At 44.9% G+C, this 123,710-nt stretch overlaps 8 protein-coding genes and 2 long non-coding RNA genes across 25 annotated transcripts; 4 read left to right on the top strand and 6 right to left on the bottom strand.

Moving 5' to 3' along the window:
• Positions 1–1,171: 1,171 nt before the first annotated feature.
• On the bottom strand, positions 1,172–11,124 carry LOC136962608 (growth factor receptor-bound protein 10-like). Its single transcript, XM_067256426.1, has 6 exons — positions 10,989–11,124; positions 7,887–7,968; positions 5,162–5,252; positions 2,380–2,614; positions 2,131–2,254; positions 1,172–1,222 (listed from the first exon to the last, which is right to left on the bottom strand). Exons 2-6 carry the CDS (start codon positions 7,944–7,946, stop codon positions 1,205–1,207), a joined length of 528 nt encoding a protein of 175 aa, XP_067112527.1. The 5' UTR covers positions 7,947–7,968; positions 10,989–11,124; the 3' UTR covers positions 1,172–1,204.
• Positions 11,125–15,914: 4,790 nt separating this feature from the next.
• On the top strand, positions 15,915–20,064 carry LOC136962209 (uncharacterized). Of its 2 annotated transcripts, none has more exons than XR_010878894.1 (4): positions 15,915–16,056; positions 16,706–16,751; positions 17,687–17,791; positions 19,216–20,064. It is a non-coding gene; the product is annotated as an uncharacterized lncRNA (long non-coding RNA). The 2 variants fall into 2 exon arrangements; XR_010878895.1 differs by lacking the exon at positions 15,915–16,056 and adding an exon at positions 16,536–16,580.
• LOC136962208 (uncharacterized) lies at positions 19,774–21,499 on the bottom strand. Its single transcript, XR_010878893.1, has 3 exons — positions 21,157–21,499; positions 20,798–20,980; positions 19,774–20,670 (listed from the first exon to the last, which is right to left on the bottom strand). It is a non-coding gene; the product is annotated as an uncharacterized lncRNA (long non-coding RNA).
• Positions 21,500–22,720: 1,221 nt separating this feature from the next.
• Positions 22,721–24,775, bottom strand: LOC136962276 (uncharacterized). Of its 3 annotated transcripts, XM_067255994.1 has the most exons (6): positions 24,643–24,775; positions 24,358–24,395; positions 24,200–24,243; positions 23,625–24,004; positions 23,225–23,357; positions 22,721–23,125 (listed from the first exon to the last, which is right to left on the bottom strand). In XM_067255994.1, exons 2-6 carry the CDS (start codon positions 24,360–24,362, stop codon positions 23,076–23,078), a joined length of 612 nt encoding a protein of 203 aa, XP_067112095.1. In that variant the 5' UTR covers positions 24,363–24,395; positions 24,643–24,775; the 3' UTR covers positions 22,721–23,075. The 3 variants fall into 3 exon arrangements, with proteins under 3 accessions (XP_067112095.1, XP_067112096.1, XP_067112094.1); XM_067255995.1 differs by lacking the exon at positions 24,358–24,395 and having other exon boundaries at positions 24,643–24,732; XM_067255993.1 differs by lacking the exon at positions 24,643–24,775 and having other exon boundaries at positions 24,358–24,619.
• Positions 24,776–25,247: 472 nt separating this feature from the next.
• c18h6orf136 (chromosome 18 C6orf136 homolog) lies at positions 25,248–29,692 on the top strand. Of its 3 annotated transcripts, none has more exons than XR_010878869.1 (8): positions 25,248–25,429; positions 26,164–26,398; positions 26,594–27,286; positions 27,437–27,525; positions 27,639–27,839; positions 27,935–28,004; positions 28,102–28,454; positions 28,936–29,692. XR_010878869.1 is itself a non-coding variant. In XM_067255255.1 (7 exons), the coding sequence occupies exons 2-7, from the start codon at positions 26,300–26,302 to the stop codon at positions 28,243–28,245; spliced, it is 1,296 nt and encodes a 431-aa protein (XP_067111356.1). In that variant the 5' UTR covers positions 25,248–25,429; positions 26,164–26,299; the 3' UTR covers positions 28,246–29,692. The 3 variants fall into 3 exon arrangements, 1 of the variants encoding a protein (XP_067111356.1); XR_010878870.1 differs by having other exon boundaries at positions 28,102–28,295; XM_067255255.1 differs by having other exon boundaries at positions 28,102–29,692.
• Positions 29,693–29,698: 6 nt separating this feature from the next.
• Positions 29,699–41,678, bottom strand: bag6l (BCL2 associated athanogene 6, like). Of its 5 annotated transcripts, none has more exons than XM_067255252.1 (25): positions 41,471–41,678; positions 41,033–41,116; positions 40,316–40,433; positions 39,805–40,031; positions 37,530–37,601; positions 37,281–37,403; positions 37,012–37,181; positions 36,745–36,874; positions 36,127–36,330; positions 35,801–36,029; positions 35,613–35,666; positions 35,045–35,349; positions 34,645–34,717; positions 34,145–34,485; positions 33,723–33,996; positions 33,252–33,421; positions 33,089–33,142; positions 32,742–32,844; positions 32,500–32,624; positions 32,099–32,233; positions 31,915–31,986; positions 31,194–31,409; positions 30,955–31,062; positions 30,678–30,824; positions 29,699–30,566 (listed from the first exon to the last, which is right to left on the bottom strand). In XM_067255252.1, exons 2-25 carry the CDS (start codon positions 41,108–41,110, stop codon positions 30,468–30,470), a joined length of 3,627 nt encoding a protein of 1,208 aa, XP_067111353.1. In that variant the 5' UTR covers positions 41,111–41,116; positions 41,471–41,678; the 3' UTR covers positions 29,699–30,467. The 5 variants fall into 5 exon arrangements, with proteins under 5 accessions (XP_067111353.1, XP_067111352.1, XP_067111350.1 ...); XM_067255251.1 differs by having other exon boundaries at positions 33,240–33,421; XM_067255249.1 differs by having other exon boundaries at positions 33,240–33,421; positions 33,723–34,029.
• Positions 41,679–42,338: 660 nt separating this feature from the next.
• si:ch211-152p11.4 (regulator of G-protein signaling 1) lies at positions 42,339–46,972 on the top strand. 2 transcript variants are annotated; one of them, XM_067255840.1, is made up of 6 exons: positions 42,339–42,690; positions 43,237–43,866; positions 44,306–44,355; positions 44,797–44,927; positions 46,201–46,367; positions 46,609–46,972. In XM_067255840.1, exons 2-6 carry the CDS (start codon positions 43,384–43,386, stop codon positions 46,786–46,788), a joined length of 1,011 nt encoding a protein of 336 aa, XP_067111941.1. In that variant the 5' UTR covers positions 42,339–42,690; positions 43,237–43,383; the 3' UTR covers positions 46,789–46,972. The 2 variants fall into 2 exon arrangements, with proteins under 2 accessions (XP_067111941.1, XP_067111942.1); XM_067255841.1 differs by having other exon boundaries at positions 42,345–42,685.
• A 1,641-nt stretch (positions 46,973–48,613) lies between these two features.
• Positions 48,614–57,228, bottom strand: atat1 (alpha tubulin acetyltransferase 1). 6 transcript variants are annotated; one of them, XM_067255738.1, is made up of 13 exons: positions 56,868–57,228; positions 56,435–56,495; positions 56,077–56,168; positions 55,252–55,309; positions 55,041–55,154; positions 54,770–54,871; positions 53,943–53,988; positions 53,320–53,365; positions 52,403–52,477; positions 51,854–52,082; positions 49,940–50,043; positions 49,730–49,796; positions 49,211–49,431 (listed from the first exon to the last, which is right to left on the bottom strand). In XM_067255738.1, exons 1-13 carry the CDS (start codon positions 56,957–56,959, stop codon positions 49,336–49,338), a joined length of 1,182 nt encoding a protein of 393 aa, XP_067111839.1. In that variant the 5' UTR covers positions 56,960–57,228; the 3' UTR covers positions 49,211–49,335. The 6 variants fall into 6 exon arrangements, with proteins under 6 accessions (XP_067111837.1, XP_067111838.1, XP_067111840.1 ...); XM_067255736.1 differs by lacking the exon at positions 53,320–53,365 and having other exon boundaries at positions 48,614–49,431; XM_067255737.1 differs by lacking the exon at positions 49,730–49,796 and having other exon boundaries at positions 48,614–49,431.
• A 12,574-nt stretch (positions 57,229–69,802) lies between these two features.
• si:ch211-57n23.4 (immunoglobulin superfamily DCC subclass member 3) lies at positions 69,803–84,902 on the top strand (the record flags this gene model as incomplete). The annotated part of the gene is made up of 13 exons (XM_067256259.1): positions 69,803–70,124; positions 71,578–71,722; positions 71,911–72,041; positions 72,204–72,341; positions 72,745–72,903; positions 78,014–78,179; positions 80,193–80,443; positions 80,580–80,744; positions 81,207–81,395; positions 82,413–82,526; positions 82,759–82,888; positions 83,062–83,194; positions 84,816–84,902. Coding segments are annotated over 13 exons (2,130 nt in total), but the record flags the coding sequence as incomplete, so codon positions are not given.
• Positions 84,903–98,576: 13,674 nt separating this feature from the next.
• On the bottom strand, positions 98,577–101,661 carry LOC136961889 (gonadotropin-releasing hormone II receptor-like). The gene is made up of 3 exons (XM_067255372.1): positions 101,119–101,661; positions 99,264–99,465; positions 98,577–98,998 (listed from the first exon to the last, which is right to left on the bottom strand). The coding sequence occupies exons 1-3, from the start codon at positions 101,659–101,661 to the stop codon at positions 98,577–98,579; spliced, it is 1,167 nt and encodes a 388-aa protein (XP_067111473.1).
• Between the last annotated feature and the right edge of the window lie 22,049 nt (positions 101,662–123,710).

Below are 123,710 nucleotides of genomic sequence, written 5' to 3' on the forward strand. Positions count from 1 at the left end.
ACACATGAACACAGATGCCAAAGCAAACCCAGCCTATTAGAGAGACAGGACTTCTGTCCCAAGGGTCCGACTAAGAACTTGCATAAGCCAGAAAAATTACTATCGAGTCCTGTGGTGCAAGACTGGTCCTTCCCATAACTGTCTGAATGCGTGGGAAATTAGGCTCATTTACTGAGATGAGAGATACGAGATATTTGTCTTCCCAAAATGGACTGAGTCATACCCTGAGACTCCAACAGTATTACTGCTAACACAATATAAGGACAGGATAAGGGACAAAAAATGTCCAAACACCCAATGTTCAGATTCCTGCTCACCAGCTGGAGGGAAAGAAACAAAGAAAGAAAAGAGAGAGAGAGAGCGAGCGAGAGAGGGAGAGTCTGTCTAGTCTACAGAAGATCCATGCCAAGACAAATAGTAAGCATTCACAAACACACACACGCAGACACAAACACACAGGCTGCAGGGCATGTCTTTCTCCAGATCCCTGTCTGCATTGTTATGTAAGCCATCTTCTGTGTCCTCAGCTGAAGCATCATTATACTAAGTAAACCCACTAAAACACAGTACATCACAAACACAATCTCACACAAACATCCCTTACACACACAAACACCACACACACACAAAGGGTGTACTGATACAATGCATCATACAACCGTCTGCTTGTTTTGCCTTGCAGAACTGAATTAGTGTATTTAACCAGTCGGACCCTGATTCTATCAATACATTACCAACACATATCACAATATCAGAGACTCAGTGCGCTAACATGTGAGTGTTTTTGTTTGTGTAGACAGAAAGAAAAAGAGTGAGTGACCACTGTGGAAATACTGAAAGAACAGGGACAATTAGCTCTATGAGAGCTTTGAAGTTCGTGGGAGAAACAGTCCATGGGTAAAGAATGAGAAAGTTGCTAAACATCAACTTTCGAATTCTAAAGACAGAAAGCACGAGGTGGAAAAGAGCTTGCAGAAGAGACATGACGCATCCGCTAGCGCGCACACACACGCGCACGCACGCACACACACACGCACACACACGCACACACACCCCTTGTGCGAGTTTGATGTCAGCCCACACACACAAGCTTTGTGTGTGTGTGTGTGTGTGTGTGTGGGTACACAAGCTTTGTGTGTGCCTATGTGGGGCCGTGTGCGTGTGTCCACCCAAGAAAGATGTGGTTCCTGTTCTTCAAGCGTGTTCATCTTTTGCTCAGCTCCTGAGAAGTAGATACATTGTGTGATAGACAAGAACAGAACGTTTCTGGGATCGAATTTGTCAAAGGGAAGAAGGACTGGGCTTAACCACACACACACACACACACACACACACACATAGCTGCGATGCTCTAACGCTGCATGCCTGGCGTGGAAGCGTGTGAACGGGAAGCGGGCGGCCGTCTTCGTCCGGAGACGGGGGTGGGGGGGTGGGGGGGGTCAGAGTGCTCCGATACGGAGACGTTCCCAGACGCTTTCCCGGCCGCTCCGGAACTCCGCCCTCACAAACACCCAGGGAGACACAGGGAGAGAACATCCTGCAGACACACCTCCTTACACAACATCCCGTGTGTGAGTGAGTGAGTGTGTGTGTGTGTGTGTGTGTGTGTGTGTGTGTGTGTGTGTGTGTGTGTGTGTGTGTGTGTGTGTGTGTGTGTGTGTGTGTGTGTGTGTGTGTGTGTGTGTGTGTGTGTGTGTGTGTGTGTGTGTGTGTAAGGGAGAGAGAGTGGGTTAGACAGAGAGAGTGAGAAAGACTGATGGGCACACTTCAACAATAACACCCGGAGTGAGATAACCCGGGGTGACCTATTGTGCGATGGAGGGAAGGGCAGAGGGAAGCCAAAGACAACACAAAGCCCAGCAGAACCATCACTCCAGAGCAACACACAGCCCAGCAGAACCATCACTCCAGAGCAACACACAGCCCAGCAGAACCATCACTCCAGAGCAACACAGCCTGGTCAGCTGATTGAGATACTATTCAGACATAAACCCTATTAACTCCCTTACCACACACACAACAGAACTCCACAGGCTCGTTTTGCAATGTCGTGAACCTCAACGTGTGAGTACAGGTATGGAGGTCAGTACGGTATAGGTGTGTGTGTGTGTCAGGGCGGTGTGTACCTACATGGTTGTCTGAGTTCTGGATGGGGCTGAGGATGGGGGACCCGGTGGGGCTGCAGAGTTCGGGGAAGGGGTTGGGGATGGCAGGGAGGGAGGACGGGCGCACCAGCTGCTCCTCCTGCAGCCTCCTGCAGGGGGCAGCAAAACACACCACTTAAAAAAAAAAAAAAAAAACACACCCAAAAGAATTCCCACCCATTCCAACCGGTGTCTTGTAGGATGGAGGGGAGGGGCGCGGGGGTGGGGGCGTTACCTGACAGCCTGGATGTGCATGGGTTGAGAGCGCCGCAGCTTCTCCCGGGGAGAGGAGGGGGGCACGGGGCGCTGAGGGGGCGGGGCCCCGCGGGGGCCGGGGGGGAGGTGGTGGTGGGTCGCGTGGCCGTTGTGCAGGAGCGGGACCGTGTCGGCGTGCCGGCCGCAGGACGAGTACACGCTCTCTGCGGACGAGCTCATGTCGTTGACCAGCGCCTCCAGGTCCACATCATCTTCTGGGAGGAGAGGGCAAACACAGGAGGGAAGGGAGACAGAGATAGAGACAGAGAGAGGGGGGGAGAGAGGGGGGGAGAGAGGGGGGGAGAAAGGGAAGGAAAGGGAGAGAGAGAGTGGGTGAGAGAGAGAGTCCATGGAGTTAGTTGCAATTGGAAACACATGATCACAAGATGCAGTGCTTGACTTGACCACTAGGTGCCAGGCTAACAGAAGAAGCACCACACATTTCAGCAGTGTTCCTGGTGGTGCCAGAGGGCTACAGTGTCTCCCAGGGAACAGTAGGACGATATGCATAGTCCCTCTCTATAGATCCACTGCTATTATTAGTCTGAAACAGGTTTTTTAAATAGGCTGTGTGTGTGTGTGCACCGGTCCTGACCATGTGTGTTCCACCCGCCACAGAGAATTCCTGACATTCCTCATTAGACAGCCTGTGGAACACTCAGCTCACCGTACATGGTACATGGTGGCGTGAAGAAAGGAGAACAGCCAACACACACAGAGATTCACACACACACACACACACACACACACACACACAGAGACAAAGACACACAGAGACACATCAAAGGAAAAGGTTGGAGAGTGAGGACCACAGAAACACATGCGCGCACTCAAACACTAAGTGTTGTTCTACATACTGTATGTATACTGCCCGTCGGCTAGCTGACCATACAGACATGGCTATGTACCAAGCAACAACATCGAGGTTTGAATACCCAACAAGCATACACACACAGCAACTAGCCTGCATCCCACACATACAAGGTGCACACAGAGGGGGGGGGGGTGTCTGTGACACACAGAGGACAAGCTGGGACAGCGGGTCAGGTGGTGTAGAGGCTTCACACAGGGCAGGGCAGGCTGAACGAGGAAGATGAAAGAAACGAAAAATGGGGGTAGAGAGAAAGAAAGGGAGGAAAACAGAAAGACAGAAGAAAGATAAAGGAAAAAAAGAGAGAGGGATCAGATGATGGTTCTTGTTATTCCAGTGGGTCGTAACGAATGAGTATTTACATTCCAGACATTCACGATCTCCTCACTGGCCCCAGGAGAGGAGAGGAAGGCAGAAATATGTTACCAACAAGCCTCTAAAATCATTCCTCGTCATAAGGCACATGACCACTTCACTTCACGCTGACAACAATGAAGAGTTTAGCTCAGAAATGTTCTAAATATACACACACACACACACAGTGAGAAGCCAGGATACGTAATCTGAGATAGGAGTGTATCTAAATCAACTCGGAGGTGTGGGTGAATAATATTTTTGCTACAGCGTGAAAGAGAAGCCATTTGACTTTGACAGCCGCAAAACGTCCTTCTACAGTACTGTACCTACGGAGTCAGAACCACATTCACCTGCCAGACCGACCAGCCAAACCTCAAACAACCAAACCAACAACAGTGTAAACCTCTATCAGACTCAATCTAACAGACCGACTGGCAATACCTAATCCAAAACCAATCCCACGCAAGGCCTCTGGCCCCTTTACTTGTGAGACTAGGCCTCACAAAACAGTTTGTTATATCGTCATCCAACAGGCCACTCCTTTACAGATTTGACCCACAATCTACAGTACATTCTATACAGGTGTACTTGGCCTTACCATGACTACAGGTAGCCTGTGGAAACCTGTACTGTACATACAGTACAGCACTCCCAGGATTAGTCTGGTTTGGAGGCCTATTTACCCTCTCGTCGACCTCTTAACCCGTTTAACGAAGACCCGTACGGCCGTGACCATTAGTCACCACGGAGACCAGCTGTCCACGCTCCGGGGAAAGGAGCGAGGTTAAACACGGCAGATTTACGACCCCTCGGTCGGGCACGATTCCCCCAGAATTCCCAGGGTCGTGCCGGGTTACGTTTGGATTTCTGGGAATCTTTCAGCAGTGAGACGAGGAGAAAAGACCTACGAGGAGAATAAACATCAAGACCCTCCGTCTGTAACCTGAGAGAGAGAGAGAGAGAGAGAGAGAGAGAGAGAGAGAGAGAGAGAGAGAGAGAGAGAGAGAGAGAGAGAGAGAGAGAGAGAGAGAGAGAGAGAGAGGGGGGGGGGGGGGGGTAGGGAGAAAGACGGGGAGAGAGAAAGAGAGACAAAACACAGGAGAAAGAACTACATCTAAAAACAAGTGGAGAGAGAAAGATGGGGTAGGAAAGGGGACAAGAAAAAAAGAGGTTCTGGGAAGAGAGGAAGAGGAGTGTGTGCACCAGGATATTTGGTCCAGTATATAATAGAGCTTCTCCCTATGGAGTCATATTAGGAGAGTTCCTGGTAGATCACCATTAGAGCTCTAGAATGGACAGCATCATAAAAATTTGTGTGTATCTTCCAGGACCATATTTTCTTCCATTTATCAGGCCATGAAAATATGTGGATTTAAAGCCATTCCAGGTTATAAATTATTGTCCATTTAGATCAGATGCACAAATGATAAGAACAGCACAGATAAACCACGTCTGACCAAATTATAGAGAGAAGCGGAGGAGAGGAGAGGGAGGGAGGGAGGGGAGAAAAGAGGGGAGGAGAGGAGTGGAGTACCTTGGTGAGGGGAGTTGCGGTGAGTGGTACGTTGAAATGCTGGGCCAATCAGATCCTTGGGTCTGTGTGGAGAAGCCCGGTCAACAGTTTCCTGTGAGAGAGGGGTATATAGGAAATAAGTAGACTAGTCATCTGATTTTCCATATCAGTCTTTCATTCTGTTGGGGTTTTTTTCCAGGAAATTCAAGAACGCACGACAGACAGGCAGTCAGACAGACAGATAGACAGATAGACAGATAGACAGACAGACAGACAGACAGACAGACAGATAGACAGACAGACAGACAGACAGACAGACAGACAGACAGATAGACATCCACACTACACAAACACACATGCTAAAATGTACTCGCACATATGTGCACATGAAAATGTCTTTCTTATACACACACGGGCACAGTGACACGTACACACCCAGTCTTCCTCACACATTCCCTAATTTGAAGCAGCCTCAGTGCCAAAACCAAAAAAAGGAGGAGAAGAAGAAAAAGAAAGAACCAACATTTTCACTCTCCATTTTTCCAGGAAAACGGAGAACGCGGAAGCACAGCTTCCTGGAACTGTTCGCTGCCAGAGGTCCCACCGCATACGCATGCACAAACGCGCGTACACACACATGCACACACACACACATCACTCCCCAAGGCGCTCCGAAAACATCCATAAACGCCCGGAGAAAGATTTACAGCTCTGAGAACCAGTGGCCAAGGGTTTTCCAGGGAAAGCTAGACCACAAGGGGATGTGCTATGGATGAGCTGGAACTAAGGAAGCCTCAGACACACTATTCTAAACCCTACACCTAACTATACACCTCAACACATCTTCACAGTGTAGAGAGGAAGGTCCGTGATGTTGTCGTACAACACAATACTGTACAGCTGCTTGAAAACAGTGACTGAGGTTTTTTTTCCCCCTGGTAAGGTCTTATTGTCGGGACAAACTCCCGATCCTAAAAATGCATCGTTCACTAGCAGATCAAATTGGCAAATCAGATCACTGATTCTCATTCATTGGCTATGAGAACCTTACTGCGGTTGGTGAAATTCTTTAAACTCTCTCTCCCCCTCTGGACTTCAGCAGCAGCTCCTTCTGGCCGGGATTAAGCCTGCCTGCCTGTCATGATGAGGAGATTAAAGGGCTAACCTTTGACCTGGAAGAACATGCTCAGCCAGAGCACATCCCTTTAATAAGAGAGGAGGCCAAAGTCTACGGGAGCTAATGATACTTATAATGGTCAGGTTAGATTTATATTATATAGGCTATAATAAATATTTCATACATATTTTTATGAAAAGAAAAAAACACACACACTTCCCTTCTCAGATGTACTGAAGCACTCTGGACTGAGATTACTGAAAATCTCACACACACACACACACACACGTGCACATACATATTAAGAAGTCAGATGGCTGAGCGGTTAGGGAATCGGGCTAGTAATCAGAAGGTTTCTAGTTCAATTCCTGGCTATGCCAACCAAATGATGTTGTGTCCTTGGGAAAGGCACTTCACCCTACTTGCCTCGGGGGGGAATGTCCCTGTACTTACTGTAAGTCGCTCTGGATAAGAGCGTCTGATAAATGACTAAATGTAAATGTAAATGTAAGAAATAACTGCACTGGACCATCACCGCTAAAACCAAGACATATGTGTCTTACATTCCAAATTCCACACGCAAACACACACACACATCCTTCTTTGAGACAGCCTTGGAATGTAGTCCAGAATCTCTGAACATGCCTGTAGATTTGCACTTCATGAAGTTACGCAAGTCAGCAGGAAAGACGTTGCTCTGCCTCGAATATACACACCAATCCTGCAGTCACAGCCCAATAAGACAAAGTACGTGTGTGTGTTTGTTATCGTGATATTTATATAACGAACATGCCAGTTGTCTGACTACACACACACAAACACACATACAGAAAAAGTGGGGTTGTCGGAGTCCAATGAACAATTCCTTCCAAACCAAATAGTGGAGCTCCAGAACACAGACCAGGGTTATAGAGGGTCTAGCCTGGCCTATCTGTGGGCCCAGCCACGGCCTGCATACCTCACCCTAAGAGCCAGCTCTCTACCAGGAGCTTACAGCACACTATCAACACAATGGACAGACGAAGGAGGGAGTCATGGCTCCCAGTCACACAATCGGCGCCACCGTCACAACATTGCGCCACGCTCAGAGGCCCGGCATACCAGAGAGCTGCCGCTGGGGGGAAGGAGGGGGGAGTGTTGTGCTTGAACTTTGTTTTTGTTGTTTCTTTTCCTGTGTGCTATTTTTAGCCACTCTTGCTTTGGCAGCTAATTTAGAGGGGTCAAGATGGGTCAGACTTAAGAGAGAGGCTTGAGAGAAGCCAGGTTCAGTCACAGAGGCCTCATTGACTCTGCTGGAGTGGGCCAGCTACCAGCTAGCCAGCTAGCCAACATAAGATGGCTTTGTTAAGAACGGTGAGCTATGGTCCAGTTGGACCATGTCCAACCTGGCTGTAGAGGGCTTAAATATAGCACTCTTATGAACTGCGCACATACACACACACACACACATAAATGCACACGCCAGCTTGAGCAAAGCCATGGTTACATCAGGCAGGCCCGCTAACACGCATCACACAAGAGCGATCACAGAGCTGTGACTGACAGCCGATAAAGAAGAAAAAGAGTGTGTGTGTGTGTGTGCGTGTGGGGGGGGTGGACACTACACTACACACTCACAGAGGTCATTACCTGGTAATTGGGGTGGAGAAGGAAGTAGTCAGGACATCCTGCTAAGGCCATGGTGTCCATCCAGTCCTTGCTTCCAGGACACCTGCGCATGGAAGAGACTGTTACAGACCCTTCCTGGACTCTGACCTCCAGAGACACCGGTCAGAACCATGCACTTTTTCTGCTGGGCTTTCCGTTACGCGCCATTTGTACGTCGCTTGGGATGAAAGCGTCTGCTCTAACGAACAGCATTTGACATGCAGTGTGATAGATAGGGCTGCTGACAGAAGCTTCGCATCTTGATCACCTTCAGTTTCCTCTCTCGATCTGGTCCCCGGGTACTTCTGTCTCGGCAGGGGTCTTACGAGTGCCTAGGTTCTCCTGCAGGAGTGTCTGCCCTCACCTACAGGAACTCATGGCTTTCTATAGGGGGATTTTGGAAAATGTAAATATGAGAGGACAAACTAAATTGTGCCATCTAGCTCACACTGACTACAACATGGCTCATGGGGAGAGAGAGAGAAAGAGAGAGAGAGGACTGGGGAGAGAGGACAGGAGAGAGAGCATGTCTGAGGAGAGAGAGAGGGCTGACGAAACAGGGAGATATATCTGTGCATCCCTTGTGAAAAAGTTTGAAGCAGGGTTCAGTTTGAACCAGGCTCTGCATTCTAATGCCTTGTCTGAAACGTCCCATTCTGCCAGACGGTGAGGGGGAAGGGGGGGGAGGAGAGGGAGGGAGAGGCGATGGTGGGAGTGGGCCGGGGGAGTCCAGACACCCGGCTAATGTTTTGGGTTCAGTCCTGGAACATTTTGATCCGGCACCCGGAGAGAACATGCACACAGACATATGCATGTACACACACGAACCAGCACAGTTGCATGTGCATACACACACACACTAATACACGAACAAGCACAGTTGCATACACACACACGAACAAGCACAGGCACACATGCACCCTTTCTCTATCTAGAAACTGAAATGAAGACACCGGGTATGTGGAATTTGGCTTCGACATGATTGGACTGGTTTCAGAAAATCCTAGTGGAGCCCAATTTCTGTACATGTCACATTAATACATTTTGTTCTTTAGTGGAATTCATGTTGGCAAATGTTGCATACCAAATGCTGATGGAGGGAATAGATTATTTCACTGACAGATTTTTTCTTTCATATTTGAGCACAAGTCTTGCCAAATACTAAAGATGTGATTTCAGCTCCATCGAATTTAACATTCTAGTAGAGAGGGTCTTTTGGACCCAACCATCATTTTGACCTCGGTCCCCAAATGTCTATGCTGTCACCTTTTACCTCTCCATCATTCGCTCTCACTCCTCCATCCTTCTGCTCCCTCATTCTGCTCCCTCTCTCCCTCCCTCCTGCTGGGCCTGGCGTTTCGCCCGGTCCAGCCTGGGCACCAGGGACGTGGGTCAGGCCAGGGTGATGTGGCTGGGTGGCCTCTTTCTGCTCTGGGGCGGCCAGGGGTGGTCCTGACCATCAGCCTCCCTAACCAGGTCAGTTTGGCCCGGCCAACTGCCCGCCTCGCTGCCAGTCGCATTTTTTACCGCCAACCTCTCCCGCCCCCCCCCCCCCTCCTCCCTATTTGACCTCGGCCTCCCTCTCTCTCTCTCTCTCTCTCTCTCTATCTCTCTCCCCTTCTTCATCTCTGTTTCTCTCTCCATCTCAGTCCCTCATCCAAACACAAATGAGGGTGCGCGTGCAAATCAAGAAAAGGAATGGCTAGCATCCAGAACAGAATTACTGTTTAATCAGAGCTCTACAGTGTACTGTTGCTGTATGCATTTACAACAATCACATTACCGTCTGAAAGGGCACATTGCAGGGGGCATCCTATGTACATCTAATAGCCATGTTGCTGTGTTGAAACCAAAGCTGTGGACTCAAAGCAGTTGACATTTGCTGACATTTGTGCTTCCGCCTGCAGAGACAGAGCAATTACCGTTTTACTGGTCATTTAGAAAGAACCAGAGTTGGCTAGGCCGAGAACAACTTAATAATGTCACTGGTGTGTGCGTTAATAATGTCACTTGTGTGTGTGTTAATAATGTCACTGGTGTGTGTGTTATTTGACTTACTCGTGTGAAGCGGCTATTTTTCTAAACCTCCAGTTGGTAATTATGAACCAAGCTGAGCCAGCATTGAGCTAAGGGTCATGCCAGTGGCACTGACTTCCTGGTCAAGCTACTGAGAGAGTGGGGGAGAGAGAGAGAGCGAGAGTGGGGGAGAGAGAGAGAGAGAGTGGGGGGGGGAGAGAGAGAGAGAGTGGGGGGGGGAGAGAGAGAGAGAGAGAGAGAGAGAGAGAGAGAGAGAGAGAGAGAGACCAAAGCCATCCAGGGTTCCCTTGTAATAGTCACCATGTCATCCAGCTTAGAAATAGGTCAAGTACAAAAGTTCCAACTGCCATTCAAAAGAGTGCACGCGGTTTTGGCTGCTGGGTTGATATGGCTGACCGAGGATGCAACTATCAGAGCAGTATTCGGGCAGACAGAGAACACTCAAGACATCTGTTCTGCACAGTGCATTTCTGTGTCAGCGTTCCAGAGCGGTACGCACCCGCACACGGTGGGCTGGCAGGAAGTCTACCGGAGTGCAGAGAGGGAATACATTATGTAAGAGGTAATGGACCTTTATGATAGGAAAGCAACACAGACAGTAAACTTAGGCCTGCTGTCATAAACACGCAGACCGGGGAGGAGGCTCCTGATGCAATACCCACGAGTAACCAATCTTTGAGTACTGGTGATGAAAACAGAAGGGTGCCTATAATTGACCTATGTTGTGCGATTCCCTGTGTCATGAACCGATAATACATGCGAGATTCCTGCCAAAGCAAATCTCACATGTATCTCTCAGGTATTGTGGAGAGTCACTAGATAGCCGGGGGGTATGACGTCTGCTCTACGGAGTAGACTATCGACCCCCTCTGTCCATAACCATCTCTTTTTCTCCCCCTTCCTCCTCTTTCCGCTACACTGCCCTCGGTAAGATGTGTCAATCACCAAAAGATTTCGAATGCAACATTAACCACGAATAAACAACTTAGTAGGTAAAATCACGATTCAAACGTTTTTTTTGCAAACACACGTCTCCGTTCTACCTACCTCGAAATCCAACAGTCTACACAGGACCGGGACACCAGAATCTGGAACACTGACCAAAAAAATCGCTTGTCTGTCGGTTTATCTGAAGCACGCCACTGTCCAAATCTCAAACTATTACCAAACTCTCGCTGTTGTCTCTCACGTTGTCGCTTCCAAACACACACTTCGGCCAGCTGACTCCTCCAGCATACACGCACATAGAGGAAAACTCCCCTCAGCCCCGCCCAGTCGTACGCTGCAGACGCCTCCTTCGCAGGGAACCCCACTCCTTAACTCTTTACGGGGAGGGTGCATCGTTTTACTTGGGGAGGCTTCGGCCGGCTGTCTGAAGAGATTTAGTGCTTCCGGTTGTGTTTAAAGAGTCCTAAATTATTATGACGTCTGTTTGTTTTTTGTATGTGCTCCCACACGTGTAAGGAGACGTCTCTGTCGTGTTCTCTCTCTCGCACGCACACACAAACACTTGTGTGTGCAACTTTTGGTGTGTGGAACTTGCGGTGCTTTCCATGGGTAGAAAACAAATATCTACAGGATTTAGGCTGATCCTTAACACCCTCAAGCATGTCATCAGTTTGTATTAATAATTCCACAATCGCGCTACATACCCCCCCCCCCCCCCCCCCCCCCCTACCTCCCCACATACACGACTCATCAAAATCTCAGATGCCAGTCAGACCCTCTCATCCAGCTGGATATAGAGGCTGTAACTCATCATGTAAAATAAACACCCCCCGGTCTATCTTTTCTCCATTTTCACTACCGGCTGCTCTCCACCCATCCCCCAACCTGAACCTCTCAGGTTTCATCATGCGCTGCTCCTGCAGTCTGACCCTGGTAGCCATTAACTCATGTACTCACCACTGCCGGAATACTGGACAAATGCATTGGTGAAAGACCATATCTGTGTCCGCTCCCTGCGCTTCTGATTCAGGAAAGGGGGAAATATCCCACACACTCAGATACACACACACACACACACATACACAGGGAAATATCACACATGAGATAAAGGAGGGGGCATGGGTAGGGAGGGGGGTAGCTCTAGAATTCTCTGTACAACAAGACCCAACTGGTCCCCTTTTGTATTGACGGTTTAAAAACCGTGTCAAAGGTTACACAATCTACACTGAGACAGCTTGATGTTTCCCAGTGAAATGGGTTAACCACACACATACACAAAACACACATACGCACACAAACATAGAGAAGCAGAAGCGTGCCATTACATCAAAATTCCACCAATCCTTCAGGAGAACAACCAGGCCTCCAGGCCAGAGGCTCTGGGACCGTCCTACCCCCACCTTCACCACCCCACCCCCAGATAGAAGTTATCTGCAGGCCATACATCCCTTCAAATAACACCATTACACCTACCAATCTACAACATACAATGGTGGTTAGCCACAAAGTACGGTTACCCAAACATATGTTGTGAGTCATTGGAGGATATTTCCTTGTGTGTGGTTGGGAGGTATGTCGTTGTGAGCATTGACATCACTCTGTTTAGACTAGTTTCTGACCTCAGAATTTGAATCATTTGCTTTTTGTGGACCCTGGCAGGTGGTGTGCAGAGGGAGACAGAGAGACAGGGAGATAGTGTCCGGGTAAACAGAGCAGGAGGGCTAGTTCAGCTTTGATGGCCCTTGGGCTTGACTAACAGTTAATGAAAACATGCATCATTGCCTGTCACACGATAATGTGTGCGGCCCAAATTAGCAACAAGAAACTACAATCCCTGTGAGAGAGTGTGAGGCATTGAAAGAGAGAGAGAGGACAGAGAGGTCCAGCTTAGCTCTAATGGCCCTTAGCTCGGACCAACAATCAAAGCTAATGAAAACATGCATCATTGCCTGTCACATGCTAATCTTTGCGGCCAAAATTAGCTATAAGAAATTATAATCCTGTTTTTGTTCTGTCTTTGGTTTAAGTTGTGGGATTTGGGTGAAATTAGGTATCTACATTACAAACCCAAACCGTTGAAAGCCCTTAAACACTTTGTATGAGGACACAGAGATTTGGGTCTCGGGTCCTGACAAGCACCGAACACACACCAGCATACACACACAAGCACGCACGGACGCACACACACACACACACACACACACACACACACACACGTGCACGCACACACACACACAAGCATACACACAGACATACACTTTTCCCACCTCAACTTCTATTATTGTGCGTGTGTGTGTACGTGTTGTTAACTGGTTTGTATTGTGCATCCCCCCCATTTCCTACAAGTTGTTGAGTCTGTTAGGAGATCAAAGTTTGAGCCCTTGATTAATCCATAGCACAGGAGCTTTTACTGACTAATAACTGAACATTCCTTTCATTCTCCTAGCTCGGTACGTCAGAACAATCCAACCTTGAACTTAACACGTTCTCTAATCTCCCCCGTAGCAATTCCTAACCCTAACTTGGCTCCATTCTTCAGACCTAGTTTATCCTTCCCTCCTAGCTCACTCTTCAAACCAAGTCCACTCATCAAATATAGCTCCCTCTCTAAATCTTGCTAATAACAGAACCGTTAGTACCTGTGCCACAGTGGCACACAGGCATGTGGTGTTCTTTACAGGCCAGGCGGATGGTTTGGGTCACTGGTGGCCGTGGGGTGGATAGTGGGCCTACTATGCTCTATCTGACACGCTGGGCTTGAGAGACCATTGGCCAACCAGATGTTTGGTTTGGAGCCCTAAGAGGTGGAACACCAGCTTTCCATCTGGCTCTGTGACACGACCGCAACAGGAATAGAATACGGAGAAAGCGAGAAACATGACTCCCTTTTCAATGAGATGAGAAAGGAATGCTTTTCCTGCACCTGCAAGTCCTTTGTTTTTCCAAGCGGATAGTCCATAAAAAAGACTTGAGCAATAATCAGCCGAGGAATTTAATTTTGCCTCGACTAAATCACCTGGAATGTGTGTGCTTCTGAAACCAATGGACTCCCATATAGCATAAAGCGTTGGTATTTGACTTGGGAATGAGAATGGGTTGAGCATATGGATCTCCATGACGAAAAAAAGTCTGTTGAACACTGAATCTTTCTTGGAATGAACAATCATCAGATTCATAATGTGAAACCAAATCATGAGACAAACTTTGCCATAGCTACAAAAAACTGCCAACAGCATCAGTTTTCTAATGATTAGCAACCATAGTTATTATTTCTAGTTTATGGGAAAACCCCTTGAATTCTACAAGAACACATCAGTACATTTTGGACCACAGTATCACTATGGATCCTGGTTACCTGTCAGAGATCTGGCTAGGGTTTAGAATGTAATAGAATCAAACTGGATGGACTTGAAATAAAACATCCTGAAACATTCTCTTCCCTGCCTTGCTCTGTGTCTGTTCTTATAGCCCCTCTCTCTCTCTCTGTAAGTATCATCTATCCTCTGCCAAAAGACTGACAGTCTATTAATAGCAGCCCTCTGAGAATCCAAACCACATTTGTTTAGGTCCAGCCTTAGCACTGCAGCCATTAACAATACAGATAAATCCAACATGAAACAAGATGGAAAACTTTGCTTCAAATACATTCAGTGCATATGTTCACGTACAGTTTGTATATTCATGAACAAAAACGTCTATTTGAAGGTGCTGTTGAATAGAAGAAGCCATTTCAGTCTTAACGGCTGATAAGGTTAAGCATTTGGCTTTCCATGCCGATCATCTAGACATCGGATAATGTAGCCAACTTTTAAAATGGACTTTAAGTTTTTGTTCTTAATTATTTAATTGTTAGCAATGCTAATGACAGTATTTATTTTTTATTTTTACTCCAACACGTCAATCCAATCAAGCCCAAACAAATACGCACTTGAAGTTAATGTATATATTTTTGGGTCTTTTATTATTAACATCAAGTTGCACAAAAAGGCTATAAGTGTATGTATAATTACAACTACAGTATGTGACAACAGAAGATTATGTGAACGTGAATGTTTGAATGAGATGTGAATTCTTTACGGATTAAACTTGTGTACTCCAACACTTCCCACAACACTGGAAACAATGATTCAACTTGAAATATCTGAAGAACCATGTGGTTGGTTTGGATGAAACCATAGGGCCTAGATTGTTGCCAGTGCTGCAGTTGCCCTTCAAGCAAGTACTGTAAATTGCAGGTGACGTTTGTGCAGCGCAGTGTGTCTCAGTCAAGGCCTTGGCCTTGCACGGTTGAGTGAAAGGTTGATTTGTGGGCCCCACTTGTGACACGTAGTGTCACGTTCCTTCTCGCCTGTTGCCCCTATTGTCTCTTTTTGTCTCTCTCTCCCTCCCCCACTCTCTCCCTCGGTTTCTCTCCCCCCCCCCCCCTCTCTCTCTCTCTCTCTCTCTCTCTAATCTTACCCTCTCCTGTGTACTCCTCTGTATCTTCATCCTGGATACAGAACATGGCCACCAGGTCTTGTGATAACCTGCATATGTGATGGTACTCCTGGTGTAACATCCGGCATGAGTGTTCTTCAGTGTGGATATGTGTATGTGGCAAATCCCAATGCGCAGATGCATGCTGCTAGGGAGAGATATTTATTCTGGACCAGAATCTCAGTTTTAACAGAAAAAAAAATGATGCAACGATGGACCTCCTTCAAACCTATATTCCAGACCAGTGTGGGGCCAACACACAGCATGCGTTGCTCCTCGGGGTGTCAGAGAAAGGTTAATCTCCCTGCTCTCTGCCAGAGGGTGATGCAACATTGAGTGTGCGTAAGTGGCTCCATAATGGCCATGTCAGGATCAGCGACACACAACTGAACCTCACTGAGAGCACCCCCCCGTTAATTCCACGTCATGTCAAACGTCTTTCTTCCCAGAACAACAGGAACTGAATAAGGGAGAGGAACAGAGTTGGGAGAGGGGAGGATTTGAAGGGGGGGAAGAAGAGAGTGCTGAAAGGGACCAGCTAGCGTCGTCTCCTGGTGTGGCACCTGTCCAAGTGCTGACCCCCCTCATGTCCCACAGCAAGGCGAGAAACACAGAAGGGCCTGGAAGAGAAGAGTGCGGGCAAGTTCTCGACACGCTGATACCCTGCGTCACCTTTTGTGCTCTTGCGCTGGTACGTTTCCCCTCAGTACTGAGAAAATGCTGTGCTGAAAAAGCTGCACACACTGTTCGTAAACACGCAGCGCATGGAGGCGTGAACGATACTTACATGATTGCGCTCCTTGCACACACCGCACACAAACACACACAAACACACACTCACAGCGACAGTTGAGGTTAGTGTTTGGTTGACAGCAATGTAGTTTGCCTCTGGGTTGACACAGACACTCTGGTTCTCAGCACCCTGGGTCAGCACCCTGGCATCCAGCCAATAGAAATAGGGCAGTGAAACTGTGCCCCAATCAGCAGAGAAAATATCCTGTGACAAGACAGAGCAAGAGGAGTAAACCTATCAGGGATTGAGTTAGGAGGCATTTAAGGTGAGGTGTGCTGTGCTGTTGATCTTGTCTGTCAATGACCGGTGAGACAATATTACCTCAGGGCTGGCAGTTTGAAGTAAACTGCGATTTGTCTTCCTTGTGAATACAATTGAGAAATGTGCATTGCTGGCACAACTGTTCTTTGTAATAGACCCAAGTAAGTCTAATCTTTTAAAATCCCAAATAAATTATTGTATGTACTGTACTTTATGTTCTCTCTCTTTGACCAACCTGACTCCCTCCCTCCCTCCCCCTCTTTCTTTCTCTGTTCCTATTCTGAAGGCTAAGCCTGTATACAGCTTTATGAGGTGGCGTACTGGAGGTAAAGGTTCGTATCCAGTTCTTTATGAGAGGTGTGTTGGACTGGGAGAGCAGGGGGAACGGCCCCCGTGCCCTTCCACCCAAAGGTCAAGGCTGTAGTTAATGGTAGCACACAATAAAGTGTGTGTTAGTGCCTAGTCCGAGCTCACGCACGTAAATACTGTATAGTAACAGAGTATACTTGCTTGAATCCCAATCCTGGAGCCCTGATTCCACAGTTTGTCTCTGTTCAGTCCTTCACATGCTGAAACAAGTGTTTGGGGTATGTAGCCTCGCTCTCCTCTCATCCACAGCCATCATGATGGGAACCACTAAATATAGAGACCTCCGGGGTGATTATCCCAGCCTGTTATCTCTCTGCCTGAGGCCTGCGCTATTACACTCTATTGTTCTCCTCCTCTTGTGTATGACAGCTTTACGGGCGCGTAGGCCCAATTTAGGCCTCTCAGTGGAGTGGATTTCAACATATTCCTAATATCTAGCCTTAAAGCTGCAATGGGTAACATTCCAAAATAAATGTGAATGTGAGAAACCACACCCCATTCGTCCTTTCCTCCAGCTCAAGTTTGATTGACTAGGTGGAAGGCCCGCTTTGCCAAAGGCAATTGGCTGGTAAAGGATTGCTGGAACACAATTGGCTGTAAAGTAGCGTGACTCCTAAATTAGAAATTGACATTCCGCTGGCCCTGAGCTGTCTGTGTTGCTAAACAACTCTCAGAGGTCCTTATAAGCTTACACAACATGTTTAAAGGGGAAAAGGATTAAAAATAACGACACAAAACGTAATCAAAAAACAAAACATGCACATGTCTTTTGTTTGTTAAGCGTCTGATGCGGAATCTGTCTTCAATAGGGTGCAGAATGCCACCGTGTCTGAGTGGGGCAGGTCTAGTCCCATTCACACACACGGAACGTTGTGCTACTTTCTCTGCTTTGTTACAGGGCAGTAATATGGAAATGTCCGTCAGGACCAGTTGAGTCTTTGATTCAGAGCTGACCAAGCTGAACAGCATTGTGGGAAGTGGTTTCCCGTCGGGTACAGCGAAGGTACGAACCTCCTGCTGAGCTACTCTCCCTTGTGACTGCAGCCACACACCCCCCCCCCCCCCCCCCCCCTCCACACACACACCAACACACGCACACACCCACACACTCAGACACATATACACACAGACACACATATACATGCCCAAGCACATTCCCCAAAATGTGACACTAGGTTTCAGCATACACATAATTTTCTCCAGAAACACTAAACATTACATCAACCCACAAAATAACTTCTATTTAACACTAAACATCTACAATGTGTTCTGTAAATAATAAAAAGGCAGGACAGTTTTTTCACTACAAAACATAAAACAACCGCTGTGTTGCTTATTCCCCCCTAAACGATCCCTTTTGTTGGTTTTTTTACACAAATGAATTCATTGGTTCATAATGTGACCTCCCAGAAAGTATGTTGAGTATGTCTGGTCCCACTATCTGAGTGGACACAGGCAGTCATACCAGAGAGAGATACTAAATAAGTTGCATGCTGTGTGGAGCACCAAGAATAGTACACACACTCACCAGACATGTGGAAAGGAGTTTTCATGGGGCACATCTGTTTTGGCCAGAAATACGTCTTAACATCAGATATTTGGATGGGCGATTATGTAAAGAATCCATACAAACCCATGTTATGTGAGCAGACCATGTGACTCACTTCAACGTAAATGATAGGTTGCTCACTTAAACAAAGGCTGCATAAACACTTGGACAGAGATCACTTGCCAAACAAGCATTACTCATATTTTCCAGAGACAACCTCCAAGGGCAACTTTCAGATTTTAGGATGTAAATGCAACCATCTGCATGTGGGTGTGTGTGCATGTGTGCACACATTGCTGGTGTTGGTGCTATGTCCATCAGTAATGACCTTTTAAACAAATATTGGGACCTCAAGTTAGGCAACAGGTTAAAAACAAATTAACATTTGGAATCTTGAACATCACCAAATGCCTGTGCTGTAAGGGAAATGGGGTGAGGAGTCTGACAGGATTTCCCTATTGGTAACAGTTGCCCACACAAATATACGCACGAAAACAAACATGTTGTTGGAGAACGGAAGGCAGGGAAGCTCAGACAAGCCCTTTGTGACGCAGTACCCCAAAATAAAGCAATTAGTCACCATTCAGAAATGTTTGCCTTAAACATGTCTCCCAGTTTGGCCTTTAGGACCCCAGATTCAGACCTGACTCCATCAAATGACCATGACAAACAATGGGATTGGACTTTCTCAGTCTCTCTCTCACACACACACACCATTATCCACACACCCTCCCTTTTAACCAGACTGCACTCCTTACTGCGTCACTTACTTGCAGGTGAGAGGTGAAGCTAGCAACAATATGCATTGATGACAAGACTGATTTATCTTTGCTTCCTGTTTCTTTCAGATTTTTCCCACACATCTCCTGTGAGGACAGGAAGTCATCCCGTCAGGAAATGGAAATCGGGCTTCCTGTCTTTGTTGAGCAGCCGTGCTCTTGGGAGGGAGGTGATAGGTCTGTCGGAGGTGGAAATGATAAGATGATAAGACGTCTTCCTTCACAAACCCAAAGTCCCTGAACTCTCAGAAGACCAGTGACTTGAGGAGTTTGACGTCCATCTGCGTGTGGCCGATTTCTCTGAGAAGCTGCACTTTGTCACGACAGCTCCCCTATGAAAAGCAAATAACTGAATGTGTCAAGTGTGACACCACAGTGTGACACTTCTGTCTCTATGAGATTGTTAAACTAAATGTGTTTCCACTTTCCACCACAGACATCTGCAACAGAATCGTCTATGACCAAGAGAGGACGCTGACACCTACTGGTGGCTGAACTGAAAATAATCTGTGAACATCTGACCATCACATCTAAATATGAGTTTGTTCCAAAGCCATGGGCATTCATATGGATGTTCCTCCCCCCAACAGCTACCCACTCCTTTGGCATTGTGTCTGTCGGTATTTGCTGCCATTCCGCCACAAAGAGACTAAACAACAAATGCAAAAGTTATTTATAGCCATTTATAGCTTACATTTATTGTTTCAGCATACTAGACTTTGACAGAACTTATACTTTATGATTACATTCATAGTGCTTAAATAAATAATTGGTTACATTTGAATAAAACATGTTCATATAGGTATCTAATTATGTGCATAATTAAGTTACAATGAGATTTCACCTAATGTACTTGGCATACATAATTTCTTCATAATTTCAACTGTACAGCCTTAATCATAAGAATTCCTAAGGATACAGTAATCACTCATTAGGGTTATAGTAAACCCCCAAAACCCAAGTGAAGTTGTTTAAATTTGGAAGCTGTTTAGGTACCTGGCTCACCACATGTTTCCTCTTTATAGCGTATAAGGGTGATGCTTCCACCTGCCTGGCAATCTCACTGGCAACCCCCTGCTCTCCTGTCAGTAGTCTGCTTACACTCTCTGCCTCTGCGCAATTCCCATAGACAAACCTTTTATTGGAATTGGTCGTGTCTGTGGTTGTCAGACCAAACAGGTCCGTACAGGATTTGCAGGGAGGTATAACCTCTCCATTCCTGAGGCTGTAAGCACAACAACTGACAGAGTCAGGGAGTTTAAAGGTGCCATTAAAATCATTTCTCTTGTTTTTTCCTGGGAAGTAGGACATCACAGCATCGGACACAGATTTGTGCCAGGTATGTAGACAGGACACCGCTATCATGATTCTACCTGCGGTCCGTCCTGCGGCGGACATGGACGCTCCGTAGTACTTTTTTCCTTTCAGGTACTGAGAGACACAGATGGTGGAGGAACACAAACTGTATCCATCCTTCAGTTCCAATTCTTTGACCTGCTCACCCAACTTTTTCACTATTTGCTGCTCATCGTCTGTCCCATATTTGTGAACAAACTGGAAAAGACAGGAAACTGTCATCAAATGCTATTGGTTCATGTCAAATACAAAGTAACACATACTCAAATACGAAACAAAACAACACTTCAGCATCATGTTGATATGATACAACAGAAAAACTCACCATATCAAGGACACAAGAGAATGGGGTCCGCTTGGGCAGTTCTGTTTTGTAACAGACCATGGGTCTTTCGAAGACACTTTTAATTTCGTCATACATGTCATCCAAAACAACTTCTGGAGTGTACTCTTGTATACCGGTCTCAAGGTACAAAATGTGGCCCAAGAAAAGGATGCTGTGAATTATCTTAAAGACAAAACAACAATCAAGTTGTGAGGGCTCATAGTTACTATGAATACATAAATAAAAAGTATTCTAACTTGTCAGCTATTACAGTGGTAATCCCTGGGGTAGCTGATTTGCACAGAGAAGCATCTCAGCTGTGTATCATCACTAAGGAATGTGGACTGTGTTTACTTTACCTCATCAATATATATGTCTGGACATCCAGACATAATCATGAATTCAATGAACTTGAAGGCATTATGTCTGAAACTGTTGTTTGCCTGCAGATATTCCTCTGCCCTACAAAAAAAATCCATAGTAATACAAACATTCACATATCCACAAACATATCCAACAACAAACTTATACCAAATCTGATATGTTTAATTGACTGTGTGATGAACGGAGATGAAGAGTGTATAACATTGTTAATGATCACTGCCTACCTCTTTTCCAAAGTCTCCTGTAATACACAACAAGCAATGTAAACAACATTTGAAAAAGAGAGAAGCCATGAATGAAGCACAAAAGGTTAATAATTGCATGAAGTAGCAATAGTCAATCATTCTTTCCAGTTCATTTGATAAATTGGGAATATTATATCGTTACAGATTAGATTAACAGGAATGTTAAGTCAAGACTTCAACAAATGCCACTGTGTATTGTCCTGACCAGTGCCAAACAGTGTTGAATAGAATAGAAGCTTGGCTCCTATTCTTGCTTTTCTACTGTAATTGATACAAATTCTTGGCTATCTACAGCACAATGTTTTAAAACACTGTTGTATGGAATGGCTGACTTTAAAGTTATCGAATACTTTTCTTCTGGATATAATTTTTTAAGTAGCAGCAGCACTTACCATTTTCAGTACATGAGAGAAAGAGAAAATGAAAGTAAAATTGTGGGCAACACCCTTGTCATGACAGGAAACGTTAAACATGAAACCAGAAAGCCCTCAAATTGATTTATCTTCTGGATACATATAAATTAATTTAAAAAGCCAGTTATTTAATCTTATTTGTTAATGTTTATTTTATTATTCTTGCTTTTTCTTTGTTTGGTTTACTGTGATCTTTCTCTTTTGATATTGGATGTGCTCAACCGAAGACTGAACAAGTGTTGTTATATTCAGAGCCTTATTTTGTACCTTGTTTGTATTGTGAAGACATAATAAATATATTAAAAACTATTCTGGTTTCAGTTCCCAATGTTCTTGCAGATCCTTCACATTCCTGTTTGTGTGAATCATTGATTAAATATGATTCAACAGACAGTAGGCTATACAAATTCAATAGGCAAAATTGTGTATGGTTGACTACAGTCCCTATACCCTGTGGTATGTAGCCTATACATAACGCCACATATAGTAACTAACATGGTGGTTCTGTAGAAACGTCTTCAATTGCATTAATGTACATTCATATTTTATATTTTATCTGTAACTTAACGGGGGGTGTGAGACTGCATGCACGAGGCAATTTGCACCAAATCAGGAGTGGAATCGGGGTGTGGGCTGGAACCAACGATACAATGTAAGCAGCAGCATAAGGTGGAACTTGGCGTGAGCTGAATTTGAACCCTGTAGGCTAAATAGTGCGTACATAGAACAGTGCAGGAATAATACCTGATCAGAGAATGTACATACATGAGGTCAGTTGTGTGTAAAGGAGTGGGACTGACTGAGCTGTGAGCAAGTGTGTACTGCTGTTCTATGAAAATATCCCTTCTACTTGACATATGATAGATTTCAGGAAGCAAAACCACAAGGACACATCTACTACTGCCACAGTGAGCTGTAGCATGAGCAGTAGTTTATTTATTTATTTATTAATAATGGTGGCATATACATACAATACAATATATCTGAGCTCAGTTAATAGAACAACGTCCCATTCCACAGTGCGTGTGCTTCAAAGTATGGACCAGCTTGGTCTCTTCTACTTGGCATATGATCAAAATAACAAGATACAAGAAGCTAGGATAGAAGGCCATTGATAGCTATTGAATAGCTACATCAGTCATAAGTGAGTCAGAGGATAAGCAGGAATAACGTGTCTTCTTGGAGAGTCAATGTCATCATAGAATAGACTGATGTCATCTGCCATGGTTCGTTTTCCTAAAAAACAGGAAGTGTTGGTGGTTCTTTTTCTAACTTGGAGGCATCCCCTGTAATGACACAAGTAAAAGGCACGTGATCAGGTGATCTCCAACACTACCAGTCAAACACTCTAAAGGTGTAACTGGTTGAGTTGCTTCTTCTCCTACCTTGGCGCTGCCTCTTGATCTCAGCCAGACGCTGCATGATGCCAGACTTGGCTGAGTTCACTAAAGCTTTGTGGTCCGAATCCAGTTGTCTTCCCACACTGCCCTTCCTCACAGCTGCCCAGTCCATTTCCGTCTGCACGCATCAAAACCAGGAACAACAGGCCAAGATCATCAGAAAAGAATCACCATGTGGGCCAGTGCTAACTTTTGATACTGACACATACATCAACCGCCAGTATTTACCAGAGAGGAGTGTTCAAGCTCACTGTAACTCAGCAGGGTTCCACCACACTAAGTTGCCACAGTCATTTGATTGTGTATGCACTATGTAAACATATCATTATATGAAAACATCTGCTAAATTAATACTCAAATGTTTCATTACTGTACTTTCACTCACCATGTTCTTGAAGCACTCCCCTCTGTAGAATGTCTTGATGCCGGGGTACTGAATCCCAGAGGTACACAGCTCCTTTATGCTACTGGCGACAAGGTGCAGGGTCTCTCCATCATGCCCATATATGTTCCTGTCTTCACCCACCACGATGACCAGCTGGGTGCCCTGGCAGGGGATGTCCTCCACAGTTCCCAGGACCTCCATCTTCACATACTCTGGCAGGTAGAATTTCTCCCACTCCTCTACCTCCTTAGGGTTCTCATCGTAGATGGTGTCCTTTAAGCCTCCTATTCTCCAACTACAACCATCAGGGTTCTTCAGTGGAATCTTTACATTCAAGTTTTTGGACACCAGGCTTGTCAAAACCATCAGTTGCCTTGGATCTGTAGAAGGTTAGCCATAAGGCATCTATGTTAAACGAAATGTAAATCATAACATTTGACATAGCATGACATAAAAATGTAAATGTCAGACCATTTTCAGACTAGTCGTCAAAGGAGCAAATAGACAAATTAGACTGCTGCAACATATTTGAGAAGAAAATGTTGCTTGGTGTCAAAAACAACAGGCAGGCTTACCAGGTATGTCCCCACAACTTCTGAACTCCTTTAAGAACTGAGACCTGAAAGAAGCACAATACAGACTATTGCTTTACGGGTTCTCACTTCAACTTCTAGGCCTATTGGCTTCGATAAAATTATCGATGGTTGGGTTGCAATAGACTGAAGTTTCTTACGCCATTGCGTTGAAAAATAAAGTCCCGCCGGATGTTATCTTGTAAAGACGTGGGTTGGAAACAACAACAACAAAAATCACAACAAATATTTGGCACCAATATAATATTTTTAAAAGGCACTGAACAAATAGCTTGCTCATTAAGTGAAAGACGGTCACAAGACTTTAGACGTAGGTTAGCTAGACTACTGTAGCCCTATGCTGTACAGCTTCGAAATCGAAAGTACAAAATAAATACTCGAAACTGACAATAACGGTATAAAGTCAAACATAAAACAATGCTTACCCTTAATTATTCAGCTTGTGAAGAACTTAATGACAATTTTAAAGCATATACACGCGACTAACAGTTTATTATATCGATCAACAATGAGAGCTGTTCTACAGCGTTCCGTAGAAAGTCAATTCCGTTTCATGATAACGTCACCGACGGTACCATATGGACAGTACCCATCGGCATTCAAAATTATTTTCATAAAAATTCTTCATGTCAGATATTAAAATAGAAAACTTACTTGAAAGTCATACTTTGGTCCGAAATTGCACCACGCATTCACCTGTGATATCCCTAGCTTCATACAGTTTGAACCCACAGAAGTCGCTAAACAAACTACAACAATGGAGGCAGCATTTTAACAAGTCGATGCCCATTTTTATGGGGATTGTAGTTTAATTCCGTATTTTTTTTTTTTTTTATCGTTTACATTTTGAAAATTGTACCGTGCCTCGTTAAAGCTTGGTAACACAATTAATCGTTCAAGATCATTAACATTTTGTTTAGTAAGGTACATGATGTTGAAAGTACTAAAGAGATTTTGACTGCTGTAGTCAACTCTCGTTGGATATTTTAGCTTGGCGTCTCTTTCCTTCTGGAAACGTCAGCTTGCGTGAGGCGTGTTACTCGACAAGGACATTGGGAGAGAATGACATTTGTATAACTTGTGATGCTTTCTTATTTTATCAAGTAAACACGATATATCAGATATAGATTACATCGGGCAGAAGTATCCTTGTGAATCTGTAACGGCGCCATTGCATCGTCTTTATACCATCAACTATATTGCCTCTGACAGGTATTCATGCTAACTTAGCTAGCTCTAGTCTAAACATACTGTGTGCTGTTACTGTAATGTGTTAGCAACAACTTGCTAACTAGCGTAACTAGCTATCCAGGTGTCTGTTATACATTGGAATGCCGTATTATTCGCTTGCTAGCTAGCTCTAATGATGGTACTTAATTTGTATGTCTTGGTACCCACACCGTGACTATTAGTGTTAGACTAACGTGTTTGGTATTGTTTTCAGTCACATAGGAGCACAAACCTTCTTAACACATTAAGTAATATGACTGCTAGACAGTCATATTACAGATCTGAATGTGCAAACGTGCAAGAAACCAGTTTAAACAGTTAGGCTAACATGGGTCTTGTTTGTCTTAAATACCGTCTTGCTAAGTCTCAGATGCCATTGACCAACTATCTCTTTAGCTAGCTAGCTTGCAAGCAAGCCCACTGGCTGGATTCTGCCAGCAATAAAGCAAGTTTACAGAGACGTCCAGTCAATTACGATCTTGTGCCTTGTGTCAATTATGGTCTGCTGCTGCCACTCACGTTCGGCATGTCATGTGCTAGGAAGCTTGCTACCCGCATGGGTCTCGAACTTTAATGTAAGGTCAACGGGAAAAAAGTAGTTGTCTAATATGTAAATGCACGTATAACGGATTAAGTTCTGCCTTTCTATTAACGAGTTTATGATCTACTCGTGAGCACTGTCTGTTTTCTGTACCGTGTGCTACTTTTCCCCTTAGAACACTTTGGAGTACAACCTGAATAAGGGGTCCACGGGAGACGTAAGAAGAAAACAGGCAGGTCCATCTTCACCATCTTGACGTTGCAGTGGGATGGTGAACTGGTGACTGGGGTTGTCCGTGTCCCAGGACGTGAATGGCTGTGTGCAGAGGGTGCATTTCCTTCTGGGTGGGATATGTCAGGAGCCATGGCAGCAGGCAGCCAATCAAGCAGCAGGGCTGGGGTCTTGCACAGGTATTGTGCTCTCCTAGATATTCAACCCTTCTGCTTAACAATCAACCGCTGTGAAGGATTTATAATAAAACTGTAATTGTAAAATGTTCATTTGCATTGCTTACACATTGGGTACACATCGTTCATTTCAGACTGTACCAAAGTACCTAAATCTACAAGCTGACTAACCTCAATCCTCTTTTTCCATTTTCTCAGATGCTTGATTCACAGTGGAATGGACAAAGCCGACATATGAGCAGTGCATCCTGGGCCCTGCTGCCTCCCAACAGTCTGAGGTACCAGAACGTGAAGCAGCCAGCCCTCTCACACCCCTTCCACCATTCAAGCCAGCCCCAGAGGACAAATGGCCTGGAGGAAGAGTGGGAAGACTCTGTCAGTGTCTGTGTACTGGTGGGACCAGGGGAGTACGACGGCCAGCACACTCTGGTGGAAGTCCCCCTGTTTGGGCAGATGAAAATAGGAGAGCTCCTGGCTTCCGGGCCCAATAGGCCCATGGAGTTTCTCTTCCTGACCACTGTGGACGGTAGCAGGGAAGATGACATAAGTGTCGGAAAGAAAGTGGAAGGTTCCGGAACGGTTGATGGAGATATGGAAAAGAGGGAGAGGGGGTCTTTCAGAAGCCTGTTTGAAGCTGAGGGGTGTCCAGCTCCGTTCATGTACGGCTCGCGTTTCTATTGTTTCCACTGCCCCGATATGGAGCCTTTGCCTGGCTTTGGGGACCAGTCAGAACATGGGATTAGATTTGACAGTGGTTCTCGGGACCTTGCTTTGTTGCTGCCTTCCTCGCTGTGTAGCCACGCTGAGAGGGAGCATATGGAGAACTACAGTGAACGCGACAGCGAAGGAGAAGAGAAGTTGTCCCTGATGTATGAAAAGCTGAGGATAGAGGTAAGAATGAAAAGGATGTTTAGTTCTCGACCGTTTGTTTGAGTTGCGGCATAAACAGCCACAAATGCACTGCAGAATCTGACCAGGCAGACTGAGGATTGTCGCTGTCGTCTGATGTTTTTTTTAAAATTCAGACCCCTTCTGTTACAGCTTCCTAGTTTCTTTATAAAGAGTCACGACTACAGCATGTACTCAATCGACGTGGAGTTCATCAACGGCCTCCTTAATGCCAGGACCAGGTAAAAAATCCCACTCGCAGACGTCACGATTTGTAATCGGATAAATCACGCTCTTCGACACACACACACACACACTGAGTTTCCGCCGCCTTCTGTTTGGTTGGGTTCCGCAGAGGTCGCATGGTGTACCAGCTGAGCCTGTCGCTGTGGCGGCTGCTGTGTCTGTGTTACTACGCTGAGGCCCGGCTGGAGGTCCTGAAGCTGACCAAGCACGCGGAGGACAGGACCATCCGGGCCCGCTGGAGGGTCAGGGGCCTGCCCTTCTACTCTCTACTGCTGCGCTTCTACAGGAAGGACAAGTCCCACCTCTACAGGTAGAGCGCCGCTCCCGTCACCGTGGAGACATGTGTTTTGATTTGTACTCGTTGCAGCGGTGCTAATTACCGCTAACTGCTCCTCCTCGTCACAGGTCCTACGATGCGTTCTCCACCTTTTACGTCGGCCACGACGGACTCATACGCTGTCACAAAGTCGAAAAGGTGAGTTGCCCTGACGATGTGTGTTCATCCGAGGTGTTTTGCGTCGGGGGAAGTGTCCCGTCTCAATCTTTCCCTTGGTTGTCTCCTGGTGCTGTAGGTGATGCAAGCCCAGCCCCCGATCCTGCCCAGGGTGGGCTCACTGCTGGCAGGGGCTCTGGTGGCGCTGGGAGTGGAGGAACACCGGCCTGCCCTCAACCTGCTGCCCCTCCTGCTGTCCTCACTTCGACAGGGGAGAGACTGAGAAATGAGGGGGAGGGGTGCCACTTCATAGGCACTTTTTTCTGTCAAGAAGTGAGAGAGAGAGAGAGAGAGAATGGAGAAGCACAAAAAGAGAAGGATCTTTGCAATGTTGGTGGCAGGAACAACAGATAAAGAATGTTGTAAAAGAAACATGCATCCGAGATCACTTGAACAGTTTTCAACTCATTTATGCTGACTTTGAAAATAAATGTAAACTATTCCACATTTTCTCCAAAACCATCCAAGTAGCACACTGTAAGCCCCATAGAAAAAAGCATTGAGTTATTTTTGTGATGCAATGCAGGACACAGTGTTTAATATCCAATCAAGTCCTTATAAACGCACAAAGTATCCATTGCTAGTTGCTTGTTATGTTGAACCATGTCATCTTAGGCTTACCTTACCTCATACATGGTCACACATTGATGACCATTATACATTATTCATTATACAGACAATATACATTCATTCTTCATTGTATATTGTCCAAAGCCTGTTCATACGTGGTTAAAATATACAAATGTATATAAAGTTGAATTCACGTCATTCTAATTTAAATAGGTTCAGTTCAAGCTTTATGGATACATAGCATTGTTACTTTCCACAGAGAACAGTGGTATATTTGGACGCCGGCGTGCCACCTGAAAGAAAATAGTTTCATTTGATGATTGCGGCTCTCCCCATTCTACAGTACCGGTCCTGGAGAGTCCGGTGATGACGTGGCAGTAGACAGGATTCTGGGCCCTCCCTCTTTCCATGCCAGTTCAGAGGGGCAAAGCAGATCCACCAGGCTGATTAAAATGCCATAGGAATGCCAGCAAGGATGCATGATGTGTGACTCTCGGCTCCCCGTGAAGACTTTACTAAGACCCTTCTTGTTGTGTTGGTAACCTCATGTCACATTGCTGACAAGCACCTTATGTATACAATACCAGGTTACCTGTGTGAAGACTTATGTTAGCAGTGTGTGCCAGACACCAGTCGTAGGATTTACAGATAGTTCACATGGCTTATGGCTAGCCTTACTTGGTGTCAGAGCTGATGCAAGACAAAGTTAACCCCAGTCAGTAACTCTTGAAAGAAATTTGCCTACTTTGAACTGACTTACAATGGACGTAAGGTCATGTTACGCAAGTATATGTAGAATATGCTGATTTGAGTATGTGTAATCTGAAGGATTGAGTTTGCCTTTGCATCAGTGCTGTTAACCCAGTGTTGTCACATATAATCTTAGAAACATGCTATGTGCTTTATCAAATTGGGCAATCAAAGCATGTCAAATGTTTAGATCTAGCACTGCTAATATTCTATGGTGTCAATCTGTAAAATTGTAACATGACTGAATCCTTGTCTGGTACTGTGTTGCTATCTATAGATTTTGCTCTGGAATAAATCCAAACGTGTGAAATCTGGTTGTGTGAATCAAATAAAGTAGAGAATGCAATGGATTGATCTTTCAGGCTTTAATTCTTTATTGTCCTAAGTTTCTCATTGAATGCCAGTGGATCTTACATCAAGCTTGATGTGTTTATTTCAGTTAGTATGTTCACGAGCACAGGGTTGGCATTCAAGTTTTTACAACACATTCTAAAATCAAAAAGCTGTGCTCATTTAGGGAGCGTTGATAGGGGTTTGATCATTGATCAAAGGCTCCCAAAATAAATGCATTTCAACATAATTAATGGCTAAAACACCACCATACTGGAGTACCCTATATCTGCACACAATTGTCATACAAATAAGGTTACACAAGCCCTATAATATGATCCTCACCTCTAGTTTATCGATCAACAAGAAGCCTAGATCTGGGCTTCTGACCTCTAGAAAAGCAAAAACAATGTTTTATCTATGGCATGGCAAACATGTTACTTGATTCTAACAAGAAAAGGTTTTGCACTTATATCACCATTACAATGTACAATTTGTGCTAATTTACAACAGTGCCTCCTAAATACATACAATTAATTAAAAAAACACTATGTTCTGGATGAGTGGATACAAAGTTACTTTGAGTCACAACATTGAGAGATTGGTGTGGTAGTTGAAAGATTGGTACATTTTACACTGACAGCTAGCAAACTTTTATCAATTGGCATTTTCAATGGCAGTTCCTTCAATGACAAAATATGAATTCCATCAGCTGTCATTGGGACTGTTGAAAAACCAGTGGGGAACTGTGGGAATGTTGTGAATTAATTGAACAGAATGAGATATGGACAAGAACTAGGAGTCTTCTAAGGAGAAAGCCAGGTGTGCGTTGGGGAAACGTTGGGAACTGTAGTCCGGATCCTCCCTCACTCTCTCCTTCAGGTCACTCCTCACCTGATGTGTTCACATGAAGACGAACGGGGGGGAAACGTCATGTCAGAGGCCAAGTCACACAGCACACATACCTATGTGAGGGGGCGTGGAGCAGACGTAATGCAGTTTTACCTGCTCTGTGTAGGCCTCCTGTAGCTCGGGGCTCTCCAGCTCCCCCTGGAGGCTGTCTGGGGACGTGACGGGCCGGACCCCTGCCACGCGAGCGGCTCGACTCACGGCCTCGGACAGGGACAGGTGAGGCCCCTCTCCCTGGGCAGTCTGTCAGGCACACACACAGATAGGGGGTAACTAGGTTACTAGAAGCGACTTCACACAGCAACGTGAAACCAGGCAGGGCGTGGTGTGACGTGGATAGGAAACAGGGGTTTTCACAAGACGGAGCGCTCACCTTTCTCCTCTTGGCAGGCATCCCGTGGAGGTAGGCATCGGAGAAAGGCGGCTGGGTCTTGATCTTCCTCTGGGATAGCATGTCGTGCCTGATGATCGGCATCCACTCCTAAATACACACACACACACACGGGAAAAAGTAGTTAGCATTTTCCTCAGGCGCTACAACACAACCGCTGCCGGTGGACACCGGATCGAGGCCGACACAATCGGGGGCTGTCGTGGCGACGGGGCTCTTACAGGCGGTACGGCGGCGGCCCAAGTCTCCGCCTCCAGCCCCGACTCCTCCCTCCCGGTTGGCGCCACGGCGGCGGCGGTTCCTCGCAACTCCCCCGACGACACCCTGCGGAAGGGCGTGGCCTCTCGGGGGGCCGTGCAGGGGTCGCGGCCTTCGCCGGAAGACGCCATGGCCTCCTCTGCAGTGGTGGCGGCGGCGGGGGACAGAGTCTCATCCATCTGGATGGAGACAGGCGGACACCGTGCTGGTTTATTCACGAAGAATCCGTCCAAGCCCTTAGACCTGCCTACAGGGCTGATGATATCATGTTTGAGCTCCATGACAGAGAGCGTCTACACAGGCTGTGCGTATCGACTCGAGGTTTTTTGTTTTCGCTCCCAGATGGTGTTCACCGTCATGTTACAGCTCAATTGACTCAGCAGGGTCCTACTATCTGAGATGAGTCTTTCTCAGAGGATGTGAGAGTTTCTAGAACGTTCTGTTAAACCGTACAGATGCCAAAGTGTAAAGATAAGACCAGGATGAGGGAGCCGTCTAGCTCCTGGCTGAAATGACTGTACTTTGTCTCCCTGGCTAACATTAAGTATTTCCTTATCAACAGACCTTTCCTCTAACAGATAACAATCCCCATAAATAATCAGCAGGTTCAGAACATGGCTGACTAAGAGGGAGAGTTATGGAAGCTTATCAGACGGCGGGACAGAGAGGAGAAGACACACCCACCTCCACGTTCAGAGGCTCTGCCTCCTGGCCTCCTGTACGCGCCTCGGGCTCTGCCCTATGGGAGGGCTCGCTCTGTGACATCACAACGACAAACAACAACATCCTGTTAGCGTGCACGCTGAACGAGCCCCCCCCCCCCCCCCGGGGTCTGAGGCCCGGGGCCACGCGGTCAGGGTCGGGGTACCTGGGAGTAGATGACGTAGTTCTGGATGTGGTCCTCGGTGACGGGGTTGTGCTCCAGGATGAGGTTGAGCCTCATGGACATCATGCTGGTCAGCCAGTTGACCAGGCTGGGGTTGACCTCCGCCGACATCCTCCTCTGGAGACGAGAGGAGACGTGAGGAGGCGAGAGAGGAAGAGAAGGGAAGGCCTCGCGGGAGACAACGGGAGAGGAGAAGCGGAGGAGGAGAGGAGGGAAGACACGGAAAGAGAGGGACAAGAGGAGAGGACGCTCATCAGGCCAAACACACCACCAACCACGACACACCGTCACACATGCAGGCGACAGAACGACAACAGTCAGTCCCCATCGACAGACGTTCAACAGACGCTGCACGTGTATGGGTAGGGGGTGTGGGTACTGACGATGCGGTGGTTGATGACTTGCGTCAGGGCCCTCTGCTCCCCACGAAGGCAGAACAGGTTCAGGGCCAGACACTCAAACAGACCCTGGGTACACAGCAGCAGCAGGCGGGGCCCGAACATGTGGTCTGCAGGAACACCACACACACACAGAGTCAAACACGCCCGCTGGAATTTCGCCGGTTCGCGGCCGTAAAGCACGCCTGGATAAGCGGGTGGGAGAGAGAGAGAGAGCGCGGGTGCACCTGTGCAGCGCAGGATGTGGGTTGCTATGCGTGTGAACTGCTGCCTGAGGAAGGAGGTGTTGGTCTGAATGATGTCGACCCCCTCGCGCACCGTCACCGTGGCCTGGAACGACACAAGACATCGTACCGCTGTGTCAGGGAGGGGGAGGGCTAGCTTTGGTGACTGCAGACCAAGAGGTCGCAGGTTCAGATCCCGCCCCCTACAACGCCTTGGATGAAAGCGTCTGCTAAATGAATACGTCACGCTACATTCTCATCCCCACATCTCCCTCCTGCGGCGAGTACGGTACATCCTCCCCGGCGGCGCGGGGTCGTCTGTGTCAAAGAAAGGAAAATGGACGACTTACGAAGCTTTCTGCTATGTAGTCCTCCAGACCATTGATGAGGTCTTCGGCCGCCGTCTGCAAAAGAGGGCGAAAAAACCGCCACGTAAACGTTTGGCGGAACCGCGGGGTGCTAGCTACGCTCAGCGAGAGCGCCGGCTCCCGGGGACGAGACCTTGTCACTCACGGCGATGTTGGCGTCGGTGGGCTGGCGGCCCTGGAGGTAGTGCTCGGTGAAGAAGCCCGTGAGCTGGGGCTGGATGCGGCTGAGGGGCTGGGCGTTGCCGTGCAACAGCAGCACCATGTCCACCATGGAGAAGCTCTGACACACCAGGGACAGCAGGTCACCGAAGAACCCTGACACACACACACACACACACACGGACAAGACCCGGCTCACCAGGGGCCAGCTGACATTGGCAACAAACTCTAGGCTACAAAACACACAAGCTAGGCATGTTGGCTATAGAACAAGTATTTCACATTGACAAATTTGTCACATCGACAAATTCAATTATTTTTGAATAATTATGATATGTATAATATCCAGTGGGGTCAAACGGGGCATGGGGGCAGTGTGTGTAGCATTCTGCAACATCACAAGAAGCTTATTGGAACATAGTCAAATTCAGAACACGAGTCGGCAACAGGGACTCACCCACGGCGTCCCCGCTCCCTGGAGTGAACAGGTTGCTGGTCTGGGAGAGCCTCTGGATGAACTGGGCGATGCTCTCGCTGTTCCCCTGGGGAGCCCCCAGGGAGCCCATCATGGTGGAGAGCACCCCCTGCACGATGCCCGTGAACAGCTCCGGGCTCAGGGTGTCCCCCGCCCCCCCCGCACCGCCGCTGGGGGGCTGGGCAGGCTGGGCGGGCTGGGTGGGGGCTGGGCCTGTCTGAGGGGGGGTTGGGGTGCCAGGGCCGGGGGGAGGGGGCTGGCCAGGTGTGGAAAAGATGGGCTGGTTAGCCTGGAAGAGGGGGGGAGGGAGGGAGATCTATTCACTACACACACTAAGACGAACACAGCATCCTTCGGGTGCAGAAGCCCGCAGTGAGGGGGGGCGCGTAGCTCCCAACACCCACCTGTATGAAGTCGGACATGCCCTGGAAGAAACCAGGCACGCCGGGCACAGTCACGGTGATGGAGGGGGCACTTCCAGAGCCGGGGGCCCCTGCCGTGGCTGCTCCCCCCAGCAAGGAGCCCAGGAGCTGGGCCAGGTTGGCGTCCGGGGCGGCCTCTTGGGGCTGGCCCGCAGACGCGGTGCTGGGGGTGTGGGTGGACGTCTGACCGGAGGCGTTTGCGAACGTCGGAGGGGAAGGGACCGAGGCGGTGGAGGAGAAGGAGTCGGAGGAGGAGGAAGAGGAGGAGGTGGAGAAGGAGTACGAGTGGGAGTGGGAGGAAGAGGAGGTGGACGTTTCGGCACCTGAGGAACAACAGCGAAGGAATGATTCGATCGAGAGCCGACAACTTCTCTGTGAACGAGTCTGTGAACTTCATTTCGGTATGAATTCAGTTCTTCCCTTCTGGACAAATACCCTATGCCCTCATACGGAGAGAGAGAGGATGACTTCATGCTGCTCACCTTGCTGGCCTGGCGTCAACAGCTGACCGACCAGACCGCTGATCATCTGGGTGAGAGGAGAGGGAGCGATGGGCTGGAGGAACAGAACGGGGGGGGCATGAAGGTGGTGGTGGTGGTGGGGGCGTTAGCGGTCATGATGAGTGCATTGCTCTGCAACCATAAACGAGAAGCGGTGTTCTCTTTCCGTACCGGACAAACATTCCTCCTCCTCCCCCCCCCCCCCCCCCCCCCCCCCCTTGAGAAAAGCTTAACGGAAGCCTGTCGGTGCCTGATGAACATGCCCACCAAACCCTAACCCAGGGTGGTAAGGCCAGTGGCATCATTCTTGATTTGATTTTGAATACATTTTAATCATTTAAAATAAAATACGTCGTGAGAACGTATAGTGAGCGGGTCTCACCTGTCCAGGCTGCTGGCCGGCAGCAGGGGGCGCTGTTGCCCTCAGGTTGATAGTGGCACCCCTGGTCCCTACGGGCTGGGGGATGTGGGGGGAGAACGGGGGCCGGGTGATGACCACCCGAGCCTGGGGCTGCTGGGGGGGGGTAGGGGCCTCGGGGTTGGGGACAGGGCCGGGGGCCGCTGGCGGTTGCCCCGGGTGACCTGCCGAGGCGGCGGCTGCCATGGCGGCGGCTTGGTGGGAGATCTGGTGGACGATGGCCTGCATGAACTCAGGGGGAAGGCCCGGGATGTGCATGGGCACCGCTCCTGGGCACACACACACACAGCAGACACACACACATCAGACCTTCTCGCAGGCAGATGTCATCCAAGGGCATGGCTAGTAGACCGTCCGAAGGATCAAATCTCATTCCAAATCAGGACTGATAGAGCATATCTGTGCTACATCTTTGAAAGGGTTTAGGTTGGTGTAGGTGCGGTTCTATGGTCACATGTGAAGCCCTCTGTGACACATCATGTCTGACGTGGTGTGGACCCTCTCTGGAGAGGTGGGAGGCTGGGTCTCTTACCAGGCTGGCCAGCCACTGGAGGGTTCTGTTGTCCAGGAGCACTTCCTGTCTCTCCTAGAAACCCAAATCAGAGGGGATTCAATGAACTTGAAATGAAATAGTCTAATGAGTTATCACTCAGGGTCTTTTCTCTGTTGGAATGAGGAAGAATTAAAACATGTCATATGTAAATGAAGACCACAGCTCACCGTCAATGTTCATCTGCATCATGACGACAGGCTCCATGGTCTGATGGGTGATTCGGATCACACGTGGTGCCCCCTGCCCGGCCTGCTGATTGACTCCGTACTGCTGTGGAGGCGGAGCCTGCCCCTGCCCCGGTTGATCTGGTTGGCCGCCTGCCTGAGGAGGCTGGGCTTGGCCTTCGGCTGCCTGCCTCCCATTGGACGTCATGGTCACCGTGGTTCCCAGGTTTATCTGTGGGCGAGACATATTAACTGCAACAGGGAAATGGTATTGTCTGTATTGCAGAGCCAGGCTGAAACCATGTATGAAGACCAGAAAGAGAACCTACTGGTATGGGGATGTGGGGCATACCACCCTGCAGGAGGATAGGGGATGAGTAGTGGGACATGGGCCGTACCACGTGCAGATGGCGGGGAGGCGGAGTTGCGAGATTACATCGCAGGTCGCTAAGGGCAACAAGAGTGTTACCAAGGAGACGGAGTGCTTCCCCGACCAAGTTGAGAACGCGCTGGTCCTCCTCCCGCTCCTGGGTCTGGGAACACGAACAGTGAAGAGAGGCAGCGCGTCAGGTGCTGCAGCGGGTCAGGTGCTGCAGCGGGTCAGGTGCTGCAGCGGGTCAGGTGCTGCAGCGCGTCAGGTGCTGCAGCGGGTCAGGTGCTGCAGCGGGTCAGGTGCTGCAGCGCGTCAGGTGCTGCAGCGCGTCAGGTGCTGCAGCGCGTCAGGTGCTGCATCCTTAACAGCTATTGTGTTCTCGATATAATACACAAATGTCTATATAAACACCGCCCCTTATTTTCGTCATTGCTAGGACACCAGAGGAGTTTGACTCCTTTAAAAAAATATATATATATATTTTATCTAATATGTATTTTGGGTATATTTGATCAGACGGTATATTTATTATAATGAGGATGATAAAAAGCGATTGAGCCAGATGTTTCCTCACGTTGTTGTTGTAGTCTGCTGAGGTGGCGGCGCCCAAGATGGAGTGGGTCCTCTGGATGAACGGCCGCAGCCTCTCCTCCACCCTCCTCACCTCGGCCAACACCTCCACAAACTCCGCTGGGCTGGGGTGACTGCGGGCGACAGGGAGACAGACCGTCAGGTGGCATCGCTACCTCTAGGTACCGACAAGGGTCAACGTGACCCCACGAGACCCTCGTTTTCACCAAATGCGATCCAAGCGCGCGGCGCCCTTTCGCGGGGGTCTTACTTGGGACCAGAGTTGGGGGGTCCCTCTGTTTGGGTGGAGGAAGAGGAGGATGAGGGCGGAGGAGGTGGCGGGGCTGGAGAAGAGGTGTCCATGGGCTGCGCCGCTGCCGCCGAGGAGGAAGACGAAGAGGACGTGTCCTCCGTTTGAGGCGGCGTGTCACCGGGCTGACCCTGCAACATCGACCTTCAGTCAAGACTCGGACCACACCACACCACACAATCCTGAGGGGGGGGCCGGATGACACCGGGGGTCGCGGGTGGCGAGCGTACCTCCAGCCTGTGGATGAGGCTCCGGGTGTCCCTCAGAAAGTTCTCCGCCAACTGCAGCCTCATCCTCGGCTCGCTCTGCACCGATTGGTCCACGTTGATGTGCACGTCCACGGAGCCGTTGCCCTGAAGGGAGAAAACAACGTTGTCAAAGGCAACCGGCGCTCGGCTGTTTTCGAAATCCCATGAAGGTAGTGTACACAGAACGTCTAGCCAGGCGTCCATCCGTCTTTGACGGGAGTGAGATCTTACCCCCGTGGTGGTGCTGACTCGAGTGTTCCGCCCGGCTTCTCCCACTCCAGCCATCATTTGCTGAACCGACATCTGCAAACCAAGCGTTCATGATCGTCAGACTCCATCTAAAGGACCTCTCTGAAGACTGTTTTCGGAGCGTACCACATGACACCCGTTGTGAGGGCCGAGAAGTCTTTGTCGTCTTAAGAGATTGCAAAAGCTGAATTGCATGTCAACTGCAGGTAAAACAGAAGACTCTGCCCTGCTCCGACACTCAGGGCCCCGACGCTCTTTCAATAACAATGAAATAATGCCTTTCTTTAGCGTCGGTTTTGAATTCAAAGCAACGTAGAGTGAACCTGTGACCTACTGATACCACTACCACCCCCCCCTCTCTGGCCCGATGTCTTTACGTGGCGACACAGAGACAGTGTTACATGTTAACAGACCTTCCTGTGTCTCTCAAGGCCACTGGCTTTGTTGCTATATTTGGAGTAAACCTGAAGCAAAGCTTTGTTCGAAAAAGGTATTTTTCTCCGAGGTCACTAAATGAGGAAGTTATTCTAAAGATTCCCTCATTCTCTTTACATCTCGAAAAACTCATGCATTTTATTTTTCTTTAGTCTACTAATGAGGTGATCAAGCACATGAGTGATCACAGGGTTGGGTCAGTGGATAGTAGTAGAGATAAAACCATGCACTTGTCTGTCCTTTGGATTATTTTCGTAATGTAGTTGGGCTTCATTCAGTGTTTATTGATAGGGCTGGAGTAACTTAATTCAAGTCCCAAACCTGACTTGAATTAGCTCAACAAGTCAAGCGGGGCTAAAGCGGTTCCATAAAGGCCAATTCCAGCTCACGCAGTCCTACTTATTCAAGTCAGATTCAAGTAGTCAAGCTAATTACGCATGCACCCTATTCTTAAGCAGCGCGAGAGGTAGAACATGGATGATATCGATCCACCACGGTAAAAAGCAATGCACACGGCCACGTGACTTCTTCCAGAAACAACGTTCCCTTTAAGCAGCTCCCTCATCCACCACTTCATCAAAATAAAATGACAGGCCATGATTGACGTGAACGATAGGCTACGTAGGTCGAGGTCCTTTTTATAGACCTTTACTTCATTGATTAAAAAAACAGACACCCGCTAAACACATCTAAATTGACTTCTTTTTTAACGTTTTATAAACAACTTACTATTAATCAATAAATTATCCAGTAGCCTAACTTTTTAACATGGTTTTTGTGTCGGGGAAATGGAGGACAGATGTTTACGTTCAATTTGCAATTGTAGGCTACTGCCTACAATTGCTATAACAATTATGTAGCTATGATAATTATTCTAGGATCATTTAGATTGAGATAGGCCTATATGCCTGATGCCTAAACATTTGAAATCACAACCATACAGCCATACGTTTAACGTAGTCTATGTAGGTTATCATTCTGAAATCATTGTTCATCATTGTTTAATGCATTAGGCTAAATGTTGTAGCTTATGTATTTAAGTTGATTTTTTATAAATGTAGGCTACATATTGAACTGATGAGAATGAGAAAATGAGTTTCCTTGGTAAATCATCGTTTTCCCGTTGGGTAAGTGTTACAGGAAAGTCTGGTTGAGCAACAACACGGGCCTGACAGTTAGCCTGCCCAGGTTAGTTTCGAAGCATAAGTTGCCATCGTAACTGAGTTCGAAATACGTTGAGCTGGCTTTATGGAACCGAATGAACTAGAAATGAGTCTGACTAACTGACATAGGCGTGGCTTATTCGGTAAACCGGCTTTATGGAACAGGCTTCTGTAGAAGGAGTACACCGTTGTAGACAAAATTGGCTGGTTATGTAGCCTTCTCCAGCTCTGCGTACTATATCGTGTTGCAAACTGTATTCCTTCTAACTGTGAGTGCCCCTGTTGGTGTCGATTGATTTATTGCTATTGTATCAGATCTCGGTAGTGAGGGGGAGCACTCAAGGCTGAGTCAGATCGATGCAGCTAGACCTCCAGAGGGGTTACCACAGCAGCAAAACAACGTTATTGTGTACGTGTTCTCAATGATCATAAGACTTAGTGGAAGATTTGGAATTTCTATGATTTTCATATTCCTGACCCAATCACAAGGGAGTTAAGTGTGTGTGCAACTGGACGCAGCTTCCTTTCTGATAATACTGTCAAGATGTTCCCAGGAGACATTTCCATCCGAAACTTTCCTTAATCGATCTGCACACATGAAGAAAAGAAAAAAGCACTCATGAAACACTGTGGACAACCAGTCAGACGTGGTGGTTCACCTGGATCTGCTGCGGGTCCATGATGTTGACAGGCAGGTTGAAGGTTCCCAGCATGACGTAGCTGTTTCCGTTGCGGTCATGGGGCCCTCCCTGGGGAGAGGTGGAGGAGTGGGTGGTGCTGGCTCCTCCCTCGGCCCCTCCGGACGACACGCCTCCGCCCCCAGAGCCGTACTGGGTGGTCTGGGGCGGGGCTCGCTCCACCAGGTGGATCACCTTCCCGTCCACGTCTCAAAGGAAGGAAAGAAAGCAAACGAGCGACCCCCCCAAAAAAACACAATTAGAGCTTTTAGACAACATGAACCAATCATCTGATGATAATCCCTGATATGTTTTGGAAATATCTCTAACAGTGAAAGGGAAAGAGACCATTGTCTCCTGACTCTGAACAGGGTGGCCACTGATGCAGTGTGTGTAAGCAACATACATCAGTCTCCATCTATCCACCTATAGATCGATCCATCTATACATCTGTATCTATAGGGCTGTTTGTTGTGGTGCCCGCAAGCCTCACTGTATTCAGTAAGTGTCCGCTCATCTTGCAGCACTCTGCCCTGGTAGATCAATCTCTGCTTGTCCACTGGGATCTCCACCGATGCAGCAATGTGCTCCTTGAACTCTTTTACTGTCAGCTGAGAACAAACACCTCCTTTAGTATTAAATAGGTGCTGACATGTCTCAAGTACAGTGCTGTGAAAGGGTCTGCCCTGATTTTCTGTATTTTTTTTATCCATTTTACACTGTCAGCAGTGTAAACTAACACCTAGGAATATATAAAAGTGACCATTCATGAACAAGAATGTATTTATTAAAGAAAGTTCGATAACACCTAGAGTCCCCCCTCAGCCGAGGCAAGATAAGACTGAAGATCTTTAAATGTGTTTGGGAGTCATTTGTAGTTTCCAGGATCCTTTTGCATCTTGCCCGTGGAAAGAGGCTTTATTACTGACAGATGCATAACTGAAGCTTTGAACACAAGAGAAATCCAAGACACACCAAACTACTGTGCCCATTCTACCACCTAAACCATGTACACAGTATGGCAATCCACAAACAAATCTGACCACACACAATGTTAAAAATCGAATGCTGACGGTGCAAATAATTTTTCACAGCAATGTACTTGGAAGTATGCACGAAATATGCTGCATGAGAGCGGCGTTCTTTACTATTTCAAACCAACTCAGTTCTTCAAGAAGGACCAAGTAGCCTAGTAATCAGACTGTCATACCTGTTCACGGACTTTGTAGCTCCTGCTTTGCGAATCCAGAGTCTTAACAGTGACCTCTATGGTACCTGTCTCCTCCATATTTATCTGCCAAAATCAAAGGCACCACCGGTAATGTTAGCTAGCTAAAGTCAAACCCCCGCAGACTTCTACTAGCTCAGTTGTGCAAGTTTTTCTAATTATGTTGCCTATAATCACTGTACCATGATGAATATTGGCAGACAAGGGAAGTGGAAGTTTGTAAGGAAAACAACTAGTCTGTATTATAGATATAATTAACACATGAACTAGTTAGTCTATAGTGTAACTGAGTTGTTGATACAATTTCAGCAAATTTACTGAACTGTAATGATAGTTCTATTGTCAACCTCACCTGATAATAATAAAATAACCACGCAATTACTTAAACCTGATACCACTAAACTGTATGAACAATTGTACCTGATATCACACTTTATTTGCTGTTGTTTTTGTCTCTGTTATTGTTGTTAGCTCGTTAGCAAAAATAGCTAACGTGAATTGGTTAATCCCTATTACCAGTTGACGAACAGTCAGATAATCTCCCAGATAATCTCTTTCTGTTTGCTAAATATCAAAGCACACCGGTATGCTATACTTTACTATATTCAACTGAATACTGCAATTTGTAAATATAATAAAATGGATTTCCTCAATTGTTTCAGCACTAGCTTCCATTAGCAAGCTAGCTTGCTAAATAGCGTTAACTTGCTACAAAAAGTGCGACACTACCTTATTGTGTAGGACCTCCATGACGCTAACAATTTAGGTGCATATCAAAAATGCCTGAGCGGCTGTCAGTGAAATTACAACAGTAATTTAAAAGACAAGCTCTTGTTAAGACAATCTCGATTTTAACATCATATATGTTTTAACACCGAGAAATATAGCTCTTGAATAAAACATGAAAACATATTAAATAAATTGCAAGTGCATCTCTGACACGTTTTAGAGTAGGCTAAAGCATCACGTTCATTCCTTCATTCATTCACAAAAGAATTCTATATATATATAAATATGTATTTATTTAGTTATATTATTCCTATTATTAGAAGTAGATTTGATTGAAAAATCAGAATATTTGAGTAGCCTATTAAATGAAAGAATTTCAGATTTTTGACCAAAACCTCTTGCGTCTTATTTGCAGTGTTAATAGTATGCATCATTCATTGGGTCATACATCACTTACATCAATGACTTTAAATATGTTAATTAGTTACGTTTTCTAGGACACACCTACAATTATCGGAATTATGCTCTGTACAAACTTCGAAGTGACAGAAAGCTGAAACTAAGTTGTGGGTGTGGCGACAGCGAGGTATCTATTTCATTTAAGAGTGATAGCTGGAACGGTTCATTCAGCGTAAAAACTGTCTCAAGTCAAACCTTTTCGGCGCCTACATTTGTCTTTGTCGCCATCTATTTATAGAGCTTTACGAAACGCATACTGGAGGGTTCGATCGAGACCACAGCAAACTTGAGGATAAAACGAGGGGGCGTTCTCCAGTTCGGCAATACACGGTTTCACGCTCGTAATATAATCGTACTGAGATTTGCGTTGTATGGTGTCCAAAGGATATTTGGTGGCCCTTGGAATCGTAATAATGATCGAACACATGGCAGAATAAACGCTGGACGGTAAGGTAGGCCAATGAAACAAAACATTTAACCCAGATACAATTGAGGCTGTTGATACACTACTCGAAGCTTTTGATTGTGTGAGTTTTCATATATTCTCAGTCTCAAGCCATATGTGATATATTTTGTCACATTTCTAGGTCGTCTATTTGGATCAAGGTGCAATTAGTATGAGAGGATTCGTGATTAAATGGTCCTGATATTTACATTATAAGCACGAGCATGTTGGAAAAAAATGAAAGGGCTTTCACGTTGTTTATCATGAGGGGATTATCTTATACACATAGCCTAAGTAAGCAGTAAAAGGTCATATATGTTATTTGTGTTCATAAGGTGTTAGTTACACGACGCTATCTATTACACCTACCTACAGTTCTCAGGCCATTTAGCGTAGAAGTGTTTTCATTACAAATATCCAAACCAGCCGAACCAGGCACTCATATGGAGCAGCAGAACACCAAGTAACTTCCCTGATGAAATGACCTACTTCTCTGTAATTGTTCAATTTTATCTTCCCCTCCTCCTCTCCCACTCTTGCCTCATTTTCACAGGCTGTCCTGTGCCTACAGACAACCACACATTCATTCTTTCTCCTCTTTACTTTCCTAAACTACCTGTTTCACACAAGTCCCTCTATCTTCCCTGACCTCCACCATCCCTTCATCCTTCTTCAAAACGTAACGGTAGAGGTCGGCACCATGCGTCGGTACAGCTCGGAGGGGTCCCTTCTGGACATGGACTTCCTTCCCCGGCGAAAAGTGGCGCTAGCGAAGGACCAGAGCTGTGGAAGGGATGGAGAGTCGGGCACTTACACCCTGACCCAGGAGCAGGATGAGCTGGACAGTGGATCCTCATCACTGCCCCCAATCATCCAGGAACCGGGCGTTAGCGCTAACAAAGGAGGAAAAGGAGAGATGAAAAAGGAGCACAGCGTCAGTGTGGAGAACTTCACTGAGCTGGGCATGCTGGAGAAGGGAAAGCTGGGAGTTGTAGGCATCAGTGAAGGGTGCCGGGCCTACAGTGACAGTCAACTGGCCCCGGTGGCCAAGGGCAGCATGGGCAGAGATGGACATCCGTCAACTTCACCCTCAAACACATCCTTATCCAACCCCCTCAAGTCCCACCATGCAAAGGCCAGGCTGTCAGCAGCCAAGCTGCACCTCAAGAGCCTCTTTGGACAGGTAAAGGGGGATTTCTCAAGTTCAGAGGAGCCAGGCTGGATCCTCAGTATTGAGCTAATCCATCCCAATTTTGGCATTTGAAAGATCTTTGTTCCTTCTGTGTATCGCTGTTAGTCAACATCTATGACTCCTTTCTTTTCAGATTTATTTTTGTAGTGTATGCGGTGCATGTTTTTTATGTTTCATACTATATATTTTTATGATGCAGTGACTCACTACTGGAAAATATTGTTCATACAATTAAGCTGTCCACCACAAAAGGAATTGCACAGCTGGGATTTAATCAACTGTGTGTGTGTGTGTGTGTGTGTGTGTGTGTGTGTGTGTGTGTGTGTGTGTGTGTGTGTGTGTGTGTGTGTGTGTGTGTGTGAGAGACTGGAAAAACAGAGATTAATGATAGGACACTTGGCAAAAACGCACCTGTTGTCCTTTTTTTCAGAGCCCTCATTCCTCACAATCCAATCTCTTCAATACAGAGCAGAAAGACAGGTGAGTTACTCTTGCTGGAAGGTTGTTCCTAATGTTCATACGTAATGACGCATTTACATTTAGTTATTTAGCAGACGCTCTTATCCAGAGTGACTTACAGTAAGTACAGGGACATTCCCCCCGAGGCAAGTAGGGTGAAGTGCCTTGCCCAAGGACACAACGTCATTTGGCACGGCCGGGAATCGAACAGGAAACCTTCTGATTACTAGCCCGCTTCCCTAACCGCTCAGCCATCTGACCCGCATTTGAGGTATGAACGTAATGTTCATACCTCAAAATGTACCTCACACCTCAAAATGTACTGATCATATTGCTAGGAAGGACCATCACGTTCATTGAAAAAAGATATATATTTTGTATCAATAAACAGATGTACTGTTGAGAAATCAGCTCCAACCAAAAGCTCCAATCGCTATAGCTTTTCCTTTTTCTCCATGTCAGTGCCAAAGAGAGAAGGTCTCGTTTGCCCTTCCTTCGCCAGTGGAGCCAGGTGGGTCACAGCAAGACCAGGTTCAGCCGGGAGGAGATGGACAAGTGGGCCGAGTCCCTCAACGCTCTCCTGGACAGCCGAGGTGAGTGGCCTGCGCTTTCCAGCCGTGTTGACCTCTGCTGAAGTCTGCTGCAACGTCAGGGTGACTCGCTGTTTGGATGGAGGACACTGGTTTCAGTGTGCGGTGCATTCAAGCTTGATGCAGGAGTTTACTAGAACCAGCCGGCTTGTATTAATAGATGGTAAACATTGACGCTGAGAAGTGAACAGGCCAGATTCTTTCCTTATTCTATTCCCACCCACAAACCTCGTGAGATGAACAGGAGTATGTGACGGACGTTCATAAATCTACATAACTTTTTTCCCTTTGGTTACTTCCTCATTACATTCCAATGGTTGTTAACTTCCTTTTTTTCATACGTGCATACTTTTCACACAAGCTTAGAAAGTAGGCAGTCGCAAACACCTGGAAGGATTCCTTGAGCCCCCTGCGGAAAGGGAAATTGTTGTTTATCAAATGCTTGAGAATGTTCCCTGTTTATATGCCGGGACGATTCCAGTTAAAGATCAACCCTTGGTTGTCATGGTTGCACAGGCCCCACGCCCTTCCTTGTTAGCCTTGTTAGAGGAACAGCCAGGGTCATTAGCGAGTCTGTGTTCAGACACCCATACTTTCATCTCAGTGTGCAACTCTAGTATTATACTGTAGGTGGAGTTATTTTTTTGTTCTTGAAAAACATTGATACCACCACCACCTACTATTGGCTTTGGTCGTGGTTTTTAGAAACAGCCTCACAGGCTCTTTGTGAACAAGCCACTGTCGCAGTGTTCAGTGCAGACTTTTGGGAGTCAATCCCAGTCACATTTAGACTGCTGTACTTTTTCTACTTTTTAAAATTAAGATTCTTAGATGTTTATCGTATGCACCTTCCTGCCACAGTAAATTCCTTGTTTGTGTAAACTTACATGTACATGGCGAATAAAGCTGATTTTGGGAACAAAGATATGTTGTAACCGCGGAGACACCAATCTTGAACCCCTCTTTGGAAATAAATATTTTGCAACACCCTGCCTCATCAAAAGATGTGTGTTTGAAACTGAGAGAAAATGTGGAACATATCTGGATAAATGATGATGGTATGAAGAAATTCTGCACTGGGTTGTGATTTACTGTGGGTGTGTGTGTGTGTGCGCGTAAGCAGTATTGAGGTCAAAGTTATAAGTAACAAGAAGTGATATTTTAACTAAGGTGCACAGCATGTCACTAGCCCCTTATATCTGTTTCGCTTTTTGTCCCTCCCTCCTTTCCTCTCTCCCTCCATCTCTCTCACCCACCCACTCCCTCCAAACCTCAGCGGGCGTGTCTGTGTTTGGTGCATTCCTGCGTTCTGAGTTCAGCGAGGAGAACCTGCAGTTCTATCTGGCCTGTGAGCAGTACAGACACTCGTCCAATAATTTCAGCCTGCAGAGGAGAGCCAGAGACATCTGTGCCACCTACATCCAGCCAGGGGCACCCCGGGAGGTATAGTGTTGTCTGTGTTCCGGCCTGCGTGTCCATCTTCTGCCAGCTTGCCTATCTGTTTGTCCCCCGTCTTGTCTGTGTGTTTTGTCCCTGTCCATTGGTTTGTCTGTCCCTGGTTGTCTATCTGCCTGCCGTGTTGTACACTTGCTCCTGATCCAGCATTAGCTGTCTTTGTTCTCGCTGCGTGTCCGTTTGTTGAATGAGTCACCTGAATGCTGTCCGCTGTCCTCTGTCCTCGTAGGTGAATCTGGACAGCAAGACCAGAGAGCTGACCATGCAGCTGCTTCAGGCTCCCTCCCACACGTCTCTCTGCCACGCTCAGAAACGCATCTACACCCTCCTGGACACAGACTGTTACCCCCGCTTCCTCCAATCCAATATCTACCTCTCTCTGCTCCCAGAGGCAGACCACAGCCCCTAGGCTACACCATGACTAGTGACAGTAAATGTGGAAAAACCTGGTGGGGAACCAGGTTCACTGTAACGTATGTGCCAGGTGCGAAACGCCCACGTCATCTTTAAAAAAAGAAACAGAAACGCAAGGTTGATTAAAATACAGTAACAGTACTAAAAACTAGATATACAAAGTAAAATGACATCAATAGTTTTGCCATTTTCCTGTTCCAGGTTTTTTGTTTTTTTTACATAGGTTATTTTGGTTTCTACTCATTTCCCTACAGGAAATAAGTAGTGCAAAGGCTTAGCTTATCCTAGGTAATCTGGGCCACAGGCGGAATGGATGCAGTAGAGAACAGGGCACTGGGGGAGGGTATGGACGACGGTTTCTAAAAGTAGTCATTAAAAATCAGGGGTAAACAGGAGGCCGACATGCATGTTCAAACAGAGGTTCAAGATGCCGGGAGCTCAAGACTGTTACTTGACTCTGTCGGTGGGACCAATGAAAATATTCCGAGCATGTTTTAATCATCTAACACCCTCGCTTTTGGCGTCAGTGAGTACCGTAGTTAGAGTTCCCATGGTCCATTGAGCACATGAGGAATTTCCTTAGCTGACCAAAAGGAAAAACACGTCAGACGAGAACAAGCACTAGATAAAGGTCAAAGCACTTTGTGAGTTACTTATGTAGTATGGGTGATTGAGTACAAACTCACGCTTGTGGACGTGACTAGCAAAAGGAAGTAACCTGAGAGGACTATCAACAAAACACTTTCTTGGAAAGAGATTCCAGCGTTTTTTGGACTTTCATGGAGAGAATACTCGTGCCACCAAGTACCAGATTACAGTGTGGGTGACAGCAATTTGCCCGGGATTGTCACACTTGTTGTTGCAACAAACAGATTTTAAGTCATTTGTTTCTGTTCTCCTCAGGCTGCATCTTGCATAGAACCTTATGCTCCTGCCAACTGATAATGTAAAACTTCCTCGTAAAAAGGCGGGGAAAGAGTTTGAAGCCAACACCACACCTCAAGTAAAACTCCATGTGGGGAACTCGTGGTGTCTAATGTTGTTTGTATTGCTCCAAGTTAATCTTGATGGAGATATCAAAATAAATAAATTTTTTATATATACATGGGAGGTCTTTTGCAACCCAGAACCTTTGTTGATTTTGAGTATTTCTGAAAGGTAATATAACCTTTTCAGCATCCCAGTCGTTCATTGAGGTGGTGTATCTCTGTCCACGGCTGTTTAACCCCCTGGCCTTAAGAGGGTTGCTAGGATACTAAGCCTGTGTCCATCCTCAAGTACAAATCCTAGGACTGGGTGTGCTATATGCATTGTGGACCACCACTCCTAAGCAAACATACAGAAATGAATCAGTAAGCTGGTTAAGGATAACCGTCTGTCTTACTGGCGTATGTATTAAGGAGTCGCATGTCTTAACATTTCATTAAAAGTTTACCAAACAGTGCATAATGTTGATACTTTACATGAATGTTTATCATGCCAGTGCTCCAACGTACAATCTGTTTCCAGAAAATGAGGCAATTTCATTGGTCCAAACAATGTATAAAATGGTGAACCGATGAGTGGTCAAATGGTGTGGTCAAAGATCGCAAAGGAAGGATGTTAACGACCAGGCTCGTTAGTGAATGTTTAACATTTAATTGGACATCAATGTTTTGATGATGTTTATCTCAAGCTATGTCTGGGAGGGTGCAGTGCTCCAATGGACCTGTAGAGGACATGCAGTTACAGGACTCTGCCATTAGAGGGCGGTACTGAGGATTCAAAAGGAGGGAAGACGACAAGGAGAGGAAACGTGAATTTACCATACTCAAGGCCAACTAATCAATCACATATTGTAATTTACAATACATCCTTTACATAACCAGCACATGATTCATAATGCCATCCAAGGAAAATACGGGAGTCCATTTCGGTTCAGTGTCTGAAATGTATTTCCATTTAATTTCTTGACCTTCAGTAGTACACTTACAAATCCACAAGTTATTTAAAAATAAATAAAATTAAAGTGGCATAAAATATGCATTAAATAAGTGAGGTGAGCTAAATTTCCAAGGAATTCCTAGCACATCCCACGCCTTCCTTTCAAGCAACTGACTACTCACATGGCAGATTCAGACACACACTCCATACAAGCCTACTTGCCTTGTCAGCCTATTTATTCACTGCTCCAGCCTATTTATTCACTGCTTCGTTCTGTCCATTTTGCTGCTTCCCACCCTGTTAACCTAGCCTAAACATTTACTGATATCAAGAGTACGTCAAACAGTGTTGACCATCTATGGTTTTATCAGATCCTCTCTGTCTCTCTCTCGTCATGTGTGTCCTTTGTCACCAAGGCCGGGTGCTCCTGTATTCCTGCTTCTGTTTGACCCACTGGGCTGTACACCGGCTCTCCCCAACCGTCCAGGACCACCCTCCTCTCCCCTGGTTCTTCTCCGCTTCCAACAGGGCCTTATGGCCTGGCTGCACAGCTCCTCCTAGCCTCCCAGAAGGCCAGGGCTCTGCCCCCTCCCTCAGCCTCCTCTCCAGCAGTGTGGAATCAACTCCCATCCTTGGGTCTGGTCCCTTGGCCACCACGGGAGTCTGGCTTCCCTCCTGGGGTATGGGCAGTGGCGGGAGCGAGAGGGGCTGGCACCTAGTCAAAAAAAAGGAGAGATGGATGGATGGAGAAAGAAGGGAAGAGATTTATAAGGGGAAGGCCAGAGAACAATGAGAGGGAAATTGGATTTCGAGTGAATGCAAGTCAGAGAAGGAAATGCATGTAGCAGAGAGGCAAGGAAAGATAGTTAGAAACACAGAAAAGGGCACAAAAACACCCACAAAAAAACGTCTTCTTCTCGATACTCTATCTTTCTCAGCCGTTTATCAGCTCCATTAAATTCAACTGTTGTGTGCGGGAACATAACTTAAGTGATGCGTGAGCAATTTCAAACCTGTCTGTATTTGTGTGTCCCAGTGTGTCTGTGTCTGTTTCTCTGTCTTTCAACACTGGTCTCAAACCTGAAGAGGCACACAGCACTTACAGCATGAAAACTACAAATCCCAGCATTGTGTGGAATCTACAAGACAGCAGGATTGGGTTTTTGTCCGTTCTTGACTAGCAGTTCCTGACCCACACACACAATTTCTTCACAGCACCTTACCTGGCAGTTTGAAGGTGCTCTGCTGTTTCTCCAACAGCAGCCCAAAGCCCCTGCTGTTGATGTGCCGACTGTAGAGGTTGCCCCTGGCAACCAGGCCCTGTTGGCTACCAGCGGAATGGAGGAAGACAGAAGATAGCCAGGAAGAGAGAGGGAAGGGAATGGAGGACAAGGTCGCAAAAGAGAAGATGAAAGAGGGAGACCGATGAGGGGAGGGAGATAGAAAGTGGGATGAGTAGCAAAGGCATGCCAGGAGAAAGAGGACAGGTCAAGTGGATGCAAAAGGGAAAAGAAAGAAACAAGAACAACAAAATAAAACCAAAACATTTGAAATATGCAAAACATAATTAGCAACCAAAGTTAAATAATTCATAAAACGTTCATCAAAACAGTGATCGGGAGGACACAAAAGAACCATGATCATGAGATGAAATGAGGGCAAATAATAGAGCAAAAACTGAGCTGGGAATTGGACGAAACAGGAAGGGCCTTAAAATATCCCCATCCACATTTATTTGTCGACCTTCTATAAAGCTGGCTGAAGTCGAAATAAGAACACCTGGGAAATGTGACAAGCTGTAAAGTACAACCACAAAAGTGTGTAATGTGGTTCGAATAAAACCTCCCGTTTCTAGTTTGGTGGGATAAAAGATGTTTAATGGCGTCTAAAAGGCAGGTAGAGGTTACAACGTCATGGTTCCCTCAGCTGCACAAATACAGGAAAGATTTCAAAGTCCTACAGGGCACAGGGAGACAGGTCTTGCTTTATTTCAATGTTGTACTGTTGTAGTCAAGACATCATCAAGATAATACGAGACTTCCCCAAGACAGACAGACTAACAGACTAAAAACCACCGACCCAAAATTAAGAGCCCGTGGTGGGAAGCTCAAAAGGTGGAAGTCAATGAAAGCTGAGCCGAGATCGATTAAGGGAACTGTTGCGATGAGGGGAAAAAGAAAGACGGCCCGGTGAAATGAAGAGAGGGGGGTCGGGAGGACGAGAAGATGTTCGAGAGGTGAAATCAAAAAGGAACAGGTGTTCCATGAGACAAGAGGGCAGAGAGGAGGAAGAGAGACGGAGAGAAACTGTGTTTAGAGAAGCCAAGAGGAGAGCTGTGGTCAAACAGTACAGTTCGCTGGAGGAGAGCAAAAAGAGAGAGAATTAAAGAGAGAGAGACCGAAGGCGGTCTGGAGCAAAGGGAACGGCCAGTGCTGAAGAGAGCTCTTTGTGTGCAACAATTACTGTCTAAAGAGAGGAATGACTGCCCGGCCTGGAGGACCAGGCACAAGCTCTCAGCATTGACAACATACCCTCATCATCCAGCATGACTGTCACTGTTATTAGCCTGCCTTAGGGGGTATCCTGTTCGTAAGTAGATAAGACAGTTTGTGCCCATCCCCTGTTCTACACACTTAGTATCAGCTGGGTCCCTCTGGGAGGAGGCTCGGTCCCCTGCTGGAGATTAATTATATTTGAAAATTCAATCAACCCTGTTTCAGTAAAACTTTTAAATAGCGGCGGAAAAAGAAAGGACGAGGCCCGGATGGACAGTGGGGGGATCTTTGCTTTTACTGAAGGCGTTGGCGCAGATTATCTCTTACTAATGTGATCATTTGTTCTGTTTGTTTGCATATATGTGCTTTTAGGGACTCTGGTGTATGGTTTTATTCACTTTTGTATGGGGACTGTCTGTCTTTGCAGCATGGGCGAAAGCCCAAGACAAATGTTCCACTTTGTGGGACAATAAAGTTCATCTTGAATCTTGACCTCTCCTTCCAGTGTGTCTTTGAGGGTTTAGGTTGGTTAAGGTGCACCTCTGTGGGCGTATGTGAAGCCCTCTGTGACAGTGCCTGTAAAAAGGGCTATACAAATACGTTTGGTTCGATATTTGAGTATTGACGACGGGGTGCCCTTACCTGGTGCGCCTTGCTCTGCAGTTCTCGATCAGAGGGGAGTCGGGCGTCTGGCCCCTGAAGGCCCCAGGGGCAGGTGTCGGGGCGGGGCACGGGGGCCCCCTGCTGGGGGAGGATCCCACGCTGAGGGAGCGCGAGCAGGGGGAGGATACCGCCCGTGGGGGGGGAGAGAGGGGGGGAGCCACGGGGCGAATGAAAGGCCAGGGGAGAGCCCTCTGCTCCTCGCGCACAACTGAGGAGGAACACATTCAGGACGTCACATCTCAACACCCGCTCGCCCCGTTGCACATCCCGGTTTCCAACTCTGCCTCTAGTGGTTATTCTAGCAAACACCCCGTGTATTTCAAAATTAACCTCAGCTAATGAACCCGAATGTCTACCACACAGATGTCTTTCATACCGAAAACGTCCTACGGAATTCCATTCACAATGGAGGCAATGAAGCAGCAAATTTACAAGAACGAACGTTTAGACAGACCGCAGTGAACCACAGTACTCGATTGTGTTGTGTCCCAGGTCTCTACAGTGTCCATGTGAAGCTGCGTGCCTCACCTTCTCTCCCCATTAGCGAGTAGGGCTTGATCTCTCCGTCCGGCTTTTTGGGGGGAACCTTTCTCAACTGGGCCGCTGTAGAAGAAAACAGAAGTCACAAAAGTCACAAACGCAACACCGAACAGGATTCTGGTTCTGTATGTGGAGGACTGCAGCATTTACCCTCCTCGCAGACTCCACAGAAACATACACAGATGGCAATGATGCAATACACTGTAGCCAAAATATTCCGTCAAATGCTAGCTTTGTCCATGAACATATGGGTGGTGTGAGTTTAAGGTTACGCAAACTGACAAGACACTGGGGAGGCCGGTAAGACGTTAAGGTATACGAGCAGCTTCATTATCATAAGCTTGTGCTGCAAGGACGTTTGTTAAGGAGTGTGACAGAACCATAACGGTCATTTAAAGCTACTGGGTCCAATATACAACATGGTGGGTCACATCCACTATATTGGACCTGGCAGGGTGGGGGATAGGTAGCAGTGGAATGTACCTGCATATCTCCAAAGAAAGAAAAAGAGAGGAACCGAAGGATAGAGAAAGAGATTTAGAAGGACAGAGAGAAAGAAAGAGACTGAGAAAGAGAGAGAGAGAGAGAGAGAGAGAGAGAGAGAGAGAGAGAGAGAGAGAGAGAGAGAGAGAGAGAGAGAGAGAGAGAGAGATCAAATCTGAGAGAGAGAGAAAACTGACGGGTAGAGAAAGAGACTTAAAAGGATAGAGGGAAATAGACAAAGAGAGAGGCAGAGAAGGATGGAGAGAGAAAGAAGGATAGAGTTGGAAAGAAAGATAGAGAGAAAAATATATTGCATGTGTAAAGGGGAGGCCTGATATAAACACAGTCATTAACTAAACAAGGGAAGGGGATTTGGATGCTGGGGGAAAGGAAGAAAAGAAAAGAAGATTGAGAGTCCTTACAAAAAGCCGTACATCCCCTGATCCGTCAGAGGAGAGTGAGGCGAGCCTGGGAGAGTTTGGTGAAACAAAAGTGTTTGGAACCGGAATAACAGCAAAAAAAACACCTCTGGACAGAACCTTCCCTAGTAAAATCATTATATCCAGTGGTCACAGTGTCTCTAACATTGTATAAGGGTGAAAACCATCCCACATCCAGGTTATGTTTTGTAGCTCACTTAATGTTTGCCTAAGCAGTCAGCAATTAACAACATCTCTGAAAAGTGTCTTGGTGTTTAGCCTTTCTCAACATGGTGCCAAGCATACACTTGGGACAAAACAGGATGTTCCAGTACATCCTTTGCTCAACTATGTGCCACTGTAATCCAATCAAAACAAAGATGGGGCTACAGATATGGGCTTGATACTGTATCCTCAAAGAAAGAGGTGAGGCCACAGACATGGTGTTCTGGGTGAAAAGGCAAGGATGTAACCTTTCACAGAGAAGAGAGATACCATCGGAATTAGGTTGTGCACTTGTGAGGGTGGGGACTACCAAGCCTGAACCAAACTGCTCCTATTGTCACATTTACAGAAGTCCTAGCAAAATAAACACGTGGCGAGTGGCAAGATGATCTGAGCCATACCTGATCTGTTGAGGAAGAAGCCATCAAATACCACAAAGTTGTTGACCTAGAGAGCAGAACACACAGGACCGAGGGAAAAGGAGAGAGCGAGAGGAGGTTTAAATCCTTTTTCTCTTTGCCGTTTACCCTTAGCAGTCATGCCAATAAAGCGTATTGAACTCAATTGACACAAACAAGAGAAAGACTCCTGGAAAGAAACACAAAAGGTAATGAGACATGTTTGATAGATGATTGTGTCCATAGGAGAAAATTACATGGGCATAATGTATTTAGCCATTTGACGGACCCATTAACCTCGGAAGAGAGGGGCGTTATTCAATTCTGCAGAGAACTATTGGCTGTAACTGCAGGTTCTGTCGGGACGGTGAACTGGAGGGGTAGGAGAACTGGGGGTTAAGAGAACTTGGGGGGGGGGGGGGGGGGGGGGGGTAACAGAACTGTGTTCTCCTACACCCCAGTTATCTCTTATCCCCAAGAATACATACAGAATGATTTGACAATATTCCAAAGGGCTTTGTGTGATGTCACAGAATGCTTGGCTTTCTCAGTCCTGAATTCCCCCATTAAATGTTCAACGCTGTCTCGGACCTTTTGGACCCTACTGTGGTGAAAGTGACATAGGCACTATCTAAATACAGCAGGTCTGAACTGTGTGGTACAATTATAACAATCAAGTACTGAACAAGTGGAATGAAAGAAAGTGGAATGATCGACGTATCTTCTGATGGGACAACGGCCACTGTAAGATATGTGTCTAGGTTGTCGTTTCCAAATACAACGCAACACAACCACGGGTACTACTGCAGTCACAAGCCTCCAGACCATACCTGAGGAACACCCTCCTTCAGGCAGAAATGCTTCTCCAGGAAAGACAGGAATTTAGGCGAGGGCCTGTCATAAGCCATCGTCACAGGCTCCACTCTTTTGTGCTGTGTGATGAGGCAAACAGAACATGGCAGTGAGAAACGTGGGCCAACCAGAAACCCCTCCACGTCCGAGCATTCTTTCTTTTCTAGGACCGTGATTGCAAATCCACCCACAGCCACATTCCAACCCTTAGGGGTGTCTTGCGTTGGTTCTTTCAAGGGCGTGTCCTACCTGAAGCATGAACTCAAACAGCTCGAGGCCATAGCCATGTCTCTGCAAGTTTTCTTTCACGAAAAAGTCCAAAACACAGAGAGGCTCTGCTTCCACGTGCGCCCCCCGCTGGTCCTGAGGAAACATTACAACCAAAGGTTTCATTAGCTATTGATAACCGCGGGATCATGAGGGTGAAACCGTTTTGTATATGTAAAGAAGGGGTACTCACGAGCAGAAATAACTTCTTGCAGCCAACCTTAAGAAATCCAACCGCAACGCCTTTCCCTCTGTTAGCGAAAGGTAGACAGAGCAGAAAAGAACCGGGAAGGCATAAGATAAGCTGTACAACATTTCCCTTGGTACAGAAAATAACGATACCCTTTTTTCCACAGAGCGACACTAATGTTCTTTTTTTTCGGTTGTAGGATTGCTGATCCTCTAATCCATGCGCACATCAGTGGCGGATGTTGCATTCTTGATATGTGATATTCACTCACTTTTGTCATAGAGATGTTGCACTGTAGCCTAGTTACTTCTGAGATGTTATCGTTGCACCGTGGTTTTCTTTTTGTTCACCGTGTCTGGTCGCTAAAATATGGTTTTTGCAATCAGGCTGCTAAATATAGACTGTTCCTTGACTCTGTCACCAAAATACTATTATTATAACTGTATCCACTTCTGATTCAGGAGTCAGGTGGCTGAGCCGTTAGGGAATTGGGCTAGTAATCAGAAGGTTGCCAGTTCGATTCCTGGCCGTGTCAAAAGACGTTGTGTCCTTGGGCAAGGCACTTCACCCTACTTGCCTCGGGGGGAATGTCTCTGTACTTACTGTAAGTCGCTCTGGATAAGAGCGTCTGCTAAATGACTAAATGTAAATGTGATCCTGGTTCTTTTGCTGTACTTTCTAAACAAACTATGTGTGTGTAACTCTGGAGAAAAGAATCTGCTAAATTCCTAAAAACGTGAATGTAAGAAGGAATAAACTGAATTCTGTCGGTGGAGCTGGGTCCTCACTAACTGATCTAAAACATGTGTTTATAGAGGTATGGCCTACCCATTGGATTCTCCTTCCTTCAGCAGGTAGAGATGGTGCCTATTGCTCTGAAGCTTAGATGCACTTGTGATTGGAGCTGTCAGCTGTTGGGCCTGTAGAACCCAGAAGACAACATGTTTAAGCAAAGTAGACAGATACATTTTATAATACTGTCTCTGACAGGCAGTCAAAAAAACTTCTCAACATGATATCCCATGTATAAATCTATGACAAACCCCTTAATCTTCTTGGTTGCATAATGTACTTATCTTAAGCACCCTAATGCTTAAATTTGAAGGGACTTTCAGCATGCTGTATAATAAATGGCACCAACAGAAACAATATCTGCAACTTTTCAATCACACACACACACACAAACCTTGGCAGAAGCTCTCCCAAGTTCATCTATAACAGTGGCAATTTGAATTTGTGGATCAGATCTAAACAATTGAGAGGAAAAAGAAGGTTGGAGTTAACAATGGCACACTGTGATACTTTCTGTTTTTTCAACTACATGACCGTGAAAGCAGAGATTTTTGTTTGTTTGTTTTACACCACTACAAAAGAGAGCTGGTACCATCATCTGACGTCATGCAAATGTCAGGCTGTGTGTGTTAACGAGGGCGAGGCTGGAGTCTAAACATAGAGGAATTGATTGGTACATGACCATTAGCACCATTCATGACCATTCGTCGAGACAATAGCCGTGATGGTAAATTATGCAGCATACACAGTCTAGCTCTAGATACATTCTACTTGTGTAGTTGCGCCCATTAATACATGTTGCCTGTAAATACAATACTGTACAGTACCTTCCTAGTGATGTTCGACCTGCGGCAAGGTTTTGATCCAGAACTGTGATTCTCTCAGGGAGAATATGGTTTATGTCAAATGGGAACTCCATATTTTCTTTCTAAATATGAAACTGGCTAGGTAATACTGTAAGCGCCGGGGCAAGCACCTGCTACAGTAGCTAATGTTGCAGTGCTTGATTTCTGCACAAAGTGGTTAAGAATTCGACGATAGCTAGCCGTCTAGCTAGTAAACCCAGGACACCAGTTACTCTTGCAGACGCATGCATTGAGATAAGTGACTTGGATCACAAAATTAAATCCCAGCTATCTAACTAACACCTAAGTGCAACAACAGCATAAAAGACGAGCCATGCACTTTGTATCAATGCAGCTGGAAATCCATTGTCTGACAGCTTGTTGTGGCCACTAGTGAGTCACTCCCCCGGCAACGGAAAAAACATATTACATCTAATAAAGACGACCTTGTTTTAACACTCAGATGCTAGTTACCATAACGTTTGTCGAAAGTGTACAGTATCGTGGAGAATTGCCCAAGCACAATGGCCCTAAACGTAAGCCAAACACATTAAACAAAAACAATCAACAAGAACATAAACAACTGTCGCAAAGACTAGCTAGTCTCAGGCTAGTGTACACTTGACTCAAAGCGGGGCGTTGGGTGCCTTTTACCGGACTTTACGGTAAATTGTATCCTTTCCGTGATCTCCTCACCCGGACACGTTTGATTTACATCGTTGCTAGGGAATCAAGCCTATGTGCTGCATGAATGCGCCATAACAAAGCGTCTGTGATATACAGACACATACTGGTAACAGGGATAAAAACGGGGAGTGCAGCATGTACCGAGACCAGCACAACTGACTGCATGTATTGGACTGCATGTAAAGCATCGTTTAGAATATTATGGCACAAGCTTTTTTCTGACCTGGACAGACAAGCAAGAGGATAGTTCAAACTAAGGCCTATAAGTTTCACTCAACAGCTATGCTATTTATGACTAAAGGGTACTCAAATTCGACCTTTTTTCAAAGATTACATAGGCTACCTCACACATAAACTGATACCTTGTATTAAAAATATATACATTGTCTGAATGCAATTAGGGCCTATAGGGATAATATAACTAACTTCTTAGTTGACCCAGCCTACAACATGGTCCGTGAATCTAAGCTAGTGTTATAGTAAGCCTACGTTTTTTTTACATGGAGCATGCAATCAGGAAAGTACAAGGAGCAATGAGGTGGTGTAGTGGGATTGTTTGGGGGTGTAGGTTTTCAATGGAAAAAAGTCATTGAAAATAGAGAGCACATTGACATCTGGTGGTTAGGGAAAATTATGACAGCCACTGGCTGAATATGAGTCACTGGTAGTACATTACAACACAACGTCTTGTAGGGCTACATGTGTTCATTTTGATCTAATATTCATGTTCACACATTAGTGTTGTGGATGTTATAAAAGTGTCATTATTCTACAGTAAAAAATGTGAACTGTGACATCCAACTGTTGTGTAGGACATTTAGTTAAACATGTGAAGGAAACTGAAATGAATCAAGGAGGCTGACACCAGATGGAATAGTGTTTTGCCATGTTTCTAAGACTTAATGACATGAGAGAACCACTTGGGGAAATTATTATCAATTTGAGCACAGACTTGGTTCCCATCACTGCAGAAGAATATGAGGCAATCCACATAGGACTTGGAGTTTTAGAACCTTTCCATCAAGCCACTGTGGAGTTTTCTGAGGAGAAAGGGGTGGCTGGGTCAAATGCACAGATATTAGGCATGAAATTGGTGGAAACTGGCAAATGTCACGTCCATGGCTGTGCCCTGGTTTTTCCCTAGTGTGCCAGTGTAACAGTTTACCCTGCCCCTAGTGTTTTCTGTGTCTCCTTAGGTGTGTGCATTTCAGTCCTTGTTTAGTCTCTTCCCTCTGGTTCCTGGTTCCCTACACAGCCGTGTCTTGTCCCAATCACTCAGCTGTTGTCTGTTGTGATCACCCTGGCCTCTGTATGTCTGCTTCCTGTCAGCCTTTGTGCGTTCATTTGTCTATTTTGGTTCCCCCTTGTGTGAGTAGTCTTTTGTGTTCCGGATAATTTATAAAAATCTTATTAGGAAAGATTCACTGTCTGGCAACACTGCTGGAAGCAGCCTTCTGCAGTGTCACATGTGCTGAGGCTGCAGTTCAGATACTGTGCCCACTTTGACAGGTGACAAAGGTCACTTGGTGGAGCAGAATCTGCTCCACCAAGTGTTTAAAAGAACCAAATGTAACCAAGTCAGAGGACCCGCTGGACAACTGGGTCACCCTCAAGGCTCTCTGTCCACAACTCTTAAAGGTGTCAAAGCAATTATCGTTGAACAGACATCCTCTGTGCTATGTGAGAGGATCCTCTCCAAGGCTGACACACTTGTAAACCAGAGAGGAAGCTGCCTACCCCGTACAGTGGAACAAATCTTGTTTTTAAATACAAACCCGTAAAAGTATTAAAATACAATATAAAACCTCCTGTCGCACAAGCACATTCCCCTAATCCCATTATGATGGTCTTTTCCCTATTGCACAAGCACATTCTTCCCCCAGTTACTCCCTTGATTCACAATCCACATCATAAATGTTATGAGAAAAATATACAGTGGTTCTATAACAGTGTTTCTCAACCCTGGTGCTCGGGACCCCTCGTCTTGCATTTTCTAGATGTTTCCCTGCTCCAACACCTTATTCTAATGAATGGATCGTTACCAGGCTTCTACTGAGCTTCATAACGACCCATTCCGTTAATAAAATAAATGGTTAAATAATTAAAGAATTTCTCTGTGTGTAGTGCTCAATGTCAAGGCAGACACGATATGCCCACTATGAAATTAGCCTTGACACATGCTATCGGTTGGGAGATGGCATGGGGAGGAAAAGAGCTTGGTAAATTGACAGCAGGTCCACAACTAACCAGAGTACACTTTGGGCTAGTAACCTGGGGCCGTCACTGTAGAAATGGGAGGTAGAAGACACAAGCAACACTTCAGTTATGTAAAACCGCCTGGTTTTAACCATACCATGTACTAACACCTCCTGGTCTTCAGCATGTCAATACATCTCTTGATGGGGGTGTCTCCTTTCAAACTGTCAGTAAAATGTCACCGTTCCTGTATTTTTTTTCACGTCACTGGACATGCAAGGTCTCGTCGGTCGATGAGAGGGATATTGATGTGCAGCTTTAGGTTCAGCCCTGTCACTCTCATCTGTCACAGGTCTCTCGCTTTCCCTTGTGGTGTCACCCGGACGCAGAGGCACCCACGTGGTCATTTGCCCTACACCTCCATTTGGAGCTGAGTGTGCATGCGTTCATGTACAGTACAGCCATGAAAATGTGTTCATGTGACGAGAAAAGGACACTATGTCATTGCCAGTTGTGAATTCGGATCAAGAACGGTATTAGGACTAGTATTAAAAGGAAGACGTGATTTCAATGGAGTGGTTAGTTATTTTCTTGCAAGTTGTTACCTCAATGTCACTTCATACTATAACATTTTGCCCCTCTGTCCATTCATTTCCTGGCAACATTTTCTGAACCCCACTTCTAATCCTCTCTCTGCTCGAGCTCCATCAAGCTCTCTCTCATTGCTAACCTCCCCTTCTCCTCACGGTCCTCATCTTGTCATCATTCTCTTTTACATCCTCACCTCTCTTCCTATGCCTTTGCTTGTGTTATAATGGACTCAACAGCTTGTGAAAGTGATGGTGTAGGGAGCATGAGTGGGCTTGAATACGAGTTGGGATTAGAGCCCTGCGGTTGTTAATGGAAACCAGGGGGGCCATTATAGATGTAATGGGATAAGAGTACCACGCTGTCCCCACATAGCAAAAGCCCCAATAAACAGCTCCATTGCAGCTGGCTCTCGGCCAATACAAACTCTTACACAGAGACATCCTCCACACTCTCTTCAGTGCCTGCCTGACACCCAAGTTAGGAAGGTTCCTTTGAAAATATTGCTCTGCTATTCTGATTTCAGACCTTTGTGTAATTTCCTGTTAAAGATCAGCATTCTGCAAAGAAGTTGTTCATTGAAGCCTTGGTCGTGTGTCACTGTGTTGCCAGTCATAAATGTCTACAAGCGAACCGGCCATATATCAGGACTCTCTGGTTCAACTGTTTCACCCAAAATAATAATAATATAAAATTATTCAACACATTTTCTAAAACTTCGAAAGTTTGTTGCGTGACTGGTCAGTATTTAAACTGACGGGTTATTTTAACAAACTAGCATTTGTGACAATCATCCCCTTAGATGTTTTTTTCCCCACACTTGGTGGACTGACATGTGACCACCTTGTGACCACCTCGTAAAATATAGTTAAATATAGTAGTCCACTGGTTGGGACAGTCATTCCTTTAATTACGTCTATTTACATTTTACGCATAGCTGCATTAACATATGGAATGAACCCTGCTCCTGTGAATGTCTGCATGCCTGTGGGTCTTTTTTTCTTCCACCGTGCAGCATGATCACAGCCAGTTTTTTGTGTTTAGCATATTGTTGTACTTTGTTCCAATCTGTTGTACTCTTGAACGGATTGTTCACAATGCCTGGAAGAAGTTGGGAACATGAACCCCTAATGAATATCTGCCAGTCAATTGGAGGGCCCCTCTGCATATTATAATGAGGGCTAATAGGTTTGTGTTTGTGAGCGGGGAGGATGTTACATGGCTGCCAGATTGCTGGACCACACAGGATGATTTATAGGTTGTTTACAAAGTGTGAAAAGTCAATAACGAGCATACAGTAGAATCCTAGGATTAAAAATAAATACTGTTTTTATTTTTTTTGAAAGGTCAAGTTGTCTTCTGTTGATGAGCTCATCACCTCTGAGGCCCAGCAGAGAAGAGGAGGTGGTGGTGAGGAGCAGAGAACTCAGGGTCCAGGCAGCAGGGTTGATTAAATGACCTTAGCAATAACTATTGTAGATCATCATCTCAGTCCATCATGATCAAGGAGGCTAAAGATAGCGAAGGTCACAACACATGAACATTGATCGTTCCACCCGATTCCATTTGCTATTGGCTGTGCTAGTAAACTCCTTAAAGGTGTTGTTGACAAGCCCCCCCCCCCCCACAAGGAGCAAGATGTGCACATTGCATTACCAAGCAAAAGACACCATTTCAGGCACATCACTATATTTAAATACAAAAAAACAAGAAACCTTGTATGAAGGCTGGACAAGGTTAAGTAATGTATCTTACTCTTTAACCTGTATATGACGTGGTGGAAAACTATCTGAATTTCATTTTGTTGTAAATGATGGAGACTTGGACTAATACTGCAACATTGGACTAATAGTGCACTGTACTGGGTGTGAATATACAAGTTAACATTTAAAAATTTCACACTTGAAACATTATTTTCTGGCTTCCAACCTACCACTAATAGCAAGAAAACATGGCTGTTTAACGCCCCTGCTCTTGGGGGATGGCCACAGCTGTCTGTAGTGATTCGGTTATGTGTGTTGGTGACATCAGGTCCACAGGCAGCGGAGCGGAGAAATACTATTCAAATGAATATCAATCATACCTTGAAGGCAAAACGCGCCTCCCCCTCGGATGTCCCGAGCTTTGTGATTGGTGCATTGGGGACCAATCTGCCAGAGCCCGGTGAAAGCTGTTGTATCAATGTCCAGCCGTGGGTGTCAGCGGGGGCCAACAATAAACGTTGAATGACTAATGTGCGCTGTCCGTTCCGTGGGTCCTGAATAGCCGAAAGAGCATTCTCAAAGTGGCTTTGGACGTGACCAGTAGCCTAGACCGGCATCAACTGGACCAGGGATTAACGAAGATGTATTCGTAGCGAATCTTTTAAATTATCTTAGACTTAAGTAAAAATAGAAAATACAAGTTTTCGCCAATCAATTGGAATACTTTGTTCACCCTTTGAATATTTTTGTGAGAGTAAAGATTCCTCCAAGATCAAAATACTGTCAAAGTCAGAATTCAAGAAGACAAAATGAACCAGCAAAGAATGTTGCTCATCTTCTTTGCGACTTTCATCGGGTTGAGTAAGTATGCGTTAGCCTACCTTTTCAAATCAATTTGCCCACAATTCAGCAAAACTGATATCGTTGCATAAATAACTTTTCTGTCTTGTGGGGAACTGTCAACGAGGGACCACATGACGCATTTTCCTACCTATATGTTTAAGATATTCCCAAATTCTTTGCATGACAATGTGTCTTCTGTGTGATGTGGGAAATAATTCAACAGTGTGTTAAGGATTCAGGAGTCAGGTGGCTGAGCTGTTAGGGAAGCGGGCTAGTAATCAGAAGGTTGCCAGTTCGATTCCCAGCCGTGCAAAAATTACGTTGTGTCCTTGGGCAAGGCACTTCACCCTACTTGCCTCGGGGCTTGTCCCTGTACTTACTGTAAGTCGCTCTGGATAAGAGCGTCTGCTAAATGACTAAATGTAAATGTTAAGTAAAAAAATAATAATGTTATGCCTTAGCCTACTTATTGTACTTGCCTCTGTTGTGCAGTTGAGGTGCGGGGACAATTATTAACAGTTGTAATGAGATTATTAAATAGGTATTCAATTTGGATCTCCGTTACCTAAACCCTCAATGAAACAGAAAAAAACGGTATTGGTTAGACTTTAATCCACGAATAGAGAGATGTTATGCAGGCAACTATAGCTATAGATAACAAGGCAATAGTAGTGGCTGTGTGTATAAATGTAATACAGCACACTGTCAAATTACTCCCATTTTATGTAAACAAGATTTAACACCTTCTCGAGATTAAATGGCCAATTCGATTTTTAATCAAGAGGATTGGAGAATAGGATCGATTTCTTCATTAGTTATGTTCATTTATTTATTTTCTGTTTTATGTGCTTTCTGTCAGTATTTGCTTTAAACTTTATCACAGAGGCCTAACCTTGGTTTGTAAATCAGACATCAAGTTCAAGTAGAACTGGGTGTGCCTAAACAGAAGAAAATATGTTGTTAGCCAGTACATCTGTTTTGGTTACCAGATCAACTACAGAAAAGTCATATTTAGTTTCCATACACATATCATTTACAAATGTAAAAAACCTTTATGACAAATCAGTCAGAATTAACATTAGAGGACTAGTGGAAAACTAAGTGATGCAGTGTTTCTTCCTTAAATGATCTGAGATGGCCTAGCTGAATAGGTTCTCTATGCTTGGTGTAAGGGAGGTCCTTAGTAGCTCAACACAGTTCCAGTCAGACCAACAGCTCAGAAAATGGAGAGAACAGAAGGTGTCCCCTGCTTTCTCACTAAGACAGAGTCAAAAAGTGGAAGAGTTAAAAGAGACCTCTGACCCTTATTGGGGGGGGGGGGGGGGGGGGGGTGTTGCCTGTGACCTCGTGCAGGCTTAACCTCTAGGGTGCTCCTCCTGGTCAGCGGAGCGCTTGGTGAAGGGGGGGACAAGTCAGGAAGACAATGGCAGGCACCACACCCTCCCCTCGGTGACCTGACCCTCACACCCTCATCTCCATAACACTGCCCCGGTCCCTTTCTGGGAGTCTGGTCCAGATTGAGACCTTATTAAAGGCTGTGCATTTGTCCATATATATATGTGTGTGTGGGTGTGTGTTTGGGGTAATCCTCCCACAGCTGCCCGTGACCATGTCCACACTACCCCCTACCCTATCACCCCGATTACCACCCCCTCCACCCTCCCCTCCTCCCACACACACACACACACATGGTCTAGGAGTGTATAGGACCCCTCCAATTCCAACAAGACACCCCCCCAGTTTAATCCATGTGAGGACAATGGTCCAGAGCTGGTCCAGTGCTCCATGCAGCTTACCTCAGAGTAACATCTCTATCCTCCCAAGGCTGGTGATCATGCTGGGGAGATTCTCCCCTGCTGATGGTACAGTTAGGTAACAATCTCACCTCAACCCTGATCAAAGATGACCTCATTCCAAAACATGGAATGCAAAAAAATATTTTCTTTTGTGTATTTACCCCTAGGAAATTGGGTCAAAATACAACTCTGGGCTCTGTATTGGGATTACTTTCCTTTTACCTGTATATAAACAATACTCTAAAAAATCTATGAAACCCTTAAGAAAGGGTTGATTTCTAATTCTAACACCACTATCTCCAGCACTGCAGTTTAGAACTTTATCTAGCACCCCCGGTCCCACTTATGACCTAAAAAGAGTGCAGATCAGAACATTAAGTGGCCTCCCTCTGCCCCACAATGCATCTGTTTCTTCAATAAACTACCTTTAACCCTTGTGTTATCTTCGGGTCATTCTGACTCATCAGTCATTGTGACCCACCGTCGTATTGCGGCAACTTTAACGCATACAAAAACAAAGTGAAGCATTTTCTTTTCACCGTTGGGCTGTCTCAGACCCCCCACATTGCGAAGGTTAAAAGAAAAATATTTTTATTAGTTTTTGTATTGGGTAAAATTGGGTAAACACAACGATGGTTCGTTATGAACCTTTGGGTCATGTGACCCGAAGGCAGCACAAGGGTTAACAGGAGAGTGTCCCTTCTGCTAGCCAACACCCATGTGATTAAAAACTGGAGGGCAAGCGTGGAGGTCTGTGTCTCATCACATTGGAGATTATTGCTTATTGATCCAAAGGGTGGTGGGCAACATTTTTAGGCCAGGACGTTTTAAATATCTGTCTTGACCATCCAAAAGCCAAACCATCCAATCTACAAATGCAGATGGGTATCCTGTCCCTTGGGGACCATCCCAACTCACATCAATCCAAGCAGATATTGTCAATATTGGAGAAAGTGAGGGTGGTGATAAAATGTTCCAAGCCTTTTTACCTCTAAATTTAAAGTTAAATGTGAATCTCATTACTGAGATGGTGGACCAAAAAATTGGTTTAAGCGGGCGTTTAGGCGACTGCTCATTACAATCAAATATATTGCTACAATTAGCCATGTTAGCTTTGTCGCTGAGTCATAGCCCCACTAAAGAGAGGGAGGGGACATGAATATGGCACATGTCTTTGGCACAAGCCATCGGAAACAAAGTGTTGTTTACGTGACTTTGAACTTGGCATAGGCCAGCTAATGACAATCCAAGGTTCAAACAAAAGAATCAGGCCCCCCCTCCTACCCGCTACAATAGCATGTTTGTCTAGCGAGCTAAAAGGAGGTGGCTGCCTCAGAGCTAGAGAGAGTTTAACTTCCATTAGTGAGACAAAAGAGATAGCCCCAGGGCACTGCTTTTCACGCCGCCCCGCGAATCCCATTTTTCAACCCAGCTCCTCCAAGTTTCTCCCTGGTTCCTCCCCCTAGCTCCGTATTCATCCATTGTTTACCTTGCCACCCCCTGCCGCTGTAACAGATATAATAGAGAACAGGGGAAGGAGAGGGGAGGAATTTCTGAGGTGCCTAAATGTATACACAGACTACTATTAGTCTGCTTCAAGTACAAAAACTAGCTTCTTTTTTTTTGGGAAGGGTAGAGTTTCAGTGATGTATTTTCCCTCTTCATGAGTTGAGAAAGGGCACAATAGTTTCAGTCCCTGACAAACCTTCTGAGAAACACCTCTTCCATTGTTTTACAAGACAGTGGCAAATGTTAACATGTATGAAAAGTGTGCAAGCCTTTGCCTTACTGTGCATTATGGAGCTCACTCGACTTGGATTTAATCATTAGATGTAAAATATGTATCATGGGCATGATTCATGTCTAATTCAGGACACATATCTGATTCTAAACCTCAGTCTTTGTCAGCTACCAACCAAACAAAGATAGAGAGAGGGGGAGAGACAGAAAAATGCAACACAATCAATGAAGGGATTTGCGTATGTTTGCCTTAGAACGGGTCCCCAGGACCCCCCTTCCCTCTCTCTTCTTTGGGGGGTAGGTGTAAGAGCCCCGGCCGTCACAATAGGCAGTGAAGTTCAGGGGCAGCAGACTAGGGGATGAGAGGGCCTGGCTGAGGGACAGGGGGGAGGGACGGGGGCTGGACTTGGTGGCCGGACACAAGCTGCTCGCTCCAACCCCAGCACACCTCCCTGATCTATCCACTCTCCACCAACTCTCTCATGACCCCCAAGGATCTGGGGTCACAGCAACCAAAGTGGGACCTTTATGCAAATCTGGACAGGGCAACCCCCCCCCCCCCCAATCTCCTTTCAGACCCTCAATCTCATTCCATATAGGATCATCCCTGAAATGTTAATATGTAATCAACATACAAGGACACTTCCAAGTGTCCAAGGGAGAACACATAAACTAACTTCAAAGACTTGCTAATCTAGTATCTTTTTGCCTTGTCAGCCACTATAGCTCCCATTCCTTACCCATGAGAAAGGATAGTGTTCTACCTCCGAAGCTGTCCACGTATTTAGATTAGGCACCATGTGACTGTGTGCATTTGGATACAAAAGATGCCTTTATCAACCTCTTTGTCAGTGCCTCAAAACACAATTGCAATGGCTAATTCAGACAGACCATTGAGATGCATATTGTTGTCATGGCCATTTGTTGCCTTGCTATAACCTTTTCTGGCTTTGGTTTAGGAAGCCCAGTTTGATTAGCTTGCTCTCAGATTGACTTGAACTTGATCACACTGATTGTCAAGTCCGGCAAGACACCCAGGCCTGTACATTTTAAGATATAGCATACCAGTATTTTGTATAAGATATTGTATTAGTGTGACTAATCTTACTAATTGACATAACATATTAATATTTAAATCGTATAAACGATTGCGGTATTACTCCCTATAATCTGTTACTGACTTGCTTGGAAATACAAGGCTGTTCAAAAGCGAGTTATATACAGTCTGAACACAGCATTCATTTTTATTATAGGAGGCCTTGCAGTAAATCATTGAGTGGTACTAGTTGTTACTTCTGGCTCTTATCAAAAATATATATTCTAGCCATGCCCCATCAAACTGTCAATAAATGTTCCAGATACCAATAACATCCAAGTGCACATGTATGGCATAACCTGCTATATGAACACTGACTTTTTACTGCTTAAGCCTTCCACATCCCCTCCCCCACATACATTTCATTTATTGGTATGGCTCCCAATTGCCTCTAAGGCCTGGCAACGACGACCGTGACCATAGTGTGTGACGCAACCCCCCCCCCCCTTGGGACCTCTGAATTTCATTTGCACTCCTAAGGGTGCATAAGAGAGGATGGGTGTGGGGGCGCTGTATTAGATACACACACACAGCTGATCTCTGCTGCATCTGCTGGGTGGGATTCGGCTCATTGTCAGGAGTGCAGATGCTGGACCATGTGACGTGTGAAAGGGATGGGTCCAGGCCAGGGGAGGGATATGGGAGGCCTTCTGCCTTTTGCAGGTTGTGGGAAAGGTCCCCGGCTGCATTTAGAGATGTGGACATGGCTGTCACTTGGATGACAATGCAAGATCTCTTGTCATAACATCTTATTTTCTGTGAAGCCATGATACACAAGCTTCAGGTGATTAGGCTTATATATTATTTGTTTCTTATATATATATATATTCAAGAGTGAAGTAGACTTCACTATGAATAATTGTTGAATAGTAATAACTTGAAGTTATCACACGCTGAAAGCAATTCTACCGGTCCATTCAAAATGGAAAAGGTATATTGGTGGAAAATCCTTCCATTTCTAAACTAAGTGTTCAAAACCACTTCCAATATCTAATGTTGTGGTCACCAGGGATCTGTGAGCCTCACTGAAAACAGAAATAGGAAAGAATTTAGGTCAAGGGCACGAGTTACAGGATGTGAGTCCAGGCCTTAACCAGGTGCTGGGTGTTAGATGAGTTGGGGGGGGCTGTTGTTGTAAGCTGGAGAGAAAGGATGGAGGAGGTGCAGTTCAGATAACTGATGCTGAGTTCCCAGATGAACTTGATGGAGACGCGCATCAGGCAAGTTCAAGAGCTGGATACTGTTGTGGGGCTTTTGTGGACGTGATAGCTGTCTCTCACCTCCCCCACAACAGCTGCAGGAGATGAAGTGGCCATTTCATTTTTTGCCCAGGTCAAGGCAGGACAGGGAAGTTCACTGCCAATCTGGTGTGTCCCCCGCACCCTCCTCCTCCTTAAAAAAGCTGAAGACCAGAGTTTTTCTGGGGTCAACATCGAGAGGGGACAGGGGGTGAGGATTGAGCGGTCCGGTGGCATGGGAAAGTCACCTCCGGGCTGGGAGAGAAAAGGAGGCTGGGGGAGGGCGGGGAGGGGGGGATGCATAAGTGGGGGGCAGATGGCCCCCCTAGGAGGGGGGTTGGTGGCTGATAGGAGGAGGGCGGACTGGAAATAAGTGTCGTCACAGCGGCATTGTCGTCGGCCAACGCCGGTTCAAAAGAAACCCTCCTAACTTGACCTCCTGTGACCCTCGCTAGTCCTCTGTCGCATTGTTCCTGCCCTCTTTGGCTGGATGACTCCCCGGTATTCGGACCCCATTGTGGCTTTTTTTTTCTTAAGTTAAAAGTGTTGAGCCATCAATCAGTTAGCCAGTATTAGTCACCTCTACAGCACTTTTGAAGGGACTTAAAAAGTGTGGCCCTCGGAGTGTCTAGCTTTGTTTAATGTCCTCCCTCAGCTTCCCTTCTGTGCTGCTGGGTCCAACATTTTTAGTTGTAAACATTAAAGAGGTCTAGTCAGTAGTGCTATTTTTGTGTTTGACGCACACAGAGTTTAGACAACATTCGCGACAGCCACAGTTGCCACAGCCAAACAAATGAGAGCTGGAGAGAAACCCTCGAAGTCTACACGGGTCTGAGTCGATACAAACCTAAATTAGCGCCATAGTGTGGATGTACCCATAGAGAGTGACTAGGATAGTAGCTATAGGTGATGCCAAACATAAAATAGTAGCACATCAAAATAACATGCACATTGTCCTTAACAGTTACAGCGCTTTAAGAAAGTAACATTTCGCAAAAGGACACGAGCCAATGCCCAGCTGTAACCATGTGTGGCCCTCTCTCCAGCTGTGTGTGGGGCCTCAGAGCTGGCTTTCCTACTGGAGCCCAGCGACGTCATCGCGGTACGAGACCGGCCGCTGATGCTGGACTGCCAGGTGGAAGGCGACGGGCCCATCTCGGTCACGTGGCGCAGGAACGGTGCGCCCGTGGTCACAGGGCAGCGTGCGTGGGTGCTGCCCAACGGGACCCTCTTCATCCAGAGCTTCCTGAAGCGACGGGACGCCAACGAGACAGACTCAGGAGAGTACGACTGTGCTGCCCAGAACCGCTTTGGCATGCTGGTCAGCCGCAAGGCTCGAGTCCAGCTGGCATGTAAGTATGTCCCTGTGACTCATGTTCACCTGCCTGGACGGTCTCCTAGACAGAGTTTGAAGTTGACACATAGAGGAGAGTAAGAGCTACCGTTTTCAACTGTTAACAAACAACACTGACCATGTTCCTTGTGTCCGACTATTAAAACCTTACAAGCAGTGCTCATTCATAAAAGCTTTTTTAGTTTTATTCAGCTCTTACAAAAACATTTGCTACTTGCAGATCCTACAGGGTAAATGAGGTTTGCCTTATAAACATTCTCAATAAATGTTCAAACAATATTGTACAGTTCAATTGTACAGATTGGACTGAACAACAACTAACAACTAATATCTTAGGCAACAGCCTCTTAAAAGGTTTGAAGGACAGTGTAAGCAAACATTTTACAAGTTCCTCCCACTCACTTGAGAATACAAGACTACAGTAATTTCCCTCGACATCATTTATGTGTCCCAGCTTTACACAGAAGTCATAAAGAGAAGAAAGAAAGAGTAATGGCTTTTGCCAGCCTCTATAGAGCATCACCACATGTGGTCTCTGCTCTGTCAAACCCTCCTCCAGTTACTGTTATAAATGACACTTCTCACAGTGAACACCTTCTTGGTATACCTGGCAACCCAAGACCCCCCCAGACCCTTTCATCTTTTGTGTCTCCTTGAAGGAATGGACTCCCCACTCAGTGGACGCACATGTGTGCGCACACTGATGGATGTAACATACGTATCTTAAAATGCATTCCTTACGTTTGATTAATTTAGCAGACTATTTTATCCAAGCCGAAAGGAAGCTTCTTAAGGTATTGTAGATGTAAAATCAACAACATTTCTATCTCTCTCTCCTTCTCTCTCTTTCTCTCTCCTTCTCTCTCTCTCTCTGTCTCTCTCTCTGTCTCTCTCTGTCTCTCACACACACACAGAAAAGACAATTCACAGGGTAGGCTCATTGACCAAGTGTACGACCTTCTCTTCACCCTCTCCCCCCATGTCCCCTTTCCTCGACCCAATAAAACCAGGGGGTTATGGGTAATCCAGAATTATGGCTGTCACTAGATGCCGTTCCCTCTAAGCAGTAGGTTACCATGGTGATGTTCTCCCATTTGCAGACGCCCACCCCTCAATACACACCCCCTTATTGATCAAGGCACTGGCCAGGTTATTAGGGATGTTGTGGTCCAGTGTATCCTTCATTCAGGATTGATATTGATACTTGTCACTGCTCAACAATGGGGATTACATTAACATGTACCAAGTCATTTATATGTGTACTGTCAATATATTCTAAGGAACCCAGTAAAATGTACCGATCAAAAGTTGGGAGACTTTGAAAGCAGAAGATAAGAAACCGTGAAGGGCAGTAGATTCTGACAAAACCACACAAACCTCGGAAAGGAGGTGAAACTATTGCTCAGATTGAGTGACGCCGCGTTTCGTGACTGTGCCCTTCATCCCCTCAGCTCTGCCGAAGTTCCACACACACCCAGAGTCCATGTCTGTGGACGAGGGCGGAGTGGCTCGCTTCCAGTGCCAGGTCAACGGTGTCCCTGAGGCCAGCATCACCTGGGAGAGGGACAGAACCCTGCTGAGCACGTCCGACAACAGGTACACACACAAGCCCCTTTCAGACAAAACACCCGCCACTATCCCAGCCTGCTTGTTGACACTGAACCAAACGAAGACACAAAGCCCCCCCCTTGTGTGCTTTTAGATAGCATGCCGGCGTTCCGGAGATCATCCAGACAAGCACACACACTTCATGTCCACTCACACCTGTGTGTGTCTCTGTCCAGGTACACTCTCCTCCCCATGGGGATACTGCAGATCACGGGAGTGAGGAGGATAGATGCTGGGGTGTATCGCTGCATGGCCTCTAACATGGCCAACACACGCAACAGCCACGAGGCCACTCTCAATGTGACAGGTGAGTGAACTCATGCACTCACACTATCCTGTATAGGCTATTTCAAGAGTATCTGAAATAATGAGTGAATTTTACTGTGATGTTATGTCGTCGATTGAAGGTGGTTGTGTGGTAAAGGAGCCTGCTGATGTTTCAGTTGTTTTTCCTCATCACCTTTTACAGGAGGGGCTTCCCGGCTCTACAAGGAGCCTGCGATCCTGTCTGGCCCTCAGAACCTCACCCTTACGGTTCACCAGACGGCCATCTTGGAGTGTATCGCCACAGGAAACCCCAGACCCATCGTGTCCTGGAGCAGGCTGGGTAGGATAGTTCTCCCACTGCAAACCTGTTTAACATCAGAGTCAGCAAAGGCCAGTGTTGTAACTGTGTTCAGTTTTAACACTTTTTCTGTGTGTGCACCCCCCCCCTCTCTATCTCTCTCTCTCTCTCTCTCTCTCTCTCTCTCTCTCTCTCTCTCTCTCTCTCTCTCTCTCTCTCTCTCTCTCTCTCTCTCTCTCCCTCCCTTTCTGTCCCTCTCCCCCTTTCTGTCCCTCTCTCTCTCCTCTCTCTCTCTCTCTCTCTCTCTCTCTCTCTCTCTCTCTCTCTCTCCCTTTCTGTCCCTCTCCCCCTCCCTCCCTCCCTCTCTCTCTCTCTCTCTCTCTCTCTCTCTCTCTCTCTCTCTCTCTCTCTCTCTCTCTCTCTCTGTCTCTCTGTCTCCCTCCAGACGGGCGCTCCATCGGGGTGGAGGGCATCCAGGTGCTGGGCACGGGCAACCTGATGATTTCAGACGTGTCGCTGCAGCACTCCGGGGTGTACGTGTGTGCCGCCAACCGTCCGGGCACCAGGATGAGGCGTACCGCGCTGGGCAGACTGGTGGTGCAAGGTAAGAGCGCCGGACGCACATTTTTGCCTCTTCTGACAAGACGCAAACATTTACGTCAAGTAAATATGTCCTTAGTAAACAATGAAAATTGTACAGTGCTCCAAAAACCGCTCGTTGAAGATTTTATATGGTACACAAAATGGATGTGCAACTGCCATTTGTTCTGAATGGCCATACTTTGTCTTCTGCAGTACTGGGATCTGTATTAGGGTCAGATATGTGCAGTACCTTTTATGGACCTGCATGTTCACAAGATGGCAAGGGAAAAGAGTTTTAAGGAGGCCGGAAGAGTGAAAGTGGGGTGGTTGTAGAAGAGGTTTACGGGCAAGATTTGGACTGTTTTGAGGCCCGGTCTGCCTGATCACATGAACCTGAATTGGATTTGACCATGAGAAGGAAAGGAAAGAGATGGGATAAGGGGGGGGGGAAGTCAATAGCCAAGCTCCACCCCATCCCCTCACATTTGTCCCCCTCTGAGCTTTGGGGACCTTCTTCAGGGGACACCATTGGTCAGAGTAGGACCCCCTTCTTCCCATTTTATAATCAAGCATTGATGCTGGTGTCCAGCTGGACCTGTATGTGTATATGTTTATGTGTGTGTGGTAGAGAGAGAGATAGAGAGACAGAGAGGGGGAAAGGGGTGCGGGGTTAGGTGGGGTTGACAAGGCCTATCCATCACTCTCCAACTGTCCATACGCTGACCCTCCTCATATTTCTCACTGTCATTACCCTCATTTTAATTGGCTGTCCTAAGTGCTACTCATTACAAGGGGATCACACACCTCCCTGGATGGGAGGAACCTTCGACAGGAGAAAAACAACATCAGATAGGGTTACGCTTAAAACACTGAACATGTAATTGATATGTGGCCCTTTTATGAACATACATACTTTCCTGTGCTGCGCTTAAATGGGTCAGCCAGACAGACAAACATAATTGCTGTTTGCTAAATGGATGAATCGTGAAAGGATGACAGATGATGGATGGTCCAAGGTAGATGGAACATCACTAACACATTTACTTGCTCATACTTATTTCTTACTTTGACCATTCAGTCTGGTTTAAACATCATCTCTGGAAACCCGGCACCTGAACATTACGCTCACAAGCCGGAACCTATCCAAAACAATCTATGCAGCTACCTGTACCTCCATATCCCTTCACCCTCCATATCACAAGTAAATCATTCTAATTTGCACCCAGCTGTTCAGTCCATCCCTCCCTCCCTCCCTCCATCCCTCCATCCATCCATCCATCCAACCAACCCTCCTTCCTTGTTGTGTCAGGCTCTTTGACCTGATCAATCAATACTTCCTCCTATCATTCTTTCTCCAGTGGATTGGCATTACTCCTGGTGTTAAGATGGGGAGGAGGGGATGTTTAATGTATTCATTAATTTATTGATTAATTTCCTCTTATTTGGGCTAAGGGAACAGAACAAAGGTTGCGGTGGTGTGATTTTCTAACATAAAACGTCTCTGGGTCACTCCCAATGTCAAATATAAGATTATAAAAGTAGTCATCGATCTTTACCTAAACTCTGTTTTGTAGTTTTGCCTCATCAATTAACACGAGACACCTCTCACAGATTTGTTTTCATCCTATAACCACCATCATCATCAGCTTTGTAATGCTAGGTTATTCACAATAATGTCCCAGTGCAGTACACACACATTTAGAAATGTCTTGCCTGAAAAACAGGATCAGTTGTGTAATATTCATAAGTATGAGAAACATGATCTGAGGGAAGATCATGGCAGGACTCACTTGCCCAAAACTCCAGCCAAGTTCAAAGTCCCTTCTGTGCAAGTTGGAAAACAATGTCCCACATGCATATAGTCAATCAGTCAGTCCGTCTGCAGCGCTCTGGCGTGTGTGAGTGTGTGCGTCTGTCTGTATAAGTAGGTGAAGGTTACAGGGGCTACAGAGGTCTGCTCTTTCACACACTCCCGTCTCTCCCTTCTGCTCCTGAAACGCACGGTCATGGTCATGACGAGGACTGACGACAGGACAGATGCAAGGCCAGGCTAATGAACAATGGAGGAGTAAGACTGAGGGAGGAAGAAGAGGTAGATGGTCAATGTTGGGGGTGAGGGAGGATGAGGGGGAGTAAGGAAGGAGCTCTCACCTTTGACTCCCCACCTCTGACCTTGGACCGGGCTGAGGGCATCCCGAGGAACGGTCGAAGCGTGGGCGGAGGGAGAGGCGGGTCCGAGGCACAGACAGACGGGAAGAAAAGTGGGGGGGGGAAGGAAGCTGGGCTTCTGGATGAGGAGGAGAGGAGGGAGGAGTTGAGGTGATGGATGGTTCCTAGGGGGAAGTAGGGGGACGTGACCCCCCCACCCCCACCCCCTGCTGTAGCTGCAGTGGTTTTGAGAGGATAGGGAAGGATTGGAGGACGAGGGGGAGCAGTTGTCCTCGTCACAGCTGGTGGTCAGGCGACAAGGGGACAGAGTTCAGGGGTACACCGATGGGGGGGGGGGACTAAGAGTGAAGGGTCATTGTGTGACGGCTGCATTCTATGAATGGTGCACTGGTCCCACACACCTCCTCGTCTGGATTCTTTTTCTTGGTGGGAGAAACATTTTCATATCAAAAAATCTTTTGAGATAAGTTAAACCACAGAGGAGCTTTGAACATGCAGATCCCACAGCTGTCAGACCACTGGTGGGGGTCTTTCTCACTGCATCTAACCGCAGGAGAGTCACAGTCAGAAGATCATTCTGCATAAGGACTGATCGGAAATATTAAGCATACATGAACGTACAGATTCTAAAACTGTTGGCCCAGGAAAACATCGATGAGACATTTACAAATCAGATTTCCCAGCTATATTGATATTGTCAACCATCTGTCAGTGATAATCCAAACAATATCGTAGCTCAAGTTCCCACTCCACCACCGAGACCAGAAAACAAAGGAGCTATCATCATGAGGAATGACCCTTTACCGAAGCTCAAGGTCGGGCAAGAGACCCTGCAATACGAACAACTGATCAATACACAGTATGGATTGGTCTGATGAATGAGCCTATGAGGTGTTGGATGGCTCAGATCTCAGCTGTTGGAGAGACAGTTGATCAGTTGAAAGGGTGGACAGCAACCCTAGCCCTTATGTTGACTTGATTGGTTGTTTGCCTCTGTTGCCCTGGCGACATGCTAGAGCTTAGAGATATTCAGGGGAGAAGCTTTTTCGCTATTATACTTCCTCATTGAGCTCTAATTGGTGCTTGGCATTCAGTAAGGCTTCAGTTGGTTAAATTGCCACACTTAAGCCTAAATGACAAAATATTCCAATCTTTACCATGCTATGCCCTTTGTAACAGTATCCTCATTCATTTTATTAATATTAATGGGATCATAGTCTAAAAATCAATGCTGATATGGTTATGTTAGACTCTTTGGAGAAATTGGAGCACCATGCTTCACAACTCTATAAGATGAAACGTAGGTAGACAATTACAGCTATTTCTGTTTTGGATAGTTTGGATTGTTTACTTTTGAACTTGTTTAATGGGGGGATAAGGATTCTTCCTGCATACAAATACTGTTCTGTGAGATTCTTGGTATTATGATATGGTTTATCCAGATTGAATCCAGTATCGCTGGTGCAAGCTTCTGTACTGTACATCACAGTGTGGTGTACTGTGTGAACTGTTCCCTGGCTCAAGTGAGAGGACACCAAATGCAGTCTAGGAGTTTCCACTGTGGCTTCCCTAACTAGAGTTGTGATGGAGAGAGGAAGAACTTAGGGACCTTGTCCTTCCAGATAGGGCTTCTCCTCAATAACTCACTCACAGAATACTTGATCAGGATCAGAAATGGGGTGCAAAGAACACCAAAAGAGGGACTGGAAGTCCCCCTTCCTCCCTCCTCTCAACTTGTTTAAATGTAGTTGTAGTCCAACTGAGTTTAGGACAGAGAAGGACCCACACACACTCCAGACTATATGTGAAGTTCTACCCCCCTCACTCTCCACCAGACCCCCCACATAAAGAATATCACCATGTACTTGAACCAGACGACACATTTTATTCACTCAAAACAAATATTTTGTCTCTGAGGTACTGAGATTATTATCACAACTAAACTAAACAACAACTACCTGAACATTTTTCTTTAAGTAAATAAACCATGCTGTACCTTTGAGAGTAATATTAACCATTTCTAAAATCAACCTCCCATTTCTCTTCAACAAAGACAAAAAGACATATATGGACACCATTTTTTATCCAAGCTTTTATAGATCTGAGAAATCTATATTTGTGTGTGTCTATCTTAAATAAATTGCTAGCCCATCACTGGGAAAGCAGTTTGGGGAATACAAAAATCCATCCCTCCATTGATTAATATCCCTCTATTGAAATGGGTGTCCCTCTGACCCTTGACCCCACACACACCCGGCAGATCCCCCCTACCTCACTCACACACTCTCCCATGGAACCCCTTTTCTCTATTCCCATACACAATGTCATTGGATAGGCCAAGGTCTGGGGGGGGGGGGTTAGTGTGGGTGTCTTTGTCAATAGGTCAATGAGATGCTTTGTGGGGGAGACCAGGGCCAGGACTGGATGAAGGGTTTTGCCTATACCCCGACACATACATATATATATATCTATATGCATGTCCATTGTTGGAACTATTGAGCTGGATGTCAGGCAGATCTGTGAACCCTTCATCTGTCCCGGGGTAGTGGGGCATAAGAGGAGAGGGGGGCCGGAGGGGGCAGGGGACGGGGGAATCGGGGTGAAAGAACTGATGGTCGAAGGGTTGGGTAGGCTGCACATAGCAGAGGGCTTCTCTATATTGAGTTAATGCACAAGGGGAGAGAGGGTGGTCATTTCATTTCTTACTATGTGTAAAGCATCTTTGGGTCTCGTGGAAGGCGCTATATACATTTAAGTTATTGTTGTTGTTATTGTGATTCTTTTTAATTAAGGTCTTATTTATTCTCTTGACTTTTTCCTTGCTCGTTCTATACACCTTTTCTTCAAGGCTGCTTACAATGTCGTTGTGTCTGGATCCTCTGTTCTTCATCAATGTTTTTTTTTTAAATCTTACTATCATTTGCTTATCTATTCTCTTCCCTGTTTCTTCAAACCTCCTCCAGCTCCCCCAGAGTTCCTGCAGTGGCCGCAGTCTGTCTCTAAACCAGCAGGGGGCAGTGCTGTGTTTACCTGTGTGGCCCAGGGGGTGCCTGAACCTCACTTAATCTGGCTGAAGAATGGCAAGATTCTAATGCCTGGAGACAACGTCAAGCTCACCAACAATAACAGGTACCACCATGCCCGCTTTCAGGGTGTTCTGCAGTGGACTGGGTGTTCATTCCTAGAAAGATCGCCCAGCTATATTACATTTACATTTAGTCATTTAGCAGACGCTCTTATCCAGAGCGAATTACAGTAAATACAGGGACATTCTCCCCTGAGGCAAGTAGGGTGAAGTGCCTTGACAAGGACACAATGTCATTTGGCACGGCCGGGAATCAAACTGGCAACCTTCAGATTGCTAGCCCGCTTCGCTCAGCCACCTGACTCCCTATATTGTTGACCAGCAGTCATTCTGTTTGACCACAGGGTGGCAGTATGATGTTTTCCTTTTTCTTTGTTTACAGTTTTTCTCGATTGGTTACACACATTTTCTGAATGCATACCTCATACTCTCAGAACACTACACACAAATCAAAAAACACACACACAATGGGCTAAACCCCTCACTTCTCCTGCAAAATTAAACTTAACATTCAAAACAATGTTATTTAATCTCAAAATTGTATTTTGTTTTCAAATGACAAACACAAACCATCATATGAATAGACATTTATAAGAACCATTTGAACACTGATGTGCTCAATGTAAAACACTATGATGAGTGGAAAACACTTCTTCTTCATCCAAAGTTAGGCCTTTTTTGTTCAGTGTTACATTTACTACAGACAGTACATACATAAGTGTGTTGTAAAATATTTGAGAATATTGTTTTTATACTCAGAACACAGAAATACACGGTAACAAATATATTTTACGTATTTTTCCCAGAAAAACAATGTACACAGTGTACATCCCAACCAACACAAAGTTGCACATACAGTGGTCTACATACAAAACAACAGAATAATTTACTGTATAGTGTATACAGTTACATTATTACGTATTATTTTTCTTTGTATTTGCCGTAATGTTATGGCGTTATTTTCTAGGACCATGTTCATGATTTCAGTTTCCTGTTCAGGAGACAGAAGACGTTCCCGACCACCTTATGTTGGTAATCTTTCAGTTCTGCCAAACAAATAGTAAAATACTGTAAATACTGTGAAAGGAATACAAAGTAGGAATACATTTTCCAAATACTTGAAACATACTATTTTTACAGTCCTACAGAACAGTCCACAGACAATACTGTACTACTGTACTCATTGAGTACTGTATTGATATGCAGTAGGCCTACTGCAATTTTGTAGTGAGAGTAGATTTCTTACCTATTCTCATTTCGGAAAGTCCGGATGATGGATGCTACAGTGTACCTACTCAAATTTGGCTGTACTCTTTGCCCAGCCTCCCTCATTGTTAGACCATGGTTGACTACATGGTCAACCAAAGTGGCTCGGATCTCATCAGAGATTATGGTCCTTTGCCTTCCTCATCCTCGTCCTCCCCGTCCTCCTCCTCTTACTCTCACTCCTCTGCCTCTGTTTCCAATGTTGGCATCCATTGCTCAAAAACAGAAGAGGTCACCTGTTGCCCTTTTATGCTAAAGCTCTGATTGCTAATTGTAAAACTGTGTGACAGGTGTTTGTCCATGCGATGAGTCAGTGTGCGTATTTGAATGGCAGTGTGTTCCTTGTGAAAACAAAAGATTTTCTTCATGAAAATTGTGCCAAATGCAGAGAATTGTGTGTAGTGTTTTGAAAAAAGTGTGTTTTAGAACTGCAATTTGAGTGTAAAGCAGGAATTGTGCTTGTAGTTTAGCAGAATTGGTTCATGGGGTTGGTGCATGAGTTACATGTTGTGGTCATTGTGTCTCAAGTACCAGTATTTGTGTGTAAACAATTGAGAAAAACTGTAAAAGGCAGACAATGATTTCCATACAGGTTCTTCAATTTCTTTAAGTTAGATGTTTATTAGCATTGGTCAGTGTTATACTTCTGATGACATGTAATTACACCCCAACAAAAAAGTAAAGCCTTATCCAAACTGTAAAATCCAAGCATGTTCAGAAGTACAAGTGGATACAATGTCACTGCAACGACTAGGTGTCCGTCTAAATCGTATTCCGAACGCCCTCCCTAGCACCCTCGCTGTAACCCGCATCACCTCAGAAGATGAAGCCATCTACCAGTGCATCGCTGAGAACAGCGCCGGTACCAACCAAGCCAGTGCCCGCTTGGCCATGTCGCTGGCTAAAGACCTGCCGGACTCGCCTCAGGGCCTGACCGCCACCGCCCTCTCCAACACTGCCCTGCAGCTTGCCTGGACCCAACCCCCCATAGAGGTCACCGATGGCATCATCGGCTATGTGCTCCACATCCGCAAAATTGGCGGTGAGAGCCTTAACGTGATTTGTTTGCACTAAATGGAGAAATGTTTTCTTTTGAGACACAGTCTGCTTGTGATACTGGCTAAACTCTTCGATAATTCCTCAACTTGATGATAATGACAGTTTTTCTCCTCCATCAGAGCCAGACAGCAGAGAGCTGCAGGAAGCCGTCAGTAAAACCACCTTCCAACACGACTTCACCACCCTAGACCCGGGCACCACTTATTCTGTCTACCTCAAGGCCTATTCTCCACTCGGCGCCAGCAAGCAATCCAGCACTGTTGTTGCCACAACACTAGGGGGCGGTAAGTTACCACAAATGTAATTCTGGTCACATAGTGTTACCAAGAAAGCTTCTTCGTGATGGAACATGTGAGGGTTGTTTATGGTCACTGTAAAATACATTTTTATTGTGCTATAGCCCGGACTTTGAGGATATTTATTCTAGTTTCTGGTCATGATGGTCTTTTTCATTTATCTCTCTGTCCTTCTCTGTTTTCTTGTATTGGTTCTATTTATTTGGTCATTTAACACATACAGCCTCACCTGTACTTTTGTCACAATCACCCAGTCTTAACCAGCTGTCCGTTGAGTTTGATCATCAGTCCATCCCATCCCTCTTTCTCATTTTCCTTTACCACCGTTTATCATTTTGTCTGATCAACCGTTTAGTACTCATCTCAACACTATCCCACCCCCCTCCTCAACTCCCACTCTCTCTCTCTCCATTGATTGTTCTAATCTCTCTTTATTTGCGTTTCCCACAGTGCCCACTCCCCCTACCTTCTTCACCAAGGTGATGAACTCCACTTCAGTGCAAGTGCTGTGGGAGCTCCCCAGTAAGGCTGGCAGGGCAGAGGGCTTCAGGCTGTCTTACCGCAGGGTTCCCCACGCTGACTTTCAGGGACCAATTCAATTGCCTTGCCACGTTAATGCCCACACCATCTCCCACCTTGGTGAGTGTGTGTGTCTGTGTGTGTGTTCTGTAGGTAATGTGCGCAATGTATGTCAACAGTCGTATTTGGGCATATTGTGTGTGTGCGCATGCGTTTGTGTTGGTGTGCATGTGTACTTCAGTGTATTTGCTTTACCTTTAAGGGTAAAGTTGATCAAAGGGGTTGTCTGTACACATCTCATTCTTGATCTTCCCAGAGCTTTGTTCAAAATGTGTGCGTACACCACCACTGCTTATCCACCTCTATGCCTTGTGACTGACTAGTAGTCTATACACAAAACCACCTGTTATCTCTGGAAGTCTGTCTGTCATACAGTTCAGTGGGTCTGGGTTCTGTCAAAGAAGTCTGAATGGATAAGCTCATAAAATTGATTTTTATAATTGTAGCCTGTGGCCTCAGATGGGTTTAAAGGTTGTGCTGGTGCACTGAATGACAATTACCGCATCATTTTCCAATTGGATGGCATTAGATATAATGACAAACTCACATGGCTGGTCATGGATTTATTTCCCTGAAGCACACGTATGTGAAAAAGAGAGCCTTTAATATTTGATTAGAGTTTTTCATGTTATCAGCAGATTTGACAACATCATGGGGTGTCTGTGAAATGCACTAATGGACTAAATCCTCCAAAGGCAAAACGATTGGTTTCCAAGCATCCAGCAGTTTATTGAACTCACAGTTTGAGGTGCAGCCTGGTCATCCATATATCTAATAGATAAATGAGCTGTGGGACATAAAGAGAAACATAAATGCCAGAGAAAGATAGATCAATTGGTTGAAAAGATGGAAAGCTGTGAGTTGATGTATGGGGGACTGAAGACCAGGGGAGAAGAATGAAAAATGACATGCTAGGAACCTGAATCTTTTTCTGAACACCAGGTCGATAACTTTGCTTCTTTACCACGAGCCAACATAATTGACCCAACGTTACACACCACACAGGCCCCAACAGCTCGAAGGGAATTTCCATCATCTCAAAGGTTACTGAATGACAATGTGTCCCTGCTCTTACAGATGCTGGTGCCGTGTATGAAGTCAAACTGGTGGCTTACAATGGAAATGGCGAGAGTGACTGCTCCAAGAAACTGGTGTCACTGGTAGGAGACAGCACCAGCGCCAAAAACAGTGGTGAGTTCACTCTCCCACTACACCTGTCCATCCACTGTAAGGCTAGCAACCCTAAAGACAATAAACCTCGACAACACATGCCAAATGGGGGTGTTCCCCCCCCCATTCTGCGCATCTCTTTGGTATCTGGATACATGTCCGGAGAGTGTGTCCTCCTTGTGTGTGCCTTTGTGTGTGAGCGATGTATGGCCTGAGAGTGCGCCGAGGGCCTCACCCTTCCTGCTCCGTCCAGCAGGTGGAGAGTCGCCCTGTAACTGCAGGGACGGCGACGGTTCTCTGGGGAGCATCGTGATCGGCGTCCACATCGGCATGGCCTGCATCATCTTCTGCGTCCTCTTCCTCATGTTCGGATACCGTCGCAGGTAAACGCCCGTTCCATCGCATCTCTTCCTCATTGGACTTTACCCCCCACGTCCGTGTCTTCGCGCTCGGATCAAGGGGGTAATCCTTGAATAACCGTCGAGTTCAGAAGATATACAGTGTACGTCGTGAATTCGTAGGCTTTGTGTTGACATTTTTTGGAACCTCTCTTTAGCCTGTTCTGCAGTAAAGGGACTCAGGACAGCTGGTCTGTGCCCAGGGCGGATGACAGGGGACATGTGGGCCACAACGGTGTTCCCAAGGAGGGCATCACTCGCCCCAGGGAAGACATTGAATTAGTGCCTCCGGTAAGAATGGGTCAACTCTGTTAGCTTCCTACTATGCAAAACATCAATAAGCTGTTTCAATTGATTGATCAATCCTTCCACCACTCCTGTGTATCCAATGTAAATACATGATTCACTTATTCAATATGAGGTGGACCATCTGATAGGTGACACTGACAGATTAACCTTAAAAGTCCCTCAGGGTGGTATTCGATCAAAACCCGTCTAAAGGGATTTTTGGATTGCTAAAGCTCTTTCTTTTGAAGACACTTACATTTGTGTTCTTAACAAAAACACTGACACACTTAGCAGTAAGAAACCAAAGTAAAACCTAAATGAATGTTACCAGCATGATCTGCTGGTGAAGAAAAATATAAACCGATGAATGTTATTTCCTGTCTCCCACAGAGTCGTGACGCAACCTCACCAGCCTGTCCGGCCCAGTGCCAGGTTCTCATTGAGCAGACCTCTTCAGGTCTGCCTGGCACAGGCACGGGCTAATATTGGCCAATAAACCCTCTCACCCCCCCACCCCCCTCCCACCTAATGGTTTGCCCCTCACTGGTTCCTCCACTTCACCTGCCCAAACAAAGCCCCCACCCCTCCTCTCTTCCCTTCCTGAAATACCAAGAGTCAGACACAACCTCCCTAAAACCCCCCCCCTCCCCCCACCACCCCTGAAGAACCCTGCTACTAACCAACAGAGTATGCATCATAGCCTTGTTCAAACCATTCAGAATTTATTATGAATGTCCATTGAGCGTGACCTAAGACCTAGAGACCCAACGCCCCCGTGCTCATCATTCAAACCCTTCCCCTCCGGTCCTTCTCTTTGCCTTCTAAAAACCAAAGCTCAAACACCTTTATGTTCTGTGCACAAGCGTGTGTGAATGCAGAATGTTAGCCTTGAGAAACGATGAAGATCCCTTCGGATTCTGTTTGAAATGTAAAAACCATTCAAAAAGACAGCAGCAGTGGATCACTGGGGGAGTTCCTTCTAGAACCAAAATGTTGTCCTCCACTGCCTCCCCCCGGAGGACAGCCCAGACGCTGCACTGAGCCTGCAAGGCCCCAGTTGATGCCAAAAACAGTCAACTAATCGGGCCTTTCAGGTTCTCTACATTTAGTATAGATACTCAAATTTATTGCACTAAGGAGACCTCTGAGAAACCCCTAATCCTAGGAAATCGGTTTCTTTGTGTTTGCCTATGATCAACCTTAGACCTGCAGTACAAACAGAATGAAAGTAACCAAGCCTTTGCTAATAGCCTTATGGAGGTGCGAGTCGATTGAATTGATTGTTCTTATCACCGTATTAGCCTGGAGACAGGAGGAGCTGGAGGAACCGTGAGGACAGCCGTCCCCTTCATCCCTCACCCCTCACCCCCCCACCCCCCACCCCCCACCGCCGCCTCCCCATACTCACCCAAAGCACTCCAACCAAAAGTCCTATACCTCCAAAGACAGCTACCTCATGAAGTGCCGTGAATGTCCAGAGCCATAGATGAGGCCGGTTAGCCTGCAGATGCTGCTCACATAAGCCTACCTCAACCAAAAAAAGAGACCTATATACCATTGATTCCCTTCTACATCTCCCCAGCCCCCAACCCAACCCACCTATCACTCTATGTGCCAATGCCAGTGTCCTGTGCCGGTCGTCACCACCGCCAGCGCTCAGGGTGCCCACCTGGACGACTGCCATGGAGAGTGTAACCATGGCAGTGCCTGAACGTCACTAAACCTGCCCACACTTGCCTTAGCTCAACGTGGCCCCCATGCTTCTGTCCCAAGCACAAGGCCGGTCCTTCTCGGAGCCTGTCTACACCTGAGGCAGACCCTGCAGCGAAGACTGAGAGTCCAGATGATTCGGAGGCTTTTCCAGTCACGCCCTTCAACGATCCTCTCCATTTTGGCTGCAGGGATTTTCCTCCCTCTTCTGATTCACGACAAAGCTAGGATTTGTCATGTGTGTGTCCTGGAAAGAGGAAGATGTTTTGAGTACGGCCATGTCTTAAGTCTGTTAATTGATGTTTGACCTGACCGACATACCTGCTCCACAACGACACTCGCCTGACTTTTCTATCCAGAGCCAGGTGTGAAGAAGGGGGTACATCCAAAATAGGTCCATCTCCAAAGAAGTATTTGTGTGTTGGAAGGCACTAAACGGAAAAACACGGACCTAAAAGAATGCACGTCTGATACCTGGTCCCGTTCGCTGGGTGAAGACCTGTGTTCTGGCGTTTTCTGTCGAGTCCTTCCAGGAAAACAAGAAGTTGTTGTCCACGTGAGATTACAGTTGGATGCTTGTTTTGTCTGCGCAAAGTCGACGGCATTCAAACCATTCCATCCCAAGCCAAATAGGTGACTGTTCTAGGCCATGCTCATTGGTCCACTCTCCAGATGCCAAATCGGTTGCCATGGGAACTTGCAGGTGTTGTGAGCTGACGGCTGACATTGCACTGGTTTTCCACTGTAGAACACCTCATCAGCCTATCCAAAAACGTTTTTGTATAAAAACCAAGCTGAATTATATCCAAAGATGTAAACATTTTAATGGTATTCTTTGTTTAACTTCATAACATTCTTTTAAGAGATAAACTACGCCATTGTTTAAGTTGAAGTTGTTCCTGTTTTAAGGGGTTGCCAGTATAAAAAGTGCTTTAACTGACACTAAGCCAAAAACCTTTTGTTTTAATTACCAATGTATAAATGATATAGAGCATGTCCTTTTCTTGGGAACTTGTTCTAGGTCTGCCCCTTTAAACATGGAACTGTCACATTTTGTTGAATAACCTTTTACTTTTAAAGAGTAACCAAATGAAAATGGGATATATTTTCATGGAGATTTTCTATGTCGGTACAATAAGGTACAATAGCTTTCTCTTTTTATTAGCAGAATTGAAATAGTTAAATGACTAGCTATTGTGTGATGAATGATGAATGATTATGTGACCAAATAATGCTTTAATATTTTAACATTCATAGTCTTTACCTTTTATAATACTTTCTCATGACTAAAACACAGTAGCATGCAGGTGTATGTACATATGTATGTTCTCTGTGATTAGTTGACAGTTTGTGAACCTTGAAGGCAATAGCTGCTAATAGAAACCAATTCAAATAACTTACAAGATGACACACAATAGTTTTATGATATAGGTCTGATGGATATGTGTTTGTGGGACAAACTTTTGTTACGCTTTTTTGACCGTTTTGTTTGCTACATACTGGGACTACATCACTACTGAAGTCTTTACCAGGATGTTGAACTTGGTGCCAAAGAAGTAGTGTTAATTGATTCACAGTATCGAGAAAAATAACCAAAATGTAAGTTTTCTTGTAAGCACTACTTGTCTTCAAGGTCGACCATGAACCCTTAATGAGTGTCAAAGGTCTCCTCAAAACAGAGCAGTATAAAAGTCTGAGTGACTGTTTCTCCCATCCCTTTTTCTTACAGTATGTTGTAAGTGAAAGATGTAACGCAAATATGATGCCAAAAAGTGATGGGATATGGGATCTTTCTTTTTACATTTTCGATTTAGAGTTGCATAGTGCTAAATACAAACGTGTTGGTTCTTTTTGTAGAACTGAAATTTTCTTTCTCCTTTTTCTACTCAACATTTGTTCATCCTGCTATGTACAGGAAATGTTGCCCAAACCAAGACGTTATGTTTTTGAAGACTATTATTGATATTATTATTGCTGTTTATCCACAACCCCATTTGTTTTGTAGAAGTTTAAGGATGATGTGAAAATGTTTGTTAGATAAACAAAGGCATGGTGGTCTTGGGCACACAAGGTGGAGTTATGGTTTAAAAAATAGTTTGATGTTAAGATATTCAAAGTTACGTTGTACAGCATAAAACTTTTTCAAGGCCCTAACTCAACCCTGAGCCCAAGAAGTCCACCAAATAGAAAAATAATTAAAAGATTTTTAGTGTGCTAGAATCTGATTGCTATGACCAATGAGATAAAACAATGCTTTAATATGTGATTTCTGTCTTTACATAACCGATTCACTGTTGTACGTATCATATGAAACTGAAAATCTAAAGCTTTAGCCAGTTAAGAAACCAGGATTTATTGTTGTCTTGGCCCTCCCAAAAATGAGACAGAGAGTAAGATTGACATAAGTCATCTGCAGTCAGAGACCAAGCTGTTTTATTTGAACTGTAAGTGTTCATGACTTGATTGGGTAGATTCTCTTAAATCCTCAATGTAATTTTTCAGTCCATTTTTTTCAGGCATTTTAGACTCAAATTGGAATTTTAATTTAGGAAATCAGTGAGTTTTGCCACTCGACATGGATCTATTTATTTATTTATTCTACACAAAGTTCCACAAATGAATGGAAGAATGCATTCACTGTATTTGATTCGAAGAACAGTTGAGGCTGTTCTTGGAATTGGGAGTGCAACTCTGATTCTAACCCAACCCACAGACCAAACACATCTCGACGTCTGTACTGTCACATCGATATTGGACTATAAAGTGTGTCTATCCTTTTCTTTCTTGTCGCTGGTTGTCAGATCATACAGGTTTGCCTATCGTTCCACATATCCATTCGATTGAGACTTCTGCCAATGTTTGACTGAATTGCTCAAACATAATTTTTTTACTTTCAGTTGGATGAAAAACAATTCTTGGTCTATTAATTGTGATTGCATTCAGTATTTTTTTTCAAGACTGTTTTTAATATGACTCTCTTATCTTTCTACTCTTTTCTACATGCTCATACTCCAATGCGCCTAAACCAAATAAAACAAAGACATTTTACTTGAACCATTTGTATTGTTTGTCATTTCCATCAAAATTGCTAATGCGGCCAGGTTAAATTTGGCCTACCTTATCTTAGCAGTCTGATCATATAGCACAGACAGATTTGTCTTTTTATTTTCCTTTTTCACAAATTAAACTTTACTCTGAACATTTCTAAAAGACTTGCAGACTGGCCATACGCTGTACCAATGGTTAAGCTTATTGGGCAAAATAATATTTTTTTATACAAGCGAAGCTGGTTCATGCAGGGGGACGCGAGACCTAGCGTGTCACTAGCAATCGTTATCACCCGTCAAGGCACACCTTCCTAATAGGGTGGGGTATATAGCAGGGACCCCGGCACTTGCATTGCTAGTGCGACACAGACGCTCTTGCTCTCCTGTGGCCTCCCCGGCCTCCCCGGCCTCCGCCCTTTGTCTCGTCTTCTTTTCTTCTTTCTCAGGGGGAATGCGTTCGCTGCTCTCTGCCCGGCAGTGGCGGATCTAAGGGGTGGCAAGGGGTGGCGGCTGCCACCCCAATAAAAAATACTGCCACCCCAATCTTTAAAAAAAAAACATTTTTATGCATTTAGCAGACGCTTTTATCCAAAGCGACTTCCAAGACAGATCTTTACAAAAGTGCATAGGTCACTGATTATAACAACGAGATAGCCCCAAACATTGCGGGTAGCCATTGTAGTGAAACAAGTTACAATTAAACAACATGAACCTCAATCTTCCCATGGAAAATATTATTTGTACATTACAGAACATTTCACTAAATAATATTAATGTTACTGTTTAATTTACACTACAAAGTTATAGCCTAATCATTTACCATAGGGAGTACTGTACCCCCCTACTTTGGATTTTGATTCGCCTCCAGGAGGCCACCAAACCACTTCCTTCTGCCACCCCATTGCCACCACGAATGAAAATCTCTAGATTCGCCCCTGCTGCTCGGATGTCGAGACGGTGTCTCAGGAGACGGTGTCTCCGTTGGGTGCGGCAGGGAGCCGCTGCGAGCACAACCATATGCCAAATCAAATATTACAATAATATATTGTATCGTGTGGAATAAAGTATCAGTTAACAACACTACTGAGTCCTCCTGCCTGAACCAAATATCACCTTCATCTATGCGGGGGTTTACAGACTGTGAAAACATCAAAGTGCAATTAGTTCATCCAGCTAGAGTAATCAAAGAAAAGTGACTTACACCTCCCTTCGAACACCCACATCCCATTAGCCAAACTTTGTCACACATATTTAACTCAAATGTAACCTTTCCATTCTCAAGAAATATTTTTTATGGCTACTGTGTAGCCTATGAATCATTATAAATTAAAACGTAACATTTTGTACTTCCATTTAGGCCACTCAGGGGTGACAAACTGTTGAAATTGTTCCAATCAGTGCAGGACACCAGGCACAATGCCAAGTGAAGCGGGATCACGGCGAGTGCTACATCAGCCTGGTGGAGAGCCGACGACTCATCAATAACCGTAGCAACACAACTGCCAAGTCAGCAGGAGTGAGCGCACGGTGGAGGTGAACTCAAGGCAGGAGCTGTTACTCAATTTATATCTTAAAGGAATCAATCAAATAGGAATGTTAAGGTTAAGGCATCGTCAATAGCATGCTGCACTACGGTGACAATTAACATTTTGAACTTTTGATTTAATATTGGGAGTTTTGGGAAAAATCTTGTCACATTTTTACATGCTTTCAGATTAGCTTCCTGACTTCATGATTAATTGTCTCCAAGGACGAGAATTGCAATGGTCATACATTAGTCAAATATATATTTACTAACACAACCTTTATTGTAAATCTTTTAAGGGATATAATGTAGTATGAAGGCAATTGAACAAGTGTGAATGATTATAGGTGGCTGTATCACAACGGTACATCCGATGGATAGATGTTGCAGTTTTAGTGTTGTAATTGGGACACCAGTCACGTTAACTTCATTTCCATAAACTCTTTCCTCTAAGTGCATACACAATCATTTAAATTTAGATGTCTGTGGTCATTGATTAGATTAGATGGAGCAGATTAACAGCCTGGCTGTAGTCAACAACTTTTTTTCTAATTTGTGTATTACACTAGTACACTAGTTACCATGAATATCTTGGCCTCCTGCCAACTTGGCATCTCCTGCCAATGACTCGTCACCAACTCAGACAAAACCAAACTAAAACTGACCTAAACAACATAACCAAGCAAACCAATCACCTCCAAAAATTAGCTGTCAACACAGGGGACGTTGATCTCTTGTGTATTCAATGTTGTTTTCCATCCTCTACTAATCAAAGATGATCTCTGCCACTTGTTGACAAAGCTACTTTCCTCTTGCTCACTCAATTCATTCCCAAAGTGTAATACTCTTTGTGAGGGAATCCAAAAATACCTTCCATCTAACTTGACAGATGTGGATCTTCCCTTTCAGCCTTGCCTCTGGCAGTCAACTCTTTTTCTTTCTTCTTAGACCTACTGTTGTCCTTCCTCCTTAAGGATAGTCAGCTCCTACAGGAAGATTTTCTTCGTGGGCCCCTTTCCCAGATTATATCTGGACAATGATGTCCTCGTAATAATGCTGTTTGACTTGGTCCTCAGTGGCAATAGCTTTACATGGCTGTTAGTGGCTATGGAAAAGTTATGTCCAGGACAGGTGAAAACATAGTTGGAGTGACAGTAATGGGAGAGAAGAACAAGTCACTCAGGAAAACTCCCTGGAGGGCTCCTTTAAAGACCTACAAATCTAGACATGAAGCAATTGTAAAAGGATGTTTGCAAGCATCACTTAACTGAATGCGCCATACATATTCATGAAGTCATTTAAGAAAACAGTTCTGCGAATCACATTATTCTTAATGTCCAGGGAGGACATCATTCCCTTTAAAATGAATCACATAAATGATCTACGCTAAGCAAACATAAACAGTAATTACATTGTTATCGCGGTTGCCCTGAGCTACTGATATGAGTTACTTACAGAGGACTAACTGGTTATTCATGTAGGGACAAGAAGCAGGGAACGGTAAACACCACTGTTGTGTTGTGCAAGGCTAACAACACTGTTTAAAAAACAATTAGCTGTCAGCACTCCATAACACAACAAGGTTTCTCATGCATTGTTGAACAGAGGGCTCCTGGGAATGCGTCTCTCTCTCTCCCATCCCCAGCCTCTCATGTGTTGCTCTGCTGTCAGTCAAACAGTGTCTTTGTGACAGTCATAGTCTCCTTCCTCCCTCGGCCTTCACACGCCATCCCACAGAAGGATGCTGTTGGCTTTTTATTGAAGTATGATACAGTCATGCTGGGCATACTAAAGCATGCTACTACTTAAGAGCAGTGCAGTATGTACTGCATAGGAGTACATACGTAAGAAGATTCACCCATACAACATATGAATAAACAATACATATTTTTGACTGTGAGTGTTGCCATCAAAAAAATCGAATCGATTTTTTTTTGTATAGCCCTTTTTACAAGCAATGTCACAGAGGGCTTCACATACACCCATAGAACTGCCCCTCAACCAACCTAAACCCTCAAGGAAAAACTACCAGAAAAACTCACTAGAGGAGGAAAAAATGGAAGAAACCTTGGGAGGAGCAATTCAGTGAGGGTTCCCCTCCTCCAGAGAGGGTTAGTGAAAGAGAGGTTCAGAACACAGGCTTAACATAATCATACAGCTGGGAAGTGTCAATGGTTGTTGAAACACCAACATCCAGTGTTCAACTTGGAAATCCAGTGTTGCCATAGAAACAGGCGGCATACAGGTGTGGCAAAGATTTAATTATCACCATTTGCTTAGATTTGTGGAAACAACAAGTAGTATACTGGGAATTATGGGAAAAAACCTTGAAGTTCAAATACTGTATATGAAAAGGCAAGAGCCTGACGCCATTTTCTCTCTCTCTCTCTCTCTCTCTCTCTCTCTCTCTCTCTCTCTCTCTCTCTCTCTCTCTCTCTCTCTCTCTCTCTCTCTCTCTTTCTCTCTCTCTGTCTCTGTCTCTCTCTTTCTCTCTCTCTCTCTCTCTCTCTCTCTCTCTCTCTCTCTCTCTCTCTCTCTCTCTCTCTCTCTCTCTCTCTCTCTCTCTCTCTCTCTGTCTCTGTCTCTCTCTCTCTCTTTTGCTCTCTCTCAGCTGTCATTAGACAAACAAAAAGCTGCAGTCCATTGATTCCACAACCCTTCAAACAGCTCAATCTTCCTTTGCCAACCGGCAACAAAGTTCTGTCGTTAGTGAGATTGGAAGAGCCCTGTGCATTGCATCATTGGATTTAACCTGGTCTTGTGAACCCCCCACACACCCCCACTCTCAATTACCCATCCATCCTCTTCAGCAGACTAAGATGTGGCATCCATCCTCTCTAAGCAACGGACACAGGAGGGAAGGAGGGAGAGAGCGGGCTCAGGAGCTGCCGCAGTGCAGCAGTCTGGAGTGAACACGGCCGTGCCTCAGCTGCAGGTGTGAGGACCAGCTGTGACCACGTGTTTGTCTCCCTTCCCTCATCTCACCTTGGTCCTGACAGTGCTGGTCGTAGTCTCTCTCTCTCTCTTTGCCGAGCCACAGTGGACCGAGGCTTCTCTCCGCTTACCGTCCTGTGAAGTCCAGCTGTAGGCCCGCCTCTTTTCTTTCGGTAATGTTACATTGTGAGGAAATAACTGTCTCCAATTAGAACAATTCTGCCCTCAAGAAATTAATTAAAAGAAGTCAGAGACTTTGTAACGTCCGCCTGGGTCATGACCAAACTTTTAAGAAACAATTACAATGATTACTTTCCTGAAATGGTGTCCTTTTAGGCAAATGGGATGGCAGGATGTAATTAGATTGCAGTTTAATCGGCAGTGGTTGCAGTGTTGTGTTGACTGAGATTATAAGCAGGAGCAAGAATACCTTTGTTTTCAAATGACAAACACAAACCATCATATGAATAGACATTTATAAGAACCATTTGAACACTGATGTGCTCAATGTAAAACACTATGATGAATGGAAAACACTTCTTCATCATAGTGAGTTAGGCCTTTTTTTTGTTCAGTGTTACATTTACTACAGACAGTACATACATAAGTGTGTTGTAAAATATTTGAGAATATTGTTTTTATACTCAGAACACAGAAATACACGGTAACAAATATATTTTACATATATGTACACAGTGTACATCCCAACCAACACAAAGTTGCACATACAGTGGTCTACATACAAAACAACTGAATAATTTACTGTATAGTGTATACAGTTACATTATTATTATTTTTCTTTGTATTTGCCAGAATGTTATGGCGTTATTTTCTAGGACCATGTTCATGATTTCAGTTTCCTGTTCAGGAGACAGAAGACGTTCTCGACCACCTTGTGTTGGTAATCTTTCATTTCTGCCAAACAAATAGTACAATACTGTAAATACAGTGTAGGAATACAAAGTAGGAATACATTTTCCAAATACTTCAAACATACTTTATTTTCACAGTCCTACAGAACAGTCCACAGGCAATACTGTACTACTGTACTCATTGAGTACTGTATTGATGCAGTAGGCCTACTGCAATTTTGTAGTGAGAGTAGATTTCTTACCTATTCTCATTTCGGAAAGTCCGGATGATGGATGCTAGAGTTTACCTGCTCAAATTTGGCTGTACTCTTTGCCCAGCCTCCCTCATTGTTAGACCATGGTTGACCACATGGTCAACCAAAGCGGCTCGGATCTCATCAGAGATTATGGTCCTTGGCCTTCCTCATCCTCGCCCTCCCCGTCCTCCTCCTCTTACTCTCACTCCTCTGCCTCTGCCTCTGTTTCCAACGTTGGCATCCATTGCTCAAAAACAGAAGAGGTCACCTATTGCCCTTTTATGCTAAAGCTCTGATTGCTAATTGTAAAACTGTGTGACAGGTGTTTGACCATGCGATGAGTCGGTGCGTGTATTTGAATGGCAGTGTGTTCCTTGTGAAAACAAAAGATTTTCTTCATGAAAATTGTGCCAAATGCAGAGAATTGTGTGTAGTGTTTTGAAAAGACTGTGTTTTAGAACTGCAATTTGAGTGTAAAGCAGGAATTGTGCTTGTAGTTTAGCAGAATTGGTTCATGGGGTTGGTGCATGAGTTACATGTTGTGGTCATTGTGTCTTAAGTACCAGTATTTGTGTGTAAACAATTGAGAAAAACTGTAATGTAACCTTCATGTAAAGCGTTTGACATCCACTCAATGCATTCTTACCATGTGAAGTTTGTTAGAAGAGAGGTACCATTTTACCTGAAATGAATGTTCCTCAGGCCTGAGCAGCATTTGATGAGTTTACGTAAGAGAGCGGTTCGAGAATTCAAAGAATACATACTTCACTTCATACAGAATCCGTATACTAAATTGAGCACGAATAAATGGAAGTCACGCACCATGTGCAATGAGTTTTGAGCCATGCCTTCCCATCTTCCCTTTCACCTTTGCATTTCTGAAGCAGGTTCTCCAATGAGGCCCCTATACTGAAATGTTTACATGGGAATTTATTGACACAGCTCTGAAAAACAGACTCCAGACGTCTTAGACGCTACTGGAGATTTTCCACACAGCCTACTATCTACCCAAACGTATTACAGCTGCCTTTACTTTCTTTCTTAATCAAAATGTGTAAAATATTTTATTTACAAATGGGTTGTTTCATGGCCAGTTTGAGACTTTCTACAGACATCACGTATTTAGACTCAAGTCTAATCAGGATATAATATAGTCTAGTGGTCATGCTTGAATTACACCTTTACTCCAAGGGGGAGGGTATCACCATGGTAATAGCAAGGGGCAGGTAGACAGGTTAGATCTAATTGACTGGCTTAAATTCCAGGCATAGCTCTGGCCGTTTCTGAGCCAACGCAGTGCCACACGGTCAGACATCCGCTCACTACAGAGATAACAAGTTCAAGTTAGGTTACTGAGGATTCCCACCTCGAGGTGGAATCATGTGTGAGAAGCCCCGACCATAACCATAACAGGTTCAGAGAATGGGAGGTCCGAGGCAAGTAAGAAAGTATTTAAAAAGAGATTAGGGCTAGACACTTGACAGCACGGCAGAATGACACCAAACAAACAATAACAATATTTATATGTGAAATGGGAGACCGTGATCTGAGAGCTGCTCGAAAAGACATGACGAATTCTTGAAGTTGGCAGCCCTGTAATGCAGGGTATTGATTTACCTCAGCTCCGTATTGGCCATGAAGTAAGTTATTAAAAGACAAGAACAGTGAAGGTTTGAGTATCATTAGAAACCATGGAGACAGGTCCGATCAGGCCAAACGAGTTTAAAGAGATACATTCTCAAAGCAGGCATACAGTGTGCAACACCACACTCAGCAGTAAAAGCTATACTGAAAAATGAAAATTCACAGAGGTCAGTAATGATAATCTCACACAGGGCAAGTTCAGTCTAGACAATCACGTATTAGATTTGAGCATTTTTGTTACATGACATGGACATGTAGATTAACTTTGGCGGAGTGGATGATCTAAGGGAAGCACTCCCTGCCTCCTTGATGCAACACCTCCATACATGACATATGAGGCAGGGAGCAATAGAGATATAATCCCCCTGGTGGATAGAACATACAGAAGGGGACGGTGGAGGGTGGCAGCAGCACTGATCATACAACAAATGGGGTGAGTGTGTGCGTATCCGCGCGTCTTTTAAAGACAACTTATCGGACGTGGCCCAATGGATATGCGCTGCTTACATGGGTGTGGTAGTGGGCGGAGGAAAGGAAGGTGGCGTAAATGGATGACGCGCGCTGCCCGATTGCCCTGCCTGAACTAGCTGCGCTCATGTTATCCACCAGTTTAAAAAATCACACTAGATCCCATTCTGTATCCGAACCACACTAGATTACCCCACCCCATAAGAATACTTGGTCTCTTATCATATACACAACTTTTATTCTCTGTTACTATCAGCCAAGTCCCAGAATTATTGCAGGATTCATCTGAAATAAACAATTTTGAAACCTGACTTGGTCTGAACTCCACCAGGGAGATTTACCATCAAGAATTGCATCTTGTCTACATGTCAGGGCTGAGAATACAATAAATAATAGGAATAACAAAAAATATATAAATAAATATATATATATTCTGACTGCAATAGCAGAACATTCACATCGATCTTCCTTTGCCAGTCCCTATACTCAAAGTGACTGTACAATTTCAAAGGAGTGAAAACCTGCCCGCTCTGGTCTGCAACAGAACAAGTCTTAGCTAAGAACACTAAATACACTAAACTAGACACAGGTGCTGACAATGAATCTAATACTCCAGAGAGGTGGAGAGCGAGCAGCTCTCTCTCAGAGAATCTTGGCATGACGCGTATGCAGAGGGAGGTTGATGATAAGACTACAGCTTAGTCATTACTGACAAGACACAGGTGTATAAGAAGCTAGGAGCTAGATGAGGGAGGGAGAGAGACAAGACACAGGTGTATAAGAAGCTAGGAGCTAGAGGAGCGAGGGAGAGAGACAAGACACAGGTGTATAAGAAGCTAGGAGCTAGAGGAGCGAGGGAGAGAGACAAGACACAGGTGTATAAGAAGCTAGGAGCTAGAGGAGCGAGGGAGAGAGACAAGACACAGGTGTATAAAAAGCTAGGAGCTAGAGGAGCGAGGGAGAGAGACAAAACGCACCACAGACACACAGCATGACAAGGAAACACCAGGGAACAGAACTGTTGGGCGGCACATCACATTATCAACTGATGTCAGACTCATGCAATCGACCAAAGGTGAGGCCTTCCCCTTTAGGACAATAGGGTATTACTAAGTACGTACATGCACTATGTATGCATTCACAGACACACTCTGCGGCCTCAAATGGCATACTTTTTCATTTGACTTGTGTTGACAGGGTGGGACAACGCCGACAAACGCTGATTGAAACAGAGTTGTTTTTGCTGCTTCTGTATTTTGAAAATGCCTGTGCATTGTTCTGCGAGTGTGGGCATTTCTTTATGACTGTGGAGACTCTTAGATGATGAGCAGCCTCCTCCCATGCCAGGTTTATTAAGCTAAGTAGCAACAATGAGCTCTGTTTGACGTGTCAATGTGGGATACTAACCATTGTGTCGCATGAATCATTCGACGAAACCACCTTCTCCAGGGTGACAACCGTCATAAACATGCAAACTCAGTCTATTCTCGGATCCAATTATTTGATTGTGATGTATTTCCTAACCTAAGGGAAAGGATGTAGGCCTGCATCACCCCTAGTGAGTGAGGGGTAAACTGCTGTTACAACTGCCTCGGCTGTAGCTCCTTCCACACACTTCAATTCACATACGCAGAAACCCCCACAGCCATACAAGGAAAGTCTAGTGGTCTCTGCACATTTACAGTAAAAGGGCCTCCTGTGATCTCAAAACAAAAAAGGTCTGCATCCTCAGTGCCTCCCAACAAATAAAGTAATATTCAGGATCTCTCTAATTATAATAGAGTATCTGGTGTTTTTCCTTTTGATTTCAACACTGATGGTTCAAGTGAGGACAAAAGACAAATTCAACATAGTAGCTCATGGGATTGATTCCTTTAATTCTGAGTACAGTTCATTGTCCTTTAAGCATATAAAACTGTGTCAGGTACACACCAACATACATTTACAGGACATTTAGATATTTGCACCACAAAATCCACTAACGTTATCATACAATATAGACATTAAATGGCTGTCACATGTTAGAGGGATGGTAATACCTGCTGGCTGGCAGAATCAAACATTACTATGAACACCATATAAGTGAAGAACCATTGTACAATGTTCTTGCTGAACATTGAAAATAACATTGTGCATAGCATAATTATAATGAGCTATATGTTTCAGATAAATTAACACAGACAGGCAAAGGTTAAATGAGATCATGAGATGAGATGCATCCTTTGTCGCACATACACTGCACAGGTTATCACTGACAGTCAAAAGAAAATGAAAGAAAGGCTTGGACTGAGTGGTCTGTTTAGGACACACTCATTGCAACTATCTCTCTCTACCAGGATTCTGTCTGGGCACATTCATGCTTGTTGACAAATGTACCAAATGGGTAATGACTGCCTGCCTGTCGTTATTTTTTAGCTTGTTGCTCGCTAAATACTCAAGGAAAGTTCACATTCCAGTCCTTCCAAAAAGTCCTAAAATGTTTCTTCGTTGGTACACATTAAGAAGTTAAGTGGGTTAAAATACCTCAACAACCTGACAACTTCTGTCTGATGTTTCTATCTGCTAGACTAACTGGAAAACTCCAATATTCCTAATATATATACTAATACTACTAATATATAAAAGATTCCCTAATCGCTGTGTTTTTATACAATGTTATCTTCTATCCATCTTATTCATAGAGGGTTTTTTCTGCCATGCATACAGTACTAATTGGAATTTAGAGATAAAGTATTTCAATCAGAATTGTAATCTTCATTACAGGACATTTTAGTTATGAATATTCAAACAATTTGTAACAGGGCGAAATCCAAAGCTCAACACAGTACTAGAGGCTGCACTGAAAAATCTTGCGGATTATCAAAGGTCCACAAAACTCTAAGGCAATGTGACATTCACAGTAGGGTAGTTTGGTGAGTTTCATAGTCTATAATCCGTATCTGGTAGTATTTACCCTAGGTTCCCACTTGGATGGTCACCACTGGGGTTGTCAGACGATTCTGCTTCCGCACTGGGCCTGCCCCTCCTACCCGAGAGTTGATCCATGGACCTTGGCGAGGCGTTGTCATGTTGGCGGCCGCAGCACCACGCAACCACATCAGCCAGATCCGCCCGGAAGGAAGGCGTGTAGAAGCTGTAGATGACCGGGTCGCAGCACGTGTTGAGGTTGCCGAAGACAAAGAGAATGTGGTGGACGTACTCCGGCATGTTCCGGAGAATGCGTGGTTGGAACCAATACCAAATCCCCAAGAGATAGTAGGGTGTCCAGCACACCACGAAGGAGGCGACAATCACTATTGTCATCTTCAGGGTCTTCATACGAGCCTTGGGGATCATGTCTGTGCCGCTTCGTCTCAGGCATGATTCACCACCTGGAGAGACACAAGAGTAGGTAGATGGTGATGTACAGTGTCTTCGAAAGAGTTTTTGCAAATGGCCATTGTACAATTATAGTTTCAGTAATGCCAACGTGGTATTTGTTTGGTTTTTATTTGTTTTATATATTTTTATCAGGAATAAACTTGTGGTTGGGATTAAGATGGCCACATTGAGAATGTTTGTAGCCCAGAATTAAGGTATTTGTGAATGTTAAGTTGTGAATGTGTCAAGGGTAAAAGTGTGTAAGACGGCACACACCTTTGCTCTTAAGCATCTGCCGATTGATCTCGATGAGGATGTGGGTGTAGCAGAAACTCATGACAAGAAGCGGGAAAACGTATAGTGTCACGAAGTGGAACATGTTGTAGGCTGTCTCCTGCCAGCGGTGCTGGAAGCTTCCATGCGTCACACACTGAGTGAAGTCTACTCCCTCAGCTTTGATAGCCCTGAAGATGAACAGCTTGACATGGAGAAGAAAGAAGGGACAGGATCACTCCGGTGTTAGAAAGCCACTTTTTTCACAGAGAAACACACAGACAATACACCCTCTTTGAATCAGAAATCTGTAGCAACATTTGATTGTCTCATAAATAGTATGCATTATGTACTGTACAAGAAACATGCATTTCCTCCACCACAATGTTGATCCAAGTCATGTTGTGACATGTTGTGGCCTGATAGTTTGTTCTGCTACCCACGAGGGACATTGTAGGAAGAAAGATGGCGGTGAGGACTTCAGACGTATCGATCCCCACAATTCACCTCCTACTTCTATTTTCAGTCTGGCATCTCCCATCCCTTTTCCCCTCATACGATTTAGTAGTCCGCCTTGTGTCCTTCTCTGTCTTCCCACCCACGGCCCAAGTGGCCATGCATTTCTATCCTCGTTTAGAAAATATACTTTAAAGTGGCCCCTCTGGAAGCCAGCCATGTTGTATCTCCCTGTACATTAGGGGGATTGGATCTGAGATCAAATGCTTCTCTCTTTAGCTCTCTAACCTTTTGGGATGCAATACTTAGGCAGTCAGCCATGAAGAGACTGAAAGGTATTTCCTGTTAGTGTGGTTCAAAGGCCCCGTGACCTTGAACTAGAATCATCAGTGTATACTTTCAACAATAAATGTACCTACAAGAGTGATAGGATGGAAATTCTGGAGAAGGCAGGCCAGAAGGAGTCACGACAAAGGAAAGGAGTTGACTTTTGTTTATTAGTCGAGCGGCCCCGATCAAACAATCAGTTCAAGACAAACTGATGGCATGAGTGAAAACTCTGTCTCAGCCGTGCTTAAATACATGAGTTGGACAGTACAGATATAGAATGCACAGAATTGCTTCCTTAACGCCTCCTTCAGTGGTCAGAGCACTGATACACTAGAACGTTCAGCAGGTGAAGTGGTCGTTAATCACATAAGCCCTATTTGTACATGATTTTCCTTACTGTCTCCCCACTGTCTGGACTGCGTGCTATATTCTGCTCAGAGGGGGCCTCGCTGCATGACCTCTTGACCTTACAGAGGCTCAAGCTGTACATATACCCAGAAAATCTGCCTTACAAAGAGCATCGAATCTTTTCCTGTTTGATTTCTCCTCTGTCTGCTTCTTCCTGTACAGTCTTCCGTCATAAACCCTTTCCCCCTCTTTTCTTTCTTTCTTTCTTTCTCCCTCTCCTTTTTTGTGGCATTTTCTTTTCCCCTCCACTCTTTGCTGAAGTGTACCTCTCAGCATCAGATTGAGTGGATCTGTCAAACTAGCCTGACTAAATCTGAGATGTCATCCAAGTCAAGTAATAGAACTGAGGAATTAAAAACTGTTTGAATTAAAAAGCTTGTCTTTTCTCTAAATGCAGTGGGCAGTTCGACAGTATTTTCCTATCAGCCTCTTTCACCTGCATGTATGACATTGATTAGATGATCACTGTTTGTATAACCTCATGGTTAAGTACAGTAATTCAGTGACATTCCTCACATCTAAGGCAGAGTGGGCTCAAGCAGTCATGTGGCATGCGAAGAAGATCTGTGATAATCTGTGATTACTGAAATACTTGGTCCTATGAAGAGGACAGGATCCCTTTCAAGACTACAGTAGCTGCTACGGCATGATAACCCAAACCCACCTGTGGTGAGGCTAGGAGTAAGCTGAGGACCCACGCCACCAGCAGCATCCTCTTGTTCCTGCGCCCAGAGTCGAGCGCATCCAGCGGGTGCAGGATGGCGTGATGGCGGTCCAGACTGACCACCACCAGTATGAACGTAGCAGAGTGCATGGCAAAGAGCTTGAGGAAACACATGAGCTTGCACATGACATCCCCGGCGTACCACTGCACGGTGATGTTCCAGATGGCGTCCAGGGGCATCACCACAAAGGTCATCACCAGGTCGGCCGAGGCCAGGCTGCCAATCAGCGGCCGAAGGTGGGCCGCGAGACGGCGCCCTCTCCCGCAGGTGACGCTGATGAGCACGGAGAGGTTGCTGATGGCAGCGAAGACAAACAGCACCAGGGTGGCCGCGACCCGGAACTGGGCCGCGACCGTGAAGGTGGGGGCCTCCCAGTCCAGAGGAGGTGGGAAGGAGGAGGAGTTACTAAAGGACCCCAGGAAGGTGTTGTTTTCTGGTGGGGATGTGGGGTTCGCCCACATAATAGACACATTTCCCTTCATCCTGTGGAACAAAAAGTGTGGAAGTGACAACAGAAATCACAACACTAATCAGTGATGGAGAGCACTAATAGCAGGTTTAGGGTGATTTATGAGAGCTTGCAGGCAGGCATGCTGCGAAGTGCTTGGAAAACTTGCACTGTGGAATGCAATATGTGGTCCATGATCGGCAGGTTCTTCCAGGTCAATGGGAAAAGATCCACTTTAGCATCTCACCTCTAACTACAAGAGTCTCACAGGGATCTGTGCTGCGACCAAATCCCTTCTTTTTTTATATTGGTTTGTTAGTCGGACATCTCTTCTTGAACGTCCTACTACAACTTAAAACAGACTCCAGACCGGACGGAGCTGCTCTTCATCCCTGTTAGATCCTAACCAGTACTAGAGCTCTCCATCCCTTTTGACGGCAACACGGTGCCAGCCTTTCATCTGCAATAAACCCAGATGACATCCGAGATGACAATCTGGGTTTCCAGAGGCACATTGCTGCCCGCGTATCTCGGTCCTTGTCAGTATAGCCGATGCAACATCAGGAGGATCTGTCTGTTTCTGTCTGAGGACGACACTCTGCAGCGGGTCCAGGCCACAGCACTCTGTCATCTCCTCTGATGTAAATCCCTTCTCGCAGTCCTATCAGCCTGTGCCATTCGTTGGTATAGAACACTATTCTGAGTGCTGAGATGAGAATTGACACACAGTCGGTAGGGCAAACACGTGAGTTGTTCACATGTGCGAGACCCAGGAAACCTACGATGCGTCATCTATTCTGTCACTTTTAATATGAGACTGTTGACTCAGACTTAGTAGAGAACAGCGAGGGTATGAGCTAGTGGGAATATTGGTTACATTGTTGTATTCCAGTGATGCCTGCATGCTTCATATATTTTTTTATTGTTACTGCAACAACAAAATTGCATAAAGATATCCTGCATCATTGTTTTTGGAGACCATGTGAACAAATGGATTTCATTTGCACAGTAAAAAACATTAACGGTAATATACCAAGCTTTAGTATTCCTGAAAGATAATGCATTTACCTGACATACATACGTACATCTTTCTCAAAAACAGAGCTGGGTCCCTATGCAATTTGACTGTGCAGTACATGGAAGCTGCATACAGCCTCAGTAGACATGTGAATGCACTATAAATGTTAAGTACCAAGGCATTTCAATGTGTAAATCAAAGCCGTTATTGGAACACAATTCATACCCAGCAACAGTGTGCTAAGTATTGATATATATATACAGTATATATACTGTATGTAAGCAGATGGTCATAGCTCCATGTCATATGTTCATTTGGCTACATGACACCACATGGTTACCATGGTTTCTGTTGGCTTAGAGACAATGCAATCAATTCATGAGAGTTCACCGGAGAAGGATGTCATCCCACTCACGTATCAACGACCATAGAGATTAATCTTGAAGTGAGTTGAACCTATACTGTAAGGACTCACTGAAGACATTTGGTTGAAGCAAAGCTACATTGCCTTCATACAAATCACAAGAAGCAGAAAATGAATAGGAGTCTTGTGAAACAGTGCTGAAATACTGAAAATATTTATTTGATACTGAGTATGACATCAATCAGCTTGTGATAAGAAGATCCCTAAACTTTATATCCAAATGCAAAGTGCACATTTTTACTGTTATTTGGCTGTCTATTGGACATTTTGGAAACATTTGGATATTCTATGATTTTATTATAAAATACGCTGTGGGTTTTCTGCCACTAAAACAAGATTAACATATCCTTGAGAGTACTTTGAGCCAAATTAACCCATTTTCACCCATTGCCCATTTTATGAATGGACAGCAGGGCTGCATTAGCTACCCCCTCCATATTTCTTCTCTGCGCAGAACAGGAATGATAGTTTACATGACAGGTGTCATGCTGACCTCCTTAATGTCTGGGTCTGTCAGATCCCGTCTTTCAGACATGTTGGTTAAAAGAAAAGGACAGATTTTCCAAACTACTACCATTCCACGTGTATGTACTTCTAAGACTTTCACTGCAGGTAGACTGACTCAATAGAGTGAAGGAGCTGTTCAGAATAATGAGCTTCTCAGCCACCTGCATGATTTTGCATCTGTCTGCCCTTGATCGACAGTTGCTGTGCAGCAATGAGGAATGTTCCAGAATGATCCAGAACATATCTCTGACAGTCACGCTGTGTCTGTGTCACTTCACCCCCATGTCTTGTTTCTTGTTTCCTGCACCTAAGCCTCAGAGCTGAAGCACATCTGCAATCAGCTGCTGCCCTCCACCATCTGAGATCTCTCATTCAGCGCCTGCATGATGAAAAGAGCTCAGGGGATATATATTTTCTGTCCAATCTCCAGCACAAATAACAAGAATAGTTTTGAAGACAAGATGCATTGTTCATTGTACATGACCTGTTATGGGACGATAAAATGTCTTGTTTTTTATTACTTTGGTGGACAGTAAATGTCTGACTTCAATTTCACTGAATCCAAATTTTAGTCTACAGAAATATCACCTAACTGTGTTTTTAATGTGTCAATATCCACACACAGTACATGTGTCCCTTCTGTGATTGGTGCTGTTCATTTGTAAGCTACTTGACTATTATGTGCAGATATGAATCATCCATTGGACTTGCTCCTCCTCCATTCAAGCAACTATTGCTATAATTAAGCCCTGATTCACTTTGAAATCACTCCATATTGCTTCAAATATCACACCTGTTTCAGTCAAATCCATGGTTTTGAAACAATACATTTGATGTTTGTTTTTTACAATTTGTCATTTAGTTGCACTCTGTATAGCATAACTGAGGGAGATGTTTAGGCTCAGATACACTGTTTGTATTTCACTGTATTTTACTGCTCAATCAAACAGCACTTCGGTCAATAGTTGCAAATCCAATAGGTAAACATGTGGGATAGGATTGAGTAGAGGATTTTTGTCTCCTCTTTCTGATTTTCATAATCATATGATGTATCCTTCCGGAACACCAGCTCTGCTCCTCGAAGAAAACCTTTTCCATGTATGGAAAGTTAATGTTACTATTATATTCAAGATCATGTTGTCTCAAACAGAATCAAGTTAAAGTTATCACCCTTCTTCATCCGTTTTAGTGTTTGGAATATAAAATTACAAGTAGAGTAGAAGATTAACCCTTTCTTTTATACAGGTTCTAAGTATACAGGTATTTAGGGTAAGAAGTTCATAGATTACCTTAGAAAAACATTGGTTGATCAACATCATTCAGTTTTTTGTAAGTGCCCACCATACCAACAAATCATCTCCTTCATACTTAGAAGTGTAATTATCAAATCAGTATTGGTGCAGTGGTTTCCTTACCTGGTTGAGGCTTTTGTTTCTGTAGAAATGGGATCCAAATCCCCAAATGTGTGAAGGAATAAAATCCAAAAAATGATTTTTTTGTCCCTGCTGTTCGCACCCTTTAGAAACAGATTCGGTGAGGTTTGAAGTTTTATTGGTTATTATTCTTGGTTGTAACACTCAACAACGCAGGGTAGCCGAGTCAAATCCTTGCGTTCATCGCATCCATAAGAAGAAGCGCAGGTAGTTAAATAGTTCCAATCATTCCATCACTGCATGAGAGAACCTTTATGCAAAATATTCTTCAGAGAATGATCAGTTTACAAAATCGATTAAAGGTTGCGGGAACCGTGTGTAACACCGACTTGAAGAAGCAAAAACCTACCTACCGGCAGTAACGGGGAGCTGTCCGAACAACATTTGGTGCTGACCGGTCACTTTCTGTCTTCCATAATCATAACTCCGACCCCGACTTGGGTGTTTTTTATGAAACATGAGGTTGCTAATCACTTCATATTACAAATGAGATCCGAGACAAAGTGTAATCTAGATTTATATCATTATTAACATTTATGATATATCATATAGCATATGGATATCTGCTGATTTTCTGTATGTATTCCGTCTTGTTCAGTGGCCTTTTCTTTCAACGGTTGCCCACATTTCTGTTCCCAAGTCCGCACTGTCAGCGTCATACACCAATGACACTTCTGCATACGTGTGTGTATAAGTGTGTGCGTGTGTATGTGTGTGTGTGTTCCCAGTGTCGCCGTTTCCTGCACGCGTGCGTGTGTCACTACTACTGTGTTTCTTAAGAAATGTTTCTTTTTGACATCTCAGAATTTTTCTCACGGAAATGTCATGCATGAAAAACAATTTCTTAATCCCTTAATAATGCCCTGCATGACTGTATTAAGAAACTGTATGTGAAGGAAGACATTCCAAATTGAGAACCTTGAGAGTATTTTACTGTTCAGCCGCCAAAAAAAGAGCACTCAATTATATTCATTTGAAGGCATTTGTGCCACTATATTACATTTAGTCATTTAGCAGACGCTCTTATCCAGAGCGACTTACAGTAAGTATATTACTAAAAAATGTATATGTTCATGAAGTTGTTGTTACCTAAAAAAAATTGAGAGAGAGGGAGAAAGAGAGAAACAGGGATGAGAAGAAATAAATATTCTAGTCTAGTCTCATTTGAATTACACTGATTTCTTTCATGTCTTGTCTGCCCTTTGTAGGTCAGAAATGTTCTGAGGTGGAGTGATCATGAAACGTGACCCGCACAAGCTTACTACTCACACTGATTGGTGAACTAGGGTGTGGCTTGAACACAAAGGTTGATTACTGGTGAGAAATTAGGTCCACAGTAATGAGCCCTGAACCCTAGGATGAAGGGTTGTCCCTGAAAATCTATAGTAAAGTGCATGGAATCAAAGCGTCTGTTATTTGTCAATTTAGACGATGACATACAAAATACAAAAACAGAACTAGTTAGCAGTTTAGCCAATTTGGTCAGTTCCCTTCACCCTGTCCATTTGGTCTTCTAACAAGACCATTAAATAATTCTCTGTGCTGGCCTACCAAAAAGTATCTTGTATTTTTCTAAATGTAGTTTAATGATGTTTGTATGTGCTAATTTAATCTAATTGATAACACGGATCCTTGTTTAAAATGTATGTGAGTCCTTCATGTCTGCTCCCATGCCTAAATATACAATGTGGATGAAGCAGGAGAACATCAAATGACAATGCTGCCCCCTTCTGTGAATACTGCTTAAGTGCAACAATAATGGTATGTGTAACCTTGCTTGCATTGCTTGCATTTTAGTAAACTTCATAGAGTAAAATCGTTTTCCTCGGCTGTGTAATTACTGTGACACTATTATAGTTATAGTATGGTAACAATGTTAGATACTGTGATTGAAACAACAACACCAATAATCTGATATCCATACATTCTACCTTCCATTTAGTTTACGTGTACACTCACACATACAGCACACTGTGTATGAACAATGTTTCACCTTCTGCCCATCAACACATTTCTTGAGTTTTTATGTCCAGGATAGGTCTGTGTTAAATTCCCTAAAGACCGGTTACGTAACAATCATAAACCCATAATGTGTGCGTACACTTTCTTGTTTACTGAACTTCAGCTTTGTGTGTTAGACTACATGCAGATCCATGCTGTGGTTCCCTGTCCTACAATGGTAGAGTTTAATCCCAGATTTCAGGCTCGAAGACATGTTCAAACATTTGGATCTGAATGCAAAGCAACAACATCAATGGACATTTCCTTTTCAGATCAAGGAACATATTGAGGATGTTAAAATGACAAAACAAATCTTAAACCAATGAACATATTCAGCCTTAACATTTTAGAGGGTAAGATGTGTGACAGATTGCTCAACTAGAATGCTTACCTGACAGAGAGGGTTTCAATCTTGCTAAAAATCATAATTTACAAAGCAAACTCTGCTTGTGAGACATAAACTCTTGTTGTTGTGTTCCACATCTTGACATATCAAGATGGAGGGCACTGCAACTGATACTACTGAATACAGATGAAATCATCTCAATGAAAACATCAGCAATAACCACAGTGAATTTATGTAGAGTGATGCAGTGTTGAAACATTGCCAACAGAGGGAGGTCTGTCTCCTACAGCCTCATGTTTTAGAGTACCAGAATACTTCATGTCTCAGAGCACCAGAACCTGTAGTGCAAAATAAGCAGCAATGTTAGACAATATGTGGCAAAGCATTTAGCACACAGTATATTGTACCAAGACCTTTACTGCAAATGAATGCTGTAGGGACACAGAGTTTTAGGGGCTTTCAAGTCAGGACAATTAACTCCAGTTATGATGCAAACTTTGTCAAATGTGGATACAAATCTTGCTGAAAGTAAACAGTTCTGGAGTCTGTATGTTTTTCACATACTCTTAGTGTGTGTCTATCGATTTTTTTTTTATTGTTTTTTTTTTTTTTTTTTTTTACATCTGACAGTCTTAGCAAAGTGAATACTTTATCCTTATTTTCTAGTCTGGCTTTTTAATCAGTCGTTAAACCACATAATCTACTTAGAGTCAGTATTTAATGTGGCCCCATGTTGACACACCCATGGTAAGGAGGCAGGATTAACTATCACATTTAGGCAACAGTAATGAAGTGTTTTTGGCAAAGACTGGACCAAGGCCAGCTGACACCAACATCCAACCTCACATAAATCTCTTTTCTTTCTACCGTACTGTAGGTCAATAAGAGGCTAATGTTGGATTAGGCCAAACATCACATCCAATTGTGGTTTAAAAACATATCTCGTGATAGTAGGATTAAGCAGTATCATTTGTATAGTGAACATTTCGGTTACAGCTCCTTCAAATCCATTCTCTTAAAGCTTTGATTAGGTGAAAAGTGATTCAACGTTAAAAAACACTTTTCTGTAAAGTGATAGATGATCTGACAGAGGGACAATGTGACTGTCTGATATGATGTGGGGTCAGTCTTTGCAAGACACACAGTGTTTATAATTAGAATTTTGAGATGTGACACACCTGGAGTATAAAGAGCTTCAAAGAAAGGTTATGCTATGCAAATTATATTCAAAAGTCCCTGGAGGGTCAATAAGACTTTCTGTGATACACATTGTTTTGCTAATTAATTCAAAGGAATTTAATTTGTGTTGCTTAACAAACTACAATACAATACATCAGGTTTAGAATCACAGTATGTTGCTTGGATACACTCCATTAGCAGATCTGTGTCCAGTTGAGGAGTTCAAGTACCCCTTTTTCAAAACCTATAATCCCCAACGTCATGTGACTGAGAGCTTTGGCTGCAACAGATGACATTTCCTTTGATATTGGGTCAGAAGGTCAAATAGATGCCCTGTGTAAATCTGGTGTAACTTTCCACCCTAACTGGAAACGTTAATATGACATGAATGAACTGGTGAACAGCTGAGTGGAGAAATACCTTGTGGTTTTCTCAAACCTGCTTCTATGCTACACACCAAAATGGCCAACCATTTGAGAAAATGTAGGATTAGCGTGGACATTGCATGTGAAACGGAACTCTAATCTATCTAATACAAAAATCCTGTCAGCATTCCACACAGCGGAAAATCCTTGGTCACAGTACAGTACAGTAAGTCTCACAGCAGCTTCAAGGTAGAGGAAGAGAAGAGTTTGTTTTGATGTAGGACATTTGTAACCTTTTTCTAAAGGTGCTGAATTTCTAAGATATTCACAAGGCATGTGTACCTCTTTAGAATTGTTATTTAAGAATTAAATTCAAACACACAGAAAGAGGCAGAGATAGATGGAGAAAAAGAGACAGAAAAAGAAAGGATATCTAAATGACACCACTGGCTCAAGCAGGGTGCATTACTGAGGCTCGGAGATTAAATAATAAATGAGAGCATACATTATAGTGCAATATGTTCCCTCTACATGATGAGCTGACATGATGTGGTGTGTGTTATTAAACCTTGATGCCATGGTTATTAAGATGTTACCACGTGGTTTTGTGGTTTTCTGTGCTCACTTATGCAGCTGATGTATCACTGCAGTACTGCACAATGCTGCGCCCATCCAGATACCTTCACTGTTTGGTGTTGATCCCATGCTCAGTGCCCATCTCCAGATGAATGATTTAGGTCCGATGCCCTCAAAGGAACCCTCCTATTCTCACGCTTTGTGCTTGCAACAAGAGAGTTCCTCTTCCTCATCACAAAATACAGACGAAATTAATGTCTGTTTGTTGTTGTGTGTCTCTTAGAATAGTTCTGTGTATATCTGAATGTGTGTGTGTGTGTGTGTGTGTGTGTTTGTGTGCGTGTGAAGATGAGTGGAATTAAAGGGTGAGGTATGGTGAGAAACCACCACTCAAGGGAGTATATTTTCTTCCTAGTAGTGGGAAGTAGTAGTTGTGACCTCCTGTCTTTGTGGGTTATTTTTGGACAGTGGAAGGAACAATTTAAATGCCTCTGATTATGTTTTGTGTCTTCAGTCTTTGAAATTAGGATACAAAACATTTTCAATATGTCTTCTATTGAAACTATTACTTCATAGAATATAGTAGTATTTGGGGATGGTGATATTGTGGTTCTTTTCACAGACGTAACAGTAATCTTTGTCAAACGACATAATCTATATTTACTTAAGTGTATGTAGAGCCACCATATCTAAAACCGGAAAGTTCAAATTGCATCTACTGAGTGCAGCTACTCTTACTTAATGGGAGTGAGCAAGGCACACTATGTCAGACCAGAAAATGAAAATAATTTTTCATTTTCATTCATTTTTTTTATTTATTACATTGTCATTGCCACGTACTTAAAATGCTGTGCAATACAAAGATAAAAATGTCTGTTCTTTCTTTCCACCCGCTAGGGGGCTCCGTTTCCTATGTGGGCAAACATTATAATGGTTATTTAACAATGAATTTTGACAAAATTATTATCATACAATTCAGATCTCTTAGCACTTGTGCGTAAATACTTTTTACAAAATGGGTAAGGATGAGTAAATAAAAAACTCCATCATTACTTGCCCCCAGGTCACCGCAGCTGTTCATTGACATGAGACGTTAACGAATAGAGTTCATTACCAAGAACGGTAGGCTATTTGACTGCAGATTATCCTACAGACAACACAATAGCACACTAGAATAAACTTGATGCACTTCACGTGCAATCACGAGGACATGGAATGAGTTATTGGAGCATAGGCTAAGGCTACTGAGAATACAGCCCAGTCACACATTCTCTCTGACCACAATAAGTTTAATTACAATAATGTAAGCTACTATAACGTTAATTACTCATAGCATTTAGCCAGGCTTGTAAAATAATTGGGATAATTCGTGTCATGAGTTCTAAAATCCTGCTATTTACTCAATTTACTGTTAAAATTGAGATGCAAAAACAAACAATGGTCTAAGTGGGTCATCGAAACAAAAGACAATCTTATTGTTTGAGAATGCAGACATTATTGATCACGTATCGTTCAATCATTCATGACCATACTTAACCTGACCATACCTTAACTTGACCATACTTAAATTGCTGTCTTAACAATTGTATCCTATACTAATATGATGTATAATCAAATGCCTAAGACTGTTAAGCAAAATTGCTTCTTGGTCTAAGGCTATACCGTAAAAATTATATACCGTAAGTCAAAACATGACAATTTGAAAAGTGCTGCTATTTAATTATTGCATTATTTACGCATTTCTTAACATCCTTCTTTACGCATGGCTTTTACGCATAAGATTTATTGTCTCGTATCAAACGGTTGAATAGACAAATATTCTTTTTTCCAGGTTATAGCCGAACCTAAACCAGAAGAAACTACTAAAGGTGATCAAAATCGAAATATGTGAGAATGTAAGATCATAATAATTTCGAAATCAGCCGTGGGAAAGGCATTGTTCCTCTGCTGTGGCTGACCATCGCCAAAAGGAGTTAATATGGCTGTCCACTATTTATCTGTCAATGTAGCTTACTTGCCTTGTGCTGTCGACACGGCGCGCATAACAACCCATTTAGTTCCCATCATTTTAGAGCTTCTTGTCCCCTCCCCTCCAGACACAGACAACAACACACACCTTAATAGGGGCGCGTCTCCGACACAGCCGCCGACCAATAACCCGCCTGTCTGGGCTGAGACCAAGGGGATGAGCGCTTGTCGAGGCCCAATCAGCGCTTTTGTGTTGCCTGCCGGTGCCGGGACTGGTCGTGAGGAGCTACTGCAGCGCTTTAGGATCGTAAAGTGAACCCGGGAGCTCGAGGAACCTGAAGGGGTAGAGGCGAGTCAGGTGAGTCCGAGGATATGGATGAGGCCTATTAAAAAATCGGTAGTAATTTTGAAATTACAGCGGCGGGATTTAGATTCAATGGGATGGCGGACAGAACCCTCAGAGTTGTTCAGTTAAATCAGTCCAAGGTTATCAGGGTGGCAGGATAAATAGTTTTAAGTAAGACAATGGCAAAGCTATGATTTATATATTGATGCAAGCTGATTTGCTAGCGATCAAGAGCTATGGGTTCAAAGTGGTTAATCAAATTTGAAAGGTCTGGAATCCTTGTGGATCACTTGTGGATACAATATAGCATATCCTGCTGTGCGTTACTGATAACATGTTGTTAACATGAAAGTTAAGGAAATATGAATAACGCGCTGTAGTGTTAAGGTTGTATCTAATATCTGAAATCCGGTTCATTGTTTCATCTCGAGTCTCTAGGGGTTAACTCAGATTGGCGGAGAAAGCCCTGCGTGAGCTTGTATATGTGCGAGCTGGCTACAGTAACGGTGCTTGGGCACACGAGCGAATCTGCTCAAATGTATCCAATTGTCTACCCTTTTAAAAACCCTTTGTAAAAAGTACAAGCATGTTTATGACAAAAAGGTTGTGGTATTTGTGGCTGTACGAGTGAAAGTCGTGGCTTCTCTTGAACCATTTGGAGGACACGGAGAGTCGGCTAGTGTGCACTGTAGCTGATGGCTGTACAATTAGAAAAAAGAAAAAAAATCAGAAAATGCATCAGCCATTTACGTAAGAGAGGACGTTCTCTCAACTAGTTCCATATGCACGCAAATGGCTGCCTGACGCCTGACATTCGAGGACCATAATTAATTCTAATGTGGGTAGCCTGCATTGATTGTAAGCGTCCATGGTGGTTCTAGTGATAGTAGATTTGCAGAGACGGATCAATAGTTAATATGGGCCGACTGTTATTCTCGGTATGGCAGACACCTCAGTAGACGGTGCCTGATAGCCTTTATAAGATTGGAAGTTTTTGATTCTTTCATACTTGTTTGATCACCCCTTAGTTGGTGATTCTATCTGTATCTTGAATTAGCATTTTTTTCAATAAATGTTGGTATTGGGTTCAATGCCTGTCAAAATTACCTGACTTGCTGATATATTGTCATTGAATGATATTTGATAGTGATCTTCTCTGTTAATCAATCTCCCCTAAAATAAACAACCCACCTACAAAGTATCTGGTGAGAAGTAGTTCTACACAGTTTACACCCTCAGCGGGAGGTACAGTTTCAGGTTCAAAGTAGAGGCTATAGTTACAGTTCTTAAAAAGTTCCAACTGTTGGTCCAGCGCTTCTATTTTAAGGTTTCATTGCCAAAAAACACTCATGGTGTTGGAACATGAGCTTAAAAAAGGCAATATCTGCCTAGATTAATCAACTTTCTCCTCCAGACCTCACAGATTCAGACAGTACTAGACCAACCCCCCCAAAACACTGTAAAAATGTGTCTAACTCTATGAATGACTGTCTGCAGTGACTATGAATGGGGGTCCCTGGTGTTGGAACTGTGTGAATGAACTGCATTGCCCTTTCAGTGATGGATAGAAGGAAAGCCTTGGTCATATCTCCCACTTTCAGCAGGCTTCCCCTCCAAGTACACCACTTTATGGGCAAACCACTCTGCTGGCTACCGAGCAAATAACTCCCCCCAATTCCTCAAATTACTTTGTCTTTTGGTCTACATAACAATATGATTGACAGCATGGACTCATATTATTATAAGTCAATCTTGTTCTTCAGGGCTCCATATTTGTCATTAATTGATCCTTTCCCCCCTCTTAAACACAATCGATGAGCTTCAGCACACCGGCATTGCCTGGGAAGGGATTTCACAGTGGATGCACACTTTAATTTCCATGGTGCTGTGCCACCTTATCGCTAGTGGCTGCATGGAGTGGCAAAACCCACAAGACCCCTGTCACTCATCGTCCTGTGTGTCTGAGAAAACCTTGTGCCAGGATGCAACCTCAATAAACCTCCCAATCCATTTTGATGATGTATGAGATTTGTTCCACAAAGGCAGGTCCCACCGTGGACATGATTGTCTTGGTCAATGTGTGGATGATGGGTTTGGTTTCTGTGCTGTAGGTGCAGCATTTGGTGCAGGTTTTGTCAGTGGTGGTCCTGGGTTATGGGGCACCGATGTAGATGCATCTAGAAGGACCCTTTGGGTCAGTGTACTGATCTTAGGTTAAGCCTCCTTGCCTTGTGGTACTGTAACCACATTTCCAAATTGGTTCTATACAAAGGCTATATAGTGCACCCAGCATTTTACTACCAACATACTAACTGGTCGGGGTTCCAGGTAGAGACCTGAGCCATTATTCATGATCATTTTGTTATATTGATGTCAGAAGATGTGATGTGTAGGATGCTGTTTGCAGAGTTCCCTGCCAAGTGCAACCACATGTATTCCCCATTTCTTCCCATCATCAGTTTCCTATAAAAATGTACTTTCACTTACTGGTCTATACCTACTTGAAATGAAGACATAAACTCATTCTGTGTGAGGACAGATAAATCAGTATAATTAGCTCTTAATCAGGAAAATGAAGTTTGTTTAAGAATCCGCCCAAGTGAATACCATTTGAGTGGGAGTCTTGTCTGCAACTCACGTGGTGCTAATTGATATGTGTGATGTTAATGAATGCGTGTGAAGTGTAGCGATAAACAAGGGATTCATCTCGAATAGTAATGTGTCTAAGAGGAAACAAGAGTGGGTAAAATGCATCCCTGCGTCTCCAATTATTCTCAGACATATCTGTTCTAGAATATGTTACCAGCAGTACCTCTGTAGACCCATACTCCGGTTGTGCGCATTACGGCCAACTAGACCGGAGATAATTGCAGAATGTAAGGTTTTAGGTTTACGTTCCCACTAAAGTACAGCATATGAAAAGTCAGTGCATCCTGGGATGAATGCTTTCACTGTCCACATCAGGAACACGACTAACCTGAAGGTTAGTTGTCTCACTGACGTTCACCTATTTGCACAAAAAGCTTGTGTCATGGATTAACCTTTTATCTTAAACTGGGCCGTCAGATGTGTCGTCAGAAGCTAAAATTGGCTCAAAAGGAGAGTCCCAAGGATGGCAAAACATGGCAGTTTTTTTTTGTGCTATATTTCATTCATTTCTTCATACACTTTTACTTTATTAATTCAGTGGGTGAAGTTCAATATAAAATTGTAATTGTGATACCTGAGTAACGTGATAGATGATAGAATATAAATATATATATTTCAGCCTGTATTTGATATAAGAAGGAAACTCTCTAATAGTCCCTCATGTTACTAGACACGTTACTCAGGTATCACAATCATCCCAAAGGTTCAAATTTATTGAGGACGGAATGTTTACAGATCACCTGATTGCCCCTGGAATCTTTTTGGTTTTTTCTCACTGCCTACAGACATGGAGAGTATTAATTGAATTAATTAGCAGCCGAAGATTTAATTGGTTCATAAATGGATAAAGTGAACCTGGCTGGTGTGTATTTGATGTTGCGGCCTTGTTAACACCTGAATGGGGAGGCTGTGTTCTGTGGGCTTCACGCAAGGCTTATTAAACCCCACGCAGAAACAATCAGCCCAGATGAATGGCTTCCTGTGAAGTTTAATTAGAGGGCCTCCCCAATGTTTCAGCTCGATAAGCCACAGCGGGAAATGCCACAGAGCACAGCCCAAGACAACAACAGCAGCATCTGAGGACGACGCACGCTTGCGGAACTGTAGGATTGGATAGACACAGCACATGGCCGCCGAGCATCGACAGTTTCCTGGCTGACATATTGCTCCCGTCACACAAAGAGAGGCCCTATTAAATGTGGCGTTTCTTCTAGGCGCCTGGTGTACAACCCCCTGGGTCTGAATGCCACTACATTCTCCTGAGGTTAACCTCACGTTGTTGTGTGAGGGACCGTGAAGGTTAAAGGCATCGAGCACCTTGGTTGCTTAATTGGCACTTTTGATTTGGAAGAGTAACTTTGCATCCCAGTCAGCGGCCCCCAGGTGCCCATGTCTTTGTCTTCCTCTGTTGCTTTCTCAACATCCTGTCAGTTCTATGTGAACTGACAAAGAAAGGAAAGAATGTCCTGCAAGAATCAGGACACGACTTTCGATTAAAAGGAATGAAAAGGGATTGTTGAGGAAGTGAAATAGAAAAGAAAAGTTTTTTTTTTCTCTTCCCCTTCTTCATCTTGTATACATTGAGGCTTAACCGGAAGGTAGAGAATCCAAATGGACCTCTGCATTGGTCAATCCTCTATGGACTAGGTCCACAGGTTGTCATAGAGATGCCCTACAAAAAGTATATTTCTTAACGAGTCGTGACTCATGTTCAGCCACAATCTGCCATCTATCATTGGACACCACCCCCCGGATCACCTTAAACCTTTTAATAGAGAGTGCATCCTGGCAGGGCTTTGGTCTGCTCACCTCTCATGACCTCTTTTGTCCTATCTTGAACCCAGCTTCAGTGTATCCCCTGATCCGTTTCAAACCACCTGGGTTTTGTGTTCCCAAGGGAGAATGTCCTGTCATCTGTGGATGTGTGTCACCCAAACAGTGTCCCTGCACACCAAACCACGTTTGAGCCTGCTGCTGTTGGAAACCATAGAGACTGAACTCCCAGCATGGTCACTTAGAAAACCTAGAAAATCAAAAGCAAAGCAATCGACACGTACATTGCGCTGTAACCGGTCTTATTTGGGTTGGGTTTACGAGGTGTAAGGTTTTTTGTTTTTGGAAAACGCGAAGATCCCATTTGGACGGTTATTCAACTGTCGCATGAGTCATCAGATGTATCTTTTTTAATTGGGACTCACACACCCTCTGCGTAAGGAGAACGCCATCTAAGACCAGGGGTAAAGACGCTCCTTTGTAGTTTTGCAGGAGAACTGCTCCCTTCACCTGGGCTCCTGCTCCTGTGGTTTCCTCTCCCTCTCCCCCCCCCCCCGATCCAGCGTGTGAGCATGTGTATGCACTGGAACAGATTGCTGTTCGGTCCCTTGAGATCGTTCCTCATCCGTGTCCTTAAAGGCAAGAGTCTCCCGTTCGTCATGAAAGAAACCACGGCTCCCTGCTCCAATAGGAAGCCTTTGTGTCCGGAGGTCTCTGTGTTCGTTGGTGCAGTAGCGTTGTCAGCCCAGAGGGCCACAGCCCATGATGAGCTAGATGGATTCAGGTTATTTTATGTTCTTCCCTTTATTTTATTTTTTTTGCCTTTTTTGCCCTTCTTCTGATGTGACTTCACCTGCATTATTATTTTTTAAATGTCTTCATTTGTGTATGTGTGTGTGCGTTTGCGGTGTATGTGTGCAGGCTACATGGTCATTACTCTAAGGTGGAGATGGGTGTCTTTACTGATGTTATCTACACTTGATAAAGCATCCTATCTCTTAACAGGACTAGTCGTGCAATTCAGGGGTTTGTACCCATGGGGATTAGTATGGGTAACATCTGTCAGATTGTGTTTGTCCGAAAATGCATGTATGTGTGTCCCTTGTTGTGTGTGTTTGCAGTAGCTGTGTTAGACATCATTACTCCATTCCCCTGTTTTCTGTTCTCTCATTTTGTGCAGGACATTGATACCCTCGCTGCCCTATTCCACCCCATTTTAAAATCTCCTTGCTACCTCAGTCTCTCCAGATGGCTCAAGTTCCAGAGTTTTCTTTTCCTTTTTTTTTTTTGTTTAAACAACATATGCCCCACCCTGTGGTCTGAAGTTCTGCAATGAGCCTTTTTGTCAAGGTGCCAGGTTTTAGAATCAGCGTCTCACAAGAAGTAGATTTTCCTCTTTTCTGCCCCGAAAGCACAGGGGCTTCTTGCCCCTCCCCCACCCTCTCCCTTTCTCGCCCTCTCTCCTCTCGCTCTCTCCCTCCCAGTGTTTGTGTGACGTCCTGACCACTAACGGCTACATATTAAGAGATAATTCCATACCCTGAGGTTACAAACCGGCTTAGACTGGCTTTCTTGCATTTTGACTGAGCCGGGTACCCTTGTTAAAAAAGAGAAAGACAGAGAGAGAGAGAACACAATTGTGACTGCTTTTTTTTAAAGGGCTAGGAGAGTCATTTCCATCCGACCGACGTGAAGTCATGGTACTCCCTGTCCTCCTCTGATAAGTGAACATGTATACCGACAAATGTCAATTCAGAGTGTAATCGTAAATGGATTCATCTGAATTAATCATTCACAATGATTCATTAAGGAAAGGTCACGGGGTGTGTGTGTGTGTGTGTGTGTGTGGGGGGGGCGTAATTAGTAATGAATTAGTAACTTCCCATTTCATGCATATGCTTGCAGAGAAACATTCGCACCTGTAATTGACAGGACGTTTGGTCGACTTTACTCTTTACCCTGTCCAAAGGTATCAGTGACGAGGTGTCTTTCAAAGCTTGAATACAGGAACATGGCTTGAAAGGAACCAGCATCAATGTTTTTTTTAAGAAGGAGAAAAACACTGGATACCGTCTCTGCTGACCATGGGGCTGTATTTTGGTGTGGATTTTATTCACTGTCTCTCAGCTCTGAACCTCAGTCGAACTTCAATCATCTCCTACACCACACACATTGACATGAGTAGTAAGTGAGAAATGGGAATGTGTCCTGGGATATGATGCGGCTTTGGCGCCCAATGGCAGCAGTGGTGAGTGCAGACAGCGTAAGAAGCGTTGGTCTGAAACCCTGGTGAAGACTCGTCCTCCTCCCCCCTCCGCTCGCTCCGCCCCAGTCCCTCAAGGCCACTGTCCAAGTCTACCATGTCAGTCAGATCCTCGGGGTTTGCATTTTCGCTTCACTCTTTGTCTTCAACTTCACACGCTCCCACCCCTTCGACACACACACGCACACACATGCACACACACACACACACACACACACTTCCTCCCCTTTGCCCCCCTACCAATGCCCACCTCCCTCCCCCTATCTCCCCTGCCTCCTCCCCAACCACCCCTCCCTCGGGCGACAGCAGAACAGGAATTGATTAGTGGCACAGCTTAAAAATAGACGGGTCGGTTGTCATGGCAACGACCACAATGAGCTGTTGTCTTGTTTAATGAAGACCAGGGGTTTGAACGTGTTGTGGCTGTGCAGCAGGATACAGTGCTCGTGTTAAGGTGTCTTACGGATGTGTGGGTGTGTTTGCTTCAAAGCACATGCAATTGTGTTGAGAGTGTGTGTGTGTGTGTGTGTGTGTGGTTGTGTACTGAGATGCTTGCTTGTTGTTGCTTAGGAGACGGACTTGCTGTGTTGCAGTCCAGCTCTTGATAGGCTTACCCAACCTGAGGGTCGACACAAACTGAAAACAAAAATCTGAAGTGGGATGATGCTATGCGTCCATCCCCATATCCCGGCAGCAAGACTCACTATTGGCTCAGAACTTACCATCCTGTTACCCATAACTCCTGAGCAGTTCAAGCCAACCAATTACAACTCTGTTGCCATGGGCGCCATCCGCCTAATTGGCCTCATTAGTGTCAGAAACTAGCCGTATGCAAATTCTGGTCATATTCCCAGCAGCTCCTCCATCTGAGTAATATACAGCAGGTCTGCCAGTGTGTGGGTTGATCAGGATGTAGGTCCAATTAGTAAATTAACCAATGAGCTTAGCTGTTGCCCTTGTGCCCAGACCTCCCATTTGCATTCTCAAATTGCTGCGCAATGTTTTTGTGTTCCCAGACATCTTCAGCTGTATTTAAACCACAGTAATGGGATTGACCTCACATTACCTTTCTATCAACTGGAAATGTAGAAAGTCTATTGTGTCACGTCAATCTGTAATTATTAGGAATAGATACCTCATTTTAAATGATGCTTCCTTCGCAGCTGATTAGTATGACAGTGATTTTCCTCTTTCTCAGATATAAAGACCACCTCTGCAGTCAAAGCTTTCGAAATCTGGTTACGGAATTTAGCCCCATGCCGTTTCATGTTGGCTGTTTTAAAAGTAGTTGTGTGGTGTTTTAGACTTCTCGCTCGAAACGTATTCTTCATGATAACAGTTGATGTTGGCAAAGAAAGGAACACATGTTTGGTGTTTTAAATCAAATTGGTCCAGCTCAACTCTTTTGATATTATCACTTTGACAAATAATGGCCTCCTCTAGCCATAAGCTATATACGTTACTTTCTCGTATGATGGATGCATCATCTGCAAATTCGATTAAAATAAAGAGATGTTATCGTGCGCAGAGAACAGAAGTGGGATCCGTGCGTCCCCAGTGGCTGTGCATCCTCTTTAGTTTGTTCACCTGCTACACATCTCGTACAGCGTTCTACATACACACGGCATGAGATCATGAAGCCAGTGTCTGTTTGGAGGAACGTCCATGTGCTTTCAGGGATGTGACATTCTCACTGGTGCGTCGTCGCCAGTGAAAGCCAGCTCACATCTTCAGCCCCGCAGGACGGCTCGACTTATATCCTCGGGTTGGTGTTGTTGTGGTGACCTTCATCTCCCAGCGGGGTTTTGAAACTCTCCGAAATCTGGACTTTGTCCCCTTCGTGCGGAGAGTTGGTCCTGATGGGAGAGAACTCAGAAGCCCTGGAATTGAAACAAAGTTTGGCGATTGTCAAGGTCATGAATGGCCTGTGGAAGTCAAAGGTTTCTGATAGCCAAGGTCAAGGACTTCATTCTGCCACAAACCAATTAACCCTTGTGTTATCTTCGAGTCATTGTGACCCAGCGTCGTATTGCGACAACTTTACCGCATATAAAAACAAAGTGAAGCATTTTCTTTTAACCGTTGGGCTGTCTCAGACCCCCCACATTGCAAAGGTTAAAAGATAATTATTTTTATTTGTTTTTGTATTGGGTAAAATTGGGTAAACACAACGATGGTTCGTTATGAACCTTTGTGTCATGTGACCCGAAGGCAGCACAAGGGTTAAACATAATTTGACAAAAATGTAAATCTTACGTTTCAATGAGGAGCATAAGTCATCACACTATTCATACATTTGTCTTTGGCACAACCGTATCAGTGTCTACTGTCACCTTATCCTCCTCTGAAACTTGAGATTGGGCGCCCATTTATGGCCAAGCTAACTCACTGTAAGTCCCTCACACTTTTGTCTGAGAGATCATACATTTGAAACCTTCCAGGGTTTTTCGAAGCACACATAGCGTGTAGTGTTCTGTAGAAAGAGGGTCAATTTCTCGAGCAAGTCTCTGATCCTACATTTGAAGACTTGCATTGCTTCCTGTGGACATACTACATATAATGGCTGTGTACATCGAATCAATCACTTTAGTGAGCAAACGGAGGACGGTAAAATGGAAGCCCTAACATTTGTAGCCCACCCAAAGCACAGACAAGGCCAGTGTGAGAGTGGAATCATATGTTCCAGAACTATTCTGAACCCAGCAGACGCTTTGTATCCCCAGACGTCATCAATGCTCACCCCGTCTGAACCCTTGACCAGCCTTGGCTGTAGGAAGGTCCAATCTGGGTCACTGCCTGAAAGCTCAATAATGGCAACCAAAAAAAACATTCTTGACCTGTATGGCGGGAATGATGATAACCAATGATATTTGCGGGGTGAAAGAGGGGAATTGATTAAATTGATCACGTAGTCGCACCACAAGGGTGAGCGTTCACCAAGGTTATGAAAAGGCGGCCATTTTGTGGCCGCAACAATGGTTTGACACCAGCTGCGGTGAGGAGGAAAAGGATTAATTGAGCCAATAGAGCTGGTGGGTCATGAGAGGAGCTGGGTGAGTAGACACAGAGATTTGGGAGTTTGGCTAGGATGGCGGGATGGAGACGAAGGGGATGGCTCATGGGGCATCCCCTGCTCCGTTGCGATAAGCCGGACGCCACCAGACATCTCGAATCGTAAAGAAAAACTAAAAACATTTTTTATTGGAAACGTTAGTTTCATGTGAAGTCGAGTCAAGGAGCAGACTCTTATTTTGTCAACGTCTTGTGGTGCTGTTGAGGTCCAGGTCTCCAGTCCTCTGGTAAAAGCACGCGGTCGGTGGCTTCATTGTAAGGCCGGGAGGTGCAGAGTGGTGAGTTGCATCAGCCAAATGAATTGTCATGACGCAGATCATGCGTGAAATGAGCTGCGGATTCCAGCGTGTGGTTGCCAATGGTCTTATTACTATTCCCCCCCGACCCCTCCACCCATATCTTCTGGCATTTGTCCTGTGTGGTAAACTATCTCAAACAGTTTCGTCCGGATCAAAGGGAGGGCTTTGATGGTCTGTATGCATGTACATGAAGGCATCTGTGGTAGGCGATTTTTCTGTTTATTGTTTTGGGGAGAGTTAGGGGGTGCAAAGGAAGAGGAGGACATTTTTGCGTGTGCTCTGATGTGATCGACAGGCAGCCGTGGCGTGTGCATAAAGAAAATGGTGTGTGTGTGGGTGGGGGGATGGGCAGAGGGGGAATTAAGGGTTGGCATTATGACAGGGTAGCGTGTCAGGAGAGGGCTGTCGTCCTTTTCCTGCTCTCTCGATCTCTCTCCCCCCCCCCCTTCCTTCCTCACCCTCACGCCACACACAGCCACACACGATGGTGCATAGTCGTACGCACGCATATAGACGTTACTGTTACTCTCACAAACGCACTTTTTACGCAAAACCGGATCCATATAAATGCATCAATGGAAGAAAAAAAATACAAAATGAAGCCGTCAGCTGTCAGTACCTTAAAGGGGCCCCAGAAAAGCGTGTGTTTATTTTTACATCGAGGGAGGGGAAAAAAAGAGGCATACTTTTTTTGGGTATGGGGGGAGGGGTACAGGAGGAGGGAGGGGTCGTTTATGCACTTCTTTGTGGTGTGGCACAGCTGTAGTAGAATGCCGGAGGAGGGGAGGAGGGGTGGGGGAGCGACGGGGCGGGGGGGGGGGTGGCTTACAAAAGACCGTCTTATGCTGGCATGGCCTCTTAAATCTCAGTGGTGTTTTTTGGGGGGGTGGGGGAGGGGTGGGGGGTTAGTGACCCCCCTTTTCTTGCCCCTTCGTTCCTTACTGTCCCTTGGATCCCAACGCTACTTGTAACAATTTACAATCCGAGTGTGTCTGGGTGTAGGGCAGCATTGCTGTGGAATCCCTGAGTATTAACGGTGGCATGATGTTCGGAACTCTGCCCAGGGTGGGTGAGGAGGGGGGGGGGGGGGCGGGGTCTAGTTGGGGAAAATAGTGATATAAGTTTAAGTAGGATATGGCAGTATTCCCCCCCCCCCTTCCCTACACCTTTATTTCTCTATCTCTGGCTTTTTCTGTCTTCCCCCACTCTCAACATCCCTCTCTGTCTTCATGTCCCTGAGCTGATGCTGTGGTGGCTGGCACAGTGCCCAAAGCCGTGAGTCTGTCATGGAGTGTGCGTGTGCAGATTTCTGTGAAAGGAGGGTTGTGGGTGTGGGTGGGTGGGAAGGAGGGAGGGAGGGAGGGATGAGGGTGGAGGTAGGAGGGAGTGGGGGGTTTAGGGAGGAGAGGGGTTGAAGAGAAAGAGTCTGGCTTGTGTAGCAGCTGACTGAAACAGTCTTTATATTATGTAAAGGCGGACAGGGTAGCAGTGGGGGGTGGGGTGGGTGTCAGAGGGGCGGAGGAGGGAGGGTGGGGGGGGTACAGTGACTGACGCGCACCACAGCGCCAGCTCTGATTGGCCGGCCGTGGCCATTGTTGGCTGTGCGCGTGCTCGTGCTCCCTTTTCTCTCTGGCTCTCATTAGAGGTGGGACGCTTGCCTTGAAGGTTGCAGGGGTGTCTCTTTCTTTTCACGGAACGGAGAGCGTGCGCTCGCTGCAGTCATCCCGACGAGGCGCAGCAATGTTTAGAGGCGTGCTTATCTGCAGGGCCGTGGAAGGTTCTCTCATTGAGGGGTGTTATGTTATCATGGAGATTCTTCAATGTTAACGAGACTGCTCGAGATATCGAGACGATAATATTGAGA

The sequence above is a fragment of the Osmerus mordax genome, chromosome 18 (genome assembly GCF_038355195.1).
Source record: "Osmerus mordax isolate fOsmMor3 chromosome 18, fOsmMor3.pri, whole genome shotgun sequence".
In the NCBI taxonomy this organism is placed as follows: Eukaryota; Metazoa; Chordata; class Actinopteri; order Osmeriformes; family Osmeridae; genus Osmerus; species Osmerus mordax.

Coding starts and splice junctions, on each gene's coding strand:
- atat1 (XM_067255736.1), bottom strand. CDS start 56,959: ATGGAGTTCCCATTTGACATAAACCATATTCTCCCTGAGAGAATCACA. Junction 56,496..56,867: donor GGTCGAACATCACTAGGAAG/GTACTGTACAGT, acceptor TCAATTGTTTAG/ATCTGATCCACAAATTCAAA. Junction 54,872..55,040: donor TGTTTGAGTTCATGCTTCAG/GTAGGACACGCC, acceptor CTCATCACACAG/CACAAAAGAGTGGAGCCTGT.
- c18h6orf136 (XM_067255255.1), top strand. CDS start 26,300: ATGGCTGTGTGCAGAGGGTGCATTTCCTTCTGGGTGGGATATGTCAGG. Junction 27,287..27,436: donor ATGAAAAGCTGAGGATAGAG/GTAAGAATGAAA, acceptor CTTCTGTTACAG/CTTCCTAGTTTCTTTATAAA. Junction 28,005..28,101: donor GCTGTCACAAAGTCGAAAAG/GTGAGTTGCCCT, acceptor CTGGTGCTGTAG/GTGATGCAAGCCCAGCCCCC.
- LOC136962608 (XM_067256426.1), bottom strand. CDS start 7,946: ATGGACACCATGGCCTTAGCAGGATGTCCTGACTACTTCCTTCTCCAC. Junction 2,615..5,161: donor CCGCAACTCCCCTCACCAAG/GTACTCCACTCC, acceptor CTCTCCTCCCAG/AAGATGATGTGGACCTGGAG. Junction 2,255..2,379: donor ATGCACATCCAGGCTGTCAG/GTAACGCCCCCA, acceptor TGCCCCCTGCAG/GAGGCTGCAGGAGGAGCAGC.
- bag6l (XM_067255249.1), bottom strand. CDS start 41,110: ATGGAGGAGACAGGTACCATAGAGGTCACTGTTAAGACTCTGGATTCG. Junction 37,602..39,804: donor TGGACCCGCAGCAGATCCAG/GTGAACCACCAC, acceptor CTTGGTTTGCAG/ATGTCGGTTCAGCAAATGAT. Junction 32,845..33,088: donor ACTACATAGCAGAAAGCTTC/GTAAGTCGTCCA, acceptor GTGTCGTTCCAG/GCCACGGTGACGGTGCGCGA.
- LOC136962276 (XM_067255993.1), bottom strand. CDS start 24,497: ATGAGCAAGCTATTTGTTCAGTGCCTTTTAAAAATATTATATTGGTGC. Junction 24,005..24,199: donor AAGTTGTGGGGACATACCTG/GTAAGCCTGCCT, acceptor AACCTTCTACAG/ATCCAAGGCAACTGATGGTT. Junction 23,358..23,624: donor GGGAGTGCTTCAAGAACATG/GTGAGTGAAAGT, acceptor TGATGCGTGCAG/ACGGAAATGGACTGGGCAGC.
- si:ch211-152p11.4 (XM_067255840.1), top strand. CDS start 43,384: ATGCGTCGGTACAGCTCGGAGGGGTCCCTTCTGGACATGGACTTCCTT. Junction 43,867..44,305: donor TCAAGAGCCTCTTTGGACAG/GTAAAGGGGGAT, acceptor CCTTTTTTTCAG/AGCCCTCATTCCTCACAATC. Junction 44,356..44,796: donor AATACAGAGCAGAAAGACAG/GTGAGTTACTCT, acceptor TCTCCATGTCAG/TGCCAAAGAGAGAAGGTCTC.
- LOC136961889 (XM_067255372.1), bottom strand. CDS start 101,661: ATGAAGGGAAATGTGTCTATTATGTGGGCGAACCCCACATCCCCACCA. Junction 99,466..101,118: donor TACTCCTAGCCTCACCACAG/GTGGGTTTGGGT, acceptor CTCCATGTCAAG/CTGTTCATCTTCAGGGCTAT. Junction 98,999..99,263: donor GCAGATGCTTAAGAGCAAAG/GTGTGTGCCGTC, acceptor GTGTCTCTCCAG/GTGGTGAATCATGCCTGAGA.